Below are 144,179 nucleotides of genomic sequence, written 5' to 3' on the forward strand. Positions count from 1 at the left end.
CAACAAATCCATAAGAAAGGTGTTAGTATTGTTGCAGTTTAAAAATGAGGAAATTAAAGCCTTCTTGATTTTGTTAATGTGGTGTATCTCATTGATTGATTTGCAGATGTTGAACCATCCCTGCATCTCTGGAATAAATCCCACTTGATTGTGGTGTATGATCCTTTTAATGTATGTTTTATTCAATTTGCTAATATTTTGTTGAGGGTTTTTACATCTATGTTTATCAGTGACTTTGGCCTGTAATTTTCATTTTTTTGTGTTGTTCTTGTCTGGGTTTGGTATCAGGGTAATTTTGGCCTCATAAAATAAGTTAGAAAGTGTCTTGGCCTCTTCAATTTTTAGAATAGTTTGAGGAGGACAGGTATTAAATCTTCTATGCATGTTTGGTAGAATTCACCAGGGAAGTGGTCTGGCTCTGGACTTTTGTTTTTGGGAAGGCTTATGTTTACTATTTCAATCATTTTACTTGTGATTGGTCTATTCAGATTCTTCATTTCCTCTTGATTCAGTTTTGGAGGGTTGTATGATTCTAAGAATTTATTCATTTCTTCTAGATTATCCAAATTGTTGACATATAGCTTTCAATAGTGTTCTCTTATAATCCTTGATATTTCTATCGTGTCCATTGTAATTTCTCCTCCTTCATTTCTGATTTTATTTATTTGAGTCTTCTCTCTTTTTTTTTAATGAGTAGCTAAGAGTTTGTCAATTTTATTTATCTCTTCAAAGAAGTAGCTCTTAGTTTCATTGATCCTTTCTCTCATCTTTTTAATCTCTATTTCATTTATTTCTGCACTGATTTTTTTTATTATTTCCTTCCTTCTACTGGCTTTGGGCTTTGTTTCTTCTTTTTCTAGTTCTTTTAGGTATAGTGTTAGATTGGAGATTTTTCTTATTACTTGAGGTAGGCCTGTATTGCTATATATTTACCTCTTGGTACTGCTTTTGCTGCATCCCATATGTTTTGGTATGTTGTGTTTTCATTTTCATTTGTCTCCAGGAATTTTTTGGTTCTCCCTTTGATTTCTTCATTGATCATGTGGTTGTTCAGTAGCATGTTGTTTAGTTTCCACATATTTCTGACTCCCAGCTTTCTTGTCATTGATTTCTAGTCTCATACCCTTGTTGTCAGAAAAAATGCTTGATATGATTTCCTTCTTCTTAAGTTTATTGAGGCATTTTTTCTTTGCCAACATATGGTCTATCTTTGAGAATGTTCCATGTCCACTTGAGAAGAATGTGTATTCCACTGCTTTTGTATGGAATGTTCTATATATGACTATTAAGCCCGTCTGGTCTAGTGTTTCACTTAAGGCCACTGTTTTCTTGTTGACTTACAGTCTGGATGATCTATCCTTTTATGTAAGTGTGGTGTTAAAATCCCCTACTGTTATTGTGTTGCTGTCAATTTCTCCTTTTAGCTTTGCTAAAGAAACATTTTTTGAAGAAGAAGAAGATTAGCCCTAAGCTAACTGCTGCCAATCCTCTTCTTTTTCTGAGCTAACATACATGCCCATCTTCCTCCACTCTATATGTGGGATGTCTACCACAGCATGGCTTGCCAAGCAGTGCCATGTCCACACCTGGGATCCGAACTGGTGAGCCCCAGGCCACTGACGCAGAATGTGTGCACTTAACCGCTGTGCCACCAGGGTGGCCCAGGAACTTTTTTAAAGGAACATTAGGTGGTAAATGCCAGAGCTGCAATAATAATAAAAATCCCTGGGATTTTTTCTTTTTTGCAGGGAAAGATTTGCCCTGAGCTAACATCTACTGCCAATCTTCCTCTATTTTTTTTATCTTCCCAAAGCCCCAGTGCATGGTTGTATATCCTAGTTTAAGTCATTCTAGTTCTTCTATGTGATCCATTGTCACAGCCTGGCAACTGACAGGCAGGTGGTGTTGTTCCATGACCAGGAAGTGAACCCAGGCTGCCAAAATGGTGAGAGTCCCAAACTTTAACCACTAGACTGTAAGGGCTGGCTTGGGATTTTCTCCATATTGCAGCAATACTCCTTTTCGTGAGATTGTATCAGGAATAGTGGTAGTAGGCAGCTATTTCATAAAGATGTTTGGATCTAACAGAATTACTTAAAGTAAATAACATTTTTGTGGAGCAGCATTTTTTTAAAAAAAGTACTTGCAAGGATGATATAAACCACTAATTTTTCTTGTAAAATCTCATTGATTCAGTAAATAATTTTATTTTCATCACTTTTGGTCATGTGGACTTTCCCCTTGTTTCTAACTGTAGTAGTCTAAGCTGTATGCTTTTGCGGCACTTTAAACCAGGGCATTTGATTTTTCTAAGCACTACTCACAGGATCAATAAGACCTGCACCCTATGCCAGTCTGCAAACATAGCTGTTGTTCAATAAATGCCTATGGAACAAAAGATCCATACTCCTGAAGGAATCCCCAGGAAGAGCATGTCCCTTCCTCAGATGGAGAAATTGTCTTTTGCCATAAATGGCTGTGCCACTGTCTTTTACAATCCCTGGGCCTGTTCTAAGTACTTCAGCAACTCCCTGCTAACACTTCTCTGCATATTTCTCAGCAGAGTGAAGAAAATAATTACAATAAGCCCTAGTCCACAACTTGTTCCTGTAATCACAGATATACCTGCTCTCCTTGTGTTGTCTGCAATATCTTGCCTTAATTAAAGGATGGAGAGTTTCCTAATAACATTAGTCTAGAAGAACTGCACTCAGAGAATTTTAAGAGAGAACTTAAAGAACTTAAAGAGTTTTTAACTCATGTTCAGGTATCAATCTTATAGGTAATCCAAGACTGATTTCTTAGAATCCTTCAGGGTCTTACTTTTCCTTCCATCATGAATTAACGATTTCTGTGTTCAATCCTATTCTCACTGATATTAGTTTCTGTTTTCATTCAGTCCAGCAAGGTTTGGGTTTTAGGTGTAGTAAATGGGGATGAGTGGAGTTGGTGGTCTCTCTTCTCCCATGAAAATGTTCCAAAGGTGGGAAACTTTTGCAGAATTTCTGGGTTTTATTTTTATTTTAAAACAAAGAGCAAAATTCTTATACTATGATAAATTCTAGTTTCCAGATTGTAAATCGTAGGTGGAAATTTCTCAGGTTGCTTGACAGCATAAACATATGCAGGCTTCTTCTGTATGAAGAAAAGAGTAGATGGTTTCCAAAAATGGGAAAAATAGCCGTACACTGTGCCAAACAGCATTCCAAATTTGTCAAATTTCTGCTCTGAAGCCCCTTGAAAGGCCAATGCTCTAACACGTTTTGTTAAGACAAACCCCCAATCAGTTAAACCAACACTCAGAGGATCTGGGATTCCTAAAATAGGGTTTGTGAAATCATTTTGCATAGATCAGAGGGTACTGGATCTCTAAATATGGAAACATGTATTTATGTGTGTGTACATCTGGGGCATATAGACAAGAGTTCAGAGAGGAAGATTATTAAAATACAATAATTTCTTCTTAGCTTTGAGTTGATCATGTAAAGATTAAATTAGCAAGTGACTTGAGCTATTGTATAAAACAAAGTCCCACAGAATAAATCCTATAATCTTGAGATCCAAGTGAATAGGACATTTTTCATATGTATCCAGTGTCTTTATTAAAATGAAATGCTGTTTTCAAGGGAAGCATTTTTGCTGTTTGAGAAGTATAACGAGAACAGGATGGAAGAAATAAAAGAGTGATGATCCAAGATTCTATGGCTGTATTAACTTTATTTTCCAAATAAATTAAAAGAAAGCAAAAGAAGAAACAAAGATTAAATTAGAAGGACTGGAGTATTTAAGTGTATCAAGTAAGAGAAAGGTAGGAGATGAAGAAAAGGAGAGGGCAGTACCTAGGAATAGGTCCTGCTCCTGTCAGATATTCAGTGATAATTAGCAATAATGAGAGAGTAGTCCATGCCAAACGTGAAGCAAGGGCCTCAGTAATTCCCAAAGCACCTCTCACAAGGCTGCTTATAAAAGTCATTAGCATTCAGAGATTAAGAATTCCTTTTTTGTTTTTGTAGAAGAGCAGGTAACCAGTTAGGTGGGGCTAATGTTTCTAAGTGAATTCTGTTACATCATACCTAAAGAGAGCAAAAGGATGGCAGGACCAGGTGTTAGTCCTTAAAGGGCTTCTATGGCACCACATTTTATTCCATTTTTTAAAAACTAGTTTTAATACTTAGGCTTTTATCTCCAGCTCAAAAATTACAGAAACTGATAGGAAAATATTGAAATGCTCTCCCAACAGTGTGGGGTTCTCTTCTTCCTCTACTTCATTCTTCCCTATCCTCACCCTTACTGGAGTAAGGGATTTTTTAGCATAACAACACACTGCAAGATTTGCCTGGTGGCTCCTCAACTGACTGTGACCTTGGCATCTATAGGCATTTGGGAAATAAACCCTTGTTCTAGGTCTGCAGCTCTAACTTCAGGGAAATATGTGAACCAGGCTGTGTAGGCCTGGAGAGGATGTGAGGGAGCAGTGAGGACCATGTGTATGCCTGAAGCTCTGTGGTCATGTGGCCCATTGTACAACACTGAGACTGACAGCATGTACCTGTCACAATGAGTGTAGGTGCTGCTTGAAAAAAGGAGTCTTTTAAAAAGACCAGGGAGTGGTCTTTTTCACCTATCCAGACTGGACTATATGCAGAACTGTTCCAGCCTCATGTGTACATAAGCTTTGCTGTGCATAACTTTGGCCTAGAAGGGATGCAGTTAAGGTCTGATGTGGTGCTCACTCCCTCAGATATTAGCTTCCAGAACTGTTCACTGACTTTCTTCTCTGTACTTTCAATAAGTGAACCTTGTATGATTTACCCAAGGCTGTGTGTCTGCTCCTTCCATCAATCCAATCCTGCTCTTGACAGTTGTCAATATGCTGGTTACCCACACACTTGCGTTTCTCTAAGAAAGGCAATAAACATTAGCAAGAGAGAGGTTGGCTTGTCTTGTTGGTACTCTGCTCTGAAGAACATGAGGGTCCACATTCTTTCCTGGAATGGAGCCAGGAATATATCTCCCTAGCCAGGCTCATACCAGGAAATAGGCGTCCTGGGCCTCAACTCCAAAAATTAGGGCAATACGGAGTAGAAACCCTGAGAGGAAGTTTGAATTGTAAAAAAGCAGAGGGGGAGCAAAGTCAAAGAGGAGGGAATTCCAGGCACCCCTCAGAGGCTGGTTGTGAATTTAGTTCATCCTGATGGAAATGGTAAGAAATATTTTGCATTATCCTCTAACCCCTATAAGTGTTCATGTTAATCTATAGATTATCTTTCCAGTAAGTCACTGAGCCAGTATTTTCTTCAAGATGTTGGAGACAAAATTAAATTAGAAAATATTAATCAGTTCTATATACTCTAGTAGGTTACCTTTCTTTGGCCTAAATAACTTTTTCGAAGTGTGGACATTTCTAGGTTTTGAAGGGTCATCCATATGTTTCAAAATTTAGATCCTCATCCAAATACTGATCTTAAGCTTTTACTCTGTAAGTAAATGACACTTTTTAAACCAGCATCTACACTCATTGTGACAGACTCAGCCAGCATTTGGCTTCATGCTTTAAGTATATGTTCTCTGCTACTTGTTTCCTTTTTCACATAATGATCTGTCCAGATCTCTAGGACTCATCCAATCCCTTGGTGCAGTGCAGTACCCAGCTCTAATTTGGCACTTGCTCTTCAATATGTTAGGATATCCAGCCTTTCTGCGGAAACACATATTGCTACTATTTAGAATTGTTTTCAATTGGCAGATTCCACAAGACCAAAATCAGGCTTTTGCTGAGAAGATAGTATTGCTCAAAACAGAATTCTTTTGAAAGTGCCCAAAATGTGGATTCTAAAGACAGTCCTCCCACAGTATCTTAGAATTATTGCCTCACCAGGAAGGATATTTTGGTGGGCTTTTGCAGTGTTGATATCTCTGGCAAGTTTTGGATGATCCCCACAAAGGAGGCCGTAAGTATTTCTTCTGAGGCTAGTCTTTAAGATAGTTCCCCAGGACAGCCAAGTTGCTGCTTCGTCCCTCATATAGACGTTAAAGTTGCCTTGATGAAGTGGTGAGCAAATTCTTGATTATTACCAATTTTCTCATTTTCTTCAGGATAATGGCTTTACATCGTTTTGGTATAAAATTATCTCTACGTATTTTTGAGGGCATGGAAGATAAACTGTGTTTATAAACTGCCAGTTTTCCACAGAGATAGATATCAAAGTCAATTCATTTTCTTTTGTTACTATGTTCAATGCACATATGCCATGGGGTTGCCAAAACAATAAGTATACACTGTCCTCAAAAACTTGTAGTCTGATGGGAAAGAGTTATGTAGATGACATCAGAAGTGTCGAAGAAGATAAGCAAATTTCTGGGGGAAAAATTTTCATGGATTTTGTGTGTGTGTATGTATGTGTGTACACGTGTGTGTGTGTGCATGTATATGCATACATGTACTCCTTTGCTGGGGGTAGGGCTGTTGAAGATGATATGGAAGGGAAAGACTTAAGCTCTTCTGAAGGATGGATAATGTTTTACCAGATGAAATTGGGGGAAAAGGGCTTTTCAAATCGAGAGAGCAGTGTGGGTTAAAGCCAGGAATGGGAGAAGTATGGTTCTAGAAATTGCATTTTGTTTATCCTCATGACCTTCACAGAATTGCCTCATTACATACTGCAAAACGGAGATTAAATATCCTCATCAAACACACATGAAGAAGGTAATGAAATGGAAGTGGAAATCAGTTTTTCCAATTCTTATACTACCTTCACACCAAATTTCCAAGGGAATTATATGAGTTGTCCCAACAAAAATTTAAAGGCAGTATTAAGCCATATGCTGGGCTCTCTGGGGCCAGCCCTGGTCCAGTGGTGAAGGAAAGAGAGAAGTGAGGTAATATTTATGCTTTATCTTTCCACCAGAGGCCAGATACTTATGGATATACTTCCATTAAATGCTCATAACAATTGATTTTATAGACTTCAGGGCTATGATTCAAAAGATTAGCTTTATTTTAATGCTTTTCCCCAGAAAAAATCCACCAAGTAAGGATAAATGAACTTCATCTGTTCATTTTAGTTGAGAATTGAAGGGTAAACAGGCTTGCCCTAGATAGACAGGGATGGAATGCTTCTGGCTAAAGGAGTTGGAGGATGCAAAGGGATGGGAGAGGCATATGAGGTCAGACAGCCAGGGCCATATCAATGTGCAGGTAACACTCATTCATTCGTTTATCAATTCATTCATTGCACAAATATTTACTGAGCTCTTTCAACGTGTAAGACACACTACCCTGTGGTCTCAGGATATAACAGTAACAAGATAGACCAGATCCCTCTTCTCACAGACCTTACATTCTTGTGGGTAGAGGCACACAAATGAAAAACAAATGAAGAAAGAGAAGAAAGTATCAGATAGTGGTGGTAAGTGCCACACAGAGAATTATAAAAGGCTAACAAGTATAACTAGATGGCTATGTTAGATTGGACTGGATGGTCAGATGGTCAAGGAAGGTAATACTTCAGCTGAGCTCTGAATGACAAAATCAAAATAAAATAAAAACCTAGCAAAAAAAAAACCCCATCTGATGTGAAAATTAGAATAAATAGAATACTGGTGCTATGTTCCTGAAGTTAGAATCAAACTGTTTTGCTCAAGGAACATAAGAAGGCTAGAGTAGCTGGAGCATAGTGAAAAAGGAGAGAGGGAGGTGAGCTGAGGCCAGGTGAGAGGCAGGGGCCAGATCATTTATGGGTTTGTGAGAAGTTTGGATTTTATTCTAAGGGTAATGGGAAGCCACTGAAGAGTTTTAAATTAGAAATGATCTGCTATAACATTTTAAAAGATTTTTAAAGACTTCTCTGACTGCAATGTGGAGAGTGACACTAAAGGCTCAGGAACAGAATCAAGACCAGATGGAGATGATTGCTGTATGAATGAGAGTTTTGTCTTGGACCTATATGATTGCTTAGGAGGTTGTGAGAAGAGGATGGGTTCAGATATGAAGCATTCATGCCAATAAAGACGTATGCAAAAACTTGAGAGACAGGACAATATAAGGAGTGACAAGTTGCCAAGTATCTGGACCACAAGCATTTGTGCAGCAAGATATTTCTTGCTTCCTGGCAAAGAGCTTCTTTTTATCCCTAACTTTTCTAAGATATTGATAACCTTTGAAGTTCTGAAAGGGGCTCATAAAATTAAAAAAAATTGACGGCATCAATGTGCAAATAGTGATTGAAAACTGGGCACTACCTTCATAGATAGGTGAGCAAAGTTTCGTCTAAATCCTACTGAAGGGAAATTGTGTAACAGCCAATTTCTCCATAATGTGCCACAAAATATTAGAATAAATGTAGGCAGCTACGAGTATTTTATGCACTGCATAATGTCCCTTGACAGAAGCACAGCTTCAATTTTCCTCTCCTGCTCTCCCAAAGCCACAGAGCATTTGCGCAATTTTAAGACACATTCAGCAATGGAAGTAAATCAATGGAAATCTGAGACTTATTGAATTTTGTTTTCTTTGAAATTTTCCATTTTAAGTTAATGCAAGCTTGATATAAATCAACACAGCTATTATAACAACATACATTTTACTTAATTACTATCAATTAAAAATGATTTTAGAGTTCTTGTCAAGATGGTGCTGTGAGCAGATGTTGAACTCACCTCCTCCCACAAACACAACCAGATTACAACAATTTTAGGAAGAATCACCCTGGATTGAAAACTGAAAACTGGATAAAAAGAACCCCCACAACAAGGGACAGTCCTGACGAAAGCAGAATAGGCAGTAACTCCAGCCAGAGAGGAAAAATCCACCTTTGGGACCAGCAGAGCTTCTCAGGTGGCCAGGTGGGAGCCAACCTAAGAATATCCAGATAGCATCTCAAGATGCCTGTCTCGTACTACTATACATTGGAAGGTGGACAGACTTCCCCCCGGGAGGAGGTGGAAATAGGTGAAAACTCTCTGACCCCCGACACCTAACCCCGGGACAGCCTAGTTTCTGCAGGAGGTTCTCTTCCAGCAGACTCCCCCATAGCATCACCACACACCAAGGGCGGAAGTGTGCACTCACCAGTGGAGCGACAGTGGAAACAGGTGACAACAGCCCTACTCAAGCTCCCCGCGATTACACCTAAGCCCAGGGGGAATCCCCAGGGTCCCACCCAGAACACCACTGCAGACCACAAGGAGTGAGTGCATCTAAGTGGGCTGCAACAGTAGGCATCAGCAGCCTGAGACCCCCTTGCGATTGCCCCCACAACCGATGAGGGACCCCACAGGACCACTGTGACTACGAGGAGGGGTCCAGGTCCAGTCACTAACAGCTGACAGGGTTTCTGGTTGGTGCAATCTAAACAGCTGCCCCCCTACACACACCAGTCGCAACAAGTGGAAGCAGCGACTAAACTCTATCTCTATGCGGAGGCACAAATCCACGCCATCAAGCAGTATGAAAAAATATATTAAATCTCCAGAACAGAAGGAAAATGATAAGCACCTAGTAAACAATCCCAAAGGCAATGAAATCTATAGCCTAAATGATGATGATTTCAAAACTGCCGTTATTAAAAACTCAACGAGTTAAAAGAGAATTCAGATAGACAACTCAATGAGTTCAGGAGCTGTGTCACAAAAGAGCTTGACACTATAAAGAAGAACCAATTAGAAATACTGGAGATGAAGAACACAATGGAAGAGACTAAGAAAAATTTGGACTCTCTGAACAGTAGGGTTGATATTATGGAGGACAGAATTAGCAATTTGGAGGATAGGAATATAGAAATGCTGCAGACAGGGAGGAGAGAGAACTAAGACTAAAAAGAAATGAAGAAACTCTCCGAGAATTATCTGACTCAATTAGGAGACGCAACATAAGGATTATAGGTATACCAGAGGGAGAAGAGAAGGAGAAGGGGGCAGAAGGCCTGTTCAAAGAAATAATAGCTGAGAACTTTCCAAACTTGGGAAGAGAGATGGAACTTCATGTGACAGAAGCCAATAGATCTCCAAACTTTATTAATGCAAGAAGACCAAGCCCAAGGCATATAGTAGTGAAACTAGCAAAAGTCAATGATAAAGAGAAAATACTAAGGGCAGCCAGGCAGAGGAAAATAACTTACAAAGGAAACCACATAAGGCTATTAGAGATTTCTCAGGAGAGACCTTACAGGCTAGAAGAGATTGGAATGAAATATTCAAAACTCTGAAGGACAAAAACCTGCAGCCAAGAATACTCTACCCAGTGAAAATATCCTTCAAATATGATGGAGAAATAAAAACTTTCCCAGACAAACAAAAGTTAAGGGAATTCATCACCACAAAACCTCCTCTTCAAGAAATGCTCAGGAAGAACCTCATTCCTGAAAAATCAAAAAAAGGAAAGGGGTTACAAAGTCCAGAACAAAGGAGATAAGCAGAAGGACAATAACACAAAGTAATAGCTCTCCATCAGGACAAAATGCAAAAGAACCAGAAAACAAGTGATACAATGGCAACAGTAGGCCCCCACGTCTCAATAATCACTCTAAACGTGAATGGATTGAACTCTCCAATCAAAAGGCACAGAGTGGCAGGATGGATCAAAGAACAAGATCCAACAATATACTGCCTCCAGGAAACACACCTCAGCCCCAAAGACAAACACAGACTCAAAGTGAAGGGATGGAAGACAATACTCTAAGCTAATAATGAACAAAAGAAAGCAGGTGTTGCCATACTTATATCAGAAAAAGTAGACTTCAAAGCAAAACAGATAAAGAAAGACAAAGAGGGGCAGTATATAATGATAAAAGGGACACTCCACCAAGATGATGTAACACTTATAAATATATACACACCTAACACAGGAGCGCCAAAATTCATAAAGAAACTATTAACAAAACTAAAAGGAGACATCAACAGCAATACAATAATAGTCGGGGACCTCAACACCCCATTAACACCAATGGACAGATCATCCAGACAGAAAATCAACAAGGAAATTATAGAATTAAATGAAAAATTAGATCAGATGGACCTAATAGATATATATAGGACACTTCATCCAAAAACAGCAGGTTACACATTCTTCTCAAGCATGCACAGAACATTCTCAAGGATAGACCATATCTTGGGAAACAAAGCAAGCATCAATAAGTTCAAGAGGGTTGAAATAATATCAAGCATCTTTTCTGATCATAATGCTATGAAACTAGAAATCAACTACAAGAATAAAGCTGGGAAAGGGCCAAAAATGTGGAGACTAAACAACATGCTACTGAACAAACAATGGATTATTGAAGAAATTAAAGAAGAAATCGAACATTATCTGGAGACAAATGAAAATGAAAACACACTGTACCAAATGATTTGGGACGCAGCAAAGGCAGTCCTAAGAGGGAAATTCATTGCAATACAGGCTCACCTCAATAAGCAAGAAAAATCTTACATAAACAACCTCAAATGACACCTAACAGAATTAGAAAAAGAAGAACAAACAAAGCCCAAAGTTAGTAGAAGGAGGGAAATAATAAAAATTAGAGCAGAAATAAATGATATTGAATCAAAAAAGACAGTAGAAAGGATCAATGAAACAAAGAGTTGATTCTTTGAAAAAATTAACAAAATTGGCAAACCCTTAGCCAGATTCACTAAAAAAAAAGAGAGAAGTCTCAAATAAATAAAATTAGAAACAAGAGAGGAGAAATCACAACAGATACCGAAGAAATACAAAGGATCATAAGAGAATACTATGAAAAACTATATGCCAACAAATTAAACAACCTAGAAGAAATGGATAAATTCCTCGACTCATATAACCTACCCAAACTGAATCAGGAAGAAATAGAGAATCTGAATAGACCAATCACAAGTAAAGAAATAGAAACAGTAATCAAAAACCTGCCCAAAAATAAGAGTCCAGGAACAGACGGCTTCTCTGGGGAATTCTACCAAACATTCAAAGAAGATTTAATACCTATCCTTCTCAAACTATTCCAGAAAATAGAGGAAGATGGAGCACTCCCTAAAACATTCTATGAAGCCAACATCACCCTGATCCCCAAACCTGACAAGGACAACACAAAGAAGGAAAACTACAGGCCAATATCACTGATGAACATAGATGCAAAAATCCTCAACAAAATTTTGGCAAACCGAATACAGCAATATATCAAAAAGATTATACACCATGATCAAGTGGGATTTATACTAGGGACACAGGGATGGTTCAACATCTGCAAGTCAATCAACGTGATTCACTACATTAACAAAATGGGAAACAAAACCCACATAATCATCTCAATAGATGCAGAGAAAGCATTCGACAAGATCCAACATCCATTTATGATAAAAACCCTCAATAAAATAGGTATAGAAGGAAAGTACCTCAACATAATAAAGGCCATATATGACAAACCCACAGCCAACATCATACTCAACGGACAAAAACTGAAACCCATCCCTCTCAGAACAGGAACAAGACAAGGGTGCCCACTTTCACCACTCTTATTCAGCATAATACTGGAGGTGTTGGCCAGAGCAATTCGGCAGGAAAAAGAAATAAAAGGAATCCAAATAGGCGAAGAAGAAGTAAAACTCTCGCTGTTTGCAGACGACATGATCTTATATATAGAAAACCCCAAAGAATCCATAGAAAAACTGTTAGAAACAATCAACAACTACAGCAAAGCTGCAGGGTATAAAATCAACATACATAAATCAGTAGCATTTCTATATGCTAACAATGAACTAACAGAAAAAGACCTCAAGAACTCAATCCCATTCACAATAGCAACAAAAAGAATAAAATACTTTGGGATAAATTTAACCAAGGAAGTGAAAGATCTATGCAATGAAAACTACAAGACCTTCTTGAAAGAAATTGACAACGACATAAAGAGATGGAAAGACATTCCATGCACATAGATCGGAAGAATAAACATAGTTAAAATGTCCACACTACCTAAAGCAATCTACAGATTCAACACTATCCCAATCAGAATTCCAATGTCATTCTTTACAGAAATTGAACAAAGAATCCTAAAATTCATATGGGGCAACAAAAGACCCCGAATTGCTAAAGCAATCCTGAGAAAGAAGAATAAAGCTGGAGGCATCACAATCTCTGACTTCAAAACATACTACAAAGCTACAGTAATCAAAACAGCATGGTACTGGTACAAAAACAGATGCACGGATGAATGGAACAGAATTGAAAGCCTAGAAATAAAACCACACATCTATGGACAGCTAATCTTTGACAAAGGAGCTGAGGGCCTACAATGGAGGAAAGAAAGTCTCTTCAACAAATGGTGCTGGGAAAACCGGACAGCCACATGTAAAAGAGTGAAAATCAACCACTCTTTTTCACCATTTACTAAAATAAACTCAAAATGGATCAAAGACCTAAAGATTAGGCCTGAAACAATAAGTCTTCTAGAAGAGAATATCGGCAGTACATTCTTTGACATCAGCTTCAAAAGAATCTTTTTGGACACCATAACCCCTCACAGGAGGGAAACAATAGAAAGAATAAACAAATGGGACTTCATCAGACTAAAGAGCTTCTTCAAGGCAAGGGAAAACAGGATTGAAACAAAAAAACAGCCCACTCATTGGGAAAAAATATTTACAAGTTATTTATCTGACAAAGGGTGAATCTCCATAATATACAAAGAACTCACACAACTCAACAATAAAAAATCAAACAACCCAATTACAAAATGGGCAGGGGACATGAACAGACATTTCTCCAAAGAAGATATACAGATGGCCAATAGACACATGAAAAGATGCTCATCATCACTAATCATCAGGGAAATGCAAATCAAAACTACACTAAGATATCACGTTACACCTGTTAGAATGGCAAAAATATCCAAAACCAAGAGTGACAAATGTTGGAGAGGCTGTGGAGAAAAGGGGACCCTCATACACTGTTGGTGGGAATGCAAACTGGTGCAGCCACTATGGAAAACAGTATGGAGATTCCTCAAAAAGTTAAGAATAGAAATACCTTATGACCCAGCCATCCCACTACTGGCTATCTATCCTAAGAACCTGAAATCAGCAATTCCAAAAGTTCCATGCACCCCTGTGTTTATCGCAGCATTGTTCACAATAGCCAAGTCATGGAACCAACCTAAGTGCCCATCAACTGATGATTGGATAAAGAAGATGTGGTATATATACAATGGAATACTACTCAGCCATAAAAAGGGACAAAATTGTCCCATTCACAACAACGTGGATAGACCTTGAGGGTATTATGTTGAGTGAAATAAGCCAGATAGAGAAAGACGAACTCTGTATGACTCCACTCATAGGTGGTAGTTAACATATGGACAAAGAGAACTGATCGGTGGTTGCCAGGGGAAAGGGGGGTGTGGGGAGGGTTCTAGGGGTGAAGTGGTGTACCTACAACATGACTAATAATGATGTACAACTGTAATTTAACAAGGATGTTAACTTTCATAACCTTAATAAAAAAATGATTTTAGACTTTAAAATATGAAGAGATGGTAACAGCATTTTACCTATGTGCAATAGGATTTGATGTCATCCCACAAACTTTGGTAGTGAAATAATATCTAATTCAGACGTGTAATTTTTTTATGAAGATTTTTTTCTATTTTTGGTGAGGAAGATTGGCTCTAAGCCAACATCTGGGCCAATCTTCCTCTTTTTTATGTAGGATGCTGCCACAGTATGGCTTGATGAGCAGTGCTAGGTCCATGCCCAGGATCTGAACCTGTGAACCCTGGGCCACCAGAGCAGAGCTCTTGAACTTAACAACTATGCCACCAGGCCGGCCCCTTCTGAAGATATTTTTTGACGCTTAATTTATATTTATTCTCTCAGTAAGTTTCTGTCAATAATTTGCACCCTACAGTGAGTGGAATTTCCCCCATTACAGTTAGCTTGAAGTCAGGGCACTCAGAAGAGTTTAACTGGAATCACGGAAAAAAACAATTTGGGGAAGTTTAAGGAAAACTCTCTGAATGGATAACCATGGACATCAGGTAGGTGCTGGGTACATGTTGGAGAGATCTTCAAGAGCAGAACCGAAAAAGAAGAGAATGTCATCACCTAGACAGTGAAGGTGCAGCAAATTCAAGGCAGGAAGTTGTGGTATAAATAATGTGGGTGGTTGAGTCAGAGCCATCTCAGTTAGTGTGAGGTTTGGGGGAGTGTTATATGCAAGACAGTTTCATAATTGGTAAAGAATTAATATGGTCATTAGTTATTTTTATTTCTGAGAGGATACCAGGAAGAGAATGATTGCACAGATGTGTCACTAGAGTTTGAGAACTGCTATTCTAGAGAAAGCACAAACACCATCACTCAGTCCAATATAGAGTAGGAGAACCTCTGACATCAATATATACTCAGGCACACAGCTGGACCACAGCATTAGAAGGTGGCATACAATCAGAAAGTAAGTAATATATATGGGCCTGGATTCTGGAAAAATTCATGTTAGCTTATGTTTAACTTTCTATACTTCTTATCATTAGAGTGGCAAGTTCTCAAGACCCAAGGTGAAATTGTAAACATAGGGTTAAGGTGAGCTACAAAAGTCACCAAGCTTTAGTCTGGGCATAAACCTAAAAATTAATACTCTACCTGACAGTCATTTCCTCCTTTTTCCTTACTAATAGATCCCGCTTTTCTTCAGAAACTGGATAGATAATTGCTTCTGGGGAACTGAACACATCCACTCACTCAAGGCTGACTCCCACCTGCTAGTCTAAATTGGTTGTGGTAATTCCACTCCCCATGCCAGTAATTGGTTTAGAAATAGCAAGTGACCCACTTCTATTAATAACAAGTGGAAGGTAACGCCAGAGGAATTTGAAGCTGGTGGTACACTGAAGATAGCCATGGCAACAACAAAAACCAAATCCAGCCCCTGACTAAATTGACTCAAATTTCCAGGCATAACTATTATTTACCTCAGTCTATATGTTAAATACACAATGTCTGAAAACCACAAAATCATAAAACATAAAAATAGAGGGGAAAACAATCCCACTGTGAAAAGACAAAACAATGAATAAATCTAGACTTAGAAATGATCTGCATATTAAAATTATCAGAGAGGGATTTTAAAATAAGTATGATTAATATGTTCAATGCTCCAATATGGAAAAAGTGGAAACATGCTATAGCAGATTGAGAATTTTAGCAAGAGTTAGAAAGTGTAAGAAAGAGTTAAATGGAAGTGCTAGAAATAAAAATTTACAGAGATGAATAATGCCTTCAGGAGGATTATAAGCAGCCTCCATACAGCTGAGACAAGGATTAGTAAATCTAAAGAAATTACTCAAACTAATTTGAAAGAAAAACAGTGAAATAAATAAAAACAGAGTATCCAACAGCTTGGCATTATATGGAACAGTCTAACATAAGTGTAATTGGACTCTTCAAAGGTGAAAAGAGAGAGAATGGGGCATGATAATACATGAAGATATAATGGTTGATAATTTTTTAAGAATAATGAAGGACATCAAATCACAGACCTGAGACTATTAGAAAACCACATTTAGAATGAATATAAAAAAATCACTTTGATACATCATATTCGAACATCTAACAACCAAGGATAGAGAAAATCTTGAATACAGCCAGAAATTTTTAAAAACCAGAGGAACAAAGATAGCAATTACAGCAGACTTACTTCAGAAACTCTGCAAGCCAGAAGACTGTGAATTGACATATTTAAAACACTGGAAAAAAAAAAAACCCACCAACATTCTGTCAACCTAAAATTCTATACCCAGCAAATATATCTTCAGTCTTGGTCATGACGTCACCACTCCTGCATGGACAGATTTTGAAACCTTTCCTGACTGCCCTGGTCAATTCTGACCATTCCCTTCTCTGAATTTCTATAGCTCAGACCTGTGAATCACATGTTAAGAGTCTGATTCTTTCCTGTAGTGTTTTGTTCTCTAGGAATCACATGTCTGGGTGTCTCCAGGAAGCTGACAGTTTTCAGAAGGAGAAACAATTCTGCCACATCCTCCTGTTCCAAGCTCAGAACTGGATTCCTGGTAGGAGGGTGACAGGTTTAAATCAACTTCTTGGTTGGTTGCTCTCGACCAGGAGGTGGCACGTTTTTCTCACGTAATAATCTGAGGGGTAGGAGTCTATCTAACAGGCAAAATAGAAAAAGAGAGGACAGACAAGGCAGTTACTTCTTTCTACAGCAGATGTTGCTCTTTATTTTCTTTTAAATAGAGTCTCTCCCTGCTTCTTAGCACTCCCCACCCCACTACTCCCCCTCTACTCTCAAAGGATCTGCTTTGTTCAGTGAAATATTCGATAAATTGTTTTTTGTTTTTTTTTTAAAGATTTTATTTTTTCCTTTTTCTCCCCAAAGCCCCCGAGAACATAGTTGTATATTCTTCGTTGTGGGTCCTTCTAGTTGTGGCATGTGGGACGCTGCCTCAGCGTGGTTTGATGAGCAGTGCCATGTCCGTGCCCAGGATTCGAACCAACGAAACACTGGGCCGCCTGCAGTGGAGTGCACAGACTTAACCACTCGGCCACGGGGCCAGCCCCTCGATAAATTGTTTTTTGATAGAAGGGTAAGAACCTTTTCTTGTTGCATCCTCCTCCTCAGCATTGATAATCCCAGAGCTGCTTTCCTTGGAGCAAGGGCACAAATAAGGTCAGCTATAGAAGGCTTGCTTTGTTGAGTGGAGTATCCAAGTTGAGGATTGCTTGTGAGACTGCAGGGAGATGAAAGGGGTTTTGCAGGGGGAGGAAAAAGAGAGACATGAGGGTTCCAGTAGTGGCAAGAACTTTTGCAGTGAAGAGATTAGTGATCTAAGAAGTAGAATTTGAAAGTTTTGCTGAGGTGTGTTAAGTGACTGTGTATCGTTTGACATCACTTACATGTTAGAAGCTGGATTTATTAGGAGGGGAGGGAAGACAGTAATATTGCAAAATACTGGCTCTAGCCTCACAGAGGGTGCTGAGTAGGATCAGAGGCAACCACAGGAAGCCAAACCCTCATGGACTAATTAAGTAACATTGCCATGGTGAAAAGAACAGCTGCGATTCTGAGTTTTGCCAAGATCTGCCTGGACATTATGGAAAAACAACACTTTAAAAAATTGCTTAATTTTTAAAATGGGCAGGTGGAAACCTTATTTTAGCTGCCTAGTAGAATTACATTTTGAGCTGGGAGCAGCTCTGCATGCTAAATTTTGCTTATCAGAATGGAAACAATAGACAGACCTTAAATGATTACTTTAGTAGTCAAATTGCTGGATGTAATAAATCAAGAGGTCTTTGTAAACACAGATAGTCTCTAAATACAATGTACTTTAAATATAAACAACAAACTGATCATTGTACTGAGAGACCACAGCTGCAATTGGATGTATTTTACTAAGCCTGTGCTTCCTTTTCCACCCATCTTCCTTTAATGGGCATTCTCCTTCTACAAGAAGTACTTGCCTGCACACATTAGGTCTGAGTGTGAGTCGTTTACTCTTGGCCAACAAAGATAGCCAGTAAGCAGAAGCTTACAAACCTAGCTTTAATTGTCTTAAGTAAATGGGGCTGCAATAGTGCTCATTATAAAAAGATTCTTGAAGTCCACATCTGGAGCTGCTCCTGCAAAGATGCAGCCAGACCACCTAGCAGGACCCTGCTGTAGCACGCAGTGAGGCCATTGCCCAGACACTGCTACATAATCAGTTGTCAACAGCTGATTTAGAAGGGAATTTTCTAGATTTTCTTTATAATGTGAGGATGCTTCTGAGCATAGTTGCTTGAGGTTATTTTCAAGGAAATGTGCAGAAACTGTGGTAGATTTCCAAACTGTGACCACCTAATTCTTCCAATTCTACATGCAATTTTAACATGCAACTTTGCCCGCTTCCAACAAGAGATGGAGGTTATTTCCTTCCCCTTAAATCTGCCTGGCTTTAGTGGCTCACTTTGAATAACAGAACATGACAGAAATGACATTCCGGGATTTCTAGGCCTAGGCCTTACAAGACCTCACAGCTTTTGTTTCTGCCCTCTTGGAGCCCAGAGAAACCATTTAAAGAAATCTGACTACCCTCCTAAAGAGGGAGGCCATGTTGGAAAAGGCCCTGGATGACGAGCTATTACAAAGAAAGAGAAGCTCAGCCTTGCCCCAGCCGTTCTAGCTACCCTAGTGGAGACCCCATTGACACACATGGATGTGAAGCCCTCGTGGGTTCTCCAGCCTACCTGAGTTGCTCCAGCTGTTGTCATGTGAAGCACAGCCTTGCCCCCATTGTAGAAACATGAGCAAATAAATGCTTTTGTTGTTTTCAGCTGCAAATTTTTGGAGTGATTTCTTATGTAGCAATAAATAAACAAGACTGAAGTAAAGTAGCATTGTAATAATAATACAATAATGATAATTACAATGATGATGATGATATAGCAGTTAACATTTGTATAGTACCCCATATGTGCTGGCACTATTCTAAACACTGTGCTCGTATTACTAATTTAGTTTAATTAAATCCCCACAATGACCCTAGGAAATGGGTATTATAACTCATTTCCATTTTAAAAAATGAGAAATTTGAGGCACAGAAAATTTACAAAGTCCAAAGTCACAAAGTAAATGGTAGAGATGCGACTATATGAACACCTCTTGGGTGCTAGGCACTGTCTCAGGGTTTTTGCATACATTATCTCTTTCAAGTCTCATGACAACCTGACTCATAACGTAAGTGTTAGTTACCCATTCTACAGATGAGTAAACTAAGGCTTGGAATCTAGTAAGTGGGAGAGCCAGCTTTTAAACCCAATGTAGGTGACTCCACAGTGCAATGTCCCTTCACTCTACAGTGTGGAGCCCTCCGTCACTCAGTCAGTTATTCAAAATCATCCACAAGATGTCTTCTTGAAAAGCTTTATGAATGTTAGATGTATAGCAAGATGTCCACTCTCCCCACTCCTATGAAATATCATATTGTAGGTCCTTGCAGTTGGCAAGAAAAAGAAATGAAAGTCACGCAGCTTAGAAAGGAAGAACAAAAACTGTTCCCATTCACAGACAATGTGATTTCCTGTATAAAAAATTTCCTAAGTATTCTGCAAAATAAGCCAAAAGAACTAATGAATGAATTTAACAAAGCTGCAAGATACAAAGTCACTATACAGAAATCAATCATGTCATACACTATCAATAAACAATTAGAAATTGAAATTAAAAAGTATCAGTTATGACAGCATCAAAAACATGAAATACTTAAGTATAAATCTTAAAAAATACATGCAAGATCAGTATGAAGAAACTAAAAAACTAAAACACCAATGAAAGAAATCAAAGACTTAGATATATCATGTTCATAGATTGGAAGACAATATTGTTAAGATAAATATTCTCTCCAAATTGATCTATAGATTAACTGTAGTTTCAACCAAAATCCCAGTAGGATTTTTTTTCTTAATCTTTTATTGAGGTAAAATTGACATGAAATTAATCATTTTAAAGTGAACAATTCAGTCGCATTTAGTACATTCACAGTGCTGTGCAATCACCACCTCTATCTAGTCACAAAACATTTTCATTATCCCCAAAGGAGAACTAATCCCTACCCTTTCCCCAGGCCCTGACAACCGTCAATCTACTCTCTGTCTCTGTGGATTTGCCTATTCTAGACATTCGTAAGTGGAATCATATCATACATGGGCTTTTGTGTCTGGTTTCTTTCACTTAGCAGGTTTCTGAGTTCATCTACATTGTAGCATGTGTCAGAGCTTCCTTCCTTTTATGGCTGAATAATATTCAATTGTATGGATAGACCACATTTTGTTTATCCATTCATCATTTCATGGTCATTTGGGCTGTTGTCACTTCATGGTTATTGTGAATAGTGCTGCAATGAACATGTATGTATATCACTGTATGATCACAACTGTGTTTTAGAAAAATCTCTCCTGATGTTGTGTAGAGACTGGATTTGAGAAGGAAAAACTAATGGCAAGGAGACAAGTTAGGAGACGATTGCCAAAATTTTGAAGAAATTAGGGTGGTCTGATCAAAGGCAGTGGAAATAATAATGACAATGGGGCCTGAAATTTAAGAAATGTCCTTGTAGCATTCCCACAAAATCTGGTGACTAATTAGATATTGGAGGTAGCAGAAAGTAAGAGGTCTAAGGTAACTTCCAAGGTTTTTGCGTGGACCATAGGCTGGTATTCCACTACACTAGGGTTTTCCAACCCTGGCTACACGTTGGAATCCCTCAGAGAGCTTTTAAAAAATAATGATGTACCTTCTCCTTCAATAAAGATAAATTAAATCAGAATATCTGAGGGTGGGGACCACGCTTCAGTACTTTTTCAAGATCTTAGGTGATCCCATTTTGTGGCTAAGGCTGAGAACAGTTGCAGTAGACTATAAATTTCTTGTGGACTGGGAATGTCTGATTTGTCATTGAATCCTCAGAACCGGGTACATGTTTTGTGTTCAGTATACAAATGAAAGAAGATAGGAAAGGTGAACAGATTCTGATCAGAACAGGATCTGGACATGTTCAGCTTGAGATACTGTGATACATCCATAAGATGATGTGTAGTGGACAGATAGGGGCTATGGCTCTAACTCCAGAGAGAGCTTTGGGCTGGAATGTAAACTTAGGGAATGTGACAATATGGTTGGTAGTTTAAGCCATAGGTTTAGGTAGAAACATGGCTCAGGAGGGCTGTATAGATTGAGAAATAAGAGGAAAAGAAAATCTAAGGGAACAGGTGAATGAATAAAAGTCTCTGAATTCAGGGCCCATAATCTTGGTCCAGAAATTGTGCTGTTTATACTTCTTCCTCTTCTCCCATCCCTCCAAAGACTAGGGCCCCACTTCCTAATAACAGACATTCTAGGTGCAATGTCCTACCTGCCTAGCTGTAAGTACTTCGACTTTCTGCAACTCAAAGTCCCAGTGGTTGCCCTACTCTCATGATTCTCTCTAGTTCCAGGTCCCTGGCTTTCTAAGTCTTTGCTGTTTAGCTGCCGTCATTTCCTTTGTTGAGTCATATTATCTAACATGATGATTATAACTGAGAGATTATAGTTGAGAGATTTGGGGAGCCAATAAAGAGCTCTACAGTTTTTAAAAATATGCATATGTCTTCTTTTTGGCAAAAATTTGGTTAATGAAAACCTTATTTAATGGTAAAGTTGCAGGATACAAGATCAACATACAATAGTCAGTTGCATTTCTATACACTAACAACGAAGTAGCAGAAAGAGAAATTAAGAATAAGTCTCATTTACACTTGCAATGAAAAGAATAAGATATCTAGGAATAAACTTAACCAAAGAGATGAAAGATCTGTACACTGAAAACTATAAAACATTGTTGAAAGAAACCAAGGAAGAGACAAAGAAATGGAAAGATAGTCTGTGCTCTTGGATTGGAAGAATTAACATCTTTAAAATGTCCATGCTTCCTAAAACTACAGATTCAATGCAATCCCTATCAAAGTTCCAGATAATTTTTCACAGAAATAGAGCAAAGAATCCTAAAATTTATATTGAACAACAAAAGATCCCAAATAGCTAAAGGAGTCCTGAGAAAAAAGAACAAAGCTGGAGGTATCACACTCCCTGATTTAAAAACATACTACAAAGCTATAGTAACCAAAATGGCATGGTAATGGCACAAAAACAAACACACAGATCAATGGAACAAAATCAAGAGCCAGAAATAAACCCACACATCTATGGACAGCTAATTTTTGACAAGGGAGCCAAGAATATACATTGGAGAAAGGAGAACCTCTTTGATAAATTGTGTTGGGAAAACTGGACAGCCACGTGCAAGAGAGTGAAAGTAGAACATTATCTTACACCATACACAAAAATTAACTCAAAATGGATTTAAGACTTGAATGTAAGACCTTAAACTGTGAAACTTATGGAAGAAAACATAGGCAGTACACTCTTTGACATTGGTCTTAGCAGCATATTTTCAAGTACCATGTCTGACTGGGCAAGGGAAACAATGGAAAAAAATAAACAAATGGGACTACATAGAACTAAAAAGCTTCTTAACGGCAAAGGGAACCATCAACAAAATGAAAAGACAACATAACAATTGGGAGAAGATATTTGAAAACCATTTATCTGATACAGGGTTAATATTCAAAATATACAAAGAACTCATACATCTCAACAACAAAAGAACCAAGAACCTAGTTAAAAAATGGGCAAAAGATCTGAACAGAGATTTCTCCAAAGAAGATATATGGATGGCCAACAGGCACATGAAAGGATGTCCAACATCATTAGCTATCAGGGAAATGCAATTCAAAACCACAATGAGATATTACCTCTCTCCTGTCAGAATGGCTATAATTAACAAGACAGGCAACAACAAGTGTTAGAGAGGATATGGAGAGAAGGGAACGCTCATACACTGCTGGTGGGAGTGCAAACTGGTGCAGCTACTGTGGGAAACAGTATGGAGATTCCTCAAAGAATTAAAAATAAAATTACCATACAATCCAGCTATTCCACTTCTGGGTATTTATCCAAAGAACATGAAAACACAAATACATGAATATACATGCAGCCCTGTGTTCATTGCAGCACTATGCACAATAGCCAAGACTTGGAAGCAACCTAAGTGCCTATCAAGGGACGAATGGATAAAGAAGATGTGGCATATATACCCAATGGAATACTACTCAGCCGTAAGAAACAACAAAATCTGGCCATTTGTGACAACATGGATGGATCATGAGGGTATTATGCTGAGTGAAATCAGTCAGAGGGAGAAAGTCAAATACCATATGATGTCACTCATAGACAGAAGACAAAAACAATGACGAACAAACACATAGAGACAGAGATTGGTTTGGTGGTTACCAGAGGGGAAGGGGAGAGGGAAGAGGGCAAAAGAGGTGATTAGGCACATGTGTGGGGTGATGGATGGTAGTTAGTCTTCGGGTGGTGAGCATGATGTAATCTACACAGAAATTGAAATATAATGATGTACACCTGAAATTTATATAATGTTATGAATCAGTGTTACTGCAATAAAAAATAAATTTAAAAAAAGGAAAACCTTATTTAGATAATTTTAACCTCATCATCATCAAAACCAGTAAATATGTGTTTTATCATCTTTGAGAATGAAAGTGTAAAAACATGCCACTTATACATAAAAATATTACCTATTTCAAGTGTGTTTACTAGTTTTTTTTCCTCCACAAATATTTCTCTATTTCTAGTCTGAAATAATCACCACTAGCTGGGTGCAAACAATTTCCTGTTTACATCATTAAAAATAATGGTGAATTAAAATGTTTTCAAATTTAAATTTCACAAAGGTTTAGTTTTAATTTTATGTCAAAGGACCAGACATAGAAATTTCTTAAATATAAATTGACCTGATTATGGCAAAAAATATTTCTAGACAATACATCCTCTTACTAATACCTTATCAAGAAACTCCATTCATTAGCTATCTGCTATTTTGTTTTAGTGATCATTGCATTTTAAAAAATACCTTACTTTCGCTTAATGCCTGAAAGTTTGCCAAATAAATACTTTGAATTTAATGATTTGTTGAGCACTTGCTATGTTGAGCAATGTACTTGATGCTGGGAATATTCGGATAAACAGCCCATGTTTTTAAGAGTAATATTCTCTATCAGAGTTCCATTCAAGAGGCAGAACCAGTAGGACTTACAGATACATCTATATTATATCTATATCTGTACCTACTATCTGGTAAGGGATATATTATAGAGATTTGATCTTATGCAATTGTGGGAACTAAACAGTCTATGGGAGGCTATGCTCTATCTGAAGCTGTATCTTGGAGTCAACAGGGCAGGCATTTGGAAAGGGCAGATGGATGTGAGGTGAGAGAAACAAGGAACACATGAGTTGTAACCTACAAGGATGGACTGAAACTCTTGTCAGTGTCTCTGCCTCTAAGCCTCCAACTTTGACAGTGGGGTGTCTTGTAGGTGAAGTTGGGGCTCTTCATCATGGAGCTTAACAAGCTCCAGGCCCAGGAGTCAGAGAAGCTGAGGGAGCCAGCAGGAACTGTGAGAGCTGAGGGATCTGTGGCCTGGCTGCTGCCCCGTAGCACCCAGGTGAGCTGGCAGATAAGCAACACTCAGCGTGAGATGCAACAGTGCCTGATGTTCTGTGCTGAGCTTGCAGGTGTAAAAGAGAAAATGGCCACTGTTTCACTTCCACCTTCCAAATCTTGCTTGATGCCTCTTATTACCCAGGCTAACCCAGGACTATGCAGGGAAGGGAATTCTGAGAAATGTCGTTCTGGCCTAGCTAAGTTGACACAATACAAATCTACCACATGTGCTGGTCCATTCCTTAGTCATAAGAAGTTATTCCTGTGAAGATGTTAGGAAAATATATTCATTTTACTGATGAGGAAAGACATCAGGTTCTGAAAAGTCAAATGACTGCCAAGGCCCCAGATAATGAGTGGAGGGTAGAGTCAATGCCAAATCACGCATCTTTTGATTAACAACTCTGTGCTCTTCCAACTTTCCTACTGCCTGTAGACACTGGTGCCATTCCCCAAGATTATATTGCTCCCGAGTGGTATTTATGTAGATTTGATGTATTATTTTTCCCATCTGATCTACATGAAACTGATATTGAAATCATTGGGCCCTTTGCCCCAGTAAATATGGGAGGGCTATGTAATGTTGTACTCAACGAAGAGAACACTAACAAAACTTTAAAATGATTGAAATTTTAAAATAATCGATTTTGCTTTCCTTGATTCCCTTTTTCTCCTCTCTTAGATTTTCTTCTCTGATAATTGCAAGGAGAACTACTTCAGGAATGATTTGTCTTACCTGAGTGGACTACTTGCTGGAAGAAATTCTTGCCACTTGGTCCCCTCAGCGCTGACTCAGTCCATTGCAGTTGGGTAATGTCCTATTGCTTCAAAAGGTCAACGTCTCAGATTTTCTAAAGATTACATTGTGGGTAGAAACAAGAAAGAAGGGGGTGAGAGTAGTGGGTATATTCAACAATTTAATCCTCAGCGATTGAGAGCTAAACTATACAGATCATCCAGTAGCTCATTTTCATTGTTGAAAGATGATAACATCCAGCACATAAATCCTCGTAGTTGCGAGTTAGGTTTAATTTGGTATCAGTTACTGACCTTCTGTGGAAAGTTAAATAAAAATCATTTAGCTTCTCTTTATCTCTGCTTCCTTTTATATAAAATGGAACTAATTTTTTTCCCCACTACTTCCTACACAGACACATTGAAAATTAATTGAGTTAGTAGCATAACGTTTGGATGAAACGAGCCGTACTTCTGTAAGTGCAATCTTAGCTTTAATCTTGGCTTCCAATCAAGATTTCTGATTCTGATGAAGGTACATCCTCAAAACGCTGAAAATCAACTGCAGTCTCGTCTCCAGCCATCTTATTTGTTGCAACCATTTCAAATCACTTTTTCTTTGTTTTTAGCTTTAGAATCAATACTCATGAAGAAAGCAGCAAGTTAAATGATACTCTTTTTTAAGTTTTGAAAAATACATTAGCATTTTGGCTTGTTATACATCTAATTCATCCTACTTGAACCATACTTTGTGGAAAATTTCTAGCACAGTGCCTAAAACGTACAATATTTTATAAATATTAGTACCCTTTTCTCTTCATTAATCTGAAAAATATTTTTGTGCAATAAAGTTTTTCAAAAGAATCATTTATCTCAGGTAAAACAGACTTTCTTTTTGGGTTGGAAGCATCATATTGTCAAACTAAACTTTGTCTTTCTTTCATAATTAAAGAATTATTGGCATTTATTTTTATTTCTTTGATTTATTCTAACCTACTCTATTATTTTAACTTTTGCCAGAGATGGATTTAGGGAACTGATACATTTAGTGCCGAGCAGGAGAAATCAGGTAAGAGAAATATCACACCTTTGCACTGCACCTTTTGGGGCTGTATTTTTAAAAAGTTGGGTTCTGTCATCCTAATGCAGCTGAAAATTTGATTGAGGATTTTGTTCTGGATCCAATTTTTCAGGGATAACGTATCCATCCTTGCTGTTTCCCTAGCTGGTAAATACATCTGGCTCTGAGTGTCAAGGGCACAGAATTCTCATTAAAGATACTAAAAATGTGCTTCATACTCTTTCTCAGTACGCAGATGCCCAGCCAGACACTTCACTAGCTACTTAAGGACCCATTTACTGTCTGGAGAAACAACTCAACTTTTCCACAGTTTTGCTTCTCATCTGGGCAAAAAAAATATTTTTCTTAGGGAAAGGAAAAAAGAAACAAGGGCATCAGCAGTGTGGATGTGTTGGGAGCTTGTAGCATTGGAATAAATGGAAAATCGCGATCAGAATTGGGAAAAGGCAGTGACAGGTTAATTTTTAGGCATGTTTCTGTCTGGCCTGAAGGAACAGTGGAAAGACATTAGAAATCAAACAAATGTATCATCCAACTCTTTATGAAAGTCTCTTCCACTTCTGCTAGAAATGGCAAAGCTAAAGAAAGTCCAAAGAAGCCAACAAGAGGGGTCAAGGTGCAGTGAAACCAAGAGGTGTGGCCAGGCAGAAGAAAGGTTTGTCTCCCAGATATCAGTGTATTTGAGCTGGGAGGCGTAACTTGACCTTTGAGAGATGCATGTTGAGGGACAATTAAAAGGAAGGGACAATTGTAGAGGAAAGAGCAAGGATTTCTGGGGCGGAAAGAAATGGCTTGCTAGTTTTGCCTCAGTTGGACAAACAAGTTTGGAAGAGGCATTTGGACAGGGAAAATTAAGCCAGAGTTGTGGATATGGCAAACAGGGATCTTTTAGTTCCTTCTACCTCTAAGTCTCTTCGATTCTCCAGTTGGCTCTTATTTTCCATCTGAACACAGGATCTGACTCTAACATTCAAAATAATATTTACTGTTTTCCTTTTCTTATCACTTAATCAGCTCTCCACAACAAACACTATGAGGCCAGGGCTTTGTTGTTCTCAGTAATATCCCCGGTGTCTAGCAGAGTGAAATGTATGAGACTGAAGGACTTCACAGTATCAGCAACCTCCCTTCCAGTTACTCACACAAAGCTAAGGGGTGCTCGTGGATTCACACCCTCCTGTACATTCCTGCTTCCTTCCCACTCCCCTACCCTGGATTCAAATACATTCACCATCTCACCCTTGGGTTATCACAATTGCTTTTTAGCCATTTGATGTTTTATTGCCTTATTAATTTTCCTAAGGCACCATTTTCCATAAGCACTATTTTCTGCACAATGACTCCTCATCACTTCTCTCTTATCATCTAAACTGCTTTAACCACTTATTGGGCTTACTTTCCTCGTTTATAAAACGGAAGAATTGAATGAGATAATTCACAATAATCCCATCCTGCATTCACACTCACATGGTTCTATTTCAGTTATGATTTTTCAGAATGAGGTTTGGGAGCTTTGAAAGTGCCTGGTTAATCACCTTGAGAGAGAGAATTGGGACACACGGTCTGATGTATTTCTCTTGGAGAAGATGTGGGTCATTGGAGAATAAGAGAACAGATACACAAGCATCTGTGGTGTTGACCAAATGGCTCCTGCTGGAACAACACAGGAAGCTCCCCAGGGCAGATGGTGGCTCTATGAAAGTGGGGGATGGCACTAATAGGCGTGGGTGTCCTAATAAGAATCCGAGGAAAACAGTCCCACTATAACCTATGGCTGGGAAAGCTCACAAGGATGTAGTTGGCCACTATTTAATTAACAGGGCACACGGTTTGATAGTTGGATTACAATTTTGAGTGGTTTTTTTTTGTTGAGGAAGATTGGCTCTGAGCTAACATCTGTTGCTAATATCTGTTTCCAATCTTCCTCTTTTTGCTTGAGGAAGATTGTCCCCAAGCTAACATTCATGCTAATCTTCCTTTACTTTATATGTGGGATGCCACCACAGCATGGCTTGATGAGCAGTGTCTAGGTCTGTGCCTGGGATCTGAACCCACGAACCCCAGGCCACTGAAGTGGAGTGTGCAAATTTAACAACTACGCCACCAGGCTGGCCCCAAATCGTTAGTATTTTATTGACAGGGAGTAAGTAGTCCTTACTCATCTCTGTGGTATTGGCTAAATAACTTTTTTTAAGTTACAGAAAAGCGTAGAAGAGAACGTGAAGTGGATAAAGTTTTCTCTAATTTATATTTGAAGTAAATATGATAGAGCTGTCCTAATGAGGTGCCACATAGCTTCCAGTGGAGAAAGAGAGCACAGAGGACTTTAGAATCAAAAGGACATTTTGTGGTTCATCCTGAAATATCATCCACTTAAGCATGAGAAATACAAGTGGCCACTCTTTAAGTTTCTATGTTACAGTTGTCCTCAAATTTTTGGGGCTCATCTTCAGGCTCCTGGGGATTACATCTGGGTAACCAGGGTTCTGGGACCAAACATGACTGACCTCCACCCAGCAGCACTGTGTCTCCACAAATTTCTTTCCCTGGAATCCCCAACATGAAGCATCTATTCCAGTCCAAGTGGACTTCTGACTGGACCCTCGGTTTCCCCAAACCTGGACATGAAGGTAATGCAGTGAGAGAACCATGGGACAGGGCATCAGAAAGAAACCTCGCAAACCTGCCAGGAGTCCAAGCATCAACTCTTAACCAGCATTATGACCTTAAGCAATCAATTATCCCTCATAAGTCTCAAGTCCTTCATTTGTCAAATGTGGGCGTTATTTCAGAAAGCCAGAGATTTTGAGGATTAAATGATGTAACATACAGGCAAGTTCTTTATACACTTTAAAGTAGTATGCTGTGTTCTCTCATCTTGTACTGTTCTCTGATTTCATGTATTTCCCCAGGGGAGACACCTTATCTTCTCATCTTGTCCTGCCTGAGACCTCTGCTGTTCTCTAGATGCTGTAGGGCAGAGAGCAGAAATTACACTGTCATACACATCCAGAGTGCTGTCTCAAATCTAAGTTTTGTGTCCTTTACTCTTTTAACTCCCCCAGTGCTTGCTGTAGCCATTTACCACAGCTGACCACTGGAAACTCACTTTGAGAACACACAGTCAATAGAAATGTTTTGAAGGTAGGATCCTCAGACTGTAGGGAAGCTTAGAAAAGACAGAGATTTTCTGACGTAGGATTTAGGGACAGACACACAGCAGATACTCTCTTTGGATCGGAGCCTTGGATATTCTGCTTTATTTGATCACTTGTGTCAGTTGCTCAGGATGTATTTCTCTTTAGGCGCAAAACAGCTGAAGGATGCACAATATTCAGAAAACAGCAAGGGGACCAAACCTTATGAGATTGTGTCACTCTGCCTCTTCATAATTGAACTACATCATATAATTTGCCATGTTTGTACACTATATTTTTTAACCCTCTTAACAAATGTTTACGTGTACAATATAGTGCTGTTGACTATAGGCACAGTGTCGTACAGCAGATCTCTACAGTTTATTCGTCTTGCTTAACCGAAACTTTAAGCCCACTGATTAGTAATTCCCCATTTCGAGGAGACTCTCAGTCCCCAGCAACTATTATTCCACTCTTTGATTCTATGAATTTGACTATTTTGGATACCCCATACAAGTGAAATTATGCAGTATTTGTCCTTCTGTGACTGGCTAATTTCACTTAGCACAATGTCCCTATGGTTCATCCATGTTGTCACATATTGCAGAATTTCCTTCATTTTAAAGACAGTATAATATCCTACTGTATGTATATTCTACATTTTCTTTACCCATTTTTCCATCAATGGATATTTAGGTTGTTTCCATAACTTGGCTATTGTGAATAATGCTGCAGTGAACATAGAAATGCTGGTATGTCTTTGAGATTCTGATTTCAATTCTCTTGGATAAATACGTAGAAGTGGGATTGCGCAATCAAATGGTAGTTCTATTGTTGATATTTTGAGGAACTTCCATACTGTTTTCCACGGCTGTATTTTAATGGCTTCCATACTGTATTTTAATGACTGTTATATTCCCCTGATTCATAGGTGCTTTGCCCTTGACTAATCACCTTCCAGAAGCAGACACCAGAAGGTGCCTGTAAATGTGTTTATAACTTCATGCTTATAAGATTTTTTTCTTTTGCAGTGATAGACAAACTCAGCTACAACTGCCAAGTACAAAGAAAAAATTTCAGCAAGAATGAAATAATACCCTTTTCAGAGTGTTTGACAAAACCTACTCAATATTAATGAAAATTCAATGGTCATACAATTTTAAAAGACAAAGTTATTAAGAGCTCTGGGTGTAGGAAAGCTGATCTTACTGTTCAACACCGTGGTAGATGGACGATCCCAGCAGAGGAAGAAAGACTCGTAATGGTAGCTGTCTAGTACTTACCATTTGCCCAGGCACTAGTAGTTCTATGCTCTCTGTGTCCATTAACTCATCTCATTAATTCTTTCGACATCCTTCAAGGTAGGTACAATTATAATCCGTATTTTAGAGAAGCTAATTAACAGAGAAGTGAAGAAATGTGCCATGTCACATAGATAGCAAATGACAGATCTGGAATTTCCTCCCAGACCTGTGCCCATAGTCAGTGCTCAGAACCACTGCTCGGTCACATTTGTAATAGGTGAGCAGATCTGAGATAAAGGCAGTTAGAGGGTCTCTCAGCTCCAGTTAGCAGGGGTCACTAATGGCTCCTATTTGCAGATTCAGACCCATGTAGCAACTGAGTAAATTCCAAGGAGGGCAAGAAGTCCATCAGCAACTCAGTGCAGTAGGTGGATCCAGAATTATCTGCGCTGGCATAGACCACATCCCTGGAGCGAGTCCTGACTGTCCTCCGCCGTCAGTCACAATCTTAGCTTTCCCCAGGCTTTGCTCTACCGGCCCAGGCTATCGGATGAGGCTTCAGCTCAGTTGTCCAACCTGCATCTTATATTCCCGAGCCTGGGACTGCTCTGAATTCCGTCCAGCTTCTCTGCAGTCCCGGGTTTGGCCTGGTTCTTGCAAGTCATCTGAGGAGGGAAGGTGGGAAAGCCAGATCTTCCTCCCAGTGTCCTCAGTCATTGACTGGATTCTGCTATGAATAGCTCAGAACTTTGGCACCAATGTTAGCCTTTCATTATCCTGGAGGCTCACAGCCCACCATCTCCATTTGGCCCTAGCAATTGATCAGTTAACTTGCTCTAACAATGTCTAACAGGTGAATGCCATTATAGCCGCCCCTCCTATAACTGAGGTTCAATTTTCCAACCCATTGACTTCCTGTTCCCAGTGTCGCCTCTTTCCTATCAGCTTTTGTCACAGCATGCCTCATGCCCTGGCCCGCCTGAATCAGGATATAACTCCCTTTATGCAGATCCCTATGGCACGAGTACTGTCAGTTCTGTGCAGTTACTCAAGTTCCACCACCTCCAGTACCAGGACTTGACTGGGAAGATGGTGAAGCCAGTGGATGCTGATGCCACCTGGGCTCTTTCAGAAACTTACTCTGCCCTGCATCCTGGTGACCTCACATTGGCCACGTACCTCACTCTCTCACCCTTTCCTTATCTCTTCTTCTTCATGTTTTATGGCCAAGCTGGTGATGTTAGTGACAATGGATTGTTCAGATAAACCAATCCTGGCCAATGCGTTTGACAGGTTATGAAGGACTCTTAGTGGATAATGCAGCAACAAAAGCATTTTTAAAGTTGGGAACAATCAAACCAAATATTTGCAAATGAAACAAATTTTAACAATATTTCTTTAAATTTGTAATATGTTTGTTGTATAACTTTAAAAGATTTTTCCAACGTATTTTGGCAGATTGCAAAAATGGACACAAATTCTTTGACACTTTTCCCATCAAGCTCTTCCCTTGAATCTGGCCTTAGCTGTGTGACTTGCTTGAGCCAATGGGACATTTGCAAACATAATGCAAGCAGAGGCTTCAAAAGCACCTGTGCGCTGGGCCTTCCTGTGGCCATTTTGAACCCTGAAATCACCATGTGAAGAAGCCTGGGTCAGCCTCCTGGAGAGTGAGAGACACGTTTAGCAGAAATGAAGAGCCTCAGCTGAGTTCCCTAGACAACCAGCCCACCATCTGCCAGACATGTGAGTAAAGCCACCCGGGACCACCTAGCCCCAGCCAAGCCACCAGCAGGTTTTAGGGACCTGCTCTACCATAGCTCAGATCAGAAGAACCACCCAGCCAACCTGCAGAGTCGTGGGAAAGAATTGTAATTGTGGTTTAAGCCACTAAATTTTGACATGGTTTATTATGCACCAAAGGCTGACTGATGGATGCATATTATCTCATTTGATCCCCTTGATTGCCCTACTGGGAGGTTACGTGACTAGACTAAGATGCCTAACTTGTAAGTGGCAGAGCCAGGACTAGCACTGTGTTGGCTCTCATCGCCTGTGCCAGGGCATTCTGCAGCATAGTGCCCTACATCTCAATCCACAGGGGAGTATCTGATGAGACAGCATATGGTAAGGAAACACTAGAGCAGAAAGAGCCTTAGAGATACCGGGCACTGCTCTCTAGTTGTACATTTGAGGAATCTGGGGCCCAGGAGGGTTTGCCTTAGTTCTCAAAGCTTGGGAAATACATAGCAGGTACGCTGACCCCAGGTTTTCTCACTCATGTTCTCATGCCCTCTCTGCTTCATGGAGCTCTCTGCTGCAGCTTCAGGCCCAAAAACATTCACTGTCTTAAGGCAAAATGGTGACAGTTAGGTGGCGTTGTGGTGGGGGTGCATTCAGGCATGTGGCAGCACATGAATGTGCTTGTGTGTTTGCTGCAGGATGCCGCTCTTAAAACTCTCAGTAACAGCAGGTGGCTAACCTAGGTGCCTCTTCGTCTGCCTAAAGTTTCTCTTTAGTGATCTGCCGTCTCAGAGAGACTGGAGGCCTCCAGAAGGTCAGTACTCATAGTTTCCTTTGTTGTTTAGCAGCAGTTCTGCCTAAAACCCTGATGACAAGGACCGTCTGGAAAAGAGCTGCCTCTGCCCAGAAGAGGAAGGGGAAATAGACCATGAGTTTAGACAAGTCACACACATGGGCATATGGAAGAACAGAACTTAATTCTATTTTGGCCTCCTTAGCAGCTAGCTGCCACTTGTACATCTGTTTCTTTTCATCCCCGTAAAGACTTTTCTTTGCCAAATTGTATGTATTCAAACAGCCATCCACCAACTTTGGGGGTGCAAGTGAAGCCCCTCAATCTTGTCCCCTTCTAGCCCAAGCCTGAACAGAGGCCTGAAAATGAGGTCAAGGACCAGGGGCAGGGCTCATAGTGGGAGTCCCACTATAAACCTGCATTTTCCCTCTGCCGCTGCTGACGTGCAGACCTTCCCTTTCAGGTCTAGAACTTCAGGTGCGTTGTTTCCAGTTTGTAAAACACCTCCCTATAGAGACTCGTTCATAAGAAGGTAATTAGATACGCAGACAGAAATAGGACGCGCCGTGATGAGAGTGTGCTGTACGACCTGTGAAGATTTTTCATGCTTGTAACAAGGAGAGGGCCAAAGTCAGATTGCTGGTGTTCAGGAAAGAGGGGGTACGATGGCTTCTTTTCCCCTATCAAATTACACCCCCCAATAGTCCACTTCCTGACTTTGAATTCTTACTTTTATAATGTTGTGCTAAGTAGAGAAATGGAATGTCTTATCATTGCTGTTAATATATATATTTTAAAGTTTCTATTACATACAGAAGGAGGGAAATGTACTTTAATCTCAATGGTTTGTAGTTTTTTCTAAAGGAGTTCTTTTGGGTTTCCCCTTCTTGCGTCCTAGGTGTCGTATGGGTATCGGAAGCAGAGCAAGAGGGAGCAGCAGGGAGAGCCTGCCTGTGGACATGACCCTGGGGTACAGGCAGCCAGAGGTGGAGACAGGAAGTGGTGGTGATGGCCCAAAATTAGCTCCACAGTAGCCTTAAATCATTTGCTTATAAGAAGTGAGTTCATTTAAATAATTAAAAAAGAGTAATAACAAAAAGCAGTGTTATGTACACTTCTTAAACGAGATACCACTAATTTGGCTAAATACTAAATAAAGTGAGCTGACAGCCCCAGGGAAAATTCAAATGGGTACTTTCATCCAAATCTTTTCTAAATGGACAATTGTCATTTTAGGAAAATTGGGCAAAGAAAATAGATCTAATTTTCTATTCTTGCCACTACATTGCTCAGAATCCTTGAGTGGCTTCTGCGTTTTATTCCAGATATCAAATGAAGATTTCTAGCTGCAGCATTCAAAATTGCACGCCTGGCTGGCCTTTTGTGTCTGCCCTCATCTCCCTCAGTACCCTGGCAGGAACTTCCTCCTGGGGCACAAACCTGAGGTCAGATTTTCCCATCTCCCTATCCATCAAGGGCACACTCTGGGCCAGGTGCCCAACCAGCCCCAGAGTTTTTGCCCCAGTGCCTTGCGTGCACTGGAGTCTCCGGATTTCCCATCGTGTCTGCTCCTACCCAAGATCAGGTTAGTATTTTGGAAAGATCATCCTGATGCTGGTTTTGAAAATGGAAGGCTGGGTAGGAGTGACTGAGAAGAGGGTATCAGCGGGGGAAATACAGGCAGTAGGAGTGGGAAGGGAGTGCCCTGGATTGCTTCTCTACCTATCAGGAAGTTAGCTGAAAGATGACCCAGTGCCCAATTCAATACAAAAAGTGAAGTAGAAAAAGGGATGTATCTATTTGAACCTATGCATTTTAATTTATTCACATCAACCATTAATAATCCAGATTTATCATTGAAACATTTTATCTTTTTATTATGGTCATGAATAATAATAACTTAAAAAGCACTTTATTTTTTTAAAAAAGTTATCTATAGCTACCAGAATTTCATTTTTAGAAGCACAAGTGTTGTCTTTGGATCATGTTTAGCTACTCAGATAAGGATATAGTCATAGCATGAAAATGAAAATTACTTGCAGACTGTGAATATAAAATATGGGTAATTCACAAAGTTGCTATAAGAATTTGCTTCCTGCAGTTTCAGTGCCTGGTTTTCTCAAAAAGTTCCTGATACATTTTTTCTAAATGACACTTCAAAATAAGCACCAGTTAAATGATTGTGTCATAAAATAATACAAGCTTGTTGTAAATACCTGGAAAATACAGACTTTATAAGGAAGAAATTACATCATTCATAATCCTATCATTCAAGGAAAGCCACTGAATTCTTTGAGTATTTTAGTCTTTCTATTGGCATAGACATAAATGCACATACACACACATAATTAGGATCTTCGTACATATTTTAATTTATATTCTTTTCTTATTTAATGTTACGTCTTAAGCATTTTTCCATTGACATTAGAATTATTACAGAAGCATAATTTTAATAAATATATACTATTCCAACACATCTATGTGTCATAATTTAACCATTTTTCCTACTGATGACTCTCTAGCAGAGACTAGTTAGAAGATCGTCTGTTGGAGGAAGTCATCAAGAGGATGTGACCTCTAGTTGACCCTCCAGCTGGACCCCAGACAATCAGAGGTTTCTCACTCCCTCTTCTGGCCTTGGGATGTATGTTCTGCCCACCATTCCCCCAGTGGAGCCATTTTCAAGGACGTGGCCTTGAGAAAGCAATGTGATTGAGACCCTCTGAACAGTATATGTGACTGAATCCAGTTAAAGCCTCTATCTAAACCTTAAGATTCCGGGGAGGGTGTGGCAATCTATTAGTTGTGCAGCTGCCCAATACAAGCCTTGTCTATAAGTTGCCTTGATTATTTACATCACCACCTACCCATCTGGAATGGTCTGCCTCTTCCTTCTCTTTCTCCTTACTCTCCCTGTACAGAGGCCAGTTTCAGATTTCACCCAGGAAGCTCCCAAGGTTTTGAACCAACATCATCAATCTCATGTCTTCCTCCTAGGTACACAGGCAGATGATATTTTCCAGCCTCTCTTGCAGTTAGGTTGGGACCATGTGACTGGCTTCTGGTCAATGGAATCTGAGCCAGAAATATCAGGCCTGGTCCTAAAACATACCTCTTTTCCAATTTTACTCAATTTAAAATATACCAAAATGTATATTTTTACGCAAATATCATTTGTCATCTTAGAGTAAACTCCTTAAGATAAATCTGGGTGGGACTTCTGGCTTCCATCTAGGCGGTAGAAAGCTGGAAAGAGTACCACTCCTATTCCAGCAATAAGAAAAAACTAGATAATCTACAAAATAACTTTTCTTAAAACCATCATAGAGCTGATGTCCCAAGGCAACTAACTGGCCTAAAATTTAAGGAAAAATGGCAACTCCTTGGAAAGATAGAACTTGAACACCGTCCCACCTGTGAAGGCCACATAGGGAAGATGGGGCTTCCAGACAAGTGTGGGCATAAGACGTGTTCAGCTAAGATTTGCATCAAATTGCTAAAGGCTAAGTGTGGGCTGGCACGAGAGTATAGAACTGGGAGCTGCAGACAGAAGGGGCTTTTGTATCCACTTGTAGGCTCTTCTCCATAGACTTTTCCAGGTGCTCATGAGAAAGAATGAGGTGCAGTGGGCAACTGGAAAAAGGCTCGGTGGTGTTGGCCTACAGATGAGATCGGCCGCCACTGCAGGAAAAGCATGAAATCCCACCTGTTCCCTTCTCCCTGAGGAGAGAATGCTATTACCCCCAGGGCACAGGTGAAGACACACTATAGTGAGGGAAGGGGGAAAGCCTCCTCCCATGGAGGAGGGCAGGAAACCTCTCTGGGCCCAGACCTGGAAAGTAGGGTCACTTCCAAAGCTCTACTCTGAGACAAGGGTCACAGGGTCTGCATAGGCCTGAGGTTGACCCAGGATAGCAGAGATTTCTCACCTCACACCCTCACCCTGCCAGGCCAACAAGCACCAAGAAATGACAAACAACTGCAGACTATCTTTGGAGAAGAGACAAGAACATGGAGGGAGACCCTCTCAGAGGCGTAGGTACACAAGGAAGGCCTAAAGTGGAGGGTGGAGCATAAACACTGAAGAAAACCTCTGATTGCCCCAACCTAAACAGAAGGTCACACAAGAGAAATTCAAAGAAGTACACTAAAAATAACTTTAGTGACAACAATACCAAGACCAACTTGTGTCTAAATTGACTCGAGCACCCACACAAATGGTCTAACAGAAGAGCCATGACCGTTTCCAGTTGTGAATTCTATTTACCTCAGTCTCGTGAAGTGCCTTGTTAGCCACCGTAGGATTTTGGCTTTTACTCTGATTATGATGGGAAGCCATTGGATACCTTTCAATATCATGAATTTGAAAAGAATACTTCTATATTCTGGATTGAAAGTAGACAGAAGAGGGCAAGGGTGAAAGCAGGAGACCACTTAGGAGGCTCTTAGAGCGGTCCGGGTGAGAGGTGCTTTGTGGTTTCTGGGAGCAGCAGTGGAAGTTGTGAGACAGGCTCAGTTTCTGGATCTATTTTGAAGATGGAACCAATAGGATTTGATAATGGATTAGGGGGTAGAGGAGAAAGAGAGATGGGAAGGACAACTCCAAGATTTATGGCCTGAGCAACTGGAAGAGTAAGTTGACATTTAATACACTAGAGAATACTGAAGGGGGATCAGAGTGGGGAGTAAGAGCAGAAGTTTGGGTTTGGTCATGTTGAATATGAGATGCCTGTTAGACATCACAGCAACGCTAATGAGTAGAGAGTAGAAGGTATGAGCCTGAGTCCAGCGGAGACAGCAGGTTAGAGACACAAAAATGTCAGCAATTAGATGGTGTCTAAAGCAGTGAGTTTAGATGACATCATCTAGGGAGTGAGTGTCAACAGAGAAGAGAAAAAGCTGAAGGAGCGAGCCCTGGGTCTCTGCGCAACATTCAGAGGTAGGGGAAGTGAGGAGAAACTAGCAAAGGAGATGGAGAACAAATAGCCAGTGAGGTAGGAAGACAACTAAGAGAATAGTGTTCTCCTAGCCAAGAGAACAATGCTCCAAAGCGGGAGTGGTCATCTATGTTAAATGCTACTGATAGAGAAAGGTGAGGATTAAAATTATATTTTATGGCTTTAATTTTTTTTGATATTTAGGGTAAATATTTTTCCCAGCTTGTTCGTTTTTTAAAAATATATTTTAAAAGAAATTTTTGACATAAAAATGTTACTAATTTTATCTAATAAATTCCACTGGATATTTCTTTCTTTGGATTTGTTAACTTAGGACAAATTTCTTCATACAGAAATTAGAAAATATTATAATTATTCTAGTTTTTATAGTTTTATTATAGTTCCATCTTTGTAAATATAGTTTTAATTCCAACATCAAAGGAATGTATCACAATTTAGCTAATAATTTCCCTAATGTTGAATATTTATATTTTAAATTTTGTTGATATGAAAAACCCCCAAAGGCATGTCTTTGCCTTTAAATCTTTATCTGCATTTTTGAAGACATCTTTTGGGTATATGCTTACATGTAAAAATTATTAGGCCATAAATTTTTTTAAAAAAATTTAATATTTAAAATGGTTACTCTATTAATCCCTCAAACCTGGAGGTTAAGAAATTTATCATTAATTCAACAAATAATTTTTGTGTACCTCTGTGTTCACCTATACATTCCAGGAATTGTTCCAGGCGCTTGTGCAAAAATAAGCAAACAGGAAAAAGAACACTGACCTCGTGGAGCTTACATTTTAGCCAGGGGAGACACGCCAATAAATAAAAATCATACTAAATAAGCAAATTGTATAGTAAAATAAATAGTCATAATATTATATACTATTATAATTACTGAGTATAATAATTATATAGTATAATATATAGTCATAGTAAGTAAGTAAATTTTATGGTATGTAGGAAGAGGATGCACACTACGGAATGAAACAGAGCAGGCTAAGGGAAATTGAGTGATGGTGGAAAGAGTGGTTATGGTGTAAAGGAGATGCTCAGGGTGGGCCTCCTTTAGATGCTGTCGTTGAACAAGAAGGTGGCAAAAAGGTGGAGTTAGCCGTGTGGAGGAAGAGGGCTCCAGGTGGAGAGAAGAGCTGGTGCAAAGGTCCTCAGGGGAGATCATGTCTGGTATGTTTGAGGATATGGAGTAGGCCTGCACTGCTGGAGCAGAGTGAAACTGAAAAAGAAAGGGAGAGTAGGAGGAGGTCTGGCTGGAGAGAAAATAGGAAGCCAGATCATCTAGGGTTTTATAGGCCATCATAGAGATTTTGCTTTTATTCTGAGTGGCATTGGGAGCCACTGCAAGGATTTTAAGAGAGGAGAGACATGATCTGGCATATATGTTAGCAGGATCACTCCAGCCACTGTATGGAAAATAGACTAAAGGGCAAAGGTGGAAGCAGGCAGGTCAGCCAGGATGCTTCTGCCTCCATCCCAGTGAGAGATAAAAGCAATTTAGACTAGTTTGGGCTGAATTGGTTGTAGCAGATGAAGTAAGAAGTGGATTCTGGATATACTCCAGAGGAAGAAAAGACTGGATTGTTGATGGGCCAAATATAGGACATGATAGAAAGTAAGGAGACGAGGATGAACTCGAGTTTTGAAACCTGAGCAACCAGAAGTCTAGAGTCACCATTGACTGAGATGAGAAGGTTGTGTACGGAAGAGATTTGGGTGAAAATCAGGAGTTGGGTTTTGGAATGTCAAGTTGATGATGTCTGTTAGACATCAAAGGGAGTTGTTAAATAGGCAATAATTGGATACAGGACGTGAGTCTTTCAAACTAGCAGGATTAAAGATGGTGAGTGTAAAGTACAACGAGAGTCGTATTATGACTCTCTTCTTCCTGAGCCTACACACTTTGGGAGAGAACTCTGAGGGTCTGATATGGTTTAGGCTTTTGCTAATTGTCTTGAACAGTTGGCTGTTGGCAGTCTCTTTGCCTATTCTGGAGAAACTTTAACTTAACTATAATTGGCCAGCAGAAGCTTGCCCTTTGGTTTGTAAATAGTGACTTATGCTGGGAGAGATGGTGGTTCAACAGGGTTCTGAACATCCCTTTGTCCCAAGACAGGCTTGTTTGCAGTTAGAAACTTAGTATTAAGTTGGACGGCACTAATGGAGCAGAGCCTCTCAGCAGAGCTATCTGGTGGCAAGCCAAGCATGGTACAGCTCTTTCAAAAAGTGGTTCTTAATGAGAACTTGACCTGATTCCTGCGTGGCTTTGTTAGGAACTGAGTTCTTGTAAATGAGGAGAATTGGGAAACTTTTTTGCAGGACAGGAGAGGAGATTGCAATCAGGAGAATCTATTCAGGAGTGAATAGATGCCTTCAGTCTCTTCTGGCAGAATTGATCTCGGTTGTTTAAACAAATTGAAAACAGTACCCAATTTCTTCACTTATTCTCTAAGGCCCCTTCAGCATTACCACCATTTTCACCAGAAACACAGGAATACAGATATGAATCCAGTCTCCAAATTAGCCTTGGGCATCATGGAGCCAGCTCTCCAAGTTAGATTTATAAATTAAACACCAATAGTGACCATGGTTGCAACAACAAAACACCAATCAAGTGCGTGTCTACACATGCTGCTAGACTAAAATAATTAAATACGCCACTTCTCTGCCCTTTGGAAGCAATGAGAAAATCTATGTCTGCTCAATTATAGGTATTAAGGCAACCCAGAAGGCTTGATAAGGCAGCCTTTCAGGGAACTTTGAAAAGAGAGTGATAGACACTGATTTTAGGAACTTCCAGCAAATGGTAGTATTGATAAATCAAATGAAGGAGAAAACTCAATGTGGTTAAGAGAGAGATTGGGGTGAGTAATTATGCATTAATTCAATTTGAGAAAAATTTAGTTTTATGCAACATTTTGAGTTATCTATCTGCTCAAGGAGACAGATCATTTACACCTGAGTTCTGAAAAGCTATCTGAGCTGCACGGTCTCAGTTGAGGCACATTCCTGCTTTTACTCCCTTCCTTTATCATGTGGCGTTCTCTTCTACACATTAACCTTGGGGCCCATGAGGCTGAGCTCCAGGACTCGTGTCTACGATACCTCATGAATGTCCTGTCATGTTCACTTGCTCACAAGAGCCTCATTCCATCATAGTTTTCATTTCTGGACAGGGCCATAAGAGCCCAAGGCTCAGAGTCAAGGGAATTGCCATTCTGTCGAATTGGCATTCAGATGCTGTTTTTCCCACTCCTTATGACTGAGAAGATACAGACATGGAGATAAAGGTGCGTCCTAAGGTCTATCAGTGAGTCTGTAACTCCATTTGGAAGAGGCTGCCTCATAGAGATCAGAATTATCTTGCATAGGGAGATGTTCATTGACTGAATTTAAAAGGCATCTTTTTTCTCAAAGTTTTTTTATGGTAAAATACACATAAAATAAAATTTACCATCTTAACCATTTTTCAGTGTAAACTTATTAAGTACATTCATATTGTTGTGCAGCCATCACCACCACCCATCTCTAGAACTCTTTTTATCTTGCAAAACTGAAACTTTGTACCTATTAAACAATAACTCCTCAACCTCCTCTCTGCCCAGCCCCTGGAAACCACCGTTCTGCTTTCTGTCTCTATGAATTTGAGTCCTCTAAATGTAATGATACGGTGTTTGTCTTTTTGTGACTGGCTTATTTCACTTAGCCTAATGTCCTCAAGGTTCATCCATGTAGTAGTACATGTCAGAATTTCCTTCCTTTTTAAACCTGAATAATATTCCATTGTATATATATATATATATATATATATATATATATAAACATTTTGCTTACCAATTCATTTATCAATGAACACATGGGTTGCTTCCTCATTTTAGTTATTGTGAATAATGCTGCTATCAACATGAATGTATACTCTTTAGACCAGCTTTCAATTCCTTTGGGTATACATCCGGAAGTGGAATTGCTAGATCTATTTTTAATTTTTTGAGGAACTCCATACTGTTTTACACAGTGGCTGTGCCATGTTACATCCCCGCCAACAGTGCACAAGTGTTCCAATTTTTCCACCTCCTTGGCAACACTTGTATGGAGAGTGTCCCATATGCACTTGAGAAGAATGTATATCCTGAGGTTCTTGGGTACAGTGTTCTATACATGTCTGTTAAATCTAGCTGATTTCTTGTGTTGTTCAAGTCTTCTCTTTTCTTACTTATCTTCTCTCTGGTCGTTCTATCCATTACGGGAGTAGGGTATTGAAGTCTCCAACTATTATTGTGGAACTGTCTATTTTTCCCTTTAGTTCTGTCAATTTTTGCCTCATATATCTGATGTGTATATTTTATAACTATTTTCTTTGTGGTTACCATGGGATTACATTAATATCCTAAAGTTATACCACTCTAATTTGAATTTATACCATCTTAATTTCAGTAACATACAAAAATTCTGCTCCTATTCTGCTCCATTCACCATGCTTTTCAGTTATTGATGTCATGAAATTATATCTTTATATGTTGTAAGTCCAAAACATAAACTAATAATTTTTTTTATAATGCATTAGTCTTTTGAATTAGGTAAAAACAAAATGTGGAGTTACAATCCTAAGGCACAATAATACTAGCTTTTAGACTAAGGATTGTTTTTTAAAAAATATATTAGTCTCTTAAATCGTGTAGAAAACGAAAAGTTAAGTTACAGGCTGTTTTTACAAAAATGTTATCTTTTATAATTGCCCTTGTACATACCTTTAGTGAGATCTCTTTTTTTAAAACCACTTTATTGAGGTATGATTGATATGTAAAGTGTGTATATATTTGATGTATACAATGGATACATGGATAAATATACACCCATGAAACCATCACCACCATCAAGACCACAAATATATCCATCACCTTCCAAATTTTCCTCTTGCCCTCTTTATTATTAGTATTTTGTGTGTGTGTATGTGTGTGTGTGTGTGTGTGTGTGTGTGTGTGTTAAGAACACAACATAAGATCCTCTTTGCATAAGACCCTTAGCATAAGCAAATTTTAAGTATACAATACAGTATTGTTAGCTATAGGCACTATGCTTTATAGTAGATCTCCAGAACTTATTTACGTTGCATAACTGAAATTTTGTACCATTTGACCATCAATTCCCCATTTTCCCTTCCCGCCAGCCCCTGGCAACCAGTGTTCTAGTCTCTGCTTCTATGAGTTTGACTATTTTACATTCTATATGTGAGTGAGATCATACAATATTTGTCTTTCTGTGTCTGGCTTATTTCGCTTAGTATAATGTCCTCAAGATCCATCTATGTCATCACAAATGGCAGGACTTCTTTCTTTTTTATGTCTGAATAATATTCAGTAATATTCAAGTGTGTGTGTGTATATATATAACTCTCTTTCCACATATACATATGTGTGTTTGTACACATATATATACACATGCAGACACATCAATTTTCTTTATCTGTTCATCTGGTGATGGACCTTTAAGTCGTTTCCATATCTTGGCTATTGTGAATAATGCTGCAATGTACATGGGAATTTGGGTACGTCTTTGAGGTCTTGATTTCAATTCCTTTGAATAAATACACATAAGTGGAATTGCTGGATCATATGGTAGTTCTATTTTTAATTTTTTGAGGAACCTCCATACTGTTTTCTATAATAGATGCACCAATTTACATTCCCACCAACAGTGCACCGGGATTCTCTTTTCTCCACATCCTTGACAACATTGTTGGCTTTCGTTTTTTTAATAATAGCCAACCTAACCTAACAGGTGTGAGGTGATATCTCATCGTGGTTTTGATTTGTACTGCTCTGATGATTAATGATGGTGAACATCTTTCAATATATCTGTTGACTGTTTTCTTTGGAGAAATGTCTGTTCAGGTCTTTTCTCTATTTTTTAATCAGGTTATTATTATTTGTTATGGAGTTGTATGAGTTACTTATACATTTTAGATGTTAACCCCTTGTCAGATATATGGTTTGCAAATATTTTCTCCCATTCCATAGGGTGCCTTTTCTTTATTTCTTCATATGGCTTTGACTTACTGTCTAGCATCCTTTCATTTCAACCTGTAGATTCCCATTAGCATTTCTTACAGTGTAGGTATAGTGGTAATGAATTCCCAGTTTTTGTTTCTCTAGGAATGTCTTAATTTCCTCCTCACTTTTGAAGAACAGTTTTGCAAGACATAGGATTTTTTTTTGAGGAAAATTAGCCCTGATCTACTGCCAATCCTCCTCTTTTTGCTGAGGAAGATTGGCCCTGAGCTAACATCTGTGCCCATCTTCCTCTCATTTTATATGTGGGATACCTGCCACAGCATGGCTTGATAAGCAGTGCTAGGTCCACACCCGGGATTTGAACTGGTGAACCCTGGACCACCAAAGCAGTGCATGTAAACTTAACTGGTATGCCACAGGGCTGACCCCCTTTTTTTTCAGGGAAAGATTTTCCCTGAGCTAACATCTGTTTCCAATCTTCCTCTTTTGTCTCCTCCTCCAAACCCCGGTACATGGTTGTATATCCTAGTTATAAGTCCTTCTATTTCCTCTCTGTAGCCACTGCCACAGCATGGCAACTGACAGATGGGTGGTGTGGTTCCATGACTGGGAAATGAACCCGGGCCACTGAAGTGGTGAGAGCACCGACATTAACCACTAGACCATCAGGGCTGGCTCTGGGCATCAGATTCTTGGTTGACACTTTGAATATATCAGCCTACTGCCTTCTGGCCTCCAAAATTTCTGATGAGAAGTATTCAGATAATCTTATTGAGGATCTTTTGTATGTAACTAAACACTTCTCCACTGCTTTCGAAATTCTCCCTTTGTTTTTGCCTTTCAACAGTCTGATTATAGTGTGTCATTGGGAATTTCTGAGTTCATCCTGCTTGAAGTTCTTGGAGTTTCTTAGATGCTTATATTCATATCTTTCACCAAATTTGGGGAGTTTTGGGCCATTATTGCTTCAAATAATCTCTACTTCTTTCTCTTTTATCCTTCTGGTAGCCCCACAATGTACACGTTGGTCTGCTTAATGGTATTCTACAAGTTACTTAAGCTCTGGTCATTTTTATTCTATCATTTTCCTTTTTTTTTTCTCAGCCTTGATAATTTCAATTGTCTTATCTTCAAGTTTGCTGATTCTTTCTTCTGGCTGCTCAAATCTGCCTAAAAGTGATCTTTTATTATAATGTTTAATTGATTTTCTTTTTATTCCAGTCTACAAGAACTTTAACCTCTTTACCATGTTGACTCTTCTTCATTCCCAAGTCCACAACTTCAAAATATGTTCAAGGCATATACTAATCCTTTCCTGGAAAGCGTGGTGTCTTTCATCAGTTCTTCCTTCACCCTTGCTCCAGAACCCAAGTGTTTACAAAAATGACATTACCACCTTGTGTCTGCTTACCCTATCTAATCTGTTATAATTCCTGTTTTCCAGTAATTATTGAAAAATAAAAATCCTGCATTGAATCACTTTTTGATATTTTGTGCTACTGCCTACAGAAGCATTTGCTACAGAGTCCCTTTTGACAGAGAACTTGCAAACAAAATAAAGCATTCCCACTGAATTGAGCTGTTTGTGGAAACTGTGGTGGAAAATCAGATACTTGGGTTTGGAAGATGTCCTATTCTCAGTCCACCTCACCACTCCACATCCAACTGACCATATATCCCTGCTCTTGAGATATAAAACCTGAGCCTTGACCTAGAAAGATGCTACAGAGTATGGAGTACCATTTTTCTCCACTCTGCTATCTTTGTTTAACCTCCACATCTTCTTATGCTCTACAGAAAATGTAATACAATATAAACAGTGTTCTTTTGGACAGACCAAAGTTGCTACTATTTTTTCCTATATGCTAGGCAGTACAGAATGGTGTAAAGTGAAACTAGTCTCCCTGTGGTCCTGAATTATGGGTTTTCGAACAGTGCAGGACTGAAAAGTCGATTTTAAGTGAGTCTGCATGGACGGTCCTCTGTGATCTTAAAATAGGGCATGGGGCTGACCTTGGCGATCCAGTCATAAGAGGAAAGTCTTGCTGTGACTTCTGCTACGAGTGTAAAAAAAGGCAGGTTTTATCTGTTGCCTAATTATTTAGGGTGGAAATCTTCTCCCTTTAGCCAGTTATTTATTTAAAACTTATAGCCTGTATTTTTAAAAAAGTATTAAAAGCTATTTAAAATTGAAAAAACACTTATGTACAGAATAGTTTTAATAAAAAAGGCAAACAGAGCAAATTGGTGCAATATGTTTAAAGGCAATTTGGCAGTCAATCAAAAATTTAAATGTGTATTTCTTTTGACCCAGAAATTCTACTTTGAGGAACTGAACTTACAGCAATAGTGACACATGTGAAAAAGATTTATGTTCAAGGATGGTCTCTGTAGCATTATTCACAATAGCAAACAATTAAAGGTATATTAAGTAGACACACATGGGTGAATAGTTAAATAATATGACACAAGCAATTAAAAGAATGAGGTAAATCTGTATAAACTAATATAGAAGGTTGTCTAAAATTTATTGACTGGAGAAAAAGCAAGTTTCAGAACTCTATTTGTAGGAAGATCTTATTTTGCAGAACAAATGAAGAATATGGATATTGTATGTGTATATACATAGGAGTGTATGTGTATGAAGAAAGATAAGGCAAAATTATTAGTTCTATCTCACTTTGGAGAGGAGAAATGAAGAAATTTCACTTTTTTTACTTTTCCATCTTTTTAGCTTTTTGTTAATTAGCATCTCCTATTTGGTAATCAAATAAATTTTTTAAAAAAGAGTGAAAGAATGACAGCATGTCATTTACAGAAAGAGGGAAATATTTATGTTGGAGCCCAAGAATAATATATCTATCAGAACTGAACTGTAAATTTAACTCTGAGCCTCCTGGAAACCAGGATAAAAAGAGAAAAATAACGCATTGTATAATTCTCATTGACAAAAGGAAATACATAAATATCAGGCAGAACAGGCTTTTTCCTAAGACTAAATTTTGGAAGAATTTTATCACAAGGTTCTGTATCTATAAAACATTGAATAACAAAATGAACAAGGTCCTTAGGAAGTTATAGAAAAAAATTGTGGTTTAGTCACTTATTATGTTAATTTTGTGGCTGGTTATATTTTCCAAAGATAGCTGCACTAATATTTATCACATACCACATACTCCTCTTAAAATATGAAGTTGATATACTTCCATCAAGAAGTAGGGTCTATATTCTCTGTCCTTGAAAATGGGCAATCTTTGTAATTACCTTGGACTACAGAATGTGGTAGATGTGATATTGAGTGAAGCTATATCATAAAAGGAAACAAAGCTTCTGTCTGGCTCTTCTTCTCTCTTAGATCACTTACTCTAGGAGAAGCCAGCCATCAAATTATGGAGCACCCTTAAACTCATCAAGAGGTCCCCATGAGAAGAACTGAGGCCCATGGTCAAGAGTCAGCACCAACCTGCCACCCACATGAGTTAGCCACCCTGGAAATGGATGTTCCAATCCTGGTCAAGCCTTTGGATGACTGAAGCACAACCAACGTGTTGCTGCTATTGTATGAGACATCCCATGTGGGAACTGTCCAGAGAGCTCTTTCTAAATTCCTGACCCACAGAAACTGTAAGAATAATAAGTGATTATTGTTTTAAACCACTAACTTTTGAGATGATTTGTTATGCAGACATAGTAATTAATACTAACTCTTAATTAAAAATAAATTCAAGGGTGTAGCAGCTTAGTAGAAACATTCTCAAGGTAGCCAAAATACTGTCATTTGGTCAAAACAGTGTATTCAGGTGCCTCACCTTGATAGAAGGAGAGAGTCCAAAGGACTTGGAGACAAGTTAATTAACACAACATTTGTCTTAAACACAGTTGGCTAGGAGTGAAATAACACAATTTTCAAAACTGAACTCTCTTTGGAATATCTGAAGTACGTAGACGTTCTGGGATGTTGGCTGAGAAAAAGAAACTCAAATGTTCTAGATACCAGACGGGATTAGGGGCAAGGTTGACATTACACAGTGAAAATAAAGAAGATTGAGCCTTTCACGAAGCCTTCTCAGCATTTCCTTTACTCAGTCAATGAGCATATAATGAACACAAAAAATCTTAATAGACTCTATAATAAAGACAATAATAATAGACTCTATAATAAAGAGTCTGACTCCATTTTTGATGTTTGATGACTGATAATTTTCAAGTCCCATCTTCCCTTTCCCCTCTGACCCACATCCAAGTAAGCAGATAAGAAAGCAGTGTGCTCCCTCTCTTCACACAGGCAGGAAGTTCATGTCATGTAAGTCCCAGCCTGCACCACGACCCACAATAAGAATCAAGGCTACTAGCACCCACTGTCTCTCAAATTGCTCAAGCCATTTTCAGACCAGCTTGAGTGCCTGCCCTGCTTCCCACAGAAATCATATGAGAAATGGATTTCTTTACACCCTCTTGGAGTGCATGTGGCATCATCATTTCTGACAATGGAGCCAAGTTTGGATGGGAGATCCATCCCACTTCTGTGGGATGACTGTGACACACAGCCATGCGCTGACTGGAAAGGCTTGTCCCCTCATTCCTCCTTGCTTGTCCAATTGTGTAGTCTGATGATTGTGCCTTGATCACACCATCACCACTGCCATCACCAGATCACATGTGGGCGTGTGCTCCTGAGTGAGACCTTCATTGGTTTGTGTCATGTTGATTGTAGTAACTTCTCTAGTGTTGGGGACAAAGCTGATGTCAATGATTTGAAAAATGTCATAATGTTATTGTTGGAAAAAGATACATCTATTTGTAGAGCTTGCTTTTTATGGCTTCAAGTTGCTAGTGCGGCCACCATCATTATTTTTCTCCATCCTTGATGCCTCTCCTCCCCTTTCATGATCCTCCACCTCTGCCAAAAGGTCGTTGTCCAAAAATAACAACAGGAATGGTCAACACAAATTTTGAAAACTGATTATTGTAGTTGACATGTAAATGATTTCCCAAATGTATGATTAATTCTTTACCCATAAGGCCAACAAAAAGATTTTATTATTCCATCTTGCAAATGAAGAAAATAAGTCCAACATGTTACACAGCTGTGTAAATTTTAAATCCTCTTTCCTCTTTCCATTATTTCATCCTACATCCTTTGCTTGATCCTGTAGGATCTTTTCCATGCTGGGGTCAGTCTGAAACATCCAGTTGATAGAATAATGTGTTATCCTTCGTGTGCCAATATTTGCATGTTTAACAGGAATATCAGATATCCTTACGTAAAAGAAATAATTAGCTCTATGATTTCTACACTGCCTGTGTAGTAACGTCATTTCCAGGTATCATAGAGAGGAAGAAGTCTCCTTAGCTTGCTGCCCCAGCATTTAAAATTGAGTTATTCTTGAGATTGTAAATAAAGGGCCAAATGTGGACTGCCCCCTCTTCCTCCAGGCCTTTGGTGGCAGGGTGTAGTTAACTACAAAGGGAAGTCACAGGTAAAGCAATTATAACATAGCCTCACAGAAGGCCAGTGCTAGAAGGGACCTTATCAGTCATCCATCCAGATCCTCGTTTAGGGTCAAAGAAGCTGAGGCAGGAGGTGGGGTGTGGAGGTGGGATGGAGAGCCTGCCCAGATCTCATGGTTAGCTGGCTTCCTTCTCATGTTTCATCTGAATACTCTCAACTGGAACATTTATACCTAAATCCAGAACAAATTTCTACTGTATGAGCTGCTTGTACAAATAGAATTTGAAAATAATTAAGAGATTAATAAAAACCAGCCTCTGTCAAGGAGAGCTAACCTAACATTGCTTCTGACACATGTGTACATTAACCTCAAATGGCACATTCCATAGCACAGTGAAAAGGATTTTCAAATGACAGAGTTCAAACAGGTGCATTGTCTGAATAAGAACACAGTGCACTATTTTGAGTCTTGCCTGTGGGCAGGTTGCATATTTCAATTAGTCAGTCAGCAAGTGATCATTAAGCACTGTATGTGCCCAGCACTGTGCAAGGCCTCATGAAGGATGCCAGGAAAGTTTCCTGCCCATGGGGAGCTTTTAATGAGATTGGGAGGCACAACTAACACCCACAAAATAATTAGGAACAATTAAATACAACAACACTGAAAGGTATTGGCTCCAACTCCAACAGATGAAATCTGTATGTTCAGTCCTGCTCCACCCCCCATTATTACAATTACAGCTTTAGCTGGATTTGATCAATAAGCAAAATGTGAAAATGTTAACAATCTCTTGCACAGGCAGGATGGCGTTGTTTGGGAACAATTCTTGGCACAGCCGGGCAAGATCTGTGATAAAAGCTCAGAATGAGCTCTTTGCCCAGCCCAGCCTTGTCTATTTTAGCCATTCTGCCTTCCCTTGAACTTCTGGCCCGCCCTGACAACCAAGGCCCCAATTTCTCGTGCTGCATTCAAAGTCAACCTTTTGAAAGGTCTGAACTTGTTCTGTCTTGCATTCTGCATCTGGCTTGTTCCCGCAGGGCCCTGGCCTTTTCCTTCTTCTCCTGACTGGATTTCTGACTTGCCCTCCTACTGGAGCCTCACTACTATTCCTCTGGTACTGATGGTGCCTGTTCAGCAGACACAGTTTACATCTACCTTTTGGATTAGGTCTTCTTTCCACTCAGGATAACAGCTGACCCAGTCAGGCCTCTAGAATGTCACCAAATGCTTACCTGTGGGGCTTGGATTTCCTTGCAAAAAGCATCTGAACTATCCATTCAATTCTTCATATATCCATTTTTCAAACATTTGCTGAGGAATTACTAAACTCAGCACTGTGCTAGGTGTCAGAGTTATAGAAACATTGAAACACGGTTCTTGCCTCAAGGTGTTGGTTCTCAATCTAGTGTGGGAGACAGGTAAGAATATAGGAAAGTACAGGGCCAACCTTGTGGTGTAGTGGTTAAGTTCAGTGTGCTCCACTTCAGTGGCCCAGGCTTGCAGGTTTGGATCCCAGGTGTGGACCTACACCTTTCGTCAGCCATGCTGTGGCAGTGACCCACATATAAAGTGGAGGAAGATTGGCACAGATTTAGCTCAGGGCTAATCTTCCTCAAGCAAAAAAAAGAGGAAGATAGGCAATAGATGTTAGCTCAAGGCAAATCTCTCTCAGGAAAAAAAAAAAAGAATATAGGAAAGTACAATGTTCTGAGTTGGGGCTTTGAGAAATACAGTCATAGGGCATTTGGAAACAGAACTGTGCAAAGTTGATCCAGACTGGGAGAGTGTGTGTGTTGGGGGCAGGGAGGGAGTGGGATGAGGTGTTAGGAAAGGCTTCTGAGCAGAGCTGACCTAACAAATAATACCTCCTGAAACAGTTGGGTGGCTGCAAAGTATATTGTCTTCTCACAAGGCCCTAGAAGGCCCACACATGTTTGTATGTGGGTTGAGTCACTTCACTCCTTGTCATCTCAATTGAATTGTCTGTGAGTAGGTGCAGGGTTAACAGACATGCCCCTATTAAATGTTAGCAAGAGAAGTACATTTATGAAAAATGCCTAGCATTTTGCTGGATGTGTCTCAGAAACTACCAAGGGATGCTAATTCCTACTAGAGTCAGCACCTAGGGAGAAGCAAAAAAAGATGAGAAGAGATGCAGATGTGGTGAACACACAGACTTCTTTTCTGAAGAGGTGATTAATGCACATGGCACAATGTTCAAAGCACAAGAAGTTGAAGGGAGTCTAATTCCCTCCCTGGTCACCCGTTCCTAGCACTTTCCTCAGAGGCAATCCATGTTACCAGTTTCTTATACAGCCAAAGATTGTCTATGTATTTAGAAATGTATATGAGCATATATATGTTCATATTTCCCCACATATAATTTCAGGGCACCATCCTGTGCCTTGATTTTTCTCACTTTGTTAGTTCATCAAATATTTACTGCAAGTGTAATACGTGTTAAATATTGTTCTATGTGTTAGGGATGCAGTAGTAAGCAAAACAAAAATCCATGTCCTCAGGGAGCTTAAATATCAAAATATCTTTCCACATCACTATATTTGCTCCTGCTTTTTCGTAATAGGTTCATAATCTATCAATCGTTGTATGGACATACCACAGTCTATGTTACCAGGCCTTTATTCATGGATACTTAGGTTGTTTCTAATCTCCTATCTAGTGAAGATCCTTGAATATAGAGTGTCTGGAAGAGTGCTCTAAATAGAGGAGGCACTCATTTGTTGAATGAATGAATGAGAACTTTCACACATGTGGAAATGTATTTTGGGATAAATAACTACAGATTGAATTGGTGAGTCAAGGAGTGTGTGGATTTTTAATTTTAAAATATATTGCTAAATTTTCTTAATGTGTTTAAAGCAATTTATACTGTCACCAGCAACATATGAGCTAGAGTGGTTTCTCCTCACCACCATGATATGTCAATCTGATGAGTTAAAATGTAATGCTATTTTATTTTAATTTGTATTGCCCTGAGTGAAATTTAGCACCTTTTCATATGCTAAGGAGTCATTTGCTTTTTTTCTGTGGCCCATCTTTTCATACCCTCCAATTGCCTATTGCATCAATGGTCTTTTATTTATTGGCTGTAGAGCTCATTATACCTCAAAGAAAATATCCCTTTGCTGTGACATGAGTTGCAAATATTTTTCTCAGTTTTTTGGTTTTCTTTTGATTCTGCTTATGCATTTTTGCCATGTTGTATACATTTTCTTTATTTTTATGTAGTTGAATTTATCAATCTTGTATTTTATGGCTTTTTCATTTTCTGTCAAGAAAGATCTTTTCCCCTCTGAGATTATTTTTTTAAATTCTATGATTTCTTCTTATACTTTTATGGTTTTGCTTTTTACATTTAAATTTTTTATCTTCATGAAATTTGATTTGAGCATGTTTAGTAGGGATCCCCCTTTACATTTTTTTCCAGATGGTTATTTCATTTCCCAATAACTTTTATTGCATTGTCTCTTTTCTTTCCAATTTGAAATGTCACTATTATCGTATATCTTCTTAATGAAATATTGTAGTATTCTCATCTATTTTTTAGATTTTCCAGTTTGTTCTACTGATCTGAGATTCAGTTGAAGTTTACTCTGGCTGGATGTAAAAGAAAACCCAAATAATAGTTGTTTAAACAAGACAGGGTTTTAGTTCTCCCTTGAGTAACATGCAGGCTGGAGTAAGAAGGCAGCATTGTGGCAGTGGGGCTACCATATCACCAATCTACCTCATTCTCTCTGTAATTCTGCTCTGACAACCTTAGTACTGGCTTCCTGCTTCAAGAGCTTCATGGTGGCAATCTAGCTGCTTTAGTTCCAGCAATCACATGTAAATTTTAAGCAGAAAGATATAGGAAGACAAAAATTGCAAAATGACCAATGCCAGCTGAGTTGGTCTCCTGCTAAATTTTTGCCCTTTTATTTTTCTTTCTTATCTGCATGCTTTTTTCCCCTTTCTTCTTTCTTCTTTCCCTCCCTCCCCAGAGAAATCCTCACTGCAATCATGGTTCAATACTACTACTAAGGAATGAGCCGCTTAGAGTCTCCACTGAAGAAGCAGGCGGATATCAGGATATCTACTCTGCCTACTTGGAGCTTGAAATCACCACACCCTTTGCGAGCTCTTCATTGTTCCACCCACAGCTACCTGGTTGTTATTTGAGTGGCTTTGTGAATTTTCACTCTATGCATGCGTGACTTACTATTCAGAAAAGATTCAAGATGACTCAGGCACATTTTCAAAGCTCATTTTCTGTGTAGCTCCCTCATTTACAGAACTCTTCTTTGCAATTTCCTGCCACTCCCGGCTAATTGAACTCCAATCTTTGTCTCTTTAACTCAGAGAGTCCCCAAGACCCTGTTTCATTTCCTTTTCCTTCACGTGATGTCTGGAAATTTTCTCCAGGAAGACGATCAGGGTGACTGTGGTTCTCCCCGTGTTTGTGTCCCTTCTCCCAGGGATCATAGTCCTGTGCTGCCTATTGCATAGTAACTGAAACAGTTGCTTTAGATTTTTCCCCATAGTTTTCTAGTTGTTTGTGGCAGGAGGTTAAATCCAGTTTTCGTTTCTCCATCATGGCTGGCAGTGGAAGTCCTCAGCTTCCTTCTAACAAGCTGTCCAGAAGGCCAACTCTGATAGGCAGAATAGTGCTCCCCCAAAGAGACCCAAGGCCTATTCTCTGGAAGCTGTGAATTTGTTACCTTTCATGGCAAACAGGACTTTGCAGATATGATTAAGTTAAGGTTCTTAAGATGGGAAGATTATTCTGGATTTTCTGCTGGGCCCAATGCAATCACAAAGGTCCGTAAAGGGAAGCAGGAGCGGGAAATTTAAAAAAGCATTGATGACGACAGAAGCTGAGGTGGGAGTGATTTGCTTTGATGGGACAAGGGGGCCATGAGCCAAGGAAGTCCAGCAGCCTCTAGAAGCCAGAAAAGGCAAGGAAACAGATTCTCTCCTGCAGCCTCCAGAAGGAACCAGCCCTGCTGACACCTTGATTTTAGCTCTGTAAGACTCATTTTGGACTTCTGACCTCCAGAAATGTAGCACAATAAATTTGCGTTGTTTTAAACCACTCAGTTTGCGGCAACATGTTACAACAGAAATAGAAAACCAAGACATTCAACCATGTTATAATGGCCAGAATTTAGTCACACGGCAGCCCATTCTTTGCAAGGGAAAGCTGGAAAATGTATTTTTAAAATATGGGCACAATCACACCTTGTCTCAGTCCATTCAGTCTGCTATGGTAAAATACCGCACACTGGGTGGCTTGTAAACAACAGAAATTTATTTCTCACACTTCTGGAGGCTGGAAGTCCAAGGTCAGAGTGCCAGCATTGTCAGGTTCTGGCAAAGGCCCTCTTCCAGGTTTCAGATTGCCGACTCCTCATCGTGTCCTCACATGGTGAAAGGGGCAAGGGATCCTGCTGGACTGCTTTTATCAGGGCACCAATCCCATCCATGAGGGCTCTGCCTTCATGACCTAATCACCTTCTGAAGGCTGCCCCTTCTAGTAGCATCACCTTTGGGGTTAGGCTTTCAACATGTGAATTTTGAGGGAATATTCAGATCATAGCACACTTCCAATAAAATTAGGGTTCTATTAACACCAGTATTCGTTAAAGATGGGCAGTCTCTGTCACAATGAGTTTTTGTTTTAGTTCATCACTATTTTGATTATTTCAGCTGTTGCAAGGGGTTTTAATGCCTAGTAAGTCTACTTCCTTTCATTTCTTTTCTTTTTTAAAAACTCTTCTGAGTATTCCTGTTTGTTTATTCTGCCATATGTACTTTGCAGTCAACCTGTCTAATGAAAAATATCCTGATGGTATTACACTAAATTTATAGATTAAATTATAGAGTATTGACATCTTTACGATGCTGAGTTCTACCTAAGTGCATGGTATGGCTCTCCATTTGCGCTAGCCCTGTACGACTCATTTTGGACTTCTGACCTGCAGAACCGTAAGATTTGTTTCTTTGTCTATGTAGATTTTTAATTTCTTCTTGGATAAAGGCTAAGTACACTTTTATGGACTATACAAGAATGATTTTTAAAAGGTTAAAGAAAAGAAATAGTATGACAGGAGTGTTACATTGCATTCCTTCTCATGGAAAGCCACTTGAGTGGAAATGTCACTGGGGATAGAATGACACACAGTTTTGTTCACTGCTCACTATTTGAGAAGACAATATAGCTCCTTGTAGACAATAACCGCTGAAACTTGTTAAGTTTATGATTAAAATTTTTGTCAAACACATGAAAAACACATGTCAAACACGTAAAAAGTTCTTGGCATATAAATCACTTCATATGAAAACTTTATTAGAACTGAGGTTCAAATAGCCCCATAAAATTCTGAGAAGTGAGAGCAGAGCAAACTGAAATAAAGGACAATGCTGATTGTGAAAACATCATTGAGTTTTAGATTACCCACCATGTTAGAATGGGAAACCAAGGAGAAAGCTGTGAATGCACCCAGACCTCAGTGATCTGTGCGCTCAATCATCCAGAAACTAATTCCAAATTCTTAGGCTGCTAGATTAAATTGCCAGTTTGTTTGCATGACTCCAATGTTTTAGTATCTGGTACTTACTGAAAAATTCTGTATAGGTAAGAAAATGCTACTTCCTAACCATCATATATAACCAACCAGAAATTGTCTGGTTCAAGTGAAATAGTCAGAAGCTGTACTCATTTGTCCACTCTTACTTGAATCCATAAAGAAAGAAATAACCCTAAAATGTTGATTAGGATTATTAAGCAAGCGTTCCACCTCTTTGGGTGCTCTGTTGTTTCTTGAGAGGATTGGATATATGGAATTACAAGGTGTCACTCAGATAAAAACATAAACAAGAAAAAATGAATCAGGGAGATCCTTCAAAATGATGAACAGCTTAGAGGAGATTAGTCCTATGAATTGAATGCTTTAATTAGCATCAACAAATGGGAAAGGCAAAATTGGATGTGACCAACGGAGATGCCTAGACTAACAAAAATACAAACTCTAATTCTTGGCATCAAAAGAGCTATACTGTCATGGCAGATTTTCCAGTTGAATTCAAAGGGGATGTAGCACATACTTAAAATGAGAAAACATAGATGGAAAGGGGGGGAGGTGTTAATCTGCCTTAATATTCAGGTAAGCCAAATTTATAATTTCATGAAGGAATATAAACAGTCAGGGAAAGAGGTCCCTGGCTTGTAGCCACTGTTAATCTCAGACTTGACTGCCAATAGTTAGAAGCAACAGGCACCGGGTTGAAAACAGACCCAGTTTTGGCAGGTATGTTAAAAGTTGTCTGGAGTGATCCATTTCCTTCCCATGCTTGATTCCTTTCTGTAGAAGCCTCACAAAGTCACCACCAATTCTGAGGTAGTACACCTCCTGTTGTGGATACTCATTTCCTCCCAAGGCAGTCTATTCAACCTTTGGTGAGCTCTGGCTATTATACTCTCCTGCTTATTGATCCAAAACCCATTTTCCTATAGCTTCTACTCATTGCTTTTAGGTCTATCCCTAGGGGAGGAATAAACAAATCTAATCTTGGTTCTATATAATAGTTCTTCAACTCTCTAAAACTGGCTATCATTTCCACAATGTCCTGTCTTCAGCTGGCCAACTAGCTCTAGTGCCTGCAACTGCTCATAACAGGACAAGAGGTCAAATCTCTTCATCATCCTTGTCTCTCTTTTATGACTGTGCTTGAGTTTCTCTGCCACTTTAGGCAGTTAACTCATTAATGCAGGTGTGAACTGTTAATCGCTGAACAGCGCTAGCTTCTTTTGTGCTAATTTCTTGCTATCAAAGTGTGTTCTGTGGGCGAGCAGAACTTCCCAGGAACTTGTTAAAAATGAAAATTCCACACCCCTACCTCAGACCTACTGAACTGGAATTTGTATTTTAGTAAGGTCCCATATGACTCATATGAACTTTAAAGTTTGAAAAACACTGTTCTAGATAAGTGGTTCTCGAGCTTGACAGCACCTTTGAATACTGGTGCCTGGGTCCATCCTGAAAGATTGCTGAGAAAAAGTGAATTCTCCTGGAAGCCTCAATACCTCTTATCCTTCCAAAAGAATCTTGAAAAATAGGGACAACTAAGGGATGCAGAACCAAATAGGCATGTAATGGATCGAGAGTACTAATGATTCCAACAAAAGAAAACTCAATTTCCATCTGCAAAGTAGTGGTCCTGTCCAATCTTGGCCCTGCTCCCTTGAAATGTAACATAATACTCATTGGCAATTATGGTGACTTTTCTTTTTTTGGTGAGGAAGATTGGCCCTGAGCTAACATATGTGCCAATCTTTCTTTATTTTGTATGTGGGTTGCCGCCACAACATGGTGTGATGAGGGGTGCAGGACCTCACCGGGGATCCGAGCCTGCAAACCTGGGCCGCTGAAGTGGAGCTCACCAAACTTAACCATATTACAATAAAAGAATGTGGATAGCAAAACAGAAAACTCACCCCACTGAACTTAGATGTCACAATGACTAGGATATCAGATTTTACAATTTATGAGGACCTGCTGTTTTATGTTAATAACTTTTTTTAAAAAAGTTTTGTATTCACTTGCTTATACCATTTGATGAACCAAGACTCACATGCCAACAGAAGCCTATATCCTACCAGCTACATGAAGGCCTGAAGGCATACTGTAGAATTTTGAGTCAGTGTTGTGTAAATCATTCATCTATCATTTTTAAGGCAGAGTATCTAAACTCACTTTTATGAAAATAAAATAAAATTTTAGCTTTTTATATTGCATCTACAAAAATTTAGGTCAAAATCTGCTAACTCACTGAGGAAAGAAAGAGTACAAAATAGAAACAAGAAAGATTTTAGAAAGACTTTCTTTGGAGAAAAAAATGAGAGGTTCAGAAAGGAAAGAATTTTATCTCACAACTATGCTTTTTGAGTAATATTTTATCTGTGCAGAACAAATGAGTTGATATGTTTTATCAAATACCATAAGGCAAATTCTCTCAGCTTGATTAGAAAAAACAGTAAACTGAATGGATGTGCTATTTTTAGCACGTCGGCATCTTGTAAAAGAACTTTCATTGCGTTGTAGGAAAAAAAATACATGTAGCCCACATGTCATGTTGGGTTAATGGTTCTGGCTGTTTACACTTGTGGGGTGCTTCTCCTATAGAAAATACCACATCATGTGGTAAGGAATGCACCAAACTATCATGATTAGGCATCAAGACATTCCCGAAGAATACTGAATACTGGGGACTGATCCCAAAGTATTCCCCAGACTTGTATGGGGACCATATTCTTCTGAAATCTCATTCTTTTCTGTGATGTGGCAGAAGGGAATTGTGGTAATTTTAATCTCTAACGGAGAGTTAAGGGAAAGGCTAAAAGAGGTTGAAAAACTCTTGCCTTGGCATCTGGATAAATCAGTGGTTGGGATAAGAACTAGAAGTCAGAGGACTAGCTTAGTATAGCACCAACTCAATGCCTTCTGTTCTGTTCTCTCCTCATCACATCTCTCAGCCATGAACTCATTCTGTTGTTCTTTTACTGACTCCTTCATTCATCCGAAAATCAATTACTGCACATTTACCGCATGCTCAGCATCGTGCTGGCCTCTAAGGATACAGCAGAGAGTAAGACAAAATGTCTACCTTTGTGGAGCTTAGTATTAAGCAGAGAAGACACAGTGTTAATTAACCAAATTACAAGAAAGAGTCTAGATGTGTCTATCTCCTTGGCTGTCATTGACCTCGTATGTCCGTATCTTTTTCCCTCTCTCTGTCTCAGCATAAGGAAATTAGAGGCGGGGGAGGAGACAGGAATCAGAGGAGGTGACTTTCTTCCTATGTCCTCTGAATCTCGTACTTTTGGGGGTAGAGTACTCACTTTTCAATTTAATATTACAGAGTTATTTTGTATTTCCAAACTAATGTTACAATTAGTATAACAGGATCTTACAAATTGTGTAGCATTTTAGAGTTTGCAAAGTACCTTCACAGTCATTGCTACACAGACTCACAATTCTGTGATGTGAGTGATCTGTTTTATAAAGGAGAAAAACCAAGCCTCTTGGAGGCTAACCCCTTTGGATCATTAGTGGCAGAGCTGAAACTTGAGCTCTTCTCATTTATAATGGCTACGGGCACTACTAGATTTAAACCTGTCTTTGCCTCACTGATGCTTCATAGACCATCTATTGCGCTAGAAAATGTTAAAAATCATTGTTTGTGTTATCTTAGTAAGTCATTACAGAGGCAGTGATTAGATTTTATCTTAGCTGTTTTCAGGAATTACACCGCAGGTGGCACACTGGAATATTCAAACTCAGGAATGCATTTGCCAAGTGGCTCCCTGGGAGCTGCCTGCTTTTGATTGCTATTGTTGCCCTTGCCAACAGAAGTTGCGGCCAGCTGGAGGTTTGCAAGAGGAGGTAGGACAGAGAACATCAGGCAAGCACTGGAGCGAGGGTCCTGAGATACCCACACATGTCAGAGTTCTATGATAAAATGGGTTAAAACTGGGAAGACAGTAAGAGAAGGTGTCAAAACGTGAGGATCCCATGACTAGTTACAGTGAAAGTTGACCAGCAGGAGGACAAATATCCAGCAGGCTGGGCCCCATGCCGGCTTCACGGGCCTATGACTTGTGCAATCCCATGAGGAACAGTGCTCAAGAGGACCCTGTGATCAAAAGAGCCCCATACTTGGTTGAATGTTCTGCTGTTGCCATCCTGAAATTCTTGATAATTGTATATTCACATACCATATAATGACGTTTTGGTAGACCACAGACCACATATACAACAGTGGTCCCATAAGATTAGTACCATATAACCTAGGTGTGTAGTAGGTTATACCATCTAAGTTTGTGTAAGTATACTCTATGATGTTTGCACAGTGACAAAATCCCAATGATGCATTTCTCAGAATGTATCCCCATTGTTAAGTGATGCATGACCATATCTTTGTATGTTTGTTTTTAAATGAAGTACAATGGGGCAATGGAGGATGAAGATGGAAGATGAGATATGTGTGACACACATGTCCTCAGTTACTTCCCTCCTCATTCACATATAACACTTATGATGCCCCAGGAGCACAAATGCCCCGTGAGCATAGGGTGTCCCTGAAAACAGGGTGTTCTGTTAGCACAGGGTACCCCATGATAATTGGATGCCCCAGGAGCACAGAGTGCCCTTGAACACTGGGTGCTCCATGAAAACAGGATAGCCATGAAGAGAAGGTGGCCATAAACACAGGAGTCCCATGAGCACAGGATGCCCAGGAGCACAGGGTACTCCATGACCACAGGATACAATGACCACAGAGTGCCCATGGATGTAGGATTCTATGAGCACAGGATACCCCATGAGCACAGGGTACATGAGCCCAGGATACCCCATGAGCATAGGGTACATGAGCCCATGAGTACAGGATGCTCTCAACAGAGGATACCCGTGATTATAGGGTGCCTGAGAGCTCAGTGAGGCTCCAAGAAAGTACAAGGTAAACATGTTACATCTGTGATTAAGTGGAGGTGATGACAGTCCTGCTAAGTCATGCTCTCCATTGTAACCAGAACTTCCTTCAAATACAGAAAGAAGGCAATGGCATCCTAAGAAACACAAATACCAAGGATCTCTACCATGTTTTTTCTTACTCCTGTTATTTCCCTGCATTAGCCAACCACTTATGCTGAAAGTGATGACATAGAGGGAAAGGGGTAAATAAGGCAACCCATAGTTTAACTGGCCTAAAGGGGGGGTGTAATCCTCAGTGAGTCTCCCTAGTCCGTTTTCTGGTTCTTGTGTGGTTTCTGTGAGGACCCCAGAAGGAAAGCGCCCTGAAAGAAGAAATGCAAGTGCCGGCAGCTGTAAGAACCAGGGGGCTGTGAGGTGCAGTGTCTGAGTCGAGGTATTTCCTGACATCCTGTCAACTTGTCATGCTTTTATTGTTGCACTTGAGTTCTAAATGCTTGAGGTCAGACAAATCCTCTTTCGAGAGTTTTCAAGTATCCCAGGGAAAAACTTCTTTTGCACCAAATGTTTAAGCAATAAGAGATCATGAACACTTTTGCTGTGCAGACCCTGGAGTATGTGGGTGCAATGAAACAGGAAAGCAAAGATGTTACTGGAGATTGGATCTTAGCCCCATCTGGGCAGCAGCTGGCAAGAATTACCACTAAATGCATCTAAATCTCACAGTTCTTTCCACCCACATCTGGTGAATGGAGTGGGATTCATAGGCATTCACAGGCAGAATGCTCTTTGCGTCCCTCCACAGCTTTTTAAAAGACCTTAACGCCTTTTATTTGACTGTTGCTGAGCTTCACCATCGATGCTAACAGCCCACAAAAAGAAATACACCATATAAGGATTTTCCCCAAACATAAGGACTCAAGAAGTCTCAGAATGACGGTCCCTCTCCCCAGCCTTATTTGTACCCACACACGGGATACTGCTTCTGGAAGATATGAAGACTCTCTTTCACCTTAGGAATAGCCAGAGGGGATAGTGTGCTGAGGTGGGAAACAGACTGCATTTAGGATCAGAACCTGCCACTAGGACACCTGCAAAAGTTTACCTCAGTGAGCCTCCCATGTTAAATGGAAAAAAGTCCGCAGCCTCTGCAGACTGCATGGGTGACGGCTTTGTTAGTCGTAGGGTCTATGCAAGTGCTATTATTATCACAGTTGGAGCTTGAACTTCCGCTGAGTTATTGAATCCTCCAAGAAACCTGCTGGGGCCGTCCCATGAGTCATGACTGAGGCAGTCTTAGTCTCTGCTTGGCACTGGATATCCTAAAGGGAAAAAATGACCCAGGATAAAATGATGAGGCCCAGTGACTGGAGCATCCCGGCTAATTCTCAAAACAAATTTGACCCACCCAAAACTGATTAAGAGGTGTGCTGGGACATAGCCAGATACAAAAAAGAAATACTAAAAGCAAATTTACAGCTCAAAGAAATTCCTTCATATTGTATAGTTCACATGTGTCCTTTTAAAGTTTTGAGTACTTTTAAAATCAGTTTGTCTTAATTTTGTGGGTGACACAAAATTCTATTAAATTCCATATGCAAAAAAATTGGCAAACAAATTCTTAGAAAGAGGTAGCAATAATTAATGTTTGTGTGATGTCTTGGTCTTCATAAAGAACTTCCTCATTCATAACGTATTTGTTTCTCACAATAACGTCGTGGGAGTAGTAATTATACAAAACAGTCTCTTAGCAGGAATAACTAGACATTGGTAGGTCTGGGATTTGAACTCAGTTCTATTGACTCTAAAGTCCATGAAGTTTAATAAAAACTACAATTAAGAGTCAGAGACTATTTGTTAGAGATCAAACTGGCCCAGCACTCAGGAAATGTGGTGCCAACTCTGTCACCATCTAGGGTCACCTCACTCAGTCTCTCCTTTTCATTAGGTCTCAGCGTCTTCATTAGCAAAATGAAAAGACTTGGTACAGCATCCTTAAGTTGTCTCCCATTCCCATTAATCACTTGATTGGTATAAAGGAAAAAAGTTGCAATTGAACAGCATTGAGAAGAGTTGTACATCAATGCTGTCTGTTTTCAAAAATGTCTTTTTTGTTTGGATTACGGGAGGTGGGGGGCAAGTGGGAACAGCCAAGCAAGTGCCAGGACTAGTCCTGACAAACTTTCTCCCCCAACTCTGCTGAGCCCAAAGATAGGAGGAGGCTCCATCAGGATGATGGGAGTTGAGATCCAACTGATAAATGAGGGTTTCATAGGAGCCTGAACCCACTCCACATGCATCATGCCTTTCCTAGAGGACAGCATAATCATTAGTCATAAACAAGTTCTGTGAAATGCCTCCCACACGTGCCACGTGAATATTTCAAATATCATGCTTAGTGAAAAAAAGAAGAAATAAATCTTTACCTTTTGAACTTTTAATACTTACTTATATGTTTGTTTTTTTTATTACCAGTCTTAATCTCCTAAAAATTTTTTGTATGACATATTTAAAATTGTCCCTCTGTGATATTTCCAAGTGAAATCCAAATATTGAGGCAAAGACTTGGTCTTCTTGGGACCCACCCACTCTGCTGTATACTCGTTCTGCTTCCTGCACCTGAGGTCTTTCCATACTGGAGGTCAGGTCAAGTGCTATGAGAGGAACACTGTGGGAGGGCAGCACGATTCCCTGTAGCCACTGGCACTGGGCAGGTACTTCTACAGTGGCTTTACGCCCCAACTGCTCATGCAGCAAAAATTTACTTAACAGCCACTGTGTTTCAGGCACTGTTCTATACATGAGTGTGCGAAAAGATGACTAATACACAGTTTCTATCTCAGGGAATCCCCAGTTTTGGTGAAGATAGACAGCTAGGTAAAGGACTCTAATGAAACTTCGTGAGATGTGTGCTCCAAGAACATAAAGGGTCTGGCGAAGACACAGAGGAGAGAACAGAACCTGTTCCTGAGGGCAGAAGGGAGTTTAGACAGCAGATGACATCTGAGCTGGGTTTTGAAGAAAGTGTTTTACATAAAGAGAAGGGATGGGGGAGAAGAAGAACCTTCCAGAGATAAAATAAGCATGTACAAGGCAGGGAGGTGAAAGAACATGGTTCCTTCTGGGAGCCTTGACCTCTTTTCTATGGCAAGAGCCCAGGATTTGTGTGAGGAAGTGATGTGATGTCAGCCTGGAAGTTTGAACGTCAGCCAGAAGGTGAAGGGAGCTTGTATGGTCTGGGGGTAGGGGTTAGATTTTTTCTTTGAGGCAGTGAGCATCCTGTTTCTGGATTGTTGTTCTGGTAGAAATGGAGAGGATGGATTAGAGGGAAGAAAGGCCAGAGGTAGGAAGACCAGACAGGAAACTGTTATGTAGTGTAGAGACAAAGGAGGGGACACGTGAGAGAGATTTCAGAGACAGAATTGGTAAGACTTGATGGCCAGCTGGACAGACCCAATAGGCAGCTATGTTCATGGGACATGGTCATGGTAAAAAAAGGGTGGTGAGCAACGTCTGCCCCTTGACTGGTGGGATAACAATTCTAACTTAGCTGTTTGTTGGTGTTTGGGCCTGGGGTGGGAAGTGAGCAGGAAACTGGATCCGGCAGTGGGTCAAGTGTCTTCCCTCGGTCCAGGAGCTTGTCCTCTGCCTTGCTGTTCAAGGAGTGGTCTGAGGTCCCTCGACCAGCAGCATCAGCATCACCTGGCAGCTTGTACAGCCTCTTGGGTCCCACTCTGGATTACAAATCAGATTCTGCTTTCTAACAAGATCCCCAGGTCAGTTACATGCACAGCAAAGTTTGAGATGCACTGGCCTGGGCTGACTCTTGGAACTTTTTCCATTGGCAGGAGGATTGCAGAGGGAGTAACAAGAGAGAAATAGCATAAAGCATAAATAAACGTGCAGGAGGATGAAATTGTTTATCACAAAACTGTGGACCCAGAGATTGATATTTTTCTTTGTCTGTAAGTGCGTACCTGATGGGAATTATGCCTAGTTGCTAATCCTGACTATCTGGTCTCTCTTCCACTTCATATTTCTACTGCTATCCTTTGTGTACATGTGGCACTTAAAGGTACTTAAAAGATCATACAGTGAATACAACTTTTTTGGGGAAATAAAGAGAACAGAAAATAACAAACTTCTCATTTCTCTGGCATCTTCATTAACTCATTCCTGGGATACAAGTTGCTGGTGAGTATGGCTTTAGTAGAGACTGAGCTCAATTCTCCAACTTTTAGGTCAGAGAAGAGATGCACAGGGGTGGGGCAGGGTTTCTTGGTTCTGGGGCTTGACTGGGAGTCAGGAGCTCCAGACATGGAGACAAGACTACATCATTGTGACATCTTTATGCCTCAGGAACCATTCTTTGCTCCCGATGTGAACCTTGGTGGTTGTGGCTCTTGCCTTTTCAGCCTCTCATCCACTTTGTTCATGTAGTTTTATTGGAATGAAAACTTGATGCAGATCTGGAACCCTATGGACAAATACTAGTATTTGATTGCATTTATAAAGATGATTCAGGCCAATAACAGCAAAGAAAAAGGCTCTGTAAAATGCCTAAAATATACCAAGATAAAGACCAGAGTGTGTTGCCTTTTCACAGGCTTAAAATGGCATTCGACTCTAGGAACAGGCTTAATTTAAGTTTTGACACATGCCATCAAACTCAAGACTTCAACTAATCTGATGATATAGTCATTGCACCAAGAGCATAGGAAAAGGCAGATGAGGGTCAGCTGCCCCTGTGATGACTGGAATGACTGTGTTAGAGCAGAGAAGTGACAAAGAAGAACGCATTAACTTCAGAAGCACTACAGTGGCGCAGTCCAAACAAATCACAGATGACTTCAGTGACAATGTTAAGTTGTTTTTCAAGTGCATAATAAATGATAGGGATATTCTGTGCCGAACCATTCTAGTTTCTAAGAGCCACAGCTGTGAAGAAAGTTTATTTCTCAGGGACAGGGCAAAGGCTTTGAGACAGTCAGATATACAACACAGTCCATAAACTATTCTGAAGGAATGGCTATTTAAACTGTGGAAATCACTTTGGGATGGTTTTAATAGCACTGTCCTGAGAGACACTAACAGGGGCTCACTTCCTGACTGCCACTGGCTTTTGAGCTTAAGTTATTTCATTCAATTTTCTCATCTGTAAAATGAGAAGCATCCTAAAGTAGACAGAATGGGTCTGTCAAACCATCCTGTGGTTACTTCTCCAGTTCCTGGGTATTCAATAAATAATTATGCTCATCAGCTCGCAGAATTTCTGTTTTAGCTCCTTGACTCGTGGAGTTTAGGATACTGTGGTAGGAAGTGTCAAATGGGAGCTCCTACAGTCTACTCTCCCCTCCCCCTCCCCCATACCTATATTGAAAAGATATGGGAAGATGGAGTGGAGGGGAGGTGATTGTCAGCACATCCTCATTTTACCCACTTGTTTGACCTGTGCAGAAGATGTAGGACCAGAAATGAGTTATTCCAAATTTAATTAGCTGGCACTTTGAATTACAGTTGCTCCTCTAGATGTAATGTCTTTACTAGCAAAAAAAGATAGATTCTTTGATGCCTGTTTTGTAGCTACAGATATGGCCACCTCCAAACTCATATTTAACTCTATAGCACACTTCAGAGAGGAATCTAACATTGTGAGAGGAATCCAAAGGGAAAGGGCTAGATATTGCAAACTGGAAGTATGGGAGAGTTAATTCCTCATGGTGACAACCTGGACCAATGGGAGATATTTGACAGGAGAGATCCAAGCAAATAAATAGCAGACCTCAGGAGGAATTCGCCATGGCTTGCAAGACACACACATCTAGAGTGAGGGGGAAAACAATCTCTATGAGAATTGAAGGGCACACCACCTCTGCTTCCTTTCTCCTAGACAGACTGTTTCAAGTTATGTCTTCTTGGCATAGCCTGTCTGGAGCCATCTTGTGTGGTTGGGCAGAAACATCTGCATCTTTTCATGACTCCTCGTGAAGCAGTGGCCAGCATGGTAAACCACCACCTTGCATTGCTTCGAATCCTTTTCTGCCTCACTTCCCTTTCCCTCACTCTTAGTGCCCAGGGATGGAATCTCCTGTTCTATTATTGATGTACAGTAACAGTATTATGAATAAAATACGCTTTCCTTTGAACAAATGCTTATCCACACCTTTCTATCTGAATGGGAGGCAGAGATCGGTGAGTTAAGGAAAAGAACTGAAACACGCATGCTGTTTGATGTCTCAAGATGTTGGTCTAACATAATTAATACTTATCATCTTGCACACTTTTATCAAGATCCTTCTCTCTCTTCTACATAATCTTTTGATTTTTTTGAGTGAGAGAGAAACTCATAGAATAGAACCTGAAAGTGGATCATAGATTAGGAGCTAGAATCCTTTCAAAAGCAGAGTATTTATTTACCTTGGGTTGGGCACAGACCGAAGAGGAAGCATCACGTCTCATGGAAGTAGAGGGGACAGCAGGAGGCAGTGATGCTCACAAGAGGTTTGTGTGTATTTAGGGGAAGGATGAAATAAGAATGTAGAGGGCTTTATGCCAGTGATGTCAAGCTTTTGCTACCTTGCCATATGCTTCTTAGATTTCACACCTGTGCTGCTGTCTATCTCTTAAGTCTAAGTAAAGAGCTCCTCTAGAGTGGTTGACTAAGCCAAGAGAATGAATCTAGGAAGAGAAATCTAAGAAGGTGGCTCGCAGGGATATATTCTGGTATACCTGGAGTCATACTGTATTGTCACTTACTCTGCTTACACTCAAGGGAACAGAGGGCAAGGAGCTGGCCTGGCCACTCCAGGAGCAGAACTTTGGAAGGCCAAGAAAGGAGGAATTCAAGAAGGAGGTGGTGGCGGTCAGTAGCATCAGATACATATCATACAACTCCATACAAGTAAACACAATCATTAAGAGATTGATGAAACTATTGACACGATTGGAGACAGAGACAAGGATCTCTGGGACTCCAAAATCATAACAAAAAATGTCAAAGAAATTGATGAAAAAAATCATGAGGCTCCTAACGTTGGGAAGCCGGAATTTTTATCCCAGTAATCTGTATGGCTTGTGTTGCCTTCTAGGTTGACCTCAAAAAGACAAAGAGTTGACGCTGGGGACATTAAGAAAATCCATGGGAAAAAGCACTGTGATGTCTCAAACATCACATTTGCGTGTTTGACCCAAGCTCACACAGAACAAATTACGTACAATGGGATTGGAGGCATGGGGTGTGCATTTCCTGAAGGTCTCATCTTTTTTTAATTGGTGATAAGCAGCAATTTGTAAAATTAAAATTGTCATCACTCTACATCAGACCCAAAGTTGCTTAATGTTTTTATACTAAAGGGAGGTTGCATTTCTTTCAGAATGATTAAAGACTTACAGATGAGGAACAAAGATAGTAAAAAGCTAAATGACTAGAAAAATATATTTTTTTTTTCAAAAAAAGGGGGAAGTCTAAATGCAGCTATCTTGGCATTCATGCTATTTTACCTTAGCCTAGCATCAAATATCTGAAAGTCACTGGGGAGTAGGGATTTCAAAGTATTCCTGCTCATCTCTAGTTTACTTTATTATGTCTTAATATTAATATGTAAGAACTTTCAGACACGTTTTTTTCCTTGACTTAGTTGATTCCTTCCTGGTTCATCTACAGGCCTCTTCCCTAAGGCAAGGTCCACAACTGCTGTAGGTGCAAATGATGCCTCCGTATGAAAGAGCTCTGTTCTAAGCGTTTCTCAGCACTCAAAGGCTATAACTGGTACATAGCTTCCTAGACGAGGCCTCAAAAGCCTATTTAATCCATTTTGTAGCTACTCTGGGAGACCTGTTGGGACAGGAGATCGCTTGGGCATGAAGCCTGAGCTCCCAGGGAGCCCCCAGAGCCCCTGGGCTGTATGTTGTCCTGAGAGGGGTGCTGGAGGTGGGAGAAGGTGGAAAGGGCAATCCTAGCCTGGCAGTAGGAGACAGAGTGGGAGGGACGAGCGGGGGAACACCCGTCACTGCGTGGTGAAGGCTTGGAGGCAGAAATCCGCCAGGAAATCTTCAGTTGTCAACTGCTGCTGAAGACCCAAATGCTTGATTTGTTCAAAAATAGAAAGGTGGATGGATAAGTAGATACTCTAGAGTAAGGAAAGCAGTGAAACGGTACTTTTCTTTTTTTTCCCTTCTCTTTTTTCCCTTGTTCTATAACATTCCTGTCTCAATTTGACACTATTTTTAAACTATCTACTATGTGCTGGAAAAGGAGAGTAGTCTGATATGCAAATTTGGGCTATATTAAATGACTAGAAAGGAAGGACGTTATCAAGTAATAACATCTTCTCCCTACACATAGTTTCCATTTTCATCCATTCCCCAAGCTCCTCAAAATTTAAGTTCTTATTTGAAAAGAAGTAAGTCTTTTCCTGGATGAACTTGTACTTGCAGAAAAGGACACAATGCCAGGCATTCGGAATTGGCTGCTTCTCTTCACTGAAGGAAGAATATTGTTTAACACTGTAGATCTTTAGCTGAGAATGTATTGTTTATATATATAGTTTTAAGTAAGTATCAAAAGGAATGTTAAGTTTTCTTCCTTAGCCCTTGAAAGTGCATTCTTTTTAGGAATTTGTAGAATTAAATAACAAGGGAGAAGGCAAGGGATATACAGGGCTTGGAGAAAGTTATTTTTTGTGGGACAAACTACATTGGGTTAATCCCAAGCTACACTTAAACCAGGGCAGCACACAGCTACAGAACTTCACATCGCAAACCCTGTGTCCTGAGGCCCCTGCCACACATAACACCCCTTTCTTGTAGGCAACACAAATTTTAACTTCTCAGAGCATCTTGACTACAAGGATTCTAGTCTATTCTAATAAGAAAGGCTCCACTTGAGAAAATGTGATACTCAGATAAGAAGTATTTCTTCTTTCCCTATGTTGCTCTGATAAATCCACAGAGATAGAGTTCCGAAAGCACTGACAGTTGCCTGTCAAGAAGACACTCTGTCAAATTAAACAATTTAACATCTTTGCAGGGTGACACGAAATTCCTATTTTTAATACTATTGTCACAACATTTCATCACCAACTACAGACAGGCACATGGCTCAGTTGTGAATCACCAGAGTTAGCACTGGCTAGAGACCTTACCCAAGAGACCAGACCCAGTAAAAAGAGAATGAGAAACACTGCGGTTTTGGTGGAATGCCTTTGCAGGGTTCCGTTTATGCAGAACCCAAGAGTGGCTTCTTGAAGATCTGTGTCCACGATGATGTTTTACCGTCTGAGCTTTCATAGAATCTCCTGAGGTTATCAGTTGGTGTTGTTTGGCCAAGGATCTGTCACAATTAATGTTTTATAGTTCTCAGGAGATTTAGTAACTCACAAAAGCCTATGGGGGGACCTGAAATTGGCCACCCCAAGATATGTCTCTCTGGCATCAGGATTATTTGAGGCTGATTGCTTTTGATAAACTGGGACAGGGAAGGAGGCTCTGAGGAATGGAACTTGCCCTTCCTTAGGACACATTTACATTTGTAAGGTGAATCTCTATCTGTAAAAGGTGCTTCCCTCTCTGTACCAGGAAGAAGAAAGGAGATGACCTTCTCTCCGAAAACTCTTAATCAATACCAAAGGCAAGGACTTAAATCTGCATTTTATTGTGCTAGTCTGGTAACCTCCTGTAACTGACTTCCCTCCCCCTCCCAATGTTGGCATTTCTTTAAGGATTAAGCATCTTTCCTTAGGCTAGGAACTGATTGCTGTGCTCACCTGTGACAGCCCAGCTCCAGACAATAGACTTGCCTCTTGCTATGCCCACCGAGACAGCAGACTATTACCTGCTGTGTCCATCAAGCGCTGTGCTGACAGGGCAATCTTGTGACTATTGTGGGAGGGACATTTCAATCACATGTGAAACACCCTGTTTGGGGGTATATAACCACTATGTGCACCCCACTTCTTCAGTGCCCTTTCTTCCTTCGGGAAGAAAGGCCCCCGGCCATGGTTCCTCATAAAGCTTTGTTTAATTTTCTCTTGCTATTCTGTCTCCTGTGAATTTAATTCGTTCTCCAGCCAGATGAGCCCACATTTGGGGAGAGGAAATGTCCTCCTCCCCTACACCTATGAGGAGATATTCTTGGGATCACAATTCTGTTTAACTTCTTCAGCAGTAATTTTCCATCATCTTATAAGTACAGACTGCCATACACTCTAATCTCTATCCTTGTTGACTTATTAATATAAAATAATTTTCAAATTAAATATTACAAGAATTACCATCTTTAAATTCTTACATTATATCCCATTATTGCAATCATTAAATTTATAATATTATTTCAAAAGTCATAAATAATTCATAACAATGAAAATAATCCTTACTATTTACCTCACAGCACTCTGAATTTCAAACGGCTTTGTTACTGTTAAGTCGCCCTTGAGGATCACCTTCATATTGATTATTATGGAAATACAGCCATCAACTGGTATTTAATTTTGTATCTCATAAATCTCACAACCAAGATACAGCAGCTAAAACCAACCTCTTCCTGGATCCGTGGTTCCTAAGAAAGTAAAAATCTTTTCTGAAACCAATTCTCTGCCTCCTCTGTCCCTAGAGAAAATCACTGAATAGCTGGGGTTGAGTCCTATATTAATTCATGATCAAAGTTGGAGGAGTCCTTATTACCCACCTCTGGTTTCCATGAAGAGAGAGGTTTCCCTTACTGTCCTTTACTCTGTCCTACCAAGGGCAGGAGACTGGACTTTTCTGATGATTAGAGAGTTTGAAAGTAGAATCTGAGTGTGCCCCCCACGAGCCCTTCCCTCTTCCCTCCCTTGCTGCCATGTGTCTAATTGCAGAGAGCACACGTTCTGCTCTGCTGCTCCGAGCTAACTAAATTTCAGGGGCAGGCTCAACCTTTGTAGGGAGATGGGAACAGAGGTGCCCTTAAGTAACCCTCCCAACAATATTTGCTGCATCGACAGCGTTTTCCAGCCAGATCAATAGGCAGGAGCTTTAAATGTCAAGGGATCTAAATTCTGCATGTCTTACAGAGTTCTGATGGGGCTTGAGGCTTCGGTTTTACCTGTGAGGTCTAAGCAGGCAGCATTATACTGGCTGCTTAAATTCCATTTTGCATTCTGGACCAAGAGAAAACTAGAGAGGCTCTGAGCTAAGTTTGGATTAATGTGGCATGTTCATAACCTTGGATTATTCTCTACAATATTATTTCAAATTGGCTCTGGATTTCTTCTTTTAAAGATTGGCACCTGAGCTAACATCTGTTGCCAATTGTTTTTTTTTTTCTTTTTCTCCTCCCCAAAGCCCCCCAGTACATAGGTGTATATTCTAGTTGTGAGTGCCTCTGGTTGTGGCATGTGGGACGCCACCTCAGCATGGTTTGCTGAGCGGTGCTAGGTCCGCGCCTGGGATCAAAACCAGCAAAACCCTGGGCAGCCCGCCGAAGTGGAGCACGAGAACTTAACCACTGTGTCACTGGGCCAGCCCCAGCTCCAGATTTCTTAATGACAGAATCTCTATCCTTGGCTTTAGTTTTCGGAGAGCTGAACCCTGGATCCGTAAAAGTGTGGTAGATTTTCCAGAGAGATAATAAAAGGGTTTTCAAGCCCTTATGATAAAAATATGCTCTATTTTGCAATGGATATAATTGGATTAATGAAGTTACTACAGACCCAGAAGCTAAGAAGATAATGAAAAAGGGTTTTTCCAGGCATTCCATGTTTCCAAGGATCAGATTAGCTTAGAAAGTCAATAAAGAGCCGGAGAGATCTGAAAATAGTTCCTCAAATAGAAAAAGTCCTATCCAATCCTACTAATATAACAAAAGTCATGGGAGAAATAAAATGAAATAAAATTTTAAAAGGTTCATTAACAAGAAAAGAAAGAAAGAAGTTAAATAAATAAAACACAGATATTAGAGGATAAGTCGTGCAGGTATGAAGGGGAAATAACACCTTGAGAGCTTGAAGGTCAGACTCAAGGTATGCAAGGGGGAAAGTAAGATGTACCCAAGTCTAACTACAGTTAAAGGACCAATTTGTAAAAGAGGACTTGTTTTGCATGGTAACTAGATTAGTAAAGCTAACATAAGCCCCAAATAATGCAACAGAGGAAGAGGAGCAACATTTCAAGCACAGGCTAGAAAGACTGCCTGAGGGGTCAGTCCCCAGGAGGCACTGAGAAAGGCGTCTAAAGTTTGAGTTGTAGAGTCTACACCAAGAGCCGCAGGGAAACCAGCCTTACTCTTTCTTGCTGACTGTCCTCTCAAGTCTTGCAAGCTTATGCATTTCCTGCATTCCAAATCCAGGCCACTGTCCCGTCAGAAGAGAGAAGATATATATATATAAACTCCTCAAACAGAGACTCTTAAACTACCAGGAATCACTGAGGAAACTTCTCAAGAGGATCTCAAAGACGAGAAAAATTAAGTTCCAAAAGTGATTTGGTGGCATTTGTGGAACATGATAGGTACAAGCAGAAGAAGTAATGATACAATTCATGTAACTACTGGTTTAGTATTGTGTTGTTTAAAAATACTTTTATACACATCATCTCTGAGTCTCACAATGCCCAGTGATAAAGGATGGATTACTTCCAGAATTATAAATGGTGGAACTGGAGTTCAGCCGATTGCTACCTGCTAAAGGGCATTCAACATGTGATTGGCTTCTAATCCAGATCTCTGAGGTACGCCATTTACTTCATTCCTCTGAACCACACTATTCTTCCAAACTCTAAGACGTGTTGCTGAGCCCGAAGAACGACCACTGGTGACGTAGGATCTGAGCAGCGTAGCACGATACAAACATTTCGAGAACTAATACTATGAAAAAGAGCAAGTGATCAAAGCAACACCAAATTTGATGCTTTGGCCTTTTAAGAAATCATTGAAGAGTAGCTCTATTTGGTTTGAGGAAATAACAGTCTTTTAAACCAAAAATTTTAAACATGTTTGAGCAGATTCAGAAAATTCTAGCACATAATGAAAGCACCCCTCCTCCAGCCAGCCTGCAGTTACAATTACGAATAATTTATATTTCTCTAGGGGATTTTGGTATTTATTGCTCTTAATTATTTGCTTTTCAAGTGCTACTGTAGATTCCCTGGGGAAACTCTTGAGAGAAGGAAGTTGTCATTCTGGGGGAGGCATCAGCCTGATGGCTGGCTGGCGTTGAAGCTGCTGGTCTGTGGGTGACAGTAATTATCCTTCATTAGCCCAGCAGAGCTGGGAGAGCAAAGTGCTAAATGGGCACTTGACATGGGTATTAAGTTTATGTTTTCCAAAGAAAAACTTTTTGGGGGGAAGTATACAAAAATGGAAATGAAACATTGAAAAGAGAGGAGGGAGAATCTCAAGCTGTTTATTTTTGTTCTTTGTGCTAAACCAAATAATATTTTATTAAGTAGCCTCAGAAAGAAAAATGCAGGCACTGAAAAGAATAAGCTGGGGATCCTGACATCAGGGTTCTGCTACATGGGTGCTGTTAACCCACAGGGATTTTTGTGCCTTGGATCCTTCTTTTATAAAATGACGTGGGAGTTGGTCAGGAGGAAGAACTGGACCAAATATAGGAAATCGTAGTTCAACACCAGGGAGGCGGACTGAACAAAAGACAGTCTAACTAGAGCAAAAGAAATGCCTTGAAGCAATTTACTCAGATACTGTAGGTGAAATCCATAATCTCTTTAGTTATCCTTTTAACATCCAGGGAAAACTGGTCAAGACTTAAAGTTCTCTAGCACCATAGGAACTGAATGATAGCAAACAACTCAGATCTGCTGCTGTAGCTCTAGGATGCCTCCTGGGGGAAGGGGGTGGGGGAGTGGTTCTGAGATGTGAAAAGGGTATCCATACTGGTCATGGATGACACCTGGATGGCACACATTGGTACCAGGCATCGGTGGCTTCCAGACTCTGTAATTGCCAATTTCTTACTGGTTGTTAAATATTTTTAATGCTTAGCCTAGTCTGGGGGTGACTTTAAAGTCCCAGCTATCTACTAACCAGCTGTGTGAGCTTATTACCATCTTAGAATCTGAGTTTTAATGAGGGCGTTGTGCTATAGGACCTCTACAGTTTTCACTAATGCAGCATCCTCTGGTATTCTGAACTGCACTCTACCTCAGACTCTCATTTGCTGGGGTCTAAGTCAAAAAGTTATTTCCTAAAACACAGTAAATTTTCTTTACTTCATTGAATACCCATAAACCACCATTTTAATGAACTGAAAGAGTCAAGCTGATGGTTTTAAAGAGAGTAGGTAAGCTGAATACAAAGTCAGCAACATGATTCTCTATACAAATCCAGGATAAGGATGCCTGGGATGGGGTCCAGGGCAGGCCGCCCCAAGATGCACCACTCTGTTATGCAGATTATTTCGAGCCGAAGACAATAAAGACTGCAGACTAAGCAAGAACATTCAACCTTTCCCCTCTAACTGCCTAAAAGAAGTTTAAAATAAAGACCTGTCCCCAGGACAGGTCATCACCATAGATAACTTTGGGTTCCCGTAGACTGGGAGGATCCTTGCTAAGCCCACTCTTATCAAAGTTCTATTTACCAAACGTTTGCTTTTCCACTTCCTCCTCTTTGAAGCCCCAAATCACTACCCCAAAGTCCTCCTGGTCTGTAGCTGAAGATACTTAAACAGGCAGCCCCAGCCACTTGGCTGGGTTACTCAGTTTCTCCTGAATTTCTCCCACGTGTACATGCTATTAAACTTTGTTTGATTTTCTCCTGCTGACCTGCTTTTTTAATTATTTGACCAGCCATAAGAACCTTAAGGAAAAGCTGACGGGGAGTGGGGAGGGGGGCAGAATTCTCTCACTTCCCCAACATCTGGTACTCCCATCCCCCAAAATAAGCAGAACTATCTAATATGCTAATATGTTGCTTTGTAAGAAGCACAATAATATGCTGAGGAAAGGAATAGGAAATTGGCAGCAATAAAACTCCAAAATTAATTTGACTCCTTAAATGAAATAAGGACAAATTAGATGCTGTTGCTAGTCACAAAATTAAGTTCTACTCTGTTGATCTGAGAAGGCCCGGAGAGTCAGCAAGTGCGTAATTAGGTAACTATTTTAGTAGTAGTGTAGTATGTATGTGCGTGTATATATATACACATGCACACACTTTGACAAATGAATTCTAATTTTTCCTTTACTATGTAAGTTGTATAACTATGTCCTTTCTGAAAGCTAAAGTTTGACCCCCATGTGTGCATGTGCACTTGTGTGTGTGTGTGTGTGTTTATTTAGAATAGGTGGAAGGTCTTGGCCTGGAAGAGCCAGGTCACTGGTCTACACAGGCTGATGACTCACAGAAGAACTTTGCCCTCCAGAGGCTGGCCTTGCTCTCCTCCCTCCAGGTGTTCCCTGGTCTGCTTAGGCATGGATGCTGGCACAGTAGTTAAATCTCTTTGCAAAGCTAGCTCAGCATCCCTGTCATATTCAGGGTAGTGCTCCCAACTTGTTCCTCTGGGGCGCAAAGGGAACTGCTATTATCATCCCTGCTGACAAGCATGGAACACTTGAATTAGAAACACAATGATTATTGGCCTTCTTGAAATTCTGCAGGCAGACCAGAGCTTGAGGCCTGAAGTGAATAAAAACAAGCAAGGCTCAAACTTATCCCAGGACATTTGGGCATGGATGAACTGTCCTTGATAACATGGAGCTTTTCCTCTGAAGAGTTGCTGTGATGGTAAATTTGGTGAGTCAATTCGACTAAGTCATTGGGTGCCCAGATATTTGGTTAAACGTATTTCTAGATGTGTCTATGAGGCTGTTTCCTGATGAAATTAGCATTTGAATGAGTAGATTATGTAAAGCAGATTGCTCTCCCCAGTGCGGGTGGGCGTCATCCATTCCATTGAGGACCTAAATAGAACGTAAAGGTGGAAAAAGCAGGAATTCAGTCTCTGCCTGACTGCTGAGCTGAGATACTGGCCTTCTCTCGCCCTCTGACTGGGACTTCACCAGTCCTGGTTCTCAGGCCTTTGCACTTGGACTGGAACTATACCACTGGATTTCCTAGGTCTCCAGCTTGCAAATAGCAAATTGTGGGACTTCTCAGCCTCCATAATTGCTTGAGCCAATTCCTTATAATAAATTTATTTCTGTATATACTCCTTATGGTAAATCTCTTTCTGTTAAAATCTCTTTCTATATATCAATTCTGTTTCTCTGGAGAACCGACTAATACAGATGCCTTTAAGAGTGCCCTGCTCTGTGCTTTAGGACTGCATTTCCCCAGTCCCCAGTGGGAAGCAGCGCTCAGTAATGTCCAGGGTTGTCAATGACACAGCCCCAAAGATCATGGGTCACCTCTCTGCCCACTTCCGGACTGAGTGTTCCAAACCAGGAGGCAGCAAGACTTCCTCAGCTTTTTGGCATTAGAAACAGCAGTTTAAAATTATGAGGAGGATTAGTCTATAATACGATACATTATTTTCGGCAGACCCTAACCTATTCTAATATGCATATTTTATGGGCAACAAACACTATTCAATCCAGAGATAATCAAGGAAAACTTGTATAAAATTATGATAATAATAGACTGGTGAACCCAGGGAGAGTCCTAATCTCAGAAGTCGAAGTGTCTGCAACCTCGAGTGGGAGCAATTAAAGTCTGTTTCTTGGGTAGTAAGGTGAAGAATGTGTCTTCACGCCAGACAGCAAATTCTAGAAGGAGATTCGAAATCAGTAGGGACTGGTTGAGCACCCACATGCTCTCTCTGCTCAGTTCATCAGCAAGGAATCACTAACACTCATTTCTTCACCTCATATTTATTAAGTGCCTACTGCGTGCCAGGCACTGTTCCGGACACTAGCTGTGACCAAAGCAGACTAAAATCTTGTCTTAACTCATTTTATATTCCAGTGGAACTCAATCAATATATAAAGAATATTATTGAGAGACAGTGTATGTATTGGAATGGAAATGGGCTTTGGAATCAGGCAAATTCTGTTTAAATCCTGGCTTTGCCATTTTCTAGATGTGTGACTGGGATAGTTCAAAAATTTCTCAGATTTAATTTCTTAATCAGAAAAATGAGGATAATAATACTGTTTTGCATGATTGTTGTAAGAGCTGGCAATAATGTTCCTCTAGAGTCTTCAACACCATCGTGGTCCTCCTATCATCAAGTTTATTGCACTGTATCTGCTCATTGAGGTGCCCTGGGGGCTTCAGCAAATTCACCGGAGGTACTGTGAGATGTTTCAGATTTTTGAGGGAAACACAGAGACAGAGACAGCTGTGGGTCATCACATGGAGTACTATGTCAAATTACTTAGACCTATCAGCTTGATAAATTGAACTGTTAGGTATTTCTTCTAACCTAGAGGCACATGAAAGCATTAATGAGACGCAAAAGACAAGAAAGTCTGGGAATATCTTCCCTATTGCAATTTCCTCCTTACTTGTCTGGATGTCTCATTAGAACATTTTTTATGTTACGGAACTCTTTGGGAATCAGTGAAAAGTTTTTGTCCTACTTTCTAGAAAAAAAATCACATATGCTCCTGCACTTAAGAGATTCATGGGCCCCTGCAGCCCACCTGTGGACCCCCCTAGAGTTAGAACATCTACTAGAGGGTTTGACATAGGTTGAATAAGTGAGCGAATGAATGAATAAGAGGCTTAATCTGTCTGGTTTTACATCTGTGGAATAGTCAGGGGAAATTAGAACACTGGAAGTGGGTCTTGGGAGGTGAGGAATTTCTTAGTTGTTAGCCAGAAGAAGAAAGTGGAGATTTAGCTCTACAGTTTGGGGATTTGGGAGCCTAATTAATAACATCTTTCTTTTGGTTCTGAACCATTGACAGCAGACACAAGGGGCCAAACAGGACCAAAATAGCTATTCTTTAAATACACAGGCACAAGGGTCTTGTTATTGCATGGGAAATAGGAGGCACTGAAGAACTGTGGCTTTGCTGATCCATAAGACCAGAAGCAGAGATAGATCATAAGAGAGGGAGATACACAAGAGTAGTGATGGCTAATGCATACCTGCCCAGAGGAAAAATGCCAACCTATTGGTCTTAACTTCTCACAGGTTTCCCTAGATGAGTCTGTCACCCCTTCCATGAGGACAGGAAACAGTACTCCAGGTATGTTCCTAGCACTTCCTTGAGAGAGTACAAGTTGGAAACTCCTATTTTGGGGACCCAGGCAGGAATTCAGGGAAAGGAAGAGGATTACTCTCATACTGTTACAAAAGAGACAACAGACCCAAAATGGAGTCATTTGTGCTGGGCCCCATGTTAGCAAACCAAAATTTAATACTTAACCTAATTGCAGTTTCACCTTCCCAGGAACATAACTTTAACCAGTTAACATGAATTACCTGGTCAGCACTAGTGAGCTAATCCGCCTGAGAGTCCCCTTCCATTCCCCCTAGGACAGTGACCTTTCCTGAAAGAATGCATTCTTTGTTAATAATTTCATTTTTTTCTGCCCCCTCTCTGCTTTTAAAAACATTCCCTTTCTTGGAGCTCTTTGGAGCTTCTTTCTGTTTGTTAGATGGGACGCTGCCTGATTCATGAATGGTTGAACAAAACCAACTAGATCTTCAAATGTACTCAGCTGAATTTTGGTTGTTTAACAATACTTACTTACTTTTATCGTCATCATTTTTGTTGTTTGTGTTTCTGTCTGTTACTAGACACATCATCCTAAATCTCACATGGGAAATCCTAAGAGGTTTGTAGGATGCTACCCAGAAGTCAGGGAGAAAATTAATACACCTTATAAGAAGCTCAAACAAACCTCATATTCCTAGAGGTTTATCTTTTCTTCTCTCTCTGTCTCTCCATACCTTTGTATGTCTGTATCTCTTTGGTCACCCTGTAAATATCTCCTTTTATATTAATTATGAGCTACGTTGCCCATTTTAGCCAGTTACCTACCCCATTAGGCATAAGACCACCAGGTTCCCCCACCCTACCCTCAGCACTAGGGTTGTCTCTTGGTCTGGGCAGCACGTTGTCTTTACTCGGTGACAGAATCATCCCATTTCAATTACAGATGTTGTTTATGACATTGCTATAATAGCAAAGGACCTTGTTGTTCCATGTGCCGGATTTATTTATTCCTTTATTTTTACCAGTTAAAAGAGTTCATCTGTCATTTGGATTGCTTTTGTCTTTAATTTCTTGAAAGGATGATGACTTCTATTTAAATTATTAGAAATATTTCCTCATCTGGAATGAACTACCATTTTTCAAAGCAAATCCTTTCCCTGACAATTTATTATACTCTGTTGTAAATCCCAAAGATGAGCTTCCTTTCTCTGCATGGGGAAAAAGAGAGGTAGAAAAGATTTCATCTAAAGTGTCAATCTCAAAATTATGAGTGAACAGAGGTGACATCTTTTTTGAAAGATCATTGGGTAGGTAGCGATCTGATTATTTAATGCAAAATTTGGGAGAGGAAAGGAGGTTGCAGGAGGTTGAGAAGATTCCTAGAAATCGTTCTGCGCTCTTATTGAAGGCAGGACTTCCGATTAGCATACAAACAGTAAGCTATTTCCTCACCTAATGGCCATACTTTTATTTCTACTATTCTCTCACAGAAAGAAAATCAGTAGGTATGAAATAATCTGGGACTGGGCCTTTTGGAATTAGAAATATATAAACTGGGGAGGAGATACTGAATTGAGGATCAGTAGAAGCACCTGAGCCCACTCCATGATGTTGACACAAAGTCATGAGTCATCATGGCGTCAGACATAAGAGATGGTTCTTTGTACACTTGGGCAACTGGAGCCAAGGTAACAGTAGCAGGGCTGAAATGTGCAGACCATTCTCAGAGGCAATTAATATAAGGAGAGCCTAGAGGTTGAATTTGTCAACTAGAATGCCCTCAGGATCCAGGTGGGGATTGTAAACGAGAGAGATCGATCGGCAAGCCCTCTGGTCAACAGCAAGACAAGAAGCGGGAGAGGTGGAGGCCGTCCGGAGCTCGATGCCCCTTGTGAAGAGATGGTTGCTGCTTGGTCTCCACTGTTGATATGTGAGGTTGTAAGTCCAGTAGTGAAAGATCTTGCAAGATTTGAAAGAAATAACTTAACTATTCTGTTTTTACTTAAAAAAAGGTATTTAAAGAAGATTTTGTCTGAAATATCTCCATTTCTAAATGCTGTCAACTAATTTCAATTTTTAAAACCTTGTGAAGGTCAGATGAAACATTTCTATCACTTGAATTTAGCACGTAGGCCACCACTTCTTACCTCTGCTATCTGATGAGGAGCCGTGGAAGCTTTTTTGAGCAAAAGGAATGATATTTATTCCTTTATCGATCCATTTAACATCTGTCTGTCAAGTGCCTGCTATATACTAGGTCCTGTGACATAGTGCCAGCCTACATGAAAGTTACATTCTAGTGGGAGAGGCGATGATAAATGGAAAATGACGTAAGTATGTGATACAATTCTGGTATTGATAAATGTTATGGAGAATAGAAATCAGGCTAAGGGGACAGAGGAGAGTGGAGGGTGCAATTTTAAATGTCACAGGCGAAGGTCTTTCTGAGTAGAATCCGTCAGAGCAGAGACCCACACAAAGTAAGGGGGCACATTGTGCAGTGTGTGTATGGGGTGGGAGGTGGAAGAGAGGAAGACCCAGGCAGAGTGCAAAGGCCCCAGGGAAAAATGTACTCTGATGTATTGTATGTGGAGGAAGGGAGCCAGGATCGCTGAAGCAAAGTGAGCAAGGAAAACTGTGGTAAGCAAGTCAGAGTCAGAGAAATAGTGAGAAGTCATATCACATGGGCCACATGGAGCTGCTTTTAAATGCTGCCCATTCTTCAAGGTACATTTCAAAAAGGAATAGTTGAAACCATGGGGAAAATTTTGATGGTTGTCAAAGCTAAGTGATGGGAACAGGAGTTACCAAAGGATTTGTTGTATCTTCTACTTTTGTGTAGGTTGAGTAGTTTTTAAAACGTGGTTTTAAAAAGCTCCTATTCAAGTTCTATATTTCCCCTTCTTATTCTAGTTGTTTCTCTGAACTTCCCAAATACCTTAGTTTTTAAATCACCCATTCAAACGTTTCCTTGATTTTGTAAATTATCTATCATTGTGCGTATATCTTTTCTTTCCAGTTAATTTGTAAGTCCCTAAAAATTAGGATGATGATTCACATTTATTTTCCGTCTTAGCATTTAGCACATTGCTACACACACAGAATTCACTCAATAAATACTGACAGGTGGATTCATCAAATATTTGAGTGTCTACTCTATGCCCAGCTGTGTGATAGATGAGAGCAGGAGAAGGGACACTAAGACATAGCCCTTGTCCTCTGGGAACTTCCAATATTCAGGTAGATACTGATGTTACAAGGTAGAATGTTGAGAATTTGTTAGGCTGGATGTGATAAATGGTAAAAGGGGAATCTAAGGGTCAGGTTTGCAGAGAAAGTGTTGACTATTTCATGTAAAGCTGCTCTGATCATCCTCACAGGCTTCACCTGCTGGTTACCTGGTGAAAGCAAAATGAAACAAAAACAAAAATAAAAACTTTTATTTCAATATGATGACCTTAATTTGATGTGATAATCTCTTAATAGTTCCTTTGGGCTATGCTCAATATCTTTGAGGAAGAAATACTAGTGCTTAGAGATTTCTTCTTTTTCTTTTTCTCTTTCCACCATCAAAGCAAAAATGGCACTGGACAAAGTTAAATAGGCAAAGAAGACTTGATTTAAGGCTATTGCAATAGGGAAGAGAAGCCACAACCCAGTCTGAACTCAATTCCCTGAAAACACCTCTGTTTGCTAATTGGCTTTACCCACAGGAAAAGTTAACTTTCTTGTGTCTTTGTGACTTGGAGCAAAATGCCTGCTGAAGTTAGTCTACAGAAGCCAGGAGAGGGGTGTTATCTCTCCTAGTGCTTACATTTCAAAAAGATGTCCCCTAAATCCTTGAGAAAGACATTTCTGGGTTGTAAAATTACCAAGAGCTGTTTAAAAAGAGTTACATAGATCTCAAAGAGGCAGAGAAAGAATTTATGATGATAAGTTTTCTAAAGTAAATGCTGTAAGAAAGGGAGGTCAGGACCAGGCTTCATTTTTACTTTCCCTCTTTGATGGCTTCATTTTTCCATGGGCAGGAAGCCTCAGGGTCCAGCCTGTGTAGGGGGAGGAACAAAGTCGTTAGGGGAGACGACTCAATTACCTGAGATCTCAAGGCTTAGTTCTTGATAAGCTAAAGGGATTTGGGAAATCTCTCTGGTCTGCTATTTAAGCTTCCTGTTTTGCTCTGGGACTTAAACCTCAAGTTTTGCCTCAGAGGGTAGCAGGCTGTAAGGCAATAAAATTTAAGAAGAAAGGTAAAATGCATTAGTTTAATATTTTCAAAATGAGATCCATATTGCAAATGGTCTTCTTCTGTTTTAAAAGTTGCTAAGGAGAGTATCCTGGTGTAGGTGAACTGCAAGCTCACAGGAAGAGTATAGCAACAGATAAGGCAGTTTGAGTATAGGCTGGATAAGGATGGAGAGCCTCGAGGGAGATAAATGTTTCAAGTGAATAAAGTCAGATTTAAAATCTGAAAATAGCACTTACGAGAGTGGGGAAGTGGGAGACTCTGGAGAGTTTAAAATTTTGGAGTCTGAGCAGTTCCAGGTGACGTAATTTCTCAGATATATCCCTCAGCCAGTGAGTGAATTCGAGTTTTCATTCTGGAGAACTCATATATTCCTAATAGGGTAGTATATAATGAAACTGGATAACCAAGACCAGCATCCTCTTGAGGCAAAGGAAAGCCCATGGTCAGGCAAAGGAGCATTAGATGGCTTAGGATTTCAAAAACGTGGGCTTAAGTTCTAAGTTCCCTCTTCCTTTCCCTCTTCATCCGCCACCCACACCCACATCTAATGTCCTAATTAAGTTCAGCCTATAGGTAATCAAGATATAGGCCATATATATGAAACTGTTTCAGAAACTCATGTTTGAGAGACTATGGAAATATCCACGCATCCCTGTGTTGAGTTTTCATGAGATAGATAGTGTGATGAAAGACCCCAGGCTACAAATTTCCTTAAATAGCTACAGTAACCTTGGGTCTCCATGCACCAAGCCTGCGAGGTTCTCCATCTGTACCAACAGCCCACGATTCAGTTATTCACACCACATTTCTCTTTGAGATGTCTTTAAAGGTACAGGGATCAATAAAAAGTATTTTTATTTAAATGTCATCTCATAAAGGCAGTCAACACAGATAATCTTGTCCCTGAGGGATTCTATTCTAAGGCACTCCTCACAGATGGCAGTCTTCATCCCAGTCACTTGACGAAATCTGCTTATATTTATTTCCCTAAAAGTTATCTGTTGCCCATTGAAAAAAGGAAACATGCATAAATAGTTTTGTAAGAGAAAAAACACTTTGGAATACACAAAAAGTCAAGTTATTTTTTCCTAGGCTTGTTGTCTCTTCAAGAGTTTCTCTTTTGGTCTTGGAATTTCATGATTAGTGGTCTGTCAGTGGGACAAGTTGAGGTAGGGACACACACACAGTGTGAGGCAAACAGGAAGAGTGAAAGGGAAAAAGGAACTTTCTGGAGATTCTATCCTTTATTCTAAAAAATAACTGGCCCTGAAAACTAATTTTCTCTCGTGTTATTGTGTATTTTTAGACTAAGCAGAGTGAAAGACAATGAAGCAAAATAACAAAGGCAGCAATCATGAAAATTAATATCCTCAACACTCTGCTTACCCTCATTTGCCTTTTGAAAACATCTGCCTACAGTGTTTCTTTCCACTTCTTATGAGCATGTCTGATCAGTGTTTTGCATGTCATGCAGACAATTTGATTATCTGAAAACTCACAAATTGTAATTTCTTCTTTTTACAATTGTTGTCATAATGTATGTCAGAGGTGAAATCCTGAAGTTGTGCAGTTTTTAGATTTTTCTTCTTGTCTTCCTCCCTCCCTCTCTTTCTCCCTCCCTTCCTCCCTTCCTTCCTCCCTCCCTTCCTCCACCTCTTCCTTCTATAGTTGCAATAAGGGAACTTTGGCATTAGCCTGGATTGGCTTTAGATGCCTGCTCTCCCAGACATTGCCTATTAAGTCCTGAGTCAGTCAGTTAATCTTTTAAATACTTCCGTTTTTATTCCTGGAAAGTGAGTATAATATTGCTTTTCTTGTGTGGAAAATCAGAATTGGCCACCTCAAAATATGTCTCATTGGCTTGATTATTTTTAAGAACAAAAGACTCTGAAAGAAACTTTGACCTTCCCCCTAACTACCTAAAAGAAATTTAAGACAAAGTTCTGTCCCCAGGACATGCCATCACCATAGATAACTCTGGGTATTGTTAGACTCTGAGGGTTCTTGCTAAGCCCACTCTTATCAAAGTTCTGTTTACCAAACATTTGCTTTCTTATTTCCATGTGAATTGCCTTATTCCCCTTTGAAGCCCCAAATCACTACCCTCAACATCCTCCTCTGTCTCTAGCTGATGATACTTAAGCTGGTAGCTTGGCCATTTTGGCCAGTTGCTCAGTTTTCGTGAGTGTCTCCCAGTACACACGTTATAAAGCTTTTCTTGATTTTCTCCTGTTATTCTGTCCCATGTCAATTTAATTTTCAGCCCAGCCAGAAGGACCTACAGTGGGGTAGAGGAAACGCTTTTTCTCCCCTACACTTGCATCATTCCTATGAGATTTGTAGATATTTGTGAAATACATGGCATAATGCACATGGTAGGTGTTCAATAAATAGCTACTATCATAATTTGTCTAACAAAATTTCTTTTACCTAACATGTATAAGAAACTATATTGAAGTGCTTATTATTGTGTTTTGATAGGCACTATCACATTGTGTTTTATCAGATTGCTATCTAACAAATAGTCTAATTGTTTAGCATGACAAATAGAAGACTTCATGGTAGGCAAAGCCAAGGCAAGGTACTGGTTATGACTTGTGCTCTAACTCCCTGATGCAATGGGGGCCAGGTCTATCCAAGTACTGTTGACATGCAGTCATGTCCGTCACGGAAAGGGAACAGCCTCAGCTGTGAACACATTAATCCTGTAACAGTCCACACCTCTTCCCAACTGTCGTAATGACAGGCCATTTGGCTTAAAGAATGGACAATGGCTGACATAATGAACTTAATAAGCAAAGGTACATGACCTTTGGTTCTATTCCTAGGGAGAAGAGAGATGTGGAAGATTTTCTTTTAAAAAAGCTATGCTGAAATATTAGTGGAATTGAGTTTAAAAGACTAAGACCTCATAGAATAGTTTCCTTGTCCTTCTTTATACAGTTATTTCCCACCTGCTTAGTCTTTCCCTTTCCCATCCAACAATTAAATTTTAAGATTTCAGAAACATTTATTTTCTTTGGAACAATGGAACTTGCTTAGTTTGCAGCTATCAGGCAATATCAGCACCCCTTTTATGGGCTAAAAAAAATTATATACCACATTTTCTAGGGATAGAATATTTCACGGGACAAGAGGTGTGTTGCGATGGTTAAGAGCTCTGGAGTCGGGTTCTGGCGCCCAAATTCCATCCATAGCATTTCCTGGTGCTGTGTACCTGTGCAAACTATTTAACCTCTGAGTCTGGAGGCCTTGTGAGTCAAATAGATTTTGTTGAGAGGATCAAACAGAATCATGATCTATAATACTTACTACAGTGCCCACATATAGTAGACGCTTGAAAAATTATAGGTATTATTATTAAGATCGTATAGGAATTTAATCCGAATTATAACAAGGTACATTGCAATGAGCCCTCACATACTTGAAATTTTTATTGGCCTTGGACTATGCTGATTCAGAGAGCCTTCTTATTTAAGACAGTTTTACAAACATACAGATTTCAGAACTGGACTTCTCTCGCTGCCTAAAGTCTTTTCTCTCTATCCTTACCCTCCTCCAGTTCCTATAAAGATTTGTCTTTGGATGAGGAGGCCAGCAAACAATTGGCATATTTCATTTCAGACAAACTTTATAAAATAATGATGTGGATTAAGGCTGCCCCAGGTAGAGAATCCCAGGGTGACCTGGCCTACGTGCCGAACTATATGACCCAGTGGATTTTTATGGTATGAATTAGGGCTGCCCCAGGGAAAGAAGCCCAGGACATCCTCACCTACATGCCAATCTGTATGACCAGAGTCATATCTAAAGTTATATGACCGCACAATAACCAGACCCCATCTGCACTGAAATCATTTAATGACTTTTTACATCATGTTTTCTTTTTCCAGTAAAAATAAGTCACGTACCCGTGCCTTATAAATTTAGCCCTAACCCTCAACTCAGGGCAGCAGCAGGAGCTCTGACTGCCCATGGGTCCTGTCCCCATGCCTGCAGCTCTTCACTGCCCATGGGTCCTGTCCCCACGCAGCAGCTCTTCACTGCCCATGGGTCCTGTCCCCATGCTATTCCGTACTATTCTTTAAATAAAAGAGCACCACTGCCAGACCTTGAGAGTCCAAGAAATCTTTCTTTCAACTCTTCGGCTCGCCGTTCCCGCATCAATAAGACTGCATGGAGGGGCAAATTTTTAGTTTCTGACAAATTGTGTAGGAAAAAGCCAAGCAAGAATCTTTGGATCTCTGCTTCTTGATTTTCAGTGAAATAAGTAAATTGCATTGACCTAGACAGCTGCTTCTGTGATAGGGAGTTAATTGGAAGGAAAAACATTTGTGCTCTCCTGTCTGCATATGTGTTAATCACAAACTTTGAATTTATATTTGAAACTTGGGCCATTTGAAAATAAAATAATCTCAACTATTAACTGTACTTTTTTCTTTGGTTCAGGTGCTTAAACTTCCTGTTTGAAGACAAAATCTTAATTTCCTACTTTGACATTCCCCTACTTAATGCCACAGTTTGTGGCAGTTTGGAATACATCATGGGTCTATCCTGTGAGATTGCTTGTGTCTCCAATGAACTGTTGGAGGGCTATGAAGATGCTGCTGCAAGACAGCTTGTCATTTCCCCCAGAGGAAAGAATAGGGCTATGATGGGCTGCTCAGGCAGCACTGGGAGGAAGGCCGGTTGCCAAGGACACAGCCTGCCTCATTGCCTGGCTGCTCTGGCACTTCATCCCCGAGGTTCTCACGCGCTCACTCTCTTGTTCTGTTTCTCGATCTTCTTTCTGCCTCTCTCTGCCTCTTCTCTCTTCTCTCTCTTATCTCCTTTGCATGCTTGTGCCATCACCTGCACTGTTTGGTTTCTTTATGTATTTCTATGGCACCAGTCTCCATGGAATCTAGCCACTCAAACACATTGGGTTAAATTTAGGCCTGTGTAGGAAGAGAAGGAAAGTGTTTCTCTTGCTTCCTTCCCTCTGGGACAATATATGCCTGATTAAGTGAAAGGGAAAGAGGAAGATGAAAAGGACATCGCAGGACCAAAGAGTAGTCAGCTCTCCCCATCTGAAGTGAATGCTCCAAAGGCCTATCATGGCCTCAGGAAGACAGAATGGAATATGGAAGGGGCTACTCCTGCCTCTGCTGCTCACAGGCATTGTGGCCTTGGGTAAGTCTCTTCACCTCCAATTTTGTCAGCTGAAAACATAGGGATTGGTCAGGTGATTGCTGAGGATGCCTTTACCCCCAGCCCTGAGTGATTTCATGAACTCTGCAAATGATCCAGGCTTTCCAGAGAGTCTTTCTTCTGGTCACATGACTGAAGACCAGGGTCATGAATAGACAGACCTAAATCACACACTCAAAAGGCTGCCAATCAAAGAATTTGTTCATAGGAGTAATGTTATTGAGCTTCCCCCTTTGCCCTGCAAGTATGTTGCTAGGGGTAACCTGGAGATGCTCCATAAAGTCAGGAGACCTGCAGCTGATCAGCATCCACAGGGCCATCATCAGCAAGGCAAGGATGGTAGGGAATTTGATGTTGAGATAATGGGGTGCTTAATAGGGAGGTTTGGAACTGGGATGACCTCAGGAAAGGTGAAGAGGGATTCAATAAGACATAATGATTGATTAGATGTAAGTGATTAAGAAGAAGAGGGAAATGATGACAACTACCAGGTATCTTGCCAAGATGCCGGTATTATCACTAGGGAACACAAAAGAACAGTAGGTTTCAGGTGTGAGATAGTGAATTCAGTTCGGTTTTGGACTGGTTGGTAACATGAGTGGTAGCTCCAAGTGGAGATGCCCAAGTAGTGGGATGTGTGAGTTGGAGGCTCAGGAGAAAAGTCTGGACTGTAAATAGATATTTTTGAATCATTAGCATAAACATGACAGTTGAAGCCGTGGGAGTAGACAGGATGGCCCAGGAAGAATATGAAGAGGCCATAACTCTGAGGAACTGAGTTGTAACCTTTAACATTTTCATGATAGAGAGAGAACAAAAAGGCTGAAAGGGAGATTGAGAAAGAATGACCAAGAAAGTAAGAGGGAAACAATGAGACAATCATGACATAGAAACCCCTGGGGGGAGCGGAACATTTCAGAGAGGATGTAGTGGTCTCCATGGTCAACACAACTGCTGAGAAATCAAATAAGAATAAAGGAGACTGAAAGCCATTTTGCAGTGAGTAGGAATAGGTAAGAAAGAGAATGTGGACACATCGAAGGGGGACAATTCATTCAAGAAGTCTGGTTATGAGTGAGAGGGATGACTAGGGAAGTTGATGGCGGGTGGAGAGAGAATGTTTTTTTTAAAGATTTTATTTTTCCTTTTTCTCCCCAAAGCCCCCAGTACATAGTTGCGTATTCTCTGTTGTGGGTCCTTCTAGTTGTGGCATGTGGGACGCTGCCTCAGCATGGCTTGATGAGCAGTGCCATGTCCGTGCCCAGGATTCGAACCAACGAAACACTGGGCCTCCTGCAGCGGAGCGCGTAAACTTAGCCACTCGGCCACGGGGCCAGCCCCGAGATAATTTTTTTTTTTAATGTGAGCATTTGAGCAGGTTTAATCGTGATGTAAGGGAGCCACTAGAGAGTGAAAGATTGAAGATACAGGGGAAAGAAGGTACCTGAAAGATCCACGTCCTTGAGAAGGTGGGAGGACAAAATTCAGGGCACAGCAGAGGATTGATCTTAGATACAGGGAGAGATTCATTTTCTCCTGAATGGGAGGGAGGAAGGGGTGGGTGTGGATGCAGGTAAATTTGCAGGCGTAGTCCAGGAGATGAGGGGTTCTATATTCTCTGAGAATGAGGAGAGACCATCTGCAGTGAATGAAGGCAAGGTGGCAGGATTGGAGTAGTGAGAGGTGAAGAAGGTCTGAAATTGTCCCTGCAGTGACTAGAGGAGCAGTTGATTAGGGAAAGGTAGAAATTTTGCCTGTGGTGCCAAGGAGTCCAAGCAAGTAGGAGCTTGTGATCTTTGAGTAGATCCCATCTGGGAAATGATGTGACTTTTCTCCAGCAGCCTGGTATGGGTTCAGAGAACTGGGCATGTGGATTCATTGAAGGTTGGGGGTTTTTTCTATGTGAGTCAATGGAAAGAAAATGGAGCGAAGGTGTTGGTAAGACAATGGTTGATGTGACAGAGCATGAAATCTATAATGGAGAGGAAAGAGAGTGAAGAGAGAAGGCTGCTGATTGACAAGAAAAACAAAGAGAGGGGAGGTCAAAGAAGAGTCTTGATGGAGTCAGACAACGGCTGGAATGCGAGTACCTAAGTGAAAAAGCTGAACAGATGGGGAGTTATGGAAAAAAGAGCAATTTTATTGAGGAACTTTACTGATGACCTTGCTGAATTCTGCCTCTTTCCTTCCTCAGTTCAGCTGATGTTATACAATAGTTATGGTTAGCGAATTTTCTATGATTATAAATGGAACATTTCTCATATTTCCATAAAATGTTCAAAGAATGTTAAATGTGGATATCAACATGAGAAAATTGAGTGTAGCAGTTAAGAGTTCACTTTCTGAGGTTGGATTATTGGATTAAAATCCTGTGTCTTGAACCTGTTTTCTCATTTATAGAATTGGGATAAAATGGTATCTACTAAAAAAAAAAGTTAAACCAATACACGTAAAGTATTTAGAATAGTTTCTGACACATAGTAGGCACCCAATAAATGTTAGCTATTATTATCATTACCATTATTATTAGAACTCATATCATGCTAAGTCCAAAAGGAGCCCTAGAGACTATTTTGTCTAATTAACTTATTTTACAGATGAGGAAACTGAAGGCCATTCAGAAACATTGACATTCCCAAGTCAGGCTACAGACTAGGTCTAAATCCAGGTTTCTAGATTCTTAGTCTTTCTCTATCTTTTCTGTGTCATGATGTTTGGATTTCGTCTACTTACAAGGAGCCAGTCCAGCCCATTGGCCCCTGCCCCTCAAACAGAGCAAGGAATAACACAGAGATGAAGCCCAGCAGAGAGTTAGTTCCTCCATGGGCCTCTTGCGTGCCTTCACTCGAGTATGAGGCAGTCAAGCCCAAGAGGCAGTGCAAGTAGATCCAAGATCTCCGGCAAAGTCCCCAAACTGCCTCTTCATGGGCTTTGTGCCATCTCGATGTCATAACAAAGAAAATTGCACTTTCACAGACTTCAGTGCATTTGCTGTTGTTCTATGAAATGCAGGCAGCAGCCATCCCCATCCAATTTACTGTCCTGTCCAGATGGTGGAAGAAAAGACATAATTGAAGTCACTGATGGTATTTTCAAGTCAGGGCTCTGTAAGCACCAACACTTTTTCAGCCTTTGATTGCTTACAAAATCTTGCAGCGAAAATTGGATGCAAACTGACCTGTCCTACTCTGAAGTAATGGATCTAATGCTAAGAAAAATTGCTGATTAGTTTCTCAATTCTCATGCTTCCAAAGATTATGTGCATAAATTTTTCTGATGGGTGGCCTCTGGCTCTCTGTTGTGACTGAACACTGAGGCAATCCTAGCTGGGATGTGTGTCATCTCTAAAATTTGCCTAAGTTGATTGTTGAACTTAAACTGAAGCATTGGAAATCATAAGGGGTAAATCATGCTGATGAGATTTCCAAACCAATTTTGGGTTCAGGTGGCTCAATTTAGCTCAAATCCCTATGTGTTCCAAATCAGAATCTTGATTTGTGGTTTCTTGGCCGTGACACCAGCCTTTCTATATCATGGGGCAGGTTTTTTGTTTTGTTTTTTTGTTGTTATTGTTGCTGGTTTTAAAAAAATTCTTCTTTCTAATTGAAATTAGAAACAAAGGCAATGTGAATTATTTATAATTGCTGCTTTTGCCATCATGCTACGCATTTAGGTCTAGAGAAGTAGTCATTAACTCCACTGTGCATCAGAATTACCTGGTAAACTTTTAAAAACAGGGATCTTTGGGTTTTATTTTTCAAAATTTACGAGGTGGTTCAAATGTAAGGCAAAGGTGAGAACCAATGCTATAGATCTCTGCTTCTCAATCTTTAGTGTGCATATGAATTTCATTACCGTCCAACTAAGCGTTTTTACTCCTCAAAGCATAATCTGAAGACCAGCACCATCCACAACACTCAAGAGCTTGTCAGTGATGCAGCTTCTCAGGGCCCACTCCAGACCCTCTGAATCAAAATCTGCACTTGAACAGAATCCCACATGTGTCACAGATGTATTAAAGTTTGAGAAGTACAGCTCCAGAGTCCCATTTCCTTCTGAAGACAATGATTTAATTGTGCTGTCACCAAGTAGATGTGGTGCCTGGGTTGTGGCATGAAGATCCCAACAACTAGGCTTCCCCGAGGCAAAGCTGATCAAAGACTTTCTATGTGACTATTAACAGAGAATATGAATTCTCAAAAAAGTAAGGTGTAAAACTGTACCTATAGAATGATTCCAGGTATGCAAAATGCAAATAAAGGAAATATATATTATAATCTCTGAGCTGTAACAATGTGGTGATTTTTATTTCTTCATTTTATATTTCTTTGTATTTATCAGTTTTCTATGATACTATAACAATAAAAAGAAGATATTTCAAGTAAGAAAAAAATCCTATAAAAATGTCTAACTTTCCCATTGTTTTTTACTCTTCTTCATCTCTAAAGAGAAAATTTTCATTTTAATGTTGAAGTAAATCTAGGGATGTTACTTCAATATATTTATTCTCAAGGCTTTTTTAATGTTGGGCAAAAAAATCTGATTTTCAAAATGGGCAAGAAACTAAATATTTCAGATCATATAGTGATGAACTTCTCGTCAGTCTTGAGGAAAATTCCAAGAAAAAATATCTCACTCTTAGAGAGTGAGAGGAGGTGACTGTTGGAAGCGGGCATAAATAACAAAAAAGAAGTAACAAGGGATCAAATCTGGTCCTTTTATAGATAAGTCAATAGAATGGTAAATAAAGGGAATGCTTTAAATTTTATCTATGTTGATTTTCCCCCAAAAAATACATTTCATGGTATTTTCATTAAAATATTAAAAATATCAAGAACTGTAGGCTCAATGATATTATAGTTGGTAGTGATCAGTCAGGATCCCAGTAGGAATGGAACATGCAAACAGGTTAATTGAAGAGCATTTAATAAAGGGACTGTGTGCAAAGATGGGACATGTTTTAGTGAAACCAACATGGGATGGTGCAGTACCAAAGGTTTAATAACAGCGGCGAATTGTTACCACCCAGGGCCTGAAGGAGCGAGGGGAAGGAGAGGTCGCCAGAGGGTAGAGAGAGCTCCCAGGAGCTCTGACAGGAGCTGCAGCTTTTAACAGAAGAAGGGAACCAAATCATAACAACCTGACAAAGAAGGATTACTTCACCTCACCCTTTACCTCAGCTGGTGTCGCTTACTGGCCAAACCACCCAAAACCCAGAGGCCAGAGAGCCCATCCATGGAGGGCAGCCCCCCCAGAGCATGAGGCAAGGTGGTAAGTAGATCTATAAATGCACGTGGGAAATATCAGCAATAAGCTTAAGTAGATCCCTAATGTGTTAAAGGGTTGGAGAGAATGTGAAATAATTGATTAATGGTTTAGAAATCCATTCATGGCTTTGTTCCATTCAACATTTCATCAACGATTTGGATGGAGATAGAGAAGACACATGTAACAAACTTAAAGATATCACAAAACTGGGGAATGTAGAACACATCCGATGACATACTCAGGATTCAAAAGAGTGATGTTCTGGTTCTAACAAGACATATTTAATAGATATAAACAAAAGGCCAACATTTGAGTTAAAAACACCACTGTCTCTAAAATTGTAGGAGAGATATAACTAAGTAATATTGCTTATCAATAAGATTATTTTAATTGACAAGATTAGTGTACATAATCAGTCCTGTAAAAAGACTGCCCCACCTAAAACTAATGTGAGTTTAGTCTGAATTGGAATTAAAGGGTCCAGGAAAAAGAGGAGTGATAGTCTCACTCTATTCTGTGCTGAATAAACTGAGTTATGTGCAGGGGACTTACAACGAGGGTGGTAAATATATAACCTGGAGAATGAGACTCTATTCAGGAAAGCAGGTGGAGGAACAGATCCTGGGGTGTGTTTCCAAATGTCTGAAGGACTCTCCTATGGAGAGGTATGTGGCTTTCTTCCAGTTCTGGGGGCAAAGAGACATAGGAACAGGGAGCAGAAATCAGATTACATAAAGGAAGATCATCTGAACAGTCTGTGCCATCTGAAAATCAAATGCATCTATTTGTGGGATGGTGAATTTCCTATCCAATTCAAACAAAAGCTGAATGACTACTCACCAGCTATATTGCTAATGAGCTTGGTGGTGGGCAACTGTTCTTGGGTTAGCTTGGAGGTGACACCCCACCACACCTGATCCTCAGGGTTATTGTGGCCCCCTGCTGGTCCTGTTTTCTTCTCTCTACCTCTATCAACTTTGCACGTTGGTGATTTCTGCACCTTCTCTTTCCCAGAGCCAAGGAGAAATAGAAACTTAAGCTCTAGAGGTTTTAGAAGGTGTTTGAAGCGATAGCAGTGTTGTTCCCAATTTCCACCAACGGCTTAAGTCTTCTCATTAAACATTAAGTGCTGCAGCAGCTCTTCTGATCTCTTACATCAATTACTGTTTTTTTAAAAGGAAGAACCAGCTCCAATTCCAAATCTAATGGTTGAAAACAAATTTTAAGTTAGGCCTTCGTTTAGTTCTTTCTTTAATTTTTTTTGTTTATAAAAGTTCAAATAAACTTAACAGGTATAAAAATGAAAGCAAAAATCTGAAAATCCTACCACCCTGAAATAATCTCTATCAATGTTTTGGCAAACAACCTTCTAGACCCTTCTCTGTAAGTACTACCGTATGGCTTTCTGGATCCATAGAAAGCTCATTTTACATAGGCAGGTTTATACTATACATGCTGCTGTGCCGTCTGGTTTTTGTATGCAACATCATGTTGTTGAAATACTTCTATGTTAGTGAATCTTCTTAATGCTCTGTATGGATATGAATATAATCTTTGAAAAGCCATTTAAATAGAAGATAGAAAAAATTTTAAGATGCATGCATTAGTACTTTTAAAAATAGACTACTAAGAGAATATGGTATCCCAGCAGATACAATTTCAGCTCCCTTCCTGGATGACAGCAGTCCTCAAGAAGACAGGTCTATGATGATGTAGCCAGGCCACATGGGAGGCTGGGAAAAGCTGGAGCTGTGAAGCTTAAGTGAAAATTAATTACCTAACTATTAATTTTAGGAATAAAACAGGTTTTTATTGCTACACAACGAGTCAATAAATAAATTCATAAGATGAAAAAGGTGTTTCCCTCTCCTTTTCTATCCCTGTTACACATACTGAGTGTATTTAATCAGGTTTATACTATTTTTAGCATGCTTATATTTTAGTGTCTATCAGATTATATTATCTATACTTCTTGAAGATCTAAATATCCTGTTTTTTTCTGTCTAAAAACTCTTAATCATGTTCTATTTTCTTCTCCTTTGCTTTCTTGTTTCAAATTGTGAGCTCATCCTCAGTGGGCCTTTGTCTATAGAAATCTTGTGCCTCATAAGGCAGGAAGGTGTCCCTCCAGAAAGGCTCTGCATTTGACTATGCTAAATATCCCAGGGACCAGCGTGTGAGGTAATTTCTATTTGAGGATATTTTTACACCATGTAGGTAGTTTCAACTTAAACCACACCTTATATGAGGGTAGGCATCCGGTTGCTATAATTTCTTACTTCCCACCCAGAATGGTGGTCAGGATGAAGTTCCTTTTGTCATTTCTTTGTGCTGGTGAAAATAATTTTCTTCGTTTCTTCTTTTACTGAAGGTTCTGGCTTTCACCGAGGGGCTCCTACAGGGACAACTATCACTATACTCGCTCAGTGGTAAAATACTGAAGCTTTCCCCGTGAGACTGACAACAAGACAAGGACGTTCACTACCACCACTTCTATTCAACGTTGTCCTAGGGGAACTAGCCAGGGCAATAATGCAAGAGAAAGAAACAGAAGGCATATGGATGAAAAAGGAAGAAGTAAAACTTTTCATTCTTAGACAATGTGATTGTTTCATAAAGAATCTAAAAGAATCTATGAATTATTATAAATAATAAGTGAATTTAGCAATATTGCTAAATACAAGGTCAATATATAAAAGTCAATTTTATTTCTATACAAATAAAATTATCAGCAGCAAACAGTTGGAAAATAAAAAACAATAGCATTTATAATAGCACCAAAAACATCAAAAATCTAGGAATAAATCTAATGAAATAGGTGTAAAAACTTTACATTATTAAAAATGACAATAGAGAAATTAAGGAAGACCTAATTGGAGAAATGTAAATGGAGAGATATTATAAATTAATCGATTGAAAGATTCAATATAGTTAAATTGTCAATTCTCCCCAAATTTATCTGTGGACTCAATGTAGGCCCAGTCAAAATTACAGTAGCTTGAGGGCATTATGCTAAGTAAGTCAGACAGAGAAAGACAAACACTGTATGGTTTTACTCATATGGGGAAGATAAACAAACAAACATGCAAACACATAGATATAGAGAACAGATTGATGGTTACCAAAGATGATGGGGTTGGGGCGAGGGCAAAAGGGGTGAAGGTATCACATTTGTGTGGTGACAGATGGCAACTAGACTTTTGGTGGTTAACAATGTAGTCTATACAAAAGTTGAAATATAATGATGTAACCTGAAATTTATATAATGTTATAAATCAACGTTACCTCTAAAGTAAATCACAGTAGCTTTTCTTCTGGTGGAATTGGCAGGCATGATTCTAAACGGTATATGGGAGTGCAAAGGACATAGATAGCTAAGACAGTCTTGAAGAGTAACAAATATGAAGGTCTTCCTCCACCAGATTTTGACTTACTATAAAGCTATAATGCTATAGTAGTTAGGACATCTTGGTGCTGGTGCAAAGCTAAGCAAATAGAACAATAGAACAGAGATGCCAGAGATAGGCATATACATGTATGGTCCTTTGGTTTACTAAAAGGTACCATTTCTATTTATTGAGGAGAAAAGATGGTCTTTTCAATGAACAGTGCTGGAGCATTGAGAAACATGGAAAAAATAGTACCTTTGACTTCTAAATCAAACTATACACAAAAGTTAATTTGAAGTGGGTCATAGACCTTTAGCTTCTTAGTTCTTTAGACCTTTAGCTCTTAGAAGCTAAAAATAAATTAAGCTCTGGAATAAAATAGAAAAATATCTTTATGAACTTGGGGTCGCCCATGATCCTTAAAGAAGACACAAGAAGTACTAATCATAAAAGCAAAAACCCAAAGAAACATATTATAAGTCTTTATTAAAATTAAGAACTTCTTTAATTGAAGACCATCTGTGTGACTATAGATAAGTTACTGAATATGTAAGTAGGAAACCCACAGACCAGAAGTTGTTTGCAATACAAAGGTCTTATATACAGAATATTTGAAGAATTTTTAAAACTAATAAGAAAAAGACAAAGTGCTAGTAAAAACATGGGTAAAATATTTGAATAGGTACTTCACAAAAGACACAGCCAATAAGCATATAAAATGGCTCAAAATAGGGGCTGGCCCCATAGCTGATTAGTTAAGTTTGCACTCTCTGCTTCAGCGGCCCAGAGTTTTGCCTGTTTGGGTCCTGAGCACAGACCTAGCACTTCTCATCAGGCCATGCTGAGGTGGCGTCCCACATAGCAGAGCCAGAAGGACCTACAACTAGAATATACAACTACGTACTGGGGGAATTTGGACAGAAGAAAATAAAAAGGAAAAAAAAATGATTGGCAACAGATGTTAGATCAGGTGCCAATCTTAAAAAAAAAAAAATTGGTTCAAAATAATTAGTAATCAGAGAAATACAATTTAAAACCACAATAAGATTCACCTCATACCCATTGAGAGAGCTACAATTAAAAAAAATATCTAATGTTGGTAAGGATGTGGAGCAACTGGAATTCTCATATATTGCTGGTGACTGGTTCAACCACTTTGGAAAGCAATTTGGCAGCATCTATTAAGGTTAAACATGTAGCTACCTTATGACCCAAAAAATCCACTCTTAGATATATACTCAACAGAAATTAGTGGTTTTTTCCACTGAAAAATATGTACAACAATACTCATAGCTGCTTTATTTTTGGTAGTCTAATGTTGGAAATGACTTAAATGTACATCAAGAGGAGAATGGATCAAATTGTAGTATATTCAGACAATGAAAGGCTACACAGCAAAAAAAACAAAAAAAGAAAAAACATGAAAAAAGAACTATTAATACACGCAAAATGTATGAATAGCAAAAACATTATGATGAGTGAAAGAAGTCAGACACAAAAGAGTATATACTGCATGATTCCATACATGAAGTCCAAGAACAAGGAGAACTCATCTGTGGTAATAGAAATCAAAATAGTGGTTAACTCTGCAGAAGACCAATGACTGGAAAAGGACATAAAGGTAACTTCTAGAGTGATAGAAATGTTCTATATCTCAATCTGGGTGGTGGTTACATAGCTCATACATACCTGAAAATGTGCTTAGCTATGCACTTAAGATTTATGAATATTATTGTTTATAAATTAAAACTCATTCAAAGGATTTACAAAATGAAAATGTAAATATTAGTTTAGAGATAATTGACATCTTTATGATACCAAGCTGCTATTATATTGATTAAAACAGCTCCAACAAAAATTTTCATTAAACTCAAAATTTTCAAAAAAGTTGTCTTTACCAACTCTGGTAATTTTTCTTTCCACATATTCTTTCTTCATTCCATTCTGGTTTTCATGCACCTGCCCCTGTCCATTGTACCTTCCTGGAGTACTTATTATTCTCATGTGGTTAGATCCAGTGAATACTGTTCAATTCCTAACATCCTTGACCTTTTAGCAACCTTCACTACTGTTGAATAACTATTCCTTCTTGAAACATGTGTTACTCTTTAGCTTTCGTGACATCGTTTTTCTGGATTTCCAACTAGCCTTCTGGTTACTCATGCCCACTCTTCTTCTTCCAACTAATCTTTAAGTTGTTGGTGTTTCTCAGACCTTGGCCCTTACTTTCTCTAGTTTTCTCTGAATCCTTCCTCTCTCTTTCGTTAAACTCTCCTTTGCACCAAATCACTTGTGGATATTTAAATATTATCTATAAGTCTTTGACGCCCAAATTTTTAACTCTAGCCAGATGTCCCTTGAGAGCTACAGAGGAGTAGGTCCAAATTCCTGTACTTTATCTACAGTTAGGAGTTTTACAGAAACTTCCAATGCAATGTGTACAGAAATAAACTACTGATCCTACCCCATGCCCTAACCTGCTCCTCTTCCAGGATTTACTATCTCAAGTACATATTCCACTATCTACACAGTTGCTCATAACAAAAAACTAGAAGTCTTCTTTGACCTCTTTCCTTCCTAATGAAAAGCCTAGAAAAGCGATAATAATAACCTTCTAAGAGGCTGTTCTTGTTTTCTGTGTTTGCTTTGTTTTGTTACTTTAAGTTTGGAGTGTTTGGGGGAGTTTGGAAGATGCTGGTTTAGGAGGATCCTGAACTCACCTCCTCCCACGGACACAACAAATTTACAACTACCTGTGGAACGATTTCCTCTGAGAGAGATCTGGAAACGGGATAAAACAAACCTCCACAACAATGGACAACACTGACAGCGGTGGAAGATGCAGAAATACAGCCCTACTGAGGAAAAAACCACGCCCTGAATGTGGTGTTTCCCAGCCAGGAGCAATCTCAAAGGTACAGAGCTTTTCATAGGGGAGCAGCGTATCTGAGCTCCACCATAGGCACCCCAGCTCTTAGATCCAGCACAGCAGAGATGAGATCCCATAATACCTACCTTTGCTGGCTTTAAAAACCAATGGGGAATACGCCCAGGAAAACAATAGCACGTCAGAGAAAGAAAAGCAAGCTCTTAAAGGGCCCATCCACTGACTCACCCAATCTGGAAACCAGCACAAAAACACCAGATAGAAAAGTGCATAGTCCATTGCTAAAACAGACTCATTTACTAAGCTTGGAGTGCATCCTGGAGAGACAGGAGGCAGCTAGGCCCTTTCCCCAAGGAACAAGACACTGGGAACAGCCATTATTGTGACCTAGTTTGGTCACGCTGGTACAGATGCCAGCAGATACTGTTGGATTCCTTTCTCTAGCCTGTTAGCACATGGTCTGCTCCACCCACTAGAGCACCTGAAGCAATCAACAGCAGCCAGGCAGCAGACAGCCCACCCCAGGGACCAGCCCCTCCCATCAATAATCCTGCAGTGAATTTCTGAGCTGCATCAGCAGCACATGTGTGGCGTCAGAGGCTGGACAAGTGGGTCTGTATTGGCAAGCCGTGGGGGATTGAGGAGGTGGGGTATGTATGGGCCCTTGGACAGTAGGGTGTGTGGGCCCACAGCAGACTTGTGCCTCTGACCATCACAAACAATTGTATAGGGGATCTGCCTCATGTTCCAATGCCTGAAACAATTCTGTGATGCTGTCCCTGAGTCCAGCACCACCCATCTGCATTCCTGAGGCAGCTGTATACCCCCAGGCAGTGTAGCCAGATATGGCCAGAGGCCTGCCCCACCCAAAAGAGAGCTAACAACAGCCATGCTCCACTCCAGAGGGAGTCGCAACAGATGCTTGCAGCAACTGTGAGCCCCAAGCCCAGCAAACAGCCAGCCACACTGGTGACCTGACTCACTTAACAGCAAAGCAGTAGTAGTTGTGTGCTATTAGACCTCACAGCCAACTGTGCTAGGGCTTGCACCACACCATTAAGTGACCCTAGCAGCCTCAGGTGGCTGAGCCTTACAATCAGCTGGCTGGGGGGCCAGCCTAGCCTAGCCATGTGCCCACAGCAATAGCAACTCCATCGCAATGGAAAGGCACACACAGCCCATGCAGGAGACACTCCTTGAATATTTGGCATGAGTGATGAGAGGGAGCATGCTGCTGGGCCCCATAAGGCATTTCTTACATAAGGCCACATCTCCAAGATAGGAAGATGTAGCTGACCTACCTAATACATAGAAATAAGCACAGAGAGGTAGGCAAAATGGGGAGACAAAGGAACATATTCCAAATAAGTGAAGAGGACAAATCCTCAGAAAAAGAACTAGATGAAACAAAAATAAACAACCTACCTGATGAAGAGTACAAACTAACAGTCATAAGGATGCTCACTGGTCTGGGGAGAAGAATAGGTGAGTACAGTGAGAACTTCAACAAAGAATTGGAAAAAATAAAAAGGAACCAATCAGAACTAAAGAACACAATAATGGAAATGAAAAATTCACTCGAAAGAATCAACAGTAAAGTAGATGACACAGAAGAAAGGAACAGTGAGCTGGACAAAAGAGTAGAGGAACTCACCCAAGCTGAACAGAAAAAAGAGTTAAAGAACAAGGACAATGTAAGGGACCTCTGGGACAACATCAAACCTACTAACATCCACATTATAGATGTCCCAGAAAGAGACAAAGGGACAGAGAAATTATTTGAAGACATAGTAGCTGAAAACTTCCCTAACGAGGAGAAGGAAGCAGACACTCAGGTACAGGAAGCACAGAGAGTACAAAAAAGATGAACCCAAAGAGGCCCATTACAAGACATATTACAATTAGATTGTCAACAATCAAAGATAAAGAAAGAATCCTAAAAGCTGCAAGAGAAAAACAACAAGTTGTATACAAAAGAAACCTCATAATGCTATCAGCTGACTTCTCAGGAGAAATCTTGCAGTCTGAAAGGGAGTGGCACAATATATTCAAGGTGCTGAAAGGAGAAACCTGCAGCCAACAATACTTTACCTGACAAGGTTATCATTCAGAATAGAAGGAAAGATAAAGAGGTTTCCAGACAAACAAAAACTAAAGGAGTTCCTCACCACTAAACAGGCCTTACGATAAATGTTAAAGGGACTTACTTACATGGAAAAGAAAAGGCCACAAATAGGAATAGGAAAATTTTCAAAGAAAAAATATCCCTGATAAAGGCAGGTATACAGTAAAGTTAGTAGATCAACCACTTATAAAGCTAGTATAAAGGCCAAAAGACAAAAGTACTAGAATTATCTATAACTATGATAAAAGATTAGGGGATACACAAAAGTAAAAGAGGTAAAATATGATACGTAAAACACAGGCAGGAGTAAAAGTGTAGGGCTTTTAGGAAGAGGTCAAACTTAAGAGCTCATCAACTTAATATAGATTGCTATTTACATATGTTTTTATATATGAACCTCATGGTAATCATAAAGCAGAAACCTATAATAAATGCACAAAAAACTAGAGTCAAAGTAGCCAAAACATAGCACTAAAGGAAGCCATCAAACCACAAAGGAAGAGAGCAAGAGAAGAAAGAGAGAAGAACTACAAAAACATTCAGAAAAAAGTAACAAAATGTGGATAAGTACACACTTATCAATAGTTACTTTAAATGCCAATGGACTAAATGTCCCAATCAAAAGACATAGGGTGGCTGAATGGATAAAAACAAGACCCATATATATCTTTCATATAGGAGACAGCCTTCATACATAAAGACACTCACAAACTGAAAGTGAAGGGATGGAAAAAAAACTCTCCATGCAAATGGAAATGAAAATAAAGCTGGGTTAACAATACTTACATAAGAAAATTGACTTTAAAACAAAAAATGTAACAAAAGACAAAGAAGGACATTACTAATGACAAAGGGAACAATCCAACAAGAGGATATAACACTTGTAAATCTCTATATGCCCAACCTAGGAGCACCTAAATATATAAAGTAAATATTAACAGACATAAGATGAGAAGTTGACAGTAGCACAATAATAGTAGAGGACTTTAACACTCCACTTACTTCAATAGATAGATCATACAGACAGCTGGTCAATAAGGAAACATTGGCCTTAGATGACACATTAGACCAGATGGACTTAGTAGAGATATATTCAAAAGATTCTATCCAAAAACTGCAGAATACACATTTGTTTTGAATGCACATAGAACATTCTCTGGCTAGATCACATATTAGGCCACAAAACAAATCTCAGTAAATTTAAAAGGTTAAAATAATACCAAGCATCTTTACTGACCACACTATGAAACTAGGAACCAACTAAATGAATAAAACTGGAAGAGCCACAAATATGTGGAGATTAAACAAAATACCACTTGACTTTTGTTGGAACAATAGAGTATTATAGACCAAAATTAGGCAATTTCTTTCATATGTAGTTTCTGTCATATGTAGCAGGATATAGAAGTCTTCTGGCTTCCTAAATTGGATAAAAATTACCCCGGGTATTTACATCATATCTGTTTCTAAAGAATTAAAATTGCATTATATTTTTAAATAAGTATTTTCATTTAGGAATTAAATTTAATGAATCTCTTTTTATCTCATTTGGCAATTAGAACTTTTCGGACAGGAAATGCAACAGTTGAGAGCTTAAAAGCTGTTGATTCTCATCTTTTATTCTTTGACTTTCCAAGTGCTTAGGAAAGTTTTGGTGTTTGATTTTTCTCATTTAAATGGTATTTGTAGGAAAAGAATAATATTTGCTTGGAATATTTATAACCTTTTGTTTTTTCCCTACATGTATCAGAGACCTTCTGTTTCCAGTTAGAAAGTCACTGGAGATGGGAGCTCCCACCCTAACAAGGAAAACATGCAATATAAACTATATAATCATAACTTAAAAAAACAAGAAGCAGAGACCGCCCTGTGGCCAAGTGGTTAAAGTTCTGGGCACACCACTTTGGTGGCCCAGATTCACAGGTTTGGATCCTGGGCATTAACCTACACACTGCTCATCAAGCCATGTTGTGGAGGCATCCCACAAATGAAATAGTGGAAGACTGGCACAGATGTTAGCTCAGGGCGAATCTTCCTCACCACAAAAACAAAAGCAACAAACAAGCAAACAGAAAAACCCTTCAGCAATCTAAGGACTTGAAGAGACCCAAATAAAGTAAATTCTAACAAGTGATTAGCCCTTCGTAGGGGAGAAGAGACCCATGGCTGTTTTCTTCCCTAGAACAGCAGCAATAGGTATGGGAGAGACTGGCCAAACTTTGAGCAAACTTAAAGCCTGCAATGTGTTGGTGTGATGGATTAGAAGCCATAGCCACAGAGCAGCCTTCATCTACCCATCATGGACCTTCACCAAGTAACTAAGGTTGGGGGCAGGATGAGAGAGACATCTCCACGAGGCCTCCCCTCATGCAGGGTGGCAGCTGCTGAAGGCTAGGGCAGGACAGGAAAGTGGAGAGGAATCCCTTGGAGGTGTTCAAGTACTCGTGTTGGTTTGAATTCCATCATAGACCCAAGTGGTTGTTTGAAGGATGAGAAGGACCCTTCTCCCTCCAGCATTATGTATGATAAACGTTGCACCATGTTTGATCTGTCAAGGTTACAGCTTTTGGTTTACAACCACACGCCCAGCCATAGTTCCCAGAATGTGTGCTCTGTGCCAGAAAGGCTGTGCTCAAAAGCTGTAATAGGGATCTCGATAAATTTCCTGGGCATTCTGGACTTAAAACTTTGTAATGTTTAACTGAACTCCTTTCAGAGAACTTCATCAAACATAGGCTATTATTATGGTAGCTGAGTTAGCAGGACAGAGTCTGAAGGAGAAACTTGCCATCTGTAAGTTTTAATTACTGAGCTATGGGTAAGAAAGGAGCTAAAGGAAAGAAAAACTGCTGTAAATTTGCCTGTCATGCAGGTAGCTTGCCAAAAGAAACCATAGGAGATTTTATGTTCATTTTGTTCTTTCACTGGAAAAATACAAAGCGCTGTTTTGTGTGAAAAGTCTCCATGTGACCCTGTTAAGATAATTCTTATCTTTTCTACATTAAAACAAGAGAGGTCAAGTGTTTCCAATTCAAGCACAGTGGACTATCTTCTTGGATGAAGAATAAGATAAGATTTGGATAAGAATAAGAAGACATTCTTATCTACGTATATAGTCTGTTTCCTGAATGGCTTTGGTCATATACAACTATGTGAATGGACTCCTACCTGTGATGGTAGTGAGGCCGTTGATTGGGAAAGAATGGGATCCTGTCAGTTGGGATGGGAATGTGTGGGAAGACCTTGATAAAGCTGGGGGCATTGAGCCCATACATTGGGAGTCTTCTTTGCCAGTAAAGAGGCCTTCCTCACCCCTAGTAAAAGTGGACTCCCGCCCCCTCCCTAAGCAGAGTGGCCTCCCAACCCTGGAGAAAATGGCCTCCCAGGCCCCAGTGATAATGGCCTCTCCACCCACAGTGGCATTAGCCTTTCCACTTCCATCTGAGGGGAGCAACTCTGCATTGCCTGAGGAAACAGTAATAGCCTCCCTTGAGGCAGTTGCCATGCAAAATAGGCTGATTCTTCTCAGGACCAATCCCCATTATTCTTCTCTGCTTCTAAACCAACAACCAGACTCAAGCCCCAGCGGGCCCCTAAAGGTGAGGTACAAAGTGTAATCCATGAGGAGTGTGCTACACTCCAAGAGAATTACTTGCGTTTTCTACTTTAAACAAGTAGAAATCCAGGGAACATGTGTGGGAATGGATACTAACGGTGTGAGATAATGATGGAAGGAACATAAAGTTGGATCTAGCTGAATTTACTGAGAAGGGCCCACTAAGCAGAGATTCTGCATTTAATGTTGCAGCCTGGAGAGTTAGAAAGGGCTGTAACAGATTGTGTGGTTGGTTGGCTGAAACATGGATCAAAAGATGGCCCACCGTGAGTGAATTGGAAATGCTTGACCTCTCTTGATTTAATGCAGAGGAAGGGATTCAGAGGTTTAGAGAGACTGAAATGTTAAAGTAGATTTGTCATTTATTATCTCTCATCCACATTGGAAGGGTCCAGAAGATACACCTTTTACCAATACTTTGGGAAATAAATTTGTGAAGGGAGTCCCAGCATCCTTGACAAGCTTTGTGATGGCTCTTCTCTGTAGGCCAGGCCTTACAATGGGAACCGTAGTGACTCAATTGGAAAACCTAAATGCAATGACAGCAGTTAGATCCTGGGGTGGCAGGGGTCAAGTGGTGGCACTCAATGGCCAAAGGCAAGGTGGCTTGGTTACTGTAATGGACAGCAGAGTCAAAGCAGCAATGAGAATAGTCTGACTCATACAGACCTATGGTGTTGGTATTACTAGAAGTGAAATAGACAGTAGGCTACTAAATTCTTACTTGATCTGTATAAGAAGAAAAGTTCTAGGTCAAAAGAACAAAAATCTAACTCAAATCCATAGCCCCTCAATCAATTCCCAGACTTGAGCCAGTTTATGGATCCAGAATACCTTAAATGAAGGGAAGTACATTACTGAAAATGTACACTCTTAATCTTTCTCCTAGCCTTATCGAAAGGAAACTATGGCCTTTACCAGGCTAACTGTACGCTGGGGAAAAGGAAATACTCGGATCTTTCAGGGACTACTGGACACTGATTCTGAACTGACACTGATTTCAGGAGACCCAAAACAGTGACTGGACACTGCTACCCAGTCAGAGAAGGAGCTTATGAGGGTCAGGTGATCAATGGAGTTTTAGCTCAGCTCTATCTCACAGTGGGTCCAGTGGGTCCCCAGGCTTATCCTGTGATTATTTCCTCAATTCTAGAATGCGTAATCGTAATAGACATACAGTCATGTGTTGCCTGACGATGGAGATCCATTCTGAGAAATGAATCGTTTGACAATTTCGTCACTGTGTGAACATCATAGAGTGTACTTACACAAACCTACATGGTATAGGCTCTATGGTACTACATTTACGGGACCATCATCATATGTGCAGTCCATCATTGACTGAAACATTATTATGCAGTGCATGACTGTATTTAGCAGCTGGCAGAATCCCCACATTGGTTCCCTGACCTGTAGAATGAGGGCTATTATGGTGGGAAAGGTCAAGTGGAAGCCATTAAAACTGCCATTCCCTGGGAAAATAGTAAATCAAAAAATACTACATGCCTGGACCTGGAGGGTTGCATAGATTACTGCCACGATTAAGGACTTGAAAGACGCAGGGTGGTGATTCCCACCACATCCTCATTTAACTCTCCTATTTGGTCTGTGCACTTGAATAGCATTTGAATCAGTAGACTGAGTAAAGATGGATCTTGGAGGATGACAGAGGATTATCATAAGCTTAACCAGGTGGTGACTCCAATTGCAGCTGCTGTACCAGATGTAGTTTCATTACTTAAGCAAATTAACACATCCCCTGGTACCTGGTATGCAACTATTGATCTGTAAATCCATTTTTCTCCATCCTTGTCGGTACAGTCCACCAGAATCAGTTTGCCTTCAGCTGGCAAAACCAGGAGTACACTTTCACTGTCTTAACCTCAGGAGTATATCAACTCTCCAGCCCTGTCAAAATTTAGTTCACAGAGATCTTGGTCATCTTCCCTTCAACAAGATATCATGCTAGTCCATTACATCAATGACATTATGCTTATTGGACCTAGTGAGAGAGAAGTAGTAACTACTCTAGACTTATTAGTAAGACATTTACATGTCAGAAGGTAGGAAATAAATCCAATTAAAATTTAGAGGTTTTTTACCTCAGTGAAATTTCTAGGGGGTCCCGTGTTATGGGGTATGTTGAGACATCCCTTCTACTGTGAAGGATAAGTTGTTGCATTTGGCCCCTTCTATTTGGAGTTTGGGGGCAACAAATCCCTTAACTGGGTGTGTTACTCCAGCCCATTTACTGAGCAACATGAAAAAGTTACTAGTTTTGAGTGGAGCACAAGGCTGCCGTGCAAGCTGCTCTGCCACTTGGGCCATATGATCCAGCAGATCCAACGGAGCTTCAAGTGGCAGTGGCAGATAGATGCTGCTTGGAGCCTTTGCCAGTACCCTATAGGTAAACTGTAGCACAGGCCTTTCGGATTGGAGCAAGGCCATGCCATCATCTGCACATAACCACTCTCCTTTTGAGAAACAGCTCTTGGCCTGCTCCTGGGCCACAGCAGAGACTGAACACTTGACCACGGGCCACCATCTGCTGGAGAGAGAACCAGGACCAGCTGAGGTGCTTGTTGAAGTCAAAGGGAATACAGAATGGGTAATATAAGTTGTAAACACCAGCTATGATTACATGACCGGCCACAGAAACAAAGGCTGTAATTGTCATGAGTATTTCCTCCTTATTTAGCTTTGAATAATTTGTGGGCATGTATACATGCAGTAAGCAAATACCTTTCTTTTCTTTCCTTTCTTATTTCCTTGTCACGTAACATAAGCTGTATTGACTTTATGTCAGTATTTAAATATCATTAATTTTACTTCACAGTATTTAAGTTACAGGATATCAGGCGAAGAGTCAACATCATTCATTTACTTCCTTCTCTGGGGACAGAGTTAAGACACTTTCAGTCGTACATAGGATAGTTGTATCATGTTAGGTGTGTAGGGGAGGAAGAAAGTTTCCTCTGTGTTCTAGGTTCTTGTGACTGGTCTAAGAATTAAACTGACATAAGACCTATTAATAGAAGAAAATCAAATTTAATTAATTTCGTACATACAGGAACCCCACATACATGAGAGAGGCAGAGACTCCACATACGTAAGAAGTTCAGAGGGGTCTGCCCAGTGGTACAGCAGTTAAGTTCGCATGTTCCGCTTTGGCAGCCCAGGGTCCATTGGTTCAGATCCTGGGTGCAGACATAGCACCGCTCATCAAGCCATGCTGTGGCAGGCATCCCACATATAAAGTAGAGGGAGATGGGCACAGATGTTAGCTCAGGGCCAGTCTTCCTCAGCAAAAAGAGGAGGATTGGCGGCAGATGTTAGCTCAGGGCTGATCTTCCTCAAAAAAAAAAGTTCAGAGACAGAAAGGTAAAGTGAGGTATTTATGCCATCTTGAGGCAAGGAATGAGATGGGGGTCTGGGGCTGCAGAGGGGAGGAGGGTAATTCACAGGACGATAAGAAGAGCAGATGTTCAGTAATTAGACGCTTGTCCTGTCATACAGATAGGTTATAAAAAAGGCTATTTCTGGTCATTACTCTCCTCACAGGCAAGACCGTTAATTTAAATTCCTCAAGGGAGAAGTAAAAGTTTCTCTTGAGTCCCCAGGGTCTCGACTGCCTTCAGTTAAAAATACCCCACATGCTGAAGTGGCACAGCTTGGGGTGGCCAGCCCTGAACCCCATCAGGCAGAATTATGCCCTTGTTATTGTCTTTATTTGGAGATTAAGTATGGTTCAGGGAATTGCATATGGTGCCAAGTTGACGAGGGGTAGGCCTGTGATGGTTAATTTTACGTGTTAACTTGACTGGGCTATGGGATGCCCAGATAACTGGTTAAACATTATTTCTGGGTTTGTCTGTGAGGGTGCCTCTAGAAGAGATTAGAATTTGAATTGGTAGACTGAGCAAAGAAGATCATTCTCACCAGTGTGGGTAGACATCATCCAATCTGTTTAGGGCCTAAAAAATGGAAAGGTGGAGAGAAGATGAATTCTCTCTCTTGGCTTGAGATGAGACACTCATTTTCTCCTGCTCCTAGATATCAGTGCTCCTGGTTCTTGAACTTGTGGACTCAGACTGGGACTTGAACTCTGGGCCCCATCAGGCCAGTGATCCATAAAGCTCAAGGGTCTACAAGTATCAGGATAAAAGCTGCCTACATGGGGCAACTGGCCATGGTCAAGAAACTCAAAGTTCAGATACCGTTGCCAAGTCTTGTGACTTTTTCATTAATTGAAGTATTTACGTGATGCCCACTATGTGCTGGAAACTTCTTTAGACCTTGGGGTTTCACCAGTGAAAAAGGTCCTGGAGGTTCCTGACCTCTTAGACCCTATATCCTAGCTTGAGAAAGAAAGACAATAAACAAATAAATAAATAATATATAAGATAATGATAATTCTGTGGAGAAAAATAAGACAGCAAGAGAGGATAGGGAAGGACAGAGTGCAGATTTAAAAAATTTATGTGAATCAGTAAGAAAAGACTAACAGCAGAGAAATACAGAAAATAAATCAATAGAAATACAAGCATAAAGTGTAAACAGATATTTCACAGAAAAAGAAATCTGAGTGCCTAATAAACATAAAAGAATATATCACTAGTCATCAAGAAAATAAAAATCAAAACAGTAAGACACCATTTCCTAATGTTCCATCAGATCAAATTACAGTTTGAAAATACCAAGTTTTGGCAAGGCTGTAGAATAACAGGAACTCTCATCCACTTTTGGTAAGCAGTACAAAAATTGGCTCAAGCTCTGGGGAAAACAGCTTGGCATAAATTATTGACGTTGAATAGATGCATACCTGTAGGGGCACTAGCCTACATGCCCTTTAAGCCAAGTGTCCTTGAGGCTCCTTGTCTGGGCTACACGCCAGCACTCATGATGACAGCAGTCCTGGGCTTAGCTAAACCAGCTATTTCTCAAGGGATAGCTAGCACAAAGACCGTCTCGGTCTGAGGGAAAAATGCAGGACCTCTAGTGGGGGGACTCTAGTCCTTGGAATGCAGGTGATGCAAGGACTGTCCCCCTCGGCAAGCACACAGCCCTTATTCCTCTGCCTACCTAAGCAAGCTTCTCTCAGGTGGTGGTAGCGGTGTGCAGATCTTTGTCCAGCTGGCCGCCACTGGGCATTCCCTGTTAGTAACCCCCAATGAATCTATATGTCTCATTCATTGTCTCTGGGTGTTTTCTTCGGTCTCTTGGTAACCTATCCTGCACTGTTCACCCAGCTGGGTGTGCAGTGAAACAATACCAAACAAACCTACTCCTAGTATCAACTTCTGTATCAATCATGATAAGCTAAATAATGCTTTGGGTAATAAGCTCAAAGTGACTTAAAACAACAAAGGCTTCCGTCTCACTCATGATACGTGGTCATTGTGGTTTGACTAGAGACCCAACTCTCTGTCATTGTCACCATGTCTTGGGGATCCATGCTGCTGGAGTAGCTGCTATATAGACCACTTCCTGGCACTGCAGAAGAGGGAAAAGAACATTTCATGTATTGCTTCTCAAAGCTTCTACCCAGAAATGTCACACATCACTTCAGTTCACATTTCATTAGTCCAAACTTTACCATATGGAAATTAAGTGGGCAGTGAAATGCAATTCTAACAGGAGCCTTGATGGAAAACAGAGCAGAGTATATGTGACCAGCCTTAATGAATCTTATGATATATTCCCTAGAGAAACTCTTGCACATAATATCAGGAGCCACATATGAGAATTCCAAGCAGCACTGCTTATAGAAGCACAGAATGTCCATCAACAGTGAAATGGATAAACAAATTATGTTATTCTCACAAATGAAATACTAAACAGCAATGAACAAAATGAACGACGACTATACGCACTGTTATGATTCAATCTCAAAATATTGAGTGAAAAGAAAGTCATAGAGGCGTATTGTGTGATTCATGTATACAAAGTGCAAAATCAGGAAAACTTAAACAACATATTGTGTTGGGATACATGCATATGTGGTAAAACTGTACAGAAAAGCAAGAGAATGGCTGACTGAAAATACAGGATTACTGCTGAGCTAGCAGGGGGTGATAGAGTAAGGAGATGTCGGAGGGGAGCACACACGTGGGGCTTCAAAGATGCCAGTTACGTCCTATCTTTTGTTAAGTTGGGTGGTGGTACATGGGTGTTTTATTTTAGTTTTATTCTTAAAAAGTATATATCTTAGTCTGTTCAGTCTACTCTATCAAAAACACCATAGGCTGGGTGGCTTAAACAACAGAAATTGATTTTATATATATATATATTCTGGCATGTATGATATTTCACAATAAAAAGAGGAATCTTTTAAGTGACTCTTCCCAAACAAGTGACGACTGTCTGCCTTTAATGGTAGCTTCTTGGATTCTCACTGGCTAAGCATACATATCTAATGCCAGTGCCAAGAGACTGACCTCCCTAACTGGTCACGTTGAGGGAAGAGCGATTGGGTGTTACTGTGAAGACAGCTCGCTTTTACTGGGCTGTCCACATCAACAGACAAGAACGTTTTAGAATCCTGAAAAGAATTTTCTCCAACCTGTTATGTAGTTCCTGTGGCTTAATGGACATCCCATGTTATAAAGTATCTGAGAAGGTAACTTGGAGGACATTTGGCGTCTGCCCTCAGATGTCGGCGATGAGAAAGAGAAAGGTTCCCACAGGGCACCCAGCATGCTCCCTCTCCTTCCAGCTGTTTGTGAAGCATTCCACGCAATTAGCAGAGATGAAAAAGAGAGAACAGCAGACGCCAGGCCGTGCAGATAACAGAACTCTGCGGAGTCTCGGTGGGTCTTTGCAGAGCTGGGATCTGAAGGGCTCTCTTGCCAGAAACATGCCCTCAGAGAGCAACAGCGATCTTTGGCTGAAGTCACCCCACATGCTGAGGGACCTGTGCCAACATTAGACAAGTCTTAGTTAAAATGAAAAATCAGCGCAGTCCAATGGGAAAACGGAGTTTGTTAAAAGACAAACAAGTAGGGGCCGGCCCGGTGGAGCAGCAGTTAAGTTTGCACGTTCCGCTTCTCGGTGACCCGGGGTTCGCCGGTTCGGATCCCGGGTTCAGACATGGCACAGCTTGGCACGCCATGCTGTGGTAGGTATCCCACGTATAAAGTAGAGGAAGATTGGCACAGATGTTAGCTCAGGGCCAGGCTTCCTCAGTAAGAAGAGGAGGATTGGCAGCAGTTAGCTCAGGGTTAATCTTCCTCAAAAAAAAAAAAAAAAGACAAACAAGCAGAATGGCCTGGTCACTTTTCTCTGGTCCACTAACTGGAAAGAACGTAACATCACAAAATCATAAACACTTTATCACTTCAGACACAGAGAACCGAGGGTAAATATGTAATCTCCACTGATTGTGCTGTGTGCAGAGGCAAAGTGGAGTCGGGGGTTATGATACATACATACCTGGACAATCTTTCTGAGTGGGCAAACATCTTCAAAAAGTCTACACCCTCTAGAAATGTCGTTTCTCTGCAGTTCATCTATGGTAATTACATAAATTGTAAGACAAAGTGGCCTAATGAAAAACAGACTTTAAAGTTCCAACTTGGACACTTGGTAGCTTGTGTGACTTTGTCCCAGGATGCTTTCAACTGCAAATGAATATAAAAACATAATAATAATGGCTTAAACAGTTGCATCTCAAACATTAATGTGCGCATGGATCATCTGGGGACTTGTCGAAATGCAGATTCTGACTCAGCAGGTCCAGAGTGGGCCTGAGATCCTGCATTTCCAAGATCCCAAGTGATGCTGCTGCTCCCGGTACACAGACCACACTCCGAGGAGCAGGGGCTGAAATACTAAGTGTGTTTATTAAGTCAATAGCAAGAAGCTCAGAGGCGGTACTTCCAGGCTTGGCTAATTCAACAGCTTAAAGATGTCTTGAGGATTTGAGTTCTTCCTACACCTGTGCCTTGCCATCCTTAGAATGGCAGCGACAACTTTTGATTTCAGAATGGCTTTAGCATTATCTCTGCACCAACTTCGCAGACTTCATTTTCCACGTGCAGTTTCTTCTTGGTCTTCAGCCAACTTCTCTTCTTATTTTACAACCCAGAATTGCATCACTAGCCCCTAAGGGCAATCCCATAACTGTCAAGAGGAACGAACTTATGTTTTGATAGACTTAGACTAATTAGTAAAAGCTCCCTTTTCCACTGCCACCCTAGTCTGAGGAGGGAACTGGCCTTCTCCAAAGCATACGGTAGCCAGATACTTGAACAAAATCTGTTAAATAAGAAAGGAGGGCGATGGCTGTTGGGAGATAACCCACAGTGTCTGCTGTAGGCCTTTAGTCAGTTACGTTAAATGAAAATGCACAGCAGGGTGACATGGCTGACTGAGATAGGACCCACACTGCTGGAGTTTAAAAAAATCCCTCACAGGTTGTATCTGTGGCTAGGCCCAGGAGTTTTTGTTTTGTAATTGGGAGAAGAGTTTTGGTTTGGCCTGAGCAGCTGAGAGAAGGAACTAGAACAAAACAGGAGACGGAATGCTCTCGGACCCATCTGGTCATTTGCATCGGCTCGAGGCCTTGTGGAATATGGAGTTAAAGGGAGAAATTGAGGTGAGTGAACAACAGATGCTCGTGACTCTAGGGCCCAGGTAACCACGTGTGGCGTGGAGCTGGAGAAGAGGCCATTCTCCTCACTTCTGCCCAACATCCGGCATTCTGGCTTGAGCAGCTTTGGGGGCCTCTGGAGACAATGGATTTGGCATGGCCTTTGGAATTCCTGTGGCAGGCAAAGGCAGCAGCGTTGCTGTGATGGGCAGAGGCAGCTCCCAAATGCCTTGAGGGGTCTGATGAGAAGTGCACATCAGAGCCCGCGGAGAAGAGCAGTGCGGAGACTTCATAAAGACCCAGCCGGTTGCAGGCACAGATTAGATCCTGCCAGACATCCCTGGGCGGGCTCACTGCCGATAACTGGGCGATGCTTCGGGAGCTTATTTTTCATAGACAAGCTGGTGGGGGTTTCTGCTATAATAATCCAAATACAGAAAGGAAATATGATCTATTTTGTTGTCACAGGCTGTGACAGGCTCTTAATGCAATGCTTCTCATAAAACAGATACTCACCAAATTATAGTAATAATAATAACATCTCACATTTATCAAGCCCTTACAAATGCGGGTCAGGTGTTTGCCAAGTATTTCACATATATCAACCCACTTAATCCCCTCAAATCCAACGAGGTAAGCAATCTTACTAGCTCTAGTATCAATATTACTATCCCCACGGCTAGGGGAACAGAAAGGTTTATTATCTTGTTTAAGATCACACAATGAGGAAAGATTGAATTAGAATTTGAACTCATGCCATCTTAGACCATTAGTTCTGAAACAACTAATATTAATCTCCATCCTACTGCGTCAGGAACCTTACACATTTTATCTCATTTAAGCCTTCTAATGACCTTACTATTACCCCTATTTTTTAGGTGAAGAAATTAAAGCACAGAAATTTCTAAGTAGTGAATCCAATATTCAAATCCAAGCTGTCTGACTCTTAACCACTACATTCTACCCCTTGCCTATCATAGTAGTTGCTGGTATTTATATTATTCTCAGTATTATTTTTTACCAAGGCAGTCTTACCTCAACCCATAAACTAAAGGATCATGACCTCTCTAAAGCTGCTGTAAAAGAAAAACTTTGAATGACCTCTTTTTTATTTTTTATTTTTTTTGGTGAGGAAGATTGGCCCTGAGCTAACATCTGTGCCAATCTTCCTCTTTTTTTGTATGTGGGACACCACCACAGCATGGCTTGATGAACAGTGTGTAGGTGCACACCAAGGATTCAAACCTGCAATCCCCAGGCCACTGAACCAGAGCATGTGAACTTAACCAGTATGCCACCAGGCTGGTCCCCGAATGGTCTTTTAATAACCAACTTTGTTGAGTTTAACTAAGAGAAAAGCTCCTTGTGTGCCTGGAGCATCACCATTCCATTACCTGGAGTGATTGAGGATTAACTCCGCCCAAAGGAAGTCCATACTAGGCATTGCAAAATCTGGTGGAATGCAAAAATCTAGAATTTCAACCTGGTGAAAATGGTATGTTTCACATATTGAGGTGCACAGGGAAGTCATTCTGGTTTACATCTGATTGGGCCTGAAACTTGTTTTTCCCAGAGCAGCCTGACTTATGGCCCAGCAAACGTGCACTGTACATCTGCTTCAAACGTGTTCCTGAAGCAAAGACTGCCCTCTTCCAAGGTAGGGATGTAATGGCTCCCTCTCTCTGATGCCGATGCCAGTACTTCTTTGAAGATAAGCTTTCCTCCCCAGAGAACTAAGGTCAAATTGACCTGCTGGGTATGTGCTAAATTTCAGCAAAACATCTCCTTGTGACTTTGGGGAAAAAAATTGTATTCTTGTCATGCTTGATGTATGCTGTTTGTTCCGAAACTGTATATGGCCTTACTGTAAACCACACTTCCCCAGAGTGCTTTCTTCCCCGGGGGAGGGACTACTTCCAGACTAGTCCTCACAGGAGGCTCACTCAATACCACTCCGTTTTTTCAATCTATGGATTGGTTATTGATTATTTGCCTCCACAAACCTTTCCTTCACATCTCCAGGATCTAATCTCCAAGCACTTATCTCTTGACTCTTTATCTCTCCAGGGGGTTTAGCAGAAGCATTGTTTCTATTCTATCATCAACTTCATTTCCATTTCCTTCATTTTTGTCCTAACACTACCATTCCCAAACCTTTTGTGTTATGTTATGAACCTGTTTGTTGCTTTCCTACACTCAAAGGAACATTCGCTCATTCAAGAGTTCGTTCAACAAAAGCTAATTGAGTGTCTGCCATGTACTAGACACTCTTCTAAGCAATGGACACACAAAAGAAGATAATAAAGGCCCCTTTCCTCATCAAGCTTACATTCTGGTTAACATTTAGCAAATTAATAAATCATATAAATTAGGATAGTGACAAATGCTGTCAATAAAACTAAACAGAATAAGAGAATAAAGAGTAACTGGCTATGTTAGATTAGGAAGCCATCTTTGAGGAGATGACATTTGAGCAAAGACTTGAATGAGGAGATGTCCTTTGCAGCGAAACTCTCTTGGTTATCCGGTGCCTGTCGTCCCACCCATCCACTCAGTTTATGGAGTACTGAAATGATTCCCAAACAGACAAGAATGCCAACATTAGAGGAATTATCATCTCCAAAGTATGTGGATTGTGCATCTGTTCTTCTTTATCCTTGAGACAATAAGTTGAAATTACTGAGCATGTACATATTTAGTAAATGAATAAATTAATGGTATTGGCATATTCCTCTGGCAACAAATGGCAGACCTGATCATCCAGCAACAAAACTAGTCTTACCTTAAGGAGTAACACAAGACCCATAGCACATAGCGCCACAAACTAAATCGCTGTATACCAGACATGGAATAATAACACAGATACATCAAAGGGAAAATATTGACTTTGTGGTTCTATCAAAATCCTGCCTTAGCTCTCCTTTGGTGTGGGCTAATTGATGGTGTGGCATTCTACTCTCCGTCTGAGCTCCCCTCTGATGACTTTTTTCATGTCTTCATTCTCAGAATGCTACTTTCCCATTTCGAAGCTTATTTTCTCTTCTTTCTCGTCACAAGCAGAACTGTTGCTGATTTCCTTTCTCTCTTTGCGTTTCCTTAAACCAGACTGAGAGCCTGCTCCAGCTCCTCTCTTTTAGGAGGCGTGATTCAGACAGAAGTTTACAGCACATGATGTGCCAGATGCCGTTCTCTTGCGTGTTTTAGAATTAAGGATGGCTCCTCACGAGGATTTTTTTAGTGACTCATGTAAAGATGCGAAATAAGGTCAGAGAATTACCCTTAAGGAATTTCCTCTTCACATGTCCTTGATGAAGAGAATCAAGAATCATTAGTGACCCTAGGTTATCCCGGCCCGTTATAATCATGGAGACTGAAGGGTGGCAGAATATGCCACCCCAAAATATGCCACTGTGGCAAAAGGATTATTTTGAGCTAAAGGCACTTGAAAAACAGCAGGGTCAAGAAGGATGCTCTGACTCTCCCTTATCTTCCTGAAAACAAGAGATAAAACTCCTATGTGAAAGGTTCCTTTCCTGTACCAGGAGGAAAGAAACAGTCTTATCACCAGAGATGGGAGGCAAGGCCGAGAGAATTCTGTACAAATAGACCTGGTTAAAATACACCTCATATTTCTTTAGCCTCCCCATATATTTTTGTTACTTTTCCACAATTGCTTCTCTTTGTTCAATCTAGTCTAAAAGCATTTAGGTTTTGTCACTCCTTGAATCTTCATTTCCTTATGAGGTCTACCTTGTCATGTAAAATTTATATTAAATAAATGTGTATGCTTTTCTCCTGTTAATCTGTCTTATGTCAATTTAATTCTCAGGCCCAGACAGAAACCCTAAGAAGGGTTTAGCCTCCCCTACCTCCTCCATAGGTAGGTACTAGATAAATCTACACTACATACTTCCGTTTATTAGGATCAAATTGTCAGTTAGAAATTAGATCAAATACAAAGGAACAGTCCAGCTACCAGTGTTGTACTTCTTCCGAAGCTGTCCACACTATATACCAGCTGCAAATCTCTGTCATATTGTAGAGATCTGTATTTTCCCAGTGCCATTACGAGTAAATTCCTGACGCCCTTGGCAAAAGGTCACCGTAATTTTCAAACAAAATAAAAGCAAAACTCTCAGCAAATTAAGGAGTACAACCATGTAGCATTGTAAATGAAGTCCATTTTAGTCTAGGTGCAAGATGCCCAGACCCTGTGTACATTACAATGGACACCTGTTATCTTGCCGCTGACTTCCCTCAGCCATCCTGCTTTGAGTACAGTGCAACTTCCTGAGGGAGAGCACTTCCTTACCACTCTCAACTCCGGGTAAACAATGTGACCTCAGCTGAGCTAATCAGGTCTTTCATCCCCTTGGCCATGGAGATGGGTTCAGGGATTGGCCCATGGCCTAATTTAGGCCAAACACGTTCAAAAAGATTTATTTTGGGAATTTTGGTTTTCTCTCTATGGGAAGTAATTCTTCCTTAAGGGTTTTTAGGTACAAAAGGCCAAAAGAATTAAGATTTATTAGAAACTCAGGGACAATCCAGGCTAATTTTAATAATCAAAGTCTATATAAGCCCATAATGTATACTTAAAAACACTGTTGGAATAACAATCTCATGACCCAATACACAGTATGTAGTGAAACTGAGTATGCAGTTAGTTCATGGGCTAATATTTCCTGGTATGTACCCTAGAGAAATTCTCACACAAGGAGACATGCACAAAGACATTCATTACATCATTGGTTGTGGTAGCAAGAATTGGAGGCAATCTAGGTATCCATCAATAAAGAAATGGATAAATAAAATATTGAGAGAGTTTGCAATGCAGTGTTCTCTCTGAATAAGCCATGAAAGCAATTTTAAATGAAAAAAGAGTCAGAATGGGTATATAGTATAATACCAGTTATGTAAAAAGAATTTAAAGCATATCTATGGCAGCCATGGAGGTGTCCCTTGAGTCTCCCTTCAAGAAAGAGCCTGCTGTTTGGTTGCTGGGAGTACAGTCAGCTGACAGTCTCCATTAGAGCTTTCAGGATGCCCCGAAGCTTTCAAACTCAGGCTACATTCTTCTGAGGACCCCCTCAGTCCAAATCTGAGCATGGTGGGAATACCAGGGATCTGGCCACTTCTGCCCAATGTGGGGCTCCACTAATGGATGGTCTTTGCTCTGGAGCTCCCGTTGGGCTTGGCTGAATGTTTTTCAGGGCACCATTACCTGAGGCTCTTCCTTCCTTAATCCTGCTGCTGCCTTTTTTTCTTTCATTGGTGACAGTGGTCAAAAAAGCCCCAAAAGGGACTGTATAAAAAGCCACAATAGGAGAATCACAGTGCAAGTCCTTGAGTTTTTTGAGTAAGGCCATGTTATCTGCAGCTGAGGGTCACAGGCCTTTTGAAAATTAGCTTTTGGCATGCTACAGGGCCCTGGTAAAATGGAACACTTGACAGTGGAAATGGAGTTTCCACACCCTAGAACTGCACATGATGAGCTGGGTTCTGTTGAAGCTACCATGTTGTAAATCCAGGTGAGTCCAGGAGAAATCTCTTGTGAAATGGGAAAGGTGCCTGTAGAATCATTCCTGAGTAGAACCAGATGGCATGAGTAACTATATGAGCAGGTAGTTCAGAAATCTGTATTACCCACCATGGTTGCACCAGCTCCCCACCACAGTCCACATGGATGGTTATATGGGGGGATGTTCTCATATAGCCAATTAAAGAAAGAGGAAAAAGCCCAAATTTGGTTTATGGATGCATAGGTTTCCTATGTGGATGCAAACCAGAAATGGAAGAACAGCTGCATTATAGTCACACTCAAGGGCATCCTTAAAAGATAGTGGTAAGGGAAAAACTTCCAACCTGGTGAATTTTGGGTGGTGCATGGCTCATCCACTTTGTGGACAAAGAGAAGTGGCCCAAGGTGAGAATAAAATGGGTTCATGGGCAGGGGTGAATGGCTTGGCTGGCTGGTCAAGGGACTTGAAGTATAATGACTGGAAGATCAGAGACATGGGAAGGTCTGGGGTAGAGGTATGGTAGGTCTAGGTAGAGGTTTCTGGAGTGAATGGACATGTGAGAGTGGATATGAAGTGAGAAGACCTTTGTATTATATGTAAACACATACCAGAAATTATCCACTTTGGGAGAGATACTAAACAACCAAAGAGAGAAAATGTCTTGACCAGGAGACTTGGGCAATTTTGTTGTTGGTCATTCTAGAACTGGCAAGATGGGCACATGAACAGAGGGGTTCACCATGGCAGAGATGGAGCACACACATAGGACTCCCACTTCTCAAGGCTGAACTAGCAATTGCTACTTCTGAATGTCCCAACCTGCCTCCAACAGAGACCAACACTGAGTCCCTGGTGTTGTTCTAATCCTTGAAAAGGACAACTGGCCACTTTTTGGAAAGTTACCCACTTTAGACTCCTAGCCTGCTTCCTCTCCTTTTCCCTTCATGAGTGTCAAATCCACATCACACTCTGAAGGCTTTCTCTGCCCAGTTCTTATTCCCTGCCCTTTTATCTTTCACAGGCATTACTCCCTGAAAAAATGTTAACTCTCCAATCTCCATCTTAACATACATTCTCTAGGTAACCCAACTGACACAATATCCAGAACAATACTGCATATTGTTCATAAATACATTTATAGGAAAAAAATTTTTGAAACACATTAAATACGTCAGAATGGGTGATTACAGAGAGGTGAGGAGAGTGTGGTGAATGGAGCCAAAATAAAAGAGAGCAAAAGAAAAATTTTTAATTTAATTCAATTAAATGAGGATAGAAAATCACGTGCCACAAGCTGAGAAATATGACTGATTGTGTCAAACCAGTTATGTGCTTCTGAGGTCTACAAGAAAAGGAATTACAATTTAGATTTCTTGTTTTTCTCCCGAAAGCCTGAGTTTTTCAGCTCATCCTCAATTCTGAGTGGACAGTGATAGACTCAGTCACAGGCTGACTCTAGGGTCGGCTTTTGTCAAGCAGCCTCTCACTTTTCTCTGAAGGAAGAAAGAATATCCTTAAGTCCAGTTACTAGAATTCTCCCAAATGGGTGTCAGGGTTCCTGAGTATGGGATATATTCTGGAAGATTTCCCAATTTTTTGTTTCTAAAAGAATGCTCAGCTGTCCCAAATGTGGGGCTAAGCTCTGGTGTTTTTTTGGACACCCATCCTCAGTTCCCAACTGCCACCTTACTCGAGCCCCTCCCCCAAACAGCAACTTTCTCTTATCTTGCCTGCCTCATTTGTCCTAAGCTGGGAGATCCCTGTTCCTGGATCTGGAGAGACCTCTCTCCTTTCTCGCACATTTGATTGGCCTACCAACTTCCAAAGTGCCAAACTTTCTACAGGGATCTTCCACTGTGTCACTCTTAAAGAGATGTTAAGATTATCCTTTTTGTCCCCTAGATTGAGCACACTCTGACTTCAGGTCACAAGTTTCACTCCTCTGTTCTCAGATGCCTCTTCCTAACCCCTGGTTCATTAAAGGGGATCCAAAAAGACTGCAGAAATTAAGAGAATTACTCAAATTTACCTTTAAATCACTTCAGGTACTTGTGTTCCTTGTGGTCAAACATTGTAATGTCGCTTGGAAAGTGATACTTCAGAAGCCAGTGGATTCTTTTCTAAGTTGGTAACTCTTACTTCCCAAGGCAGCTGTGGCTACAAAGGCTATTGCTGATTTGTCTGAGTTTTAGAACAACGACGTTACCCTTTAGGTAGTTATGGCCTCTCTTAGATAATTCTCCCAGAAGAGTGTTGGGTAACCTTATATTAACCTTATATTAACGTTCTTAGCTCAGCCAAGCTTAGAGAGAAAGTGCTATAATCATCAGGGTCATAAAAATGTAATTCCATTCTACATAATTCTTCACCACAGCACATGGAGGACATGTGAAGGCAACGTGGCTTGACGCTCTCAGCCATAACTGAGGACTGAACACTCAAAGCATTCATATTTTTTTCTTTCCCGAGTGCAAGTTACAAAACTATTTTCTGTCCATCACCTGAGCTCCACTCTCAACTTAAACCCTAGTAAGAAGAACAAAAAATGACCTTAACCTCAATTCTAAGACAGAATTTTATAACATTTCAAATTTTCTGAAGAGTCTTACAACAGATGTGTATATTTGATGTGATAGTGCGAGTTTTCTTTCTCTAATCTGTGATGATAAACTGTAATTGCTAGTATTTGGGAACTAAGAAAATGCAATATTGCTGCTCAGTTTCTATGCATTCCACGAAGTAATATGGTCACCAGTTTAGGGATGCCAGCATCCCTAATGACATGGGAAAGCCATCCCAGTGAGAACAGATCTCCAAGAGGTGTGGCTCAAGGCAGAGACACTGGAGAAGCTTTTTGTTCCAAAACAGCACCTATAATATCACTCCTGAGGTTCACGATGGTTCCTTTTCAACTGAAGATGTTCCTCAGGTAGACATTGAGACAGCAGTTTATACACCTCACTGTACATGAAAATACCTGGGTAGCTTATTTAAAAGTACTATAAATGCTCAGGCAATGTCAAAGATTGGGTTTGAATTAATCTGGGTGAGGCCAGTATTTTTAAAAGTCAGTATTTTTTAAAGCTCCTCAGGTGATTCTAAAGTGCAGACAAATTGAGAACCAATGTGCTAACACCTTCATTTTCAGTGAATTCCTTCCTTAACTGATAGTAATTAACACAGGAAGACAGTAAGTCAGCATGGTATCTGATGGATGCTTTGCTCTGGAAGAGAAGTTTGCTAATAGGACGAAAGGGAGCAAAAAGGGGAAGTGGAAAGTGCTTAAGATGTATTTCTACTCTGCAACTGTACGAAGGGCCCCTGACTATTCCCTGGCTCTCTGACAGCTAGATGTGTTCACTCAACATTAACGAATTATAGCTTCTCTGAGGAACTTGAGATTTTATGTTAAGTTACACAGATTGGGTCAAGTACAATTGATTTTAGAATTCAAAAGAGCAAATCATTTGTCTAGCTCTTCGAGTGGACGCATGTTGATGGTCTGCCTGGTTTTCCTTCCACTGTTCAAGTGTTATTCCTCTACTCCCTGTTGTCCTGATATCCTGCCTACACAGCAGGAGAGGGTTGGGCACATGACCCAAGCTGGTCCCTGGGACACATGTATTTTTCCAGCCTTAATTCTTAGAAATAAAATTATTGGATCCTAGGATATGTATATTTTCTATATAGGATATACATAAAAACCCTCCAAAGTGAGCCAGCCCCCGTGGTCTAGCAGTTAAGACTGGTTTGTTTCCCAGTCAGGGAACCACACCACCCCTCTGTCAGTTGTCACACTGTGGCAGCTGTGTGTTGCTGTGATGCTGAAAGCTATGACATCAGTATTTCAAATACCAGCAGGGTCACACATGGTGGACAGGTTTCAGCAGAGCTTCCAGACTAGAAGACTAAGAAGAAGGACCTGGCCATCCACTTCCGAAAAAATTGGCCATGAAAATCCTATGAATTGCAGTGGAACATTGTCTGATATAGCACCAGAAGGGGACAGGATGGTGCAAGAAGACTGGTAGAGTTTCACTCTACTGTTCACGGTGTCTCTAGGAGTTGGAATCAACTCAATTGCACTAATAACACCCTCTAAGATAGTTGTAACGACCTACACTTTCACGAGAAGTGGGTGAAACGATCTGTTCACTTCTTCAACATTTAACATTATCAAACAAAAAAATTTTCTACCTCTAAATATTATCTTAAAATTTTTATATCTAAAGTGTGTGAAGTAGTATCTTTGGTTGTTTTATTTTGTATTTCTTAGATTACTAATGAGATTAAACATATTTTCAATGTTTATTGGACATTTTTATATAATATTCTGTGAAATGTCCATTACTATCCTTTGATGATTTAAATTATTGTTCAGAGTTTAAGTTAATTTTTTTATGGAGGGCAGTTTGACTTTGAATTGTTGTTTATATCATAAGGTAACAATTACATTTATAGAAATTTATTCCAAGAAACTATCTATGTATTAGACACTGTGTCAAAAATCTTCATCACATCACTGGTTATAATTGCAAAGAAAAAAAGGAAACAAACAAATGTCCAACAATAAGGGATTGGTTAAGTAATTTATGATAATAATAATTATCATTAATAACTTATGATTAATTCATGATATATAATTATGCATCACATAATATGATGGCACGATAGAAGATAATAGTCACATATATAGATACGTGATTAAAAATATAATGTATAATATGATCCCCTTTTTGTAAAAGTAAATTGTGAATGCCTATACATATTTACATTTCCAAGAACCTGGAAGGAAACTAAAAAACATATGACAATGGTTATACTCAAGATAAGATTACAGATGATTTTCCTTTTTCTTCTTGTTGATGAACTATATTTTTTAAAATTTTGTATTAAAAAATCTGTGTAACTTTGTAATAAGACAAAATAATAAAAGACATTTAAACTATTCATCAAGCTGAATGTTTTGCTTGGTCAAACAAAATCTGGCTATTCTAATTTTCCTTCTTAGTGTAATAATCATGCCTTTATATTGCAATTTGCACTGAAATTTTGCCTAACGTCCATTGGCATCATGATGCTATAATCTACAAACATGGTAATCTAACAATTAGTAGAAATTATATACTTCAAGAAAATGAATGGTATTAACTTCTCCTGCAGCTGCTTCAATTACATCCTGGGAGAGTTAAACACTAGTGGGCTTAGGGCCTGGCCCCGTGGCCGAGTGGTTGAGTTCGCGCGCTCCGCTGCAGGTGGCCCAGTGTTTTGTTGGTTCGAATCCTGGGCGTGGACCTGGCACTGCTCATCAGGCCACGCTGAGGCAGCGTCCCATATGCCACAACTAGAAGGACCCACAACAAAGAATATACAACTATGTACTGGGGGGCTTTGGGGAGAAAAAGGAAAAAATAAAATCTTTAAAAAAAAAAAAAAACACTAGTGGGCTTAACCCTTTCCATGAAGCTTTTGAAAACACGTTACAGTTGATTATGAATATATTGTTACAAATTGAGTCAAAGGGTTATGAAAACAACCCACATTTGTTTGTTGATATAAAAATTTCCTCAAGATCTTGATTCTTACTGGAGAATCCTTAACTATGTTCTCAAATGGGCTAATTTATAGCCATGCTCTGAAGGAACTTTCCATTGGTGTGCTCTTGGTAAATCTTTTATCATGACTGAGCCATATCTGGCTACTTAAACCAGGACGAAAAATAACGTCACCAATAGAATTATCCTGTTAACAGAAAAAAAAACCAACTTCTCATTAAGTTATTTATGACTTTTTATTCAGGTAATAAATAATTCTCTGTTTCTTTTCTACACGTTGTTTCTCCTGGGGAAATTTCTTATATAACATGTAATTAACTCTATCCAAAGATGAAGTGAACTGTTCTGTGAATGCCATATCAGAGAGTTATTTATTGTTCTCCAGAGACATAAATTAAATTCTGTGTTAATACATGTAAAACAAAACAGTTTTTGGCACATAGTGTGTGTTCAAAATCAAGAATATGGTCATTTCTTTTCAGAGGTTAATGGGCTGGAAGAAGGGCTTTGGTACGAGACTCATGGTCTTCTTTGTTATCTGAATCACAGTCACAAATTTGTTTCTAAACAGTAAAAATTTAAGTTTCTAAAAATTAAGTTTCTAAACTGCCATGCCTGTTTCCATTTCTCTCCAGCTTTGATGAAATGACAGAAGGAGAGTATTTAGGTGACTCTTCAGAGAGACCATAGCATCTGTTCTTGTTTCTTAATTCCTAATTCTTTATTCCCCCAGCCAAAAATGGCTTAGCTCTGTTTCTAAGCTTGCAAGTCCTATTCTAGGGCCCCTGGTAGATGCCATATAATAAGTTTTACTACTCAGGACATGAAGTCACAGGCTTACCACCCAGCGATGCATAGTTGTGAATTGGCACCGGCCTCCCAATTCCTGGCCCCCTAACAGATTCCAGGGTAGTGAGGAAGATGACCTGAGCCTCTGAACAACCCTAAGTGGTTGCCATCTCCACCTTTGGACCTGGCCATTCCTGCAGAATCTCTGTGGCATGTGCCAACCATTAATTAAGGTCCCTTTTATTCTATTCTCTGCAGAATATGCCTAAGTATGTCTCTAGCTTCTGGTGAAAGTGTCAGATAGTTGATTGCCATGCCTGACCATTGTCAGTTCCAGAGCATCAGTAGCTGCCAGGATCAAGTACCCTTGCAGAGAGAAAATACACGGTGGAACTTGTTCCCACATTCATCACTAATTCTCTGGTCCCATGGGCTCCAAATTCATAAGCAATTTAGAGTTTATCGAAAGTCGTCCTAAAATTGAAATTCCCAGGTAGTAATTTGGCAACGACTTCTTTTTTAGACTTCCTCAATTTAATGTAATAAAACTCCTTTCTGAAATCTTGCATTTATCTCAAATTATAATCCCAATTTTGGCATGAAATTGTACTTCCAATTTGGGTCTTGGTCGGAATGGTATCCCCAAGAATCACTGCTGCTTCCACTGGGTCCCCTTTACCCCTTTTATATGAAAGTTCAGCATTGACACTCATGATGTAAAAGCGTATTGACTTATATTTAGGGCAATGATTTTTATGTCAATTACAGGCAGATTCCCAGCTGAGTTTCAAAATCGAGAATGACAATCCCCTAGAGTAATCCTTGACCAAGCCATATATGCTCTTGAATTTAAAAAGACACAGTCCAAAGAAGATTTCTTAGTTTCAGAGCTCTCTCAGAAATTTAAAGAGTGCACAGGAATTCTTATTAAAATCCTCTGCATTCTACTATTCTCAAGTACCCTCAAACTCCCAAGAAACTCTCAATTTCTTACCCCAAGAGAGTCCTTATTCTCATCCACATGTGTCTTCCCAGCATCCTGTTTATTTACACACTACTCTGTGCCATGCCATCCCCTCCCATGCCCTCTCCCCCAGTTATATCTCCTCCTCCACGTGCAGTATCCTGGGGGTTATTTTCTCCCGTTGGGTCTGTTGCTTTCCTTCCATGACTCTGCACCTCCTACTTTTGTCTTTTTATCCTCAGAGAGCAGGGGAGATGGGCAGATTCTGAATCTTGAGTGTCAGTAATTCATGCTCCATCATGCACATATTATCTGTAATCTTTATAACACCTTCATTTTAATTTTTGTCCTCCTTTCTCAGGTGACAAGGTGGTTCAGAGAAAAAAGGCTGTGTAGTGTGTAAGCACAGAAGCTTGGATTCAAATCCATGTCTGCCTGACTCATGCAGCCTCCCAAACAGCAGGACGGTGGTGCTAGTGGCGTGAACATATTCTGGTTTCCATTGCCTTTATCTGTCAAAGATCTTATCTCTGCCATCAAATAAAACAGAAAAATCCCAAATTTTATTCACAGTTTTGTCTATAAAGAACAAATGTTTGCACCTGATAAATCACTCAGTTGTTTTTTTAATTGAAAAGAGGGAATAAGTTCTCTTTTAAAAGTTTTGTGAGAGAGAAACAGTAAGAGAAACAAAGCAAAAAAACCCCAAGCTTCTGGCCCATCCCAGGTCCAATATCTATAGGGGATTTTTCACTGTGAGAAATATATGCATCACTCTTTGAAAAACTGCATCATTCCAATTTCTATCCTTAACACACCTAGTGCCTGGCATATGGTAGATATTCAATAGATGCTTTTTGAATGAAAAGAAATGTATATTAGATTTTTCTCCAATACTATAATTTCGATACCATAATTGCTAATTTACGACTAAGTTATTTACTTATTTATTTATTTTATTGAGGTAATATTAGTTTATAACATTATATAAATTTCAGGTGTGCATCATTATATTTTGATTTCTGTGTAGGTTACATCATGTTCACCACCCAAAGACTAATTATCATCCATCACCATACACATGCGCCCCATCATCCGTTTCCCCCCCCCCCCCGCTTCCCCTTTGGTAACCACCAATCTAATCTCTATATCTATGTGTTTGTTTGTTTGTTGCTGTTGTTATCTATTAGCCTGAATTCATTATTGTATCTAATTTTATTTCAAAACCCATGACTTTCATTTTCCTTGATTTTGGTGCTATATCAGTAGTACACTCATCTGTCATGTTTCAAGTTTTTGGTTCACTCCCAAACAACATGAGGAGAGGGAGAGAGATTTTCCTCAAGAATGAGTAGGAGGTAAGCTAAAGAAGATGTGAAAGTTTATATATCTGAGAAAGTAGAATTTAATGAATTTAAGAACTGAAAAACTGAAGAAAATGGGAGGGTCCCACATACGTAGAATCAGTTTGAGCAGAAAGAAAAGGGATGGTGGAGAAAAGAATTCCTGGGACAAATCCCCCAGGAGTGCTCTTGACTTAGAACAACTTGATCACTTGACAGAGTAAGAAGTGGTAATAAGCAGTTGGGCCAGAAGTAAAGAAAGAAAGAAGTGAAAACGCACAGTATTTTCATTAGATTGGGCATCAGTCCAGGGCTTGAATTGTGTTGCCAGCACCCCAGCAAGCCTGCCATCCGAGGCCTGGACATTTCTAATGACAGAGAGTCCCGACCTTCGGAGAAAGCCCATTCTGTCGCCAGATGGCTCTGTCAATAACGTTTTCCTTACCTTGAGCTAAGGTCTCCCCATCATACTTTTCCACCTATGTATTTTAAGTCTACTTTTTGGAGCCATATGGATAATGTTCACTTCTTGCATATGATCATTTATCACCTCTTTGAAGAAAACTATCTTAGGCGTAAGTTAGTTACTGTCAATTCGTAGACCGTCTCTATGCAGCTAATGAATATGCTGTTTTCAGTGCTATAGTAAGCTTAACTCAAGCAATTGAAGTAATAATACAACGACAATGATGACTTACTATTTGAATGGCTCCTGAAAATTTAAGCTGCATTTCAGGGTGACAATATTGTGTGGTAGAAGATAGGTCATGTTTCCCAAATCATTTTGGTAAAGTAATTACGTCATAGTGTGCCTACTTTAAAACATGTTGAAATGTGATATATTTTCTCATTTGGGTTTTTAATGGTTTATTTTTAGGATTAAAAATTAATTTAAGGCCGCCCATTTAAAGCTCCTTTGCCATTTTCTTATGATCTTACTCAAATATGATAAAACACTTTTCTAAAATTATGCTGCCACTGTTGTTTGAATTACCCCAGCAAGAAATGAGCTAGCAATAAAAGCCAGCCTCTATAAATATTTCTAGTGACTTCTTTGTGGAACATTACCCAGTGATTTTATTGTATTACCAGGAAGGAAATAATTGAATTTAATTTTAATTTTCAAAATGCGAAATATATCATTTATGTGAAGAGTATATTGTGATGGCTTTTTGATGTGTCTGCTTGGCTAAGATGAACTATAGTCCCAAGAACTCTATTTCTAGTCTCTTCCCAGTTAGGGTGGACTACAGTGATATTCTCCCAGGAGAGTTGGATGACAGAAGGGAGGCACTGACCACTTTATGGCATACATACTCCTTTTCCTTGTTACTCAAATGCTACTCTAGTCTCTGCTGTGAAAGGATTCTGTAGACTTCAATCAAGTCTTTAAATTAATCTAAAAGGAGATTATCTTCTGTGGGGCTGACTTAGTTAGTGGTTAAAACAGGACTTTAGGACTTCCCTGAGCTCAGAGATTCCAAATAGCATCTGGACTTACAACTTCTCTCCCTTCCCCCTCAATCTTCTTTCTCCTGTGGATTCCAGGCTGCTCATGACTTCCCCCCCTGCTTGCCTGCCTTACAGACTTTGCATTTGAATAGCCAGCCCCCACCACTGCATGAGCCAATTCCTTGTAATAAATTCATACGCATCTCCTACTAGTTTTGCTTCTCCAGTTGAACCCTGACACATATGAAATGTATATGTAAAGTTTAAAAAAATGAAATCTTTGAATTCATCATTGACCTAAGCTAAGAAATAGAATAGTACCAGTTTCTTAGAAACCTCCTGTTTGTTCCTTTCTCGTTGCATCTCTCTCCTTCCTTCCTCTCCAGAAGTAACCACTATTCTGACTTTTGAATTAATAATTCCCTTGTTTTTCTTTAGTTTTACTACATATATATTGGTCATGTTTTTTTAAAAAAAAATTCTGATTAGAAAGCACAAGTCTAACTGTGTAAAGAAAGGGTAATATTGCCACTATTTGGTGAAGGCTCCCAGCAGAAGATAAGCCAAATATAGTAGCTGGATTATTGTCCAGAGAAATCAGTGGGCAAGGTCATGAACGAACCCTGGGAAACACAGGGCTCACCACGGGGAGATGGAAGCCAGGCGTGGGCACCAAGGTATTACCTACTTCTAAATTCACCATGGACTACAAACAATTCTCCGGAGAAGGTCAAAGAGAACTCATCTGGGCTGAGTGTCCTCAGCTAATCCTCTCAGCAGGGCACTGAGGAGAGAGTGGAAGCTTCATTAACATATGTCAAGACAAGCCAAGAATCTGGGCCAGGTTCCCTTGGGCATTCTGTCCTGAGGTTAAAAGGATGGTAGAATGCTAGCTAGCAGGAATCCTGGGAATGACAGCAGGGTTTGTGGACTGAGCAAAATTAGATATACGAATTTAATCAACTATGGCTTCTAGATTCTCAAAATAATTACTTTTAAAAATTTCATAAATTCACATTTTTTAAAAAATTTAGAAAAGTTGACTGTGCAAAGAATTTTATTAGTTTGAATCCTTTTCCTGCTGCTATTGCTAAAGTGGGGAAGTCCAGGGGATGCACAGACTTGGAGGGGAACGTCAGTGTTCAATTTCAAACATGTTAACTTTGAGATTATTATGAAATATAAACATGAAATGAAAATAGGTGGGTGAGTATATGAGTCTAGAGGTCAGGAGAAGAACCCAGACTGGACCTAAATTTAAGAGTGATGGCAGATAGATTGTGTTGATAGGGGATGTCGAATGAAAAGGGAAGACTTTCATGTGACAGCATTTTTCATTAAAATGTTTTAGATAAATGGAGATTCACATGCACTCATAAGAAATAATGCAGAAAGATCCCATATGCCCTTTACTCAGTTTCCTCCAATGCTAACATCTTACAAAATTATAGTAAAGTGTCACAACCAGGATACTGACATTGACATAATCTGTCAATCTTATTCAGACTTCCTCAGTTTTACTTGCTCTCATCTGTGTGTTTGTATATTTAGTTCTGTACAGTTTTATCATATGTGTCTACCTCCACAGTGAAGATACAGAATGATATTTTTTGAGAGAAAAATATTTTCAAAAACTTAGCAAGATAACCACTAAAATTCAGGGTCTTAAAAATTCTAATTTTACATCAAAATCTTCTTACTTTCTCTCACAACTCAAGTATAAGTCCTCATGAGTGGCCCTGGATAGACTCAGGGGATAGTGTCTTCTGATAAAATTCTTAATACACTGAACCTAGTACCCCAATTTTCCTTTCCCTTCTAAGTAACTCCCACTGTTTTGTCCAATGGGGCTGTTTTGATTGAAGAGTTTATAATTTTCTTATCTATGGGAGACTAGCTTTCAAAGGAAGCCATTACTTCTCAGTCACCACACTGCATTATCTCCAGGTCTTTAATTACAGGCAAATTCTAGGATTCCTCATATGGTTCAGGCAGGCATTTCTTAGCCACCCCACCACATGGACAACATGACCTAGCAGATCCATTGACATTTCAGAATGTCTGCCAGTTAGGAATGCCACATGGATCATGTGGCAGGCCCCAAAAGTAAAGAATCCTAGGGTTTGGGGGCCCAGCCATCTATTTTTATCGACCTAATTATTCTTCTTTCAAGAAATAGCTCCTAGATTGCCACTATCCTGGTAGCTACAATGTCTACTAAGCATGTGACTTGAGCTATTCAAAATAACTGGATGCTGCCAGAGCCATTTAGCCATTGAGTTCAATATGTCCAGAAGCATTCCAACATTAGCCTTGAAGGCATAAGATCATTTCCCAGTGCATGTACTTCTGAAAAACTGTTTCCACTCTTTTAGCCCATACTTATGACCTCACAGAGAGTTCTCTAGGAGAAGTTGATTAAAGTGGAAAAGAATTCAAGTCAGATTTAAGAATGACTCTGCATAACATGGTAGCCCCAACAGGCAATGAACTACTATGCTATTACATCAGTCCCAGAGGTAATCCTCAGGAATAGTGGAAAAAAAGAGAGAATTTCAAGGAGAATATGTCCATTATCCATTTTTTCTGGAAGAAGAGATTATCTGCTTAAGACCATTTCATTGTCATAGCTAATAATTTGACTCCATGGTCAGAGAAATAAGATCGGAGAATTGGTTACGTGAAGGTTTGGCCCAGGGAGGTAGACAGAACTTTCAGAATGGCCTCAGAGGGGAAAAGTAGTTGTGCTCCGCATGAATCATGAAAGCTGAACGTTCCCACTGCAGAGGAGATAACCCACCCTGAATAAGTCACTCAATCCCTTTCCTCATTCACCCCAGTGCTTTTTTAAAGGGCTTGTGATCTAACTGGCCAAGATGGCAGGAATCATGCTAAAATGGAGTCGATGATAAGAGCATGGGTAGAATCTCGACCGTATCAACTATTGAGAAGTAGTTGGGTTCAGGATAGATATTGAAAATAGAGCTTACAGGATCTGCTGACTCATCAGATGTGAGGTGAGAAAGAAGGAGGTGTCAAGGATGACTTCAAGGTTTTTCACCTGAGCCAAATAGATGCCATTTACTTCAGGAGAAAAGCAAATCTGGAATGAGCTCGTGGTCTAATCCAGACAGTCAGATGATTCCTCCCAGGACTCTAAATCTTAAGCAAGTGACACAGAGAGAAGGGGACACCACACTCATCACAATGGCAGTGGTAGAGCCAGACCAGACTATTGCTGCCTGTCCTTTCTGATGCCCACATCCCCGGGGGTCCCCTGATCTGGCCCAGTATCCAGGCCTGGTTCTTTAGCTTCTCATTCATTTTGTCAGCCCTCTGTAGTCTTCAGCCACTTTCCAATGAATTCCATCTGGCTAGGTTTAGCTGCAGTTGCAACCTGACTGATGGGATGGGTGAGCACGCTGTGAAGCATTCGGTTATAGTCAGCAGGTGGTCTCAGGACAGGTCTTGGCATCCTGCTGCCATAGCAACCCAACTAACAGAAGCTAGCTAGCATTTCTACAACGTAAAATATGGTGTGTATGTTTAGCTTAAAAGATGCTGTTTTATAAGAATACTGAACAATATACTAATCCTTGCCTGTCAGATCTCCCATCCTTACCAGATCACCCTGGAAACCACATTTATAGGAAACAACAATATTGACAGTATCCTTAAATCTGATCCAGTAATAAGTTTTATAGAGCTGTTTTTGTGGTTTTAAAAAAAAATAATGACCCACAGTATAAACAGATTGCTTTATTCCGAAGAGCAATTCAGTAAAAATATTCTTAGTGTGTGTGGGAGAAATAATCTAATTTTATTTCCTTAATTCTGAGTGTTTACTTTTTAGATCTTGTTTTATTGTACATTTTCTTAAGAACTGCCTCAATTTTTGCATGTGTGAGTATATATTAATCAATTTTTATGAAGGATTATAATTAAACTATACAAATACATGTAAGTCTTTCTCTTAAAGATATTCCATAGGTCATATCAAGCATAACAATTCTCATTGTTGGAAAATTGTTTCTGATAGATAATCTAAGATGGACTTGCTTTAACTTACCATAACTCTCACTTGATTTATCATTAGCAGAGATGTTGAACGACTGACCATCTTTCTTCATGTCAAGCTGTATGTGTTACCGAACACAAACACAGTTTCGTTTACCCACCACACAGAAGAGCCAATAACTGAAATGAGAGGCTTATGCAAGGAAAGAGGTCTACTATCAAAAGGCAGCCAGGCAAGGAGGTGGGAATTAAAACTCAAATCTACCTCCTTGGAGGGAAAAAGGTAGTATTTCTTTATCTAGAGTTTTAGGTAGAGGAAGGGGAGCACGTGGCCTTGCTGGTTGGGGCCTTCCCACCTGCCTGCGTTTGGCCTTGATGACTGAATTTCTTTTCCCTTGACTGTCTGGACTTTTCTGGTTAGTTTTTATCTTCAGTCTGCTTTTGGCCTTGTGAGGCTGAATCTTGACGTCCGGACCTTGACTTCCTGGGAAAAACAGCTCACTCATATACCAAGGAGGGGCAGAAAGATCCGGTCAGTTTTAAACCACGGTTGATTATGCTGAGTATGCACAGCTGCAGTTAGCAGAACTCATCTCAAAGTTTACGCCTAGGGAAGATTTTAACTCCTTCATTCTCCGTTTCATATGTAACTAACAAAGTCTTCATCTTATGGATTATTGAGTTCCTTTTTAATAAGCAGGATTTTCTAATGTGTCCTATTTACCTGAAACTCAATACTTATCCAAGTGTTATTATCAGAGATAAAGCTGCTAAAAGAGTAATAGATGCTCTGCTTTCACATGTAGACAGACACAGTTGTATATTCTGAAAACGTCTCATTTTACCAAAAAGGGTTATTGTGTCTAATTTGCACAATACTCCATTTATGGTTTCAGACAACACCTCCACCATATCAGTTCATCTTGAAAAGATATGCTTTTGTTCAACATCAAGGAATCTGGTTAAAATTAGGTGGGGTAGGGACGGGGGCATTCTAGAGGACATGGCTCATTGGTGTTAAAATTGGAAGAAATGGAAATAGCGTAATGCTGGAAGTATCCTTAGAGTCAAAGTGTTGGAGTAAAGAAGAAACAATCTTTAAGAACCCACAAAGACTGTGGGTTATTCTTCTTCATGGCACCCCAATATCACAGACGATGTAAACAACCTCATCCAGCATAGTACCATGGAAGACAGAGAGGGAAGTAGAAGGAAAGGGGAGAAAGAGGACAGCACATATGGCAACATCGCAGAGAAAGCAGTGCAAGTGGCTCCTAGGGAAAGGGAAAAGGATCTTCTGCAGGACCTGTGGCCACTTCAGGGAGGGCTAGGGGTGAGATTCACATCACTCCACAATCTTCATCCTAAACTCAGCCCCTGTCACCCCCAAAATTTAATTTTAAACATGTGTGTTTTTAGTGCAGCAAAGGAATCACAAACATTTGTTAGTGGATTAAACTGACATAGCAATGAAATAGTATGGCCCATTAGCAAGATTATTTGGAGAGAAAGCTTTGAGAAGACAATCCATAATTATTTCTGAAATTAGCCTACTATTTTAGATGCGACTAATGCAAGTGATCCATATTTGAGTAGTCAGGCATCAGAATCAGCCTGTTACCACAGTCATTTTCTCTTGCTGTTTAATCAAGATTCCGAAAGTAATTTACTTCCCTGGCAGCATCATAGCTTTGGGGGGAAAATAACTAAAGGGCAATTATATTTTTCATTAGCATATTCCAGAAATTCTCTCTTTCCTCATAACATAAAAACAATACTGTAAATAACGCTCTTCTTGACAATGCAATAATTCTTCACACAATTCTCACACTTTCACAGATAATTCTTTACACAATTCTCACACTTTCACAGTTAATGAATGCCTAAAATTGACCACTAAAAGTTAATGAAGCTTAAAAGTTACATGCTTCAAACTGGCTCGATCTTTTCCAAACGACATTTAAAAAACAATGTGCTCATCATAATAGCCTAATATGTTGTCTTCCAGATAATCCAGCTGCCCATTTAGCCTTCGAACAAATGAACGGCTGCGGATGAGACATCCCAGCGGCTGTTGTACGGGATTATGTTACTAACCCCACCTCTACAGTTTCACTTCTTTCGTTTCTTCCCCTGAGGTATTCCCACCTTCTTTCTTCTCCTCATCTAAATCTTAGCCAGCCTTTAAGGCCCATGTTCTCTCTCGTCCTGAAATCTCGGTTATTCTAGGTGTTTTTAAATTCTTACACCCATAAATTCCGATAGCATGTTATTACAAGGTGACTGATGTCTATCCAGTTAACGAACATTGTTATCTATTAAGTTCTAGGAATTATGGACTGGGAATATGGAGATTTTAAGGAAAAATATGATTGCTCTCTTTCAGGAGCTGGCTGCTGTCCCAGACATATATGTTTTGTCCTCCTATCTAAATGTAAACTCTTCTTTAATAAAGGGATCAAATTCACATCTAATACTTATAGGATGCCTATGTCCAACCCTAAGCTTCTAATATAGAGATGAGATCATATCTACACACTAGTCATCACAACCAATACATATTAGATTTCCTACTTACACAGTGTTTAAAAGGAAAAATAATAGTTCACCATAAAATCTACTCAAAATTACCTGATACCATTATCAGAGCTTCTAGCCATCAGAAACTATATTCTCCATGTTACTCTCAATGAATTTCTCTGCTCCTTTGATCTTTGGTGTACTATATAGTAATTTTTTATCTTACTTACAATGAAGCAGAGTGATGAAAAGTGTAGAATCTGGGGCTGGACTTTCTGGATTTAAATTCTCGAATCTCACATATATGACCTTGAGTCATCGAAGTTTCCTCATCTGTAAAATGAGCATAATCGTATGTAATTTATAGAGTCGTTGTGAAGATTACACTAACTAATGCAAATAAAACACTTAGAAAACTACCTGTCACATAGTAAATGCCTAGGAATGTTTCTTCGTGATCATTATAATTATTCATGGAATCATCAAAAGGTAATCAGGTGTTGCTATTTCACTTCTACAGAGGAAACACTTGAACCAGAAACAGGCTATTTGATATATTCTGAATTACAGTGGAAATAATCTCTAAAGGCAGAATGTGAGCTCCCTGAATTTATAATATTTTTTGGCACTTTGTCCCTTGTTTCCTTTGCCTTTAGCCAGAACCTCATCTGGTTTAGGTTCTTTATCTGGAGGAGTGATCCCGCTTTCCTTACTGAAAGGTGTGTGTCTTGGTAGTTTTGTCTGTGCAGGGTTATCATTGTCTCTGCTAACATTACCTCTGGGCACAGCAGCATCAGGAGGCAACGCAGAGGATGTTCTGCACTCACGTCCTGTGATCCCTGTCGCCCTGTTTAAGCAGCAAAAGGATTTTCTCTTGATGCTCAAAATCCTCATTTCTAACCAATTAACCTCCTTTTTTGGGGGGGGGGGTATTTTTTCAAGGAAATTGGAAGTCTCAGTCAGGACTAAGTGTCAGTACCAACTTCCGTTTCAACGTATCCCCGATAGGAACATCCCTCCTTGAACACTAAAATATCTAATCAAGTAAAGGCCGAGGTTGTAGGGAAGTGAAGGGGAAAACTTCGAGCTGGTCATTAAGCATATTAGTGGGGGTTGCCACTCTTGCCTCTACTCCCTTGGTGTCTGGATGCCATAGATTTCACTAGAGTTAAAAACAGCACCTTAAATTGCCTACTGGCTCAGAGGAAAGACAGCATCCTCTGAGAGAGCACCTGGTGGTGTACTGGTATATACTTAAGATGCAGCTCTGGAAAAAAAAGTCCTGATTTGTAACATTTGCTAATTTTCATGGTGTAAATACTCTCACCACATCTGACATGACTGAACACAGAATTGGGAAGAGATGTGCATAGCACACCATTGTGTAGTATTTCCCCCGCAAAAATACAACAAACATAACCTCAAGAGTGTGGGTAACAGCAAAATTCAGTAAAATAATTAGGAAGTTACCAATTTTGAGTATTGATTCATCTTTGTTTTTAATATAATTTATTTAATTATAAATTTATCTGATTTAACTGTTAATAATGATTGTGTTTAGCAACTGGCTTATAAAATTTCTTGCAAGCTGGTCTGTGTGAGGTCCAGCACACCACTGAGAGCAGCTTACCCTTGCCCAACCCAGAGGCCTCAAAGCTGTTGCCTGAGTCTTCAATACTAAGTCCTCCGCGTCTATAAAACTAGGCACTCCAGTGTACCCCACGAGATTAGGTTATTGCTTATTACTTTTGCTAAAAAGAGAGTTTCTTAATCAGAAACAACATTGCATGAAATATTGAGTGGATAAAATTTTCAGAAATTCATTGCATGGTTTCAGTGAGACATCCATGGTGAGGAAAGAGAAGGTAAATTCATACGCAGAATAGCTATTAGATCTAACAGGACAATCCTGACCCCTTCAAATCATAAAGAACTCCCTATATGACCACAGAAGTAGGTTGAGGGAAATGTGGACGTGCAGAGGATTAAATGCCCTGGGAGTATGCTATTCCTGCTGATGCAATGGAGTGAACCTTCAGGACTGCTCAAGGCCGATCTTGTATATACTACTTCTACTTTATGAGGGAGTGTTGCTGAACATGCTCTACTTTATGGATGATAGATCAGCAACAACGTACAGTTTGTGATAAGGCAGTTCAGGTTCAAGTCCATTTGTTGTCCCAAAGTCAGGTGCTCAGCAGCAAGCCAGAATCTGCCTATTCACTATCAAAGAGAGAATAGATATTTGCCAAAAAGAGCATGGATTTGCTCCATTGTTTCATGAGTCTGTATTATGACTCTCCTCTTAGGGCTTTCTAGAGCAATGAAATCTGGCATAGACACATATCTTAGTCTGTCTTGGCTGTTATAACAAAATACCGCAGACTGGGTGGCTTATAAGTATGTATTTCTTGCAGTTCTGGAGGCTGGAAGTCCAAGTTATAGTGCTAGCAGATTTGGCATCTGGTGAAAGCCCATGTCCTGGCTCAAAGGTGGCTGTCATTTCACTGTAACCTCACATGGCAGAAGGGGTGAGGGATCTCTCTGAGGCCTCTTTTATAAGGGCACTGATCCCATTCATGAGGACTCCACCTTCATGATCTAAGCACCTCCCAAAGGCCCCACCTCCTAAGACCATCACCTTGGGGGTTAGAATTTCAATATAAAAATTTGGAGGAGCACACAAATACTCAGTCCATAGTAGTAGCCTGATTAAAAATCATGTCTAAGGGCTGGCTCCATGGTGTAGTGGCTGGGTTCAACGTGCTCCACTTCAGCAGCTCAGGTTCGCAGGTTTGAATCCCAGGCTCAGACTTAGGCTACTCGTCAGCCATGCTGTGGTGGTGTCCCACATATAAAGTGGAGGAAGATTGGCACAGATGTTAGCTCAGGGCTAATCTTTATCAGCAAAAAAAAAGAAAAGAAAAGAAGTGTCTAAACTCTTGTAGTCTTGTGGCCCTGTGTATATAATCAGGACCCAGTGGATTCTGTTTTAAACAATCCATGCAAGTGTAATTCAGAGGGAAGATATAGTTTCTCATGTCTACAAATGATAGAGGATCTCTCCACAAATAGGTTAGTAACAAAAATTACCCATTAAGGTAATTACATAGCTTAATTTCTAGACCAATGAACTGTTCTCTCTGGAGATGAAGATAAATTTAACTGCACACTTAATGAGTCTCTAAAGCTAATGATAGGAGAGGTGTAAGGCATAATTTAAATTTGTATAGTACAGTGAAAGCAGGCTTCATCAGCTATCGTGATAAAATGTGTGGCAATTTTGTCCATATAGATATTTCTTGGATGTCAGTGGCAAGTAAGAACTTGAGCCCTTACCTCTTAATCTAAAAAAAAACAAACAAAAAACCGAAACGAAATAACCTCCCAATGGCCAGGGATTGTTATTCAGGTTCAAAATGTTAAGTAGCAGTTGCAGGAGCTGAGTCAAGTTTAGGCTACCAAGCTGAAGTCCTGTCCATGGTGTGGAGGCAGAGCAGCAGAACTGGGCACCACTCCAAGCAGAGGGCAGATCACCAGCACAGAGAAGACTTCGAGGCAAAAGGACTCCCTATACCCTATACCTGTTCAGTGTTCAGTACTGCCTTCTCCCTCAGCCTGAGGAGGTATCCACATCAATCCCAGCTTTTCCAGCAAGCTTGCAGCATGCTGATACGGGAGACTCTGTGTAAGGAGGTCCAACCAATAACACTGCACAGGAAATAAAGGCATGCAGCTGGAGCACCACCTCCTTTTTAAAAGCATTTGATACAAGACATCAACATTCCTGCCAAGTGGTCCTCTTCTTTGTACTTGAACCATCCCAGGGCAGATAATAAGTCTACCACTTCCCAGGGCAGCTGACTGCATGTTATGGACAACTCTGCTTGTTAGATCATCTTCTCATACCGTGAGTAAAACATGACTTCCCTTGGTTTTCCTGTTGGTCCTAACACTCAAGATCAGAGGGCCAATAGTATACTCTTGCTCTACATGGTAGCTCTTCAAAATCAGGAGACAGCTACCACACCCATCTTCTTTAGACTTTTCTTCTCCAGGCTAAAAATATCTCCTGGTCTCTTCAATGGTTTCTCATATGGCACAGCTTCAAGTTGTGGTAGGACCATATGTTTGAAATAGCCACCACTTTCTTCTGCATAATAATTTCTCTGCTTCCCCCACCTCATATGATAGCCAGGATGTTCAATGTTTCTTGCCTCAGATTAGAGATGTGACAACAGGAAGCAGAGAGAGAAGCTCCCTTCCCGGCTTTTGAGTTTCGAAAACATAAACTCTGAGAAGAGCAAAAAAGATTCAAGGCATAGAAAACATGGTGAATAAGATGATGACTTCCCCACTCCCAATACCTAGGCTAGAAAAGAATTAGCAGGGTTTGAGTTGGGAAATAGTGAGAAGGAAGACAAGGGGAGAGATGAGAGGGAGAAAGCAATGGTGCTCAGAATGAAGGGGTTATTCCACGGTGACCCTGTAAATACAGGCAGAGTCAGTGTCCTTGACTACCCAGGCAACAAGTTCCCTCCCTTCATTTTGCCAGGAGCCCTGTTGAAGAGGAGTCCACATCCATAGGCTGTGCTTTTCTCAAGTGAAGGAGCCCCTGGAGGTCATGCGAGCCAAAACCCTGGTCACTATCCAGCTTCTCAGTGGCTGGAGAGGCCTTTCCTTCAACAGAAGAAAGCACTTTGCTTAACCTAAGAAACATCACCAGTGCTCAGCGTCTGCCTGTCTTTCTTGTGAGAACACTTCTCTTTAATGTCCTGGGCATGTGCAAAGCTCAGAGAAGAACACAGAGACAGGAAGTAGTGAACACATAGCGGGGAGTAGTGGTGACTTGTAAGAAAAAGCCCTAGAAGTTACTTTACAGGAGCCAAACAAAACCAGCTTGACAGCTGCCCTGAGCCAACACCCAGTTAAAAGGAAAATTACAGAAATTGTTCACAAATCTTTTTTCTTTTCTGAATATCTTTCTGTTTACTAAGACCCTCTTCCAGGGGAGCTCCCCAGACGGAGGGCAATGCCACAGTTGTGGTCTGCCCACGCAGACAAGAACACAATTATTACTTCCTTCATTATAGTATTTAAGCATAAAATTAATCAGCAAGTGGAGCCCTAATATTAGTCACATAAGCATCTAATGTTAAAACAGAACTAGAAGAAAACTCAAGAGTCAGGAAACTTTCAAGATCGTTCCCTTTCCCAATATCTGACATTGTTTCCTCAAAGCAGAGATTTCATTACTGATATTGTAGTCATTTCTTTGTTTCTTCTATTCCCTTTGTTTCTTCTGTTTTCTTATCTACAGTTTGTTAGAACACTAAGAATATTTTTGTTTAAAATCAATTATACTCCTGTGAATAAGAATATCGTTGTGAGAGATGGACAAATACATTTCCCTATCTGGTATGTAAAATGTGTGTAATTTAGAATTTTTGATGAACGTAATGGGGTGTGGAGGAAACTGGTCAAGGCTTTTTCGGAATAACAAAAAATAGATCCCAGGACAAGATAAACAACTTTTCGCATCCATTTGCTTACAGGATTCCATGACCATGAGCAACGGATTGAATTGGGCGGAGGGCTTGTAAAATTTTTATGAGAGCTTCACTCTGAGTAGAGCTTTGTCGAGGAAAATGCCTGCCTTTCCTGACACAGCAGTCTTTGCGTGGAAACTGAAATTGTTGAAGATCCTTGATCCTTATAACCAAATTATCTTTTGTAGCTTCTTACGTTTATTTGTATATGATTATGTATGTGTGCATGTATGTTGATTTTTTCTATATATTTTATGTATTTTTATAAAGTATATATGTAATATGTTGATAGGTGTCTAGAAGCTATGACCGTAGGGTCAAGGGTTCTGGCACTGATAACAGTGTGGTAAGTTCCTCTAAAATGATCCCGCTGGTATTCATGACCTTGTATAGTCACCTCCCCTTGTCCATGGGCTGGATTGATTACATGTCAAATTTAATCGAAGGCACAGGGCTGCATGTATGACATATACTTAAATCAGAAGTGGCCATCTCTATATTTGGATAATCAATCATTCCTGGATCTCCAAGCAGGACAGTTGTATGTCTTATAATATAGCATAATGGAGGGTAGAAAACCTAAGGAAAGGAGTGGGTAAAAGGGCGTCAAATGAAGGAGGGAGAAATGGGGAGAGGAGTAAAGGAGACCAGATGGGAAGACAACAGAAGGGATGAATGAGTCAAAAAACTAGAGGAAAGAATAACAGGGGAGAATGGGCAGAATGTCTTCCTCTCAACTCTTGCAAACAGTCTCTAATTAACAGCTGCACGTTGGGCCTTCTCAACAACCCCGACAGACAGGAGTTTGTGTTCCTCAGCTCAGTGATTCAGGAAATATTTATTTAAAACCTACTCTGTGCCAGGCCTTGTTCTAGGTTCTAGGAATAAAATGTGGACAACAGAGATGTAGCCTCTTCTATTGTGTCACTTATTTCAGTGTGAAGATGCAGCAACAGCAACAAGGTAAAAGGAAAAAAACGGTAATAAGACAGATTTTAGAGATGACTCTCAGGGCTTATATCAATTTCCTAAAGCAACACAGATTCATTGTTTCACAGTTGTGTAGGTCAGAAATCTAAAATGAATCAGCAGGGCTGTGCTCTTTCCGAAGGCTCTAGGAGAAAATCCCTTTCCTTGCCTCTTCCAGCTTCTAGAAGCTGTCTGTGTTCCTTAACTCCTGGCCCCTCCCTACTCTGTTTCTGTCATCACCTCTCCATCTCTGACTCTGACCCTCCTGCCTTCCTCTTATAAGAACCCTGGTGAGTACATTGGGCCCACCTGGATGACCCAGGATTATTTCAAGGTCCTTCACTT

The 144,179-nt window shown here is 40.1% G+C and overlaps 1 pseudogene; it reads left to right on the plus strand.

Annotated features, from left to right (window-relative positions):
• The first annotated feature begins 24,981 nt into the window (after positions 1-24,981).
• Positions 24,982-110,698, plus strand: LOC139041768 (uncharacterized; annotated as a pseudogene).
• The last annotated feature ends 33,481 nt before the right edge of the window (positions 110,699-144,179 follow it).

This window comes from Equus asinus, chromosome 24 (genome assembly GCF_041296235.1).
Source record: "Equus asinus isolate D_3611 breed Donkey chromosome 24, EquAss-T2T_v2, whole genome shotgun sequence".
Lineage (NCBI taxonomy): Eukaryota > Metazoa > Chordata > Mammalia > Perissodactyla > Equidae > Equus > Equus asinus.